Source organism: Oncorhynchus mykiss, chromosome 8 (assembly GCF_057628025.1).
Source record: "Oncorhynchus mykiss isolate SJ-2025 chromosome 8, ASM5762802v1, whole genome shotgun sequence".
Taxonomy (NCBI): domain Eukaryota; kingdom Metazoa; phylum Chordata; class Actinopteri; order Salmoniformes; family Salmonidae; genus Oncorhynchus; species Oncorhynchus mykiss.
This window is the reverse complement of record NC_143029.1, coordinates 80532292-80676470: the sequence shown is the minus strand read 5'-3', so window position 1 is coordinate 80676470 and position 144179 is coordinate 80532292. Positions and strand designations below refer to the sequence as shown.

Below are 144179 nucleotides of genomic sequence, written 5' to 3'. Positions count from 1 at the left end.
CTAACACAGATCAGCATTGCAAATAATAATATCTTAATATCTTAGATATTATAATAATAATATATTCCTAATTGATTTAACCTGTATAAATAAAGGTAACATAAATAAATGACTTGTAGGCCGCAGGAGATCTATGTTTCAAACCCAGTCGTCCCATGTGTTCACTCATCCCACTAAACTCTTCTTTACCCTGTGGAAATGTATTCAGCTCTCAAACACAAAATGTCTTGGGGTTGTTACAGAAAGTTCTCCTGAGAAAAAGACTGCAGCAGACACCATCCTCTAAATTTGCCATTTCATCCTTTGCAAGGGAACAGGGAGGTTAGGTGTGATTAAGGCTAAAAATCAGCTTATAGATCAGCTAATTAAACCCAGTGAAAACAGCAATCAGCACATTCTGATTTTAGCCCTAACACTCTCATCATCTGGCGTGATTTCCAATTTTAGAATGTAACATTCCACAGACATGCACGCAGGCATGCACATGCACCAACACACATGTGCACAAACAAGGTTAAGGTTTAGGATAGGGTTAAAGCAAAAACATAAAAAACGAGTGTACACACACACACACACACACACACACACACACACACACACACACACACACACACACACACACACACACACACACACACACACACACACACACACACACACACACACACACACACACACACAAATGCTTTTATTTGGATAAACAGTGAACCATGGTGAACCACACAGAGGCATGTTAGAACGTCTAATCATGTATTACTTTCTGACAGTCAGGGGTCTGTAAAGGCCTCCTTCATATGCAGGCAGATCACTCAAGAGTGACTTCAAAATTGGACATCCATACATGTCCAGGGCACGTAGGAAAATCCCTTCAAACCCGCCCACTAGGGACAACAGTGAGCACTATTACCATCAAGTAGGCTAGGGTTTTGCTAGGACGTGGTGGACGGGGTGGTGAATGGGCATAATCCCATGTCTCTGGATGTGTGCGTGTGTGTGTGTGTGTGTGTGTGTGTGTGTGTGTGTGTGTGTGTGTGTGTGTGTGTGCGTGTGCGTGTGCGTGTGTGTGTGTGTGTGTGTGCGTGTGCGTGTGTGTGGACACTCATTTTTTATGTTTTTGCTTTAACCCTATCCTAAACCTTAACCTTTTGGAATGAGTACCTAAACCTAACCCTATCCATTTGACGTTTGGAGCAACTTCGAAATTTGATGTTTGGAGAAACGTCAATAAGCGTCTAACTCTGCAGTGAGACTGTGAGAGCTTGTTGCCATGTGGACATGCTACCATTATCAGCTGAAACAGAGCAGTATTCCTAGACACACAGACACACACACACACTTCATGATCTACCAATGGAAACAGGATGTGACACTCAATCAATTGTTCTTTCGTGTGTGATCCAGGCACTCAGACGCACACACACGCACACGCACACACAGTGTGACCTTGGATATAGACATGACCGGTCTTGAGTCTACATGTCTCCTTCACCATAATATCCCCTCTGTATTTCATCCCACACCACAATCAACACTCTCTGCTATAACAGGAACTAATTTACATGGCTACCAGTCCTGGAGATCTTTTGATAAAGGCAGAAGAGGTACAGGAAGAGTGTGGTGGCTGGGATTGAGGTTCCTTGGTTTGAGAAATAGAAAAACTGAATGGGAGTTGCCAAAAATAAACTAGACACAGTCTAGCTTGTTCTTTATATTGAGTTCCAGAATAAATGTTATCTAGGTTCTTGATAAAACAAAATGTTGTGTTCATTGTTCTGTTCATTGTAAATATTCTGGGAGCTTAGGGAAAAGTTTTGTCAAAGATTCTATCTCATCCCACCTACGTGCAAAGGCTTTCATCGCCAGAAAACTCTACCTGACCCTTTTGGCAAGTGAGTGTCTTCTCTCCTGCAGTGAAAATTGAACTGACATATACCTAGAGATGTGAGGTGGAGGGAGAGGAAGAGAGGGAGTACTCTATTTTTAAAGGCGAGATTCGCATCGTGCCCCTGGGGAGAACGCATCCACTGGCTCCCCTCCTAGGATACCACTGCCGGAGGAACCTCTTAGCAGCTGAGACAGAAGCAGAGAGAGTTACCTGGCTGTGTGTGGGACAGACCAGGGATTTGGATGCAATCTATGTGTATGTATAAGAGAGAGAAAGAGAGGAAAGGAGAGGGTGTGTGTGTGCGCGTGTGCGTGTGTATGTGTATGATGGAACCAAGGCTACTTTCCCTCCAGACTTTTTAGGATTACACTAAGCTACTTGGTTTTAAGCAGTGGTTTGCAAACTTTGTTGGCTACTGACACGAGTGATCCAACGATAAACCTGCCAGTTTATCCCTATCCCCAATTTGGATTACCATTAGATTAAGAGAGAATATTATTAGATAATACTGCACAGTTTTTGGTAATATACCATAATGGGATTCATTGATCAAATGAATGGAAACACATGTTAAAATGTTCATCCTTGCTCTCATGTGATGAAGTGTAAAATATTTAAGAGCATAATAAAGTGAATTGTATTTTACTCCCGTTTCCCTCCCAAGACTGTATATCTAAAGCCATTCTGTACAGCAGTGTGTGACTTCGTGTGCCAAATAAAAAGCAGGAAGTGAGTCGGAATAGCACCGTCATCATCCTGCTTCACTCTTACAAATACAAAGCAAGTTATTCCATTAGTCATGGCAACTTTTAGCTATTTGGTGAAACAACGTAGCAGTGCCTTTTCAGCTCAGTGCTTTTTGCTCGGTTGCTGTGACAACGACAGGCATCCAGGAATGTAGACAGGCAACCTTGGCCAGCAGGAAGGCTTTGTACACAGTCAGAGAAGAGGACACAAGGCCCACACATACGGTTTGTCAGCTTAACTTTCTGACTCACTCACACTGGTTACACATCTCCACTGTAAACATCTGAGGACGTTTGATGCAGCGCTAGTTCTTCGGCTGACAGGAAGCCCTTTTGAAAAAGGATTCGAGTAGGCCTAAACTCAGTCGTCGTTTCTGACGTAAGAAAAGGCCATTTAGGCCTACTTGAACCCTTTTCCAAAAGGACAACCTGACGGTTTCATTGCACCCACATAACAGATTTCCTAAGGATTCATGACTCATGACAGCTGCCTTAAAATTACATGAGTTATAGCTCTTGACTATTTATGATGTCTGTAACATCATTATTAGGACGTAGGCCAAATGGCTCAAGTAAAATGCTAGTGAAATCCTATAACCTTGTGTACAAGGCTTTTAGTCTCTCTCTAGCCTTATACAACAACAATCACCTCTGTTGTTCTGGATGTTCTGTGTCTGTGATGATGAATGGCTGTGGGGGTCGATTGTATACAAGCTTTAGCCAGACCCACAGGCTTCTCTGGACAGATCCAGTGTTGCTGAGTGAGCCAAGGTGAAGGCACACTGGCATTCAAACCACTGAGAGAGCAGTCCATAGCCCTGTTCAATAAATAATATCTTTGTATCCTCCGAGTAATATTTATTTTCACTTTCACATTTAAGTCATGTAGCAGACACTGTTATCCAGTGCGGCGTACAATTAGTGCATTAATCTAAAGATAGCTAGGTGGGATTACCACATAACCACATAATCACTGATCCAACCTCGAAAGGGAGGTGAAAGCAAGAGCTTAGATCCATTCATGTCAGAAAAGGGATTACTTCAAGACAGGGAGGTAAGAAAGAAGGATGCATTGCAAAAGTATTGGAATAGGGCTCAGGGCACAGACTACAGTGGATTATGGGAGAGAAATGGGATGAGACTGATGGTAGAGATGATTCATCCGGGTGTATCTCAATTGTGTAAAGTGGCTTTTCCTCTCCTCATCTCCTTTCCTCTAACTGCACTGGCATCAAACTGGATGAGTGAAAGCACAGATAAATGTTTGATTGTTTTACCATAGCCTTTGTTTTAAGACCAGTACAGATGAAGGGAAAAAAGAGGGAAGGGCCCTTTAGACCGTCTGTATTTCTACATAGCTTCCTTGTACTAATTTGGGGCAATATTCCCTGGTGTGTCAACACTTCAATGTTAATGCTTCATTGACACAGATTGAATAGAGCCGTAGTACTACACAGTTTAAATCCCCTAGAGTCAATGTCCGTGCCCCGCGGGAATCTAATTAGCATAATTAAGAAATCCCAATAAAAATCTGTCAATTTAAGCTAGAGATATCAGCTTGCATTGGATGCCTCTTAATCCACCAAATCCACTGATGTCACACTTCTGCATCTGCGGTGAAAGGTGACAGAGTCTTCTCACAAAATCACCTGTAGCAACCAAATGGTTATGACCCCTGTGAGACTCTCAGAAACACAACGGTGTTCTCCGTTTTGCTCTATGATCGCCAAATGTGCCTTGGGACTCGTCTGAAGTCGGTACAGCCGATCTGACAATTTATGTCTGTAGTGTGCGAACACGAGGCCCAGATTTGGGTTTCCCCTTTGTGAAAAGGCGAGACTCTCACAAACACATACATGTTGGTTGTCTTTCTCTAGGACGTCCACAGTCCTCACAAGACTCGTCTGAATGGCCCCCAGAACCAGTTGAAGAATACTGTGTATTGCGTCTGTTTTGTGCCCAAAATAAGGGGTTAAATACATGTCAAAGAAATTCAACAAATTCCATGTAGGAAATATGTTATTCAATGTGTTTGTGTCGGCTAGTAGCAGTAAGGCCCAAAATATTTTTTCATAAAAAAATGGTTTAATATTTTTTGGGATACTTCAATGGGTCTTAACATTCTAAATCAAATAGCTAAATGGTCCTTGGTATGACCTTCTTAAAACACTTCCATATAGCTTAGTTGAACCCCCATCCCCCGGCTTAGACAGGGCTTATGTTATGGGTTTTAAGTGTCTGCCAGCTCCAGTATGCTAGGGTACAACAACTACATTTAATGAAGTTACCATTGAAGTAAACTCTTCAGAAGTTCCTCGTCCAGGACAGAAGATGATTTATAAAGAGCCTTCAGGGAGTGGTTAAAGAAATTCTTCACAAAGTCGATTCAAAGGCTTGTGTGTCGCTAAGTGGAGACAAATTAGTTTCGTCAGTCCTTAAGTTGATGGGCCAGTGATTTCTGACTGAATAGTTCAAACACTAAAGGTGAGGTTGAGTAAGAAGTCTGACGCACACAGATACGCCACTGCGGGTCGAAGAGATGTATTCAGAGCTCTTATAGAGGATAGGTTGTCAGAGAAGCCATCTGAAACACATCATTTGCTTTGAACAGTTAGTCAGTGGTGTAAAGTACTTAAGTAAAAATAATTTGAAGTACAACTTAAGTAGATTTTGGGGGTATCTGTACTTTACTTTACTATTTATATTTTTGACAACTTTAACTTTTACTCCACTATATTCCTAAAGTAAATACTTTTTACTCCCATACATTTTCCCTGTACTTGTTACATTTCAAATGATCAGGCAGGACAGTGATATGGTCAAATTCACGCTCCTAATAATATAACGCATTGTCATCCCTACTGCCTCTGATCTGGCAGACTCACTAAACACAAATAGTGCATTTTTCCACCACTGTACTTAAGTACATTTCAAACCAGATACCAGAGACTTTTACTCAATTAGTATTTTACTGGGTGTATTGCACATTTACTTGAATCATTTTCTATTAACCCTCCTGCTGTGTTCCGGTCGAAATGAATGGGTGGGACTACAATTAGTGTATAAAATTTACTTCAGGCACATATTCATCAGATGGACACACTTCCTCCCCCAGACCCCACATGCATGTGTGTTTGAACACAAACACACACACCTCACTCCCCTTCTTGGCTCCCATGGCAACCCCCACAGGAACCTTTCCCCAATAGAATCTTTCCCCCACGAGAACCACACCTGTTGGAATTCTCACAAATAATTGCAACATTGTTTCAATAATATATAGAACTTTTCTCGCAGCTCTGGTGTACTGTATAAACCTTTTTTGAGGCCTTGATCACAATTCATTCTGTGGCAGCACAATGACCAAATTATATACTGTATGTGAGGATGTTGATCATATCTTTGATCATGACACTGGTGAGGAGGTGAGAGGCCAGGAAGCTGACAGTGAAGATGCATTAGAGGAGGAAGTGTCAGAAGTTGAAGACAACACAGAATATGATCCAGACCAAGAGACAACCGATGTGGAACAATCCAGTGATGAGGAATAGGGCCCTGCTGAGGTTGTTGTTACATTCCGGTCAAAGAATGGGAATTTGTCCTGGTCTTCATCCCCACCTGGGAGGAGAGGTCGGCTGCCGGCTGAAAATGTTATCAGGATGACCCCGGGGCCAATGAAATACGCCATATCCCGGATTGATGACAGAAAATCCTGCCACTATTTAAACATTTGAAATGGTTTCAAAACAAATGTCATTGTTAAACTTTGACACAAAGTAGTCTGTGATAAATAACACAATATGTTTCATCTGAGTATTTGTTATGGTCAAAATAATCCATACATGATGCTTTTTTTACTCAAAAACGAGCTGTATGAGCTCAGGTTAATGAGGCCTACAGGCCATAAATAGCAAATAGAAGTTCAAAACTTGTAATGATCCCAAGAACTTAAGTTGATACAATTATCTAACACAACATTAGGTGATATTATATGTATTATTATGGATTTATAATCAGATATAATGGGGCGGTCATTTTGGACAGGGAACACAGAATTAATTAACATGAAACGAACACAACAGGAGGGTTAAGGTATCTTTACGTTTCCTCACGTATGACAATTCTGTACCTTTTCCACCAAGTCTGCCCAAATCAGCTCATTGTGAATGGTCTGCTGTGACAGAGAGACTGTGGCTGACATCTAGTGGTGAAAACTGACATTTCAGTTTAAAGGACAGCATGACTGATCACATCCACTGAGACTCAGAGGTCCTTCTTATTCCCATCACTCCCCACAGCAGGTAGCAGTGTCTTTTAGTGATTAGAGTCTGTACCTCTAGTTCATTATGTACAGTGACACAGCAGTCTGGGACAGAGAGAGGAAGAGAGAGGGAGAGAGAGAGAGAGAGAGAGAGAGAGAGACAGACAGACAGACAGACAGACAGACAGACAGACAGACAGACAGACAGACAGACAGACAGAGATTGATTTTAGTTAGCTAGGTACTCTTGCTGCCTGTTTGTGAGTGTGTGTGTGTGTGTGTGTGTGTGTGTGTATAGCCGTGGGAAGTAGGGGTGCTGAGGGTGCTGCAGCACACACCGAAAAATACAAAATAAACAAAATAATCATGAAAAAATATAGAATCTTTTACAGAAAAAAAAGTTTCACAAAAGTAGTACCTTTACTAGTATTAGACCTTTACTATTATTAGACCTTTAGTAGTATTAGACCTTTAGTAGTATTAGACCTTTACTAGTATTAGACCTTTACTAGTATTAGACCTTTACTAGTATTAGACCTTTAGTAGTATTAGGCCTTTACTAGTATTAGACCTTTACTATTATTAGACCTTTAACTAGTATTAGACCTTTACTGGTATTAGGCCTTTACTAGTATTAGGCCTTTACTAGTATTAGACCTTTACTAGTATTAGACCTTTACTAGTATTAGACCTTTACTATTATTAGACCTTTACTAGTATTAGACCTTTACTAGTATTAGACCTTTAGTAGTATTAGACCTTTACTAGTATTAGACCTTTACTAGTATTAGACCTTTACTAGTATTAGACCTTTAGTAGTATTAGACCTTTACTAGTATTAGACCTTTACTAGTATTAGACCTTTACTAGTATTAGACCTTTACTAGTATTAGACCTTTACTGGTATTAGGCCTTTACTAGTATTAGACCTTTACTAGTATTAGACCTTTACTAGTATTAGGCCTTTACTAGTATTAGACCTTTACTAGTATTAGACCTTTACTAGTATTAGACCTTTACTAGTATTAGACCTTTACTAGTATTAGACCTTTAGTAGTATTAGACCTTTACTAGTATTAGACCTTTACTAGTATTAGACCTTTACTAGTATTATACCTTTAGTAGTATTAGACCTTTACTAGTATTAGACCTTTACTAGTATTAGACCTTTACTAGTATTAGACCTTTAGTAGTATTAGGCCTTTACTAGTATTAGACCTTTACTAGTATTAGACCTTTACTAGTATTAGACCTTTAGTAGTATTAGGCCTTTACTAGTATTAGACCTTTACTAGTATTAGACCTTTAGTAGTATTAGACCTTTACTGGTATTAGGCCTTTACTAGTATTAGACCTTTACTATTATTAGACCTTTACTAGTATTATACCTTTACTAGTATTAGACCTTTACTAGTATTAGACCTTTACTAGTATTATACCTTTACTAGTATTAGACCTTTACTAGTATTAGACCTTTACTAGTATTAGGCCTTTACTAGTATTAGACCTTTACTGGTATTAGACCTTTAGTAGTATTAGGCCTTTACTAGTATTAGACCTTTACTAGTATTAGACCTTTACTAGTATTAGACCTTTACTAGTATTAGACCTTTACTAGTATTAGACCTTTACTAGTATTAGGCCTTTACTAGTATTAGACCTTTACTAGTATTAGACCTTTACTGGTATTAGACCTTTAGTAGTATTAGGCCTTTACTAGTATTAGACCTTTACTAGTATTAGACCTTTACTGGTATTAGACCTTTACTAATATTACTTTACTAGTATTAGACCTTTACTAGTATTAGACCTTTACTAGTATTAGACCTTTAGTAGTATTAGACCTTTACTAGTATTAGACCTTTACTAATATTACTTTACTAGCATTAGACCTTTACTAGTATTAGACCTTTACTAGTATTAGACCTTTACTAGTATTAAACCTTTAGTAGTATTAGACCTTTAGTAGTATTAGACCTTTACTAATATTACTTAACTAGTATTAGACCTTTAGTAGTATTAGGCCTTTACTAGTATTAGACCTTTACTAGTATTAGACCTTTACTGGTATTAGACCTTTACTAATATTACTTTACTAGTATTAGACCTTTACTAGTATTAGACCTTTACTAGTATTAGACCTTTACTAGTATTAGACCTTTAGTAGTATTAGACCTTTAGTAGTATTAGACCTTTACTAATATTACTTAACTAGTATTAGACCTTTACTAGTATTAGACCTTTACTAGTATTAGACCTTTAGTAGTATTAGACCTTTACTAGTATTAGGCCTTTACTAGTATTAGACCTTTACTAGTATTAGACCTTTACTAGTATTAGACCTTTACTAGTATTAGACCTTTACTAGTATTAGACCTTTACTAGTATTAGACCTTTTCTAGTATTAGACCTTTTCTAGTATTAGACCTTTACTAGTATTAGACCTTTACTAGTATTAGACCTTTACTAGTATTAGACCTTTACTAGTATTAGACCTTTACTAGTATTATACCTTTACTATTATTAGACCTTTAACTAGTATTAGACCTTTACTAGTATTAGACCTTTACTAGTATTAGACCTTTACTGGTATTAGAGCTTTACTAGTATTAGGCCTTTACTAGTATTATACCTTTACTGGTATTAGACCTTTACTAGTATTAGACCTTTACTAGTATTATACCTTTACTGGTATTAGACCTTTACTAGTATTGTACCTTTACTGGTATTATACCTTTACTAGTATTAGACCTTTACTAGTATTAGACCTTTACTAGTATTAGACCTTTTCTAGTATTATACCTTTACTATTATTATACCTTTACTATTATTAGACCTTTAACTAGTATTAGACCTTTACTAGTATTAGACCTTTACTAGTATTAGACCTTTACTGGTATTAGAGCTTAACTAGTATTAGACCTTTACTAGTATTAGACCTTTACTAGTATTAGACCTTTACTAGTATTAGGCCTTTACTAGTATTAGACCTTTACTAGTATTAGGCCTTTACTAGTATTAGACCTTTACTAGTATTAGACCGTTACTAGTATTAGACCTTTACTGGTATTAGACCTTTACTAGTATTATACCTTTACTAGTATTAGACCTTTACTAGTATTAGACCTTTACTGGTATTAGACCTTTAGTAGTATTAGACCTTTACTAGTATTAGGCCTTTACTAGTATTAGACCTTTAGTAGTATTAGACCTTTACTAGTATTAGACCTTTAGTAGTATTAGACCTTTACTAGTATTAGGCCTTTACTAGTATTAGACCTTTACTAGTATTATACCTTTACTAGTATTAGACCTTTACTAGTATTATACCTTTACTAGTATTAGACCTTTACTAGTATTAGACCTTTACTAGTATTAGACCTTTACTGGTATTAGACCTTTACTAGTATTATACCTTTACTAGTATTAGACCTTTACTGGTATTAGACCTTTAGTAGTATTATACCTTTACTAGTATTAGGCCTTTACTAGTATTAGACCTTTAGTAGTATTAGACCTTTACTAGTATTAGACCTTTTCTAGTATTAGACCTTTTCTAGTATTAGACCTTTACTAGTATTAGACCTTTACTAGTATTAGACCTTTACTAGTATTAGACCTTTACTAGTATTAGACCTTTACTAGTATTATACCTTTACTATTATTAGACCTTTAACTAGTATTAGACCTTTACTAGTATTAGACCTTTACTAGTATTAGACCTTTACTGGTATTAGAGCTTTACTAGTATTAGGCCTTTACTAGTATTATACCTTTACTGGTATTAGACCTTTACTAGTATTAGACCTTTACTAGTATTATACCTTTACTGGTATTAGACCTTTACTAGTATTGTACCTTTACTGGTATTATACCTTTACTAGTATTAGACCTTTACTAGTATTAGACCTTTACTAGTATTAGACCTTTTCTAGTATTATACCTTTACTATTATTATACCTTTACTATTATTAGACCTTTAACTAGTATTAGACCTTTACTAGTATTAGACCTTTACTAGTATTAGACCTTTACTGGTATTAGAGCTTAACTAGTATTAGACCTTTACTAGTATTAGACCTTTACTAGTATTAGACCTTTACTAGTATTAGGCCTTTACTAGTATTAGACCTTTACTAGTATTAGACCGTTACTAGTATTAGGCCTTTACTAGTATTATACCTTTACTAGTATTATACCTTTACTAGTATTAGACCTTTACTGGTATTAGACCTTTACTAGTATTATACCTTTACTAGTATTAGACCTTTACTAGTATTAGACCTTTACTGGTATTAGACCTTTAGTAGTATTAGACCTTTACTAGTATTAGGCCTTTACTAGTATTAGACCTTTAGTAGTATTAGACCTTTACTAGTATTAGACCTTTAGTAGTATTAGACCTTTACTAGTATTAGGCCTTTACTAGTATTAGACCTTTACTAGTATTATACCTTTACTAGTATTAGACCTTTACTAGTATTATACCTTTACTAGTATTAGACCTTTACTAGTATTAGACCTTTACTGGTATTAGACCTTTACTAGTATTATACCTTTACTAGTATTAGACCTTTACTGGTATTAGACCTTTAGTAGTATTATACCTTTACTAGTATTAGGCCTTTACTAGTATTAGACCTTTAGTAGTATTAGACCTTTACTAGTATTAGACCTTTAGTAGTATTAGACCTTTACTAGTATTAGGCCTTTACTAGTATTAGACCTTTACTAGTATTAGACCTTTACTAGTATTAGACCTTTACTAGTATTAGACCTTTACTGGTATTAGACCTTTACTAGTATTGTACCTTTACTGGTATTATACCTTTACTAGTATTAGACCTTTACTAGTATTAGACCTTTACTAGTATTAGACCTTTTCTAGTATTATACCTTTACTATTATTATACCTTTACTATTATTAGACCTTTAACTAGTATTAGACCTTTACTAGTATTAGACCTTTACTAGTATTAGACCTTTACTGGTATTAGAGCTTAACTAGTATTAGACCTTTACTAGTATTAGACCTTTACTAGTATTAGACCTTTACTAGTATTAGGCCTTTACTAGTATTAGACCTTTACTAGTATTAGACCGTTACTAGTATTAGGCCTTTACTAGTATTATACCTTTACTAGTATTATACCTTTACTAGTATTAGACCTTTACTGGTATTAGACCTTTACTAGTATTATACCTTTACTAGTATTAGACCTTTACTAGTATTAGACCTTTACTGGTATTAGACCTTTAGTAGTATTAGACCTTTACTAGTATTAGGCCTTTACTAGTATTAGACCTTTAGTAGTATTAGACCTTTACTAGTATTAGACCTTTAGTAGTATTAGACCTTTACTAGTATTAGGCCTTTACTAGTATTAGACCTTTACTAGTATTATACCTTTACTAGTATTAGACCTTTACTAGTATTATACCTTTACTAGTATTAGACCTTTACTAGTATTAGACCTTTACTGGTATTAGACCTTTACTAGTATTATACCTTTACTAGTATTAGACCTTTACTGGTATTAGACCTTTAGTAGTATTATACCTTTACTAGTATTAGGCCTTTACTAGTATTAGACCTTTAGTAGTATTAGACCTTTACTAGTATTAGACCTTTAGTAGTATTAGACCTTTACTAGTATTAGGCCTTTACTAGTATTAGACCTTTACTAGTATTAGACCTTTACTAGTATTAGACCTTTACTAGTATTAGACCTTTACTAGTATTAGACCTTTAGTAGTATTAGACCTTTACTAGTATTAGACCTTTAGTAGTATTAGACCTTTACTAGTATTAGACCTTTTCTAGTATTATACCTTTACTATTATTATACCTTTACTATTATTAGACCTTTAACTAGTATTAGACCTTTACTAGTATTAGACCTTTACTAGTATTAGACCTTTACTGGTATTAGAGCTTAACTAGTATTAGACCTTTACTAGTATTAGACCTTTACTAGTATTAGACCTTTACTAGTATTAGGCCTTTACTAGTATTAGACCTTTACTAGTATTAGACCGTTACTAGTATTAGGCCTTTACTAGTATTATACCTTTACTAGTATTATACCTTTACTAGTATTAGACCTTTACTGGTATTAGACCTTTACTAGTATTATACCTTTACTAGTATTAGACCTTTACTAGTATTAGACCTTTACTGGTATTAGACCTTTAGTAGTATTAGACCTTTACTAGTATTAGGCCTTTACTAGTATTAGACCTTTAGTAGTATTAGACCTTTACTAGTATTAGACCTTTAGTAGTATTAGACCTTTACTAGTATTAGGCCTTTACTAGTATTAGACCTTTACTAGTATTATACCTTTACTAGTATTAGACCTTTACTAGTATTATACCTTTACTAGTATTAGACCTTTACTAGTATTAGACCTTTACTGGTATTAGACCTTTACTAGTATTATACCTTTACTAGTATTAGACCTTTACTGGTATTAGACCTTTAGTAGTATTATACCTTTACTAGTATTAGGCCTTTACTAGTATTAGACCTTTAGTAGTATTAGACCTTTACTAGTATTAGACCTTTAGTAGTATTAGACCTTTACTAGTATTAGGCCTTTACTAGTATTAGACCTTTACTAGTATTAGACCTTTACTAGTATTAGACCTTTACTAGTATTAGACCTTTACTAGTATTAGACCTTTAGTAGTATTAGACCTTTACTAGTATTAGACCTTTAGTAGTATTAGACCTTTACTAGTATTAGACCTTTAGTAGTATTAGGCCTTTACTAGTATTAGACCTTTAGTAGTATTAGACCTTTACTAGTATTAGACCTTTAGTAGTATTAGACCTTTACTAGTATTAGACCTTTACTAGTATTAGGCCTTTTCTATGTATTGTACATAGGCTGGTCATCTAGGTTTGTACCTGTAGACTCCATCACCATGAAGAAATATGATGACCAATAAAGTAATTGAGTACATTGAGGCATCAAGTGGTTTGTGATGATATTATGTGACTCAGTTGGTAGTGCATGGTGCTTGCAATACTAGGGGTTTGACGAGGGACCAGTATAGAAAATGTATGCACTCACTACTGTACATTGCTCTGGATAAGAGCATCTATGGAAAAGGAATTAAAAGACCATTTCAGTTTTCACATAGAAATAAGTTGCATTTGCGAAGTATGTCAAGAAACTGGAAAACATATGAAGCAAGTATTATCAGATGAACTGTTTTGTACAGATTATTATCAGACTAAATTTACAAATGCTGTGTGTGTATGTGTGTGTTGTGTGCCTCCACCTTCTTGCAAATAACACCTGGTTGACTCATTCACAACACCACTTCCAAGCCTTTATTCAACATTGATCCATTTTATAATTGCTAACATATTATTATTAGTAGCCAATATTATATAATTTGATATAAATATAAACATGCAATGCAGCCATTCTACAGAAGTACTCACACATTGTAGGTCTAGACTATGTAAAAATCTATTTCCTAAAGCAGGCATAGCTTTTCATATGGGCCCACAGTTGAATAGCAGGACAAAGAAAGTATGGGCTGAGGGAAAAATACATGTCATAGTGCAGCTGTAAAGGAATTTTCCCAACCCAATCCGCGATGTGTATTGCATTGTGGGAAATGTAGTTCAATCTAAACGCTTGGCCGACAGATAGGCAAAACAAAATGGATACTTTTTATGTTCATGCATTTTTCCTGAAATAGACAGGCCTACACACTGAATACTTAATTGCTTGTCAAATCCACAATGTACAGCTCCACTAAAGACCGTTATTTTTGCTCCTTTGTGAGTTACACAACCCAATCTATTGCAACGGCTTTATTTGGGTGGGTAACGTGAAGGACACGAACTCCCAGTGGCCTGTGCGAAGGACAACACTTTTACAGAGTTTAGTCATAAACCTATCTTGGTAGTTGTAGTTCCCGTAGTCAGACTGTTTCCTTGTAGCCTTCATGAGGCGGATTCTGCTCAGCAGAGGGAAGTAGATATGAAAATAGGGGCCAGGTAACTCTCTTTGTCTAAATATGCTTTCTACTTTGATAATCGTGTTACTGCACTACATTATAATGCATTTCAAGCCCTCCAGTGTGTCAATTTTGTCTACGCTATTTATGGTAATGCAAATGCCAACACAGTTGGTCGTTTTACTGTATACCAGTGGTCAGTGTTACGGCACAAAATTACCGCACATGATTACATGACGTTGAATGTTCTATTATTGGTTTCGCTTTGCGCAAATAGGCACGCGCGTCTTTGAAAAGCAATTGGCAACATCTGAACGTAATCGTGCATGTGAAAGGCTAGGCCTACATCAATGCTTACAGGCATGCTTACACCTTGATGTTGTAGTCAGGAATATATCTGGCTTGTCCAAAAATATCAAATTGCTGCAATCTTACGAAACGTGGTCCGCAGCGAAATTACATTAGAAACATGACATGATTTCACAGACAATTGCACATGCAGCAGTTGAGGGAGAGGGCGACGTTGTTTGTTGACATCCGGTAGGGCTACTTAATCTGCGTTTACACAGGCAGCCAAATTATGATATTTTTTTGCCACTAATTGGTCTTTTGACCAATCACATCAGATGCTTTTAGAGCTGATTTAATTGGTCATAACACCAATTAGTTCGAAAAATATCAGAATTTGTCTGCCCGTGTAAATGCAACCATTGTAACAACGCCTGTGGTATACTCGCGGGAAACTAGGGCTACCAGGGTGAAATAACCCATCCTCACCGGTACTTGTACACTGGTGGGTCTGGGTTTATTGCTTGCGTAGCCATAATTCATTATAAGATAACACTGTAACAGGTTTTCTTGTTATGATTTGCAGATTGCATGTCTCCAGATCAATGTGCCATCTAACATTTGTCATTTGAATATAGGAATTTCAACCCCGTGACACAGTGCATGTGTTATCAATATAGCCTAGTGAAATGCTAATTCATAATTAGCCTAAACTCAATACAATTGTATTAAATTAATCTCAATCTGGAGAAACTATGGTAGAGATCCTTGGTATATCAGCCGCATAACTATTTCCTTTAAGTGGGTGAACTCTATTGGCACGATTCGCAGGGTGTATGCCTTTCACGCCAGTGACCCGGGCTCGCTTCCCCTGCCCTGCTGTTCGCTACACTGGTGTCAGAAGTGGGATGGTGTTTGTGAACTTACGACCCGGAAGTGTGAGGGGCTGAGTTGTCGAGGGCGTAGGGACGTGCCTTTCCGTTCTGATGGTGCAACATAGCGATCCTCACTTTGTGAGCCAGCGACCTGGGTTCGCTTCCCTGCCCTGCCATTTGCTACATTATTTATAGTTTTGCATTGAAATAATACACTCTCTTTGCTCTCTGCCCACAGGATTGTGTGAATTTCTGGAAATATGTCCAAGAAAAGGGGCAGGTAGGTTGAAACACCTGTTCTTGATTATTTCACTGATATTTGAGTACTGTTTTGGGTATTTCCTGTTATGCTTTAACCTACACTTATATTCTTCTCTCAGAAAGCGTAGCAGCGGCGAGCTGAGTGAGAGTTCGGGTTTGTCTCTGTCGTCGACCCTAGACCCTAACAACCTGCTGGGCCTGCGGATTGAGCACAATTGGAGGGAGAAGGGCAACCTGACCAAGTGGAAAGGCACAGTGCTGGAGCGCCTCACCGTCAACACCTCCCTGTACATGGTCAAATACGACGGCTTCGACTGCGTCTATGGCATCGAGCTGTTCAAAGACGAGCGGGTGTCCAACCTGCAGGTTTTAACAGAGAAAGTTGGTGGGTTCACCTACTATTTGAGTATGTTAAAGCTTTGATTTAAGCAGGTTGGTAATGAGAAGAAATTCTCGACCTGGAATGACCACCAAGCGAATATGTACAAAACACAAAAGAACAGTGTGTGCTGGTCTTTGTTCCAGGTCAGTATGTACACAACAGATTAATCTTATAAAGGCCTAATTGTAAATAAAAGCCTGCATACCATTATCCCCATTGCTCTCCTTATCTGTAGGTTAATGACCTACCGTTTCGTTATCATGTGACCTTTCTGCGCATTGCTAATTGTAATCTCCTGTACAGCAAACCACAAGATAAAGGTGTTGTCAACTCGATGCAAGATAATTTTGTTCAATCCCATCACCACAGCACCTAGCTTGTACTGTATATGTGTCAATGTAGAATAATTGAATAGGATTGGACCTATCCATTACATTCAGATCGAAAGGGCCTAGGGCTGTTTTTTTTAAATGGAGTATTTGTTTCCCCATGTTACCTCTCGCCCTCAAAGTACACAAAAAGAGCAATTCTCTCAGTCTGTTATTTAACTATTTTAGTAGCCTGGTGGAACCAGCACACGTTCTATTTTGGGGCTCTCGAGTGGCGCAGCGGTCTAAGGCACTGCATCTCAGTGCAAGAGACGTCACTGGTTCGAATCCAGTCTGTATTACATCTGGCTGTGATTGGGAGTCCCATAGGGTGGCGCACAATTGGCCCTGTGTTGGCCGGGGTTGGCCCTCATTGTAAATAAGAATTTGTTCTTAACTGACTTGCCTAGTTAAATGAAATAATATGAAACCAAAAGTGTTCCGTATTGTTGACCAGGCTGCTATTTTAGTGTTTTTCAAAACTATAAATCCTTCTCTTTACCTCCATAGTAAACAACAAGATCAAGGTGCCCCACGATGCGCCAGAGCTGGTGGGCAAGGCTGTGGAGCACCTGTTTGAGAAGGAGGACGGTGAGAAGAATGAGTGGAGGGGCATGGTGCTATCTCGCGCCCCCATCATGACCAACTGGTACTACATCACCTATGAGAAGGACCCTGTGCTCTACATGTACCAGCTCTGGGACGACTATAAGGACGGAGACCTCCGCATCCTCCCTGAAGCTGGTGCGAAATACTTTAATTTACTCCATATGTTTATCTTAACCTTTAGAAGAGGACTTTTATTTACTCCATATGTTTATCTTAACCTTTAGAAGAGGACTTTTATTTACTCCATATAATTATCTTAACCTTTAGAAGAGGACTTTTATTTACTCCATATAATTATCTTAACCTTTAGAAGAGGACTTTTATTTACTCCATATGTTTATCTTAACCTTTAGAAGAGGACTTTTATTTACTCCATATAATTATCTTAACCTTTAGAAGAGGACTTTTATTTACTCCATATGTTTATCTTAACCTTTAGAAGAGGACTTTTATTTACTCCATATAATTATCTTAACCTTTAGAAGAGGACTTTTATTTACTCCATATAATTATCTTAACCTTTAGAAGAGGACTTTTATTTACTCCATATAATTATCTTAACCTTTAGAAGAGGACTTTTATTTACTCCATATAATTATCTTAACCTTTAGAAGAGGACTTTTATTTACTCCATATAATTAATTATCTTAACCTTTAGAAGATGACGTGACAGAGGGTCTGACACAAATCACAGGTCTGTTGCAATGGTTAGTGCTGACAAAAGGGAAACCTTAACATTAGTAAAGGAGTTTGTAAACCTAGTTTAACATTAAGGTCTTTGTAAAGACTTTAACCCACACATATCTTATCTCCCTAAGAAGAAATAGAAATGGTCTTCACTGCATAGAGCAGTTGAAATAGGGACATACAGCACAGTATGTGGATGGCCTAGGAGATAGCCATGTCCACGGTACTATCAGAACCTGAGGATGAAGTAATTGTTGTAAAGCTGAATGAAAGGCAGGTTTGACATGTAAAAGCTAAGGAAAAGATATACAGAAGAGATTTACACACCTCTGATTATGCTGGGCAGATGCTGCTGGGGATCATGAATGGCTTATGAGGCTACTGGGTGAAATGGTTGTAGTCTGTTGAGAGCATGAGAACTGGTCTTACGTGGCTTGCTGCTGAGTAGAGGACCTGAAAGAGGAGGAAGTATTTGTTCTGGTATGTGAAGTAAGATGGCAGACACCATATGCATATCTCTTTTTTTCCTCCTTTATTTTTTCCCTCGTTTCCCAGAGAACAAACACCTGCTGCCTGCGGACAGGAAGCCAGGCGAGGAGACAGAGAGCCTTGTGGGTAAGCAGGTGGAGTACGTCACTGATAAGGGCGTGAAGAGGACTGGGCTGGTTATCTACCAGGTTCCCGCCAAACCCTCCGTCTACTACATCAAATACGACGACGACTTCCACATCCACGTTTATGACCTTGTCAAAACCACCTAGAATACAACTTGACCTTGTCACAACCACCTAGAACACAACTAGACCATGTCAAAACCACCTAGAATACAACTAGACCTTGTCAAAACCACCTAGAATACAACTTGACCTTGTCAAAACCACCTAGAATACAACTTGACCTTGTCAAAACCACCTAGAATACAACTTGACCTTGTCAAAACCACCTAGAATACAACTAGACCTTGTCAAAACCACCTAGAATACAACTAGACCTTGTCAAAACCACCTAGAACACAACTAGACCTTGTCAAAACCACCTAGAATACAACTAGACCCGGTCAAAACACCTAGAATACAACTAGACTCGGTCAAAACCACCTAGAATACAACTCGACTCGGTCAAAACCACCTAGAATACAACTCGACTCGGTCAAAACCACCTAGAATACAACTAGACCTTATCAAAACCACCTAGAATACAACTAGACCTTGTCAAAACCACCTAGAATACAACTAGACCCGGTCAAAACCACCTAGAATACAACTCGACTCGGTCAAAACCACCTAGAATACAACTCGACTCGGTCAAAACCACCTAGAATACAACTAGACCTTGTCAAAACCACCTAGAACACAACTAGACCTTGTCAAAACCACCTAGAATACAACTAGACCCGGTCAAAACACCTAGAACACAACTAGACCCGGTCAAAACCACCTAGAATACAACTAGACCTTGTCAAAAACACCTAGAATACAACTAGACCTTGTCAAAACCACCTAGAATACAACTAGACCTTGTCAAAACCACCTAGAATACAACTAGACCCGGTCAAAACCACCTAGAATACAACTCGACTCGGTCAAAACCACCTAGAATACAACTAGACCCGGTCAAAACCACCTAGAATACAACTAGACCTTGTCAAAACCACCTAGAATACAACTAGACCCGGTCAAAACCACCTAGAATACAACTCGACTCGGTCAAAACCACCTAGAATACAACTCGACCCGGTCAAAACCACCTAGAATACAACTAGACCTTGTCAAAACCACCTAGAATACAACTAGACCCGGTCAAAACCACCTAGAATACAACTCGACTCGGTCAAAACCACCTAGAATACAACTCGACCCGGTCAAAACCACCTAGAATACAACTAGACCTTGTCAAAACCACCTAGAATACAACTCGACTCGGTCAAAACCACCTAGAATACAACTCGACTCGGTCAAAACCACCTAGAATACAACTCGACTCGGTCAAAACCACCTAGAATACAACTAGACCTTGTCAAAACCACCTAGAATACAACTAGACCCGGTCAAAACACCTAGAACACAACTAGACCCGGTCAAAACCACCTAGAATACAACTCGACTCGGTCAAAACCACCTAGAATACAACTAGACCCGGTCAAAACCACCTAGAATACAACTCGACTCGGTCATAACCACCTAGAATACAACTCGACCCGGTCAAAACCACCTAGAATACAAATTAGACCCGGTCAAAACCACCTAGAATACAACTAGACCTTGTCAAAACCACCTAGAATACAACTAGACCTTGTCAAAACCACCTAGAATACAACTCGACTCGGTCAAAACCACCTAGAATACAACTCGACCCGGTCAAAACCACCTAGAATACAACTAGACCTTGTCAAAACCACCTAGAATACAACTAGACCTTGTCAAAACCACCTAGAATACAACTAGACCTTGTCAAAACCACCTAGAATACAACTCGACTCGGTCAAAACCACCTAGAATACAACTAGACCTTGTCAAAACCACCTAGAATACAACTAGACCTTGTCAAAACCACCTAGAATACAACTAGACCCGGTCAAAACCACCTAGAATACAACTAGACCCGGTCAAAACCACCTAGAATACAACTAGACCCGGTCAAAACCACCTAGAATACAACTCGACTCGGTCAAAACCACCTAGAATACAACTAGACCTTGTCAAAAACACCTAGAATACAACTAGACCCGGTCAAAACCACCTAGAATACAACTTGACCTGGTCAAAACCACCTAGAATACAACTCGACTCGGTCAAAACCACCTAGAATACAACTCGACCCGGTCAAAACCACCTAGAATACAACTAGACCTTGTCAAAAACACCTAGAATACAACTAGACCCGGTCAAAACCACCTAGAATACAACTAGACCTTGTCAAAAACACCTAGAATACAACTAGACCCGGTCAAAACCACCTAGAATACAACTAGACCCGGTCAAAACCACCTAGAATACAACTCGACTCGGTCAAAACCACCTAGAATACAACTCGACCCGGTCAAAACCACCTAGAATACAACTCGACCCGGTCAAAACCACCTAGAATACAAATTAGACCCGGTCAAAACCACCTAGAATACAACTCGACCCGGTCAAAACCACCTAGAATACAAATTAGACCCGGTCATAACCACCTAGAATACATTTTCGACCTGGTCAAAACCACCTAGAATACAATCCGACCTGGTCAAACCTACCTAGAATACAATCCGACCTGGTCAAACCTACCTAGGAAGGACTTTCTAGTCCCCCCGCCTCAGACCCTCACACCTGTACACCCACCTTGAGGTCGACTCCCATTTGAACTCAGTCAATTCAGGAAGTGAGTTCAAAATTCAGTATTTACCAAATCAAAATATTGAGAGGCTTAATTCATCAATGGAATTTGAATACCTCCCCTGAGTTGACTGGATTGAAATGAAACTCTGCAAACATGACACTTACTGTCATTATTGTGGACATGTTCCCTGCCTTGTCTCATCTAATGGGAGAAGGACTACCAAGGTCAGAAGTTTGCTAAAAGTGTAAAATCTGTGACTTAGATCGACCTAGGCTTTTGTAAACAGCTCAAAGCTTACATCGATTTATTTTTCATTTAAAGTAACTGTCAAACTTTTCCAGATTTCTATGAAATATGACAATTAATTACTTACAATATGAGAAAAATAGTTTTCCTTCCAAAAAAAAGTAATGAAGTATGTTAAAAAGCAGCTTTTCTGTATTTGAATGGTGTGTGTGTACCCCAACAACATAATGGTGTGGGCGTATACTGGTCATCACAAATTTTAATGCGAGTAGGCCGCTGATTGGCCAGCTCATCCTCCTCAGGAGTATGACATCATGCTCTATTTAAACTGTCTGTTTTAGATACAAGTTTGAGGTGGGGTTTTCGAAGTGTTTATTTTTCTCCAATTTATGCTTTGGCCACATGAGTATAGGACGAGTCAACAACATTATTTGGCTTAACAGAATATTAACTTTCTTTAAAGTTACATTTTCACTCGACAGTTACTTTAAGAAACAGGAGATGAAGCAGCAATGTTTTATTTTTCTTATCTCTATGTGCAACTTATTTTAAAACATATTTAGCTATCATTTTTATTTAGATATTCTGAAATAAAACATGGATACGAACTTTGTACCAGGGCAAAGGCTTTGATACAATGTATTCCCAACTGACGGTTGATGACTTGGTTACTATGGACAATAGAATTAGTGTTTTGTTTGGCTAAGGAAGTAGATATTATCAGTGAAAATGACCTATGTTAATGTTCAAATGTGTTGCTTGAATAGTGCAAGAAAATAATGTTATTTAATAGAAATTATAAACAATTGCCAAGATTTGCCTGCTCATGTTTCAGAAACACCCACACCAGCTAAGCTCACATTTTAATTTGAGAGGAATTGTTTGACTTAGCTACTAGTTTCATAAGTTCAGAGAGTCATGTTTAAGACATTTTGGATTACAATCAATCCGTAGTCATGGTTGAATAATGTAATATTTCTGTCATGTTGTTAGACCGTCATGCCCGTAACTGTACTTACCTTTTGTAAATACCTGTAATGTGTGTCGCATTTTAAAAAATACTGCAAAGATGCTTTGGTATTATTTGCTCTTCCTGTTTGATGTTGAATAATGCTTTATTTTGCGATTGCAGCCATTGTTGGTTCATTATTTTTCCCCACTAGTGGTCAGGTTTACTTAGCATTTAAACCTTTTTTTAAGTAAGGAATTAAACATAAAAGGTCATAAAACCGTTTCATGTTTCTAGCTTAGTTTTTGTTCTTTGTTCACCTCAGAAATTAAGGTGTAAAAATGTCCCTTATGTGAATGCTTTTATAAAGCTGCACATATGTTTTAATGGGGCTATTTATCCACACTAAAAAGGTTGATGTTGAAATTGACTTTTGAAATTAGCAATTGTTGAGAGAAGTTGAACAAAGATAAAGACCTTTTATCTTTATCTGTGTGACCGCTGAAGATTCCTTTCCAGTAGTGGCATTTTGCCAGAGAGACGACATTTTACAATGCCTAGAAGGCCCTAAATAATTCAATTTAGTTTAAAAGTAATGTTACCTCAAAATGCCACTTAATTTAGATCTTAAATGCTACATACATTTGGAAACTTGTTGTCCTCCTCTCTTGTGTTCTGCTCTGTCATTCTCACAGTGTTTGCTATCTATTAAAACCATTCATTATTTCATCATGCCCATCAGACAGTCAGTGGTATTCAAAAGCTCTGTTTGGGAAAATATCAACATTTTCTCTCCTCCCTCTCCTCTGTTGTTACGGTGCTTTATTGTGTAGTTTGCAAGTTTACAGGACTGTCGAGAGATTCAGAGGAAATATATTTACCATGTTATTTTGCTGCTTTCTACAAAAGTTGATTATTTAGTAAGCTTACAAGTGTTCAATTTTCCGTTTTGTCTGTTTGTGTAACAACACTATCATGGATAATAAAAGAGATATTTTTTGCACAAGGTGTGTGTTCCCAGCTCCTGGTACATAGCATATCTCCCATATTCCTGTGCATGAGAATATGGCGAGAGGGAGAAGTAGAATGAGTATAAGGAAGCGGGCATACAATTACATTGTGTATTTGCCTATCTGACATTAAAAAATAATTATACATGCAGTACCAGTCAAAAGTTTGGACACACCTACTCATTCAAAGGTTTTTTATTTTATTTTATTTTATTTTTCACTATTTTCTACATTGTAGAATAATAGTGGAGACATCAAACTATGAAATAACACGTATGGAACCATGTAGTAACCAAAAAAGTTAAACAAATCAAAATATATTTTATATTCTTCAAAGTAGGCACCCTTTGCCTTGATGACAACTTTGCACACTCTTGGCATTCTCTCAACCAGTTTCACCTGGAATGCTTTTCCAACAGTCTTGAAGGAGTTCCAACATATGCTGAGGACTTGTTGGATGCTTTTCCTTCACTCTGCGGTCCAACTCATCCTAAACCACCTCAATTGGGTTGAGGTCGGGTGACCGTGGAGGCCAGGTCATCTGATGCAGCACTCCATCACTCTCCTTCTTGGTGAAATAGCCCTTACACAGCCTAGAGGTGTGTTGGGTCATTGTCCTTTTGAAAAACAAATGATAGTCCCCCAAAGCGCAAACCAAATGGGATGGTGTATCGCTGCAGAATGCTATGGTAGCTATGCTGGTTAAGTGTGCCTTGAATTCTAAATAAATCACAGACAGTGTCTGTCACACCTCCTCTTCTATGCTTCACAATGGGAATGGAGATCATCCGTTCACCTACTCTGCGTCTCACAAAGACACTGTGGTTGGATTCAAAAATCTAAAATGTGTACTTATCAGACCAAAGGACAGATTTCCACCAGTCTAATGTTCATTGCTCATGTTTCTTGGCCCAAGTAAGTCTCTTATTGGTGTCCTTTAGTAGTGCTTTCTTTGTAGCAATTTGACCATGACGGCCTGATTCACGCAGTCTCTGAGTCTCTGAACAGTTGATGTTGAAATGAGTCTGTTACTTAAACTCTGTGAAGCATTTATTTGGACTACAATTTCTGAGGCTGGTAACTCTAATGAACGTATCCTCTGCAGCAGATGTAACTGTGGGTCTTCTTTTCCTGTGGCGGTCCTCATGAGAACCAGTTTCATCATAGAGCTTGATAGTTTTTGCAACTGCACTTGAAGAAACTTTGAAAGTTCTTGAAAGTTTCTGAAATGACTGACATTCATGTCTTAAAATAATGGTGGACTGTCATTTCTATTTGCTTATTTGAGCTGTTCTTGCCATAAAATGGATTTGGTCTTTTACCAAATAGGGTTATCTTCTGTATACCACCCCTACCTTGTCACAACACAAATGATTGGCTCAAACACATTAAGAAGGAAAGAAATTCCACAAGGCACACCTGTTAATTGAAATGCATTCCAGGTGACTACCTCATGAAGCTGGTTGAGAGAATGCCAAGAGTGTGCAAAGTTGACATCAAGGCAAAGGGTGCCTAAATATAAAATATATTGTGATTTGTTTAACACTTTTTTGGTTACTACATGATTCCACATGTGTTATTTCATAGTGCTGATGTCTTCACTGTTATTCTACAATGTAGAAAAGAGTAAAAATAAAGAAAAACTCTTCAATGAGTAGGTGTCTCCTAACATTTTGACTGGTACTGTATACAGTCTGAAGTTTACATACACTTAGGTTGGAGTCATTAAAACTAGTTTTTCAACCATTCCATACATTTCTCGTTAACAAACTATAGTTTTGGCAAGTCGGTTAGGACATCTACTTTGTGCATAACAGAAGTAATTTTTCCAACAAATGTTTTACAGACAGATTATTTCCTTTATAATTCACTGTATCACAATTCAAATGGGTCAGAAGTTTACATACACTAAGTTGACTGTGCCTTTAAACAGCTTGGAAAGTTCCAGAAAATTATGTAATGGCTTTAGAAGCTTCTGATAGGCTAATTGACATAATTTGAGTCAATTGGAGGTGTACCTGTGGATATATTTCAAGGCCTACCTTCAAACTCAGTGCCTCTTTGCTTGACATCATGGGAAAATCAAAAGAAATCAGCCAAGACCTCAGAAAAAATAATTGTAGACCTTCTTGGGAGCAATTTCCAAACGCCTGAAGGTACCACGTTCATCTGTACAAACAACAGTACGCAAGTATAAACACCATGGGACCACGCAGCCGTCATACCGCTCAGGAAGGAGATGCGTTCTGTCTCCTAGAGATGAATGTACTTTGGTGCAAAAATTGCAAATCAATCCCAGAACAAAAGCAAAGGACCTTGTGAAGATGCTGGAGGAAACAGGTACAAAAGTATCTATATCCACAGTAAAACGAGTCCTATATCGACATAACCCGAAAGGCCACTCAACAAGGAAGAAGCCACTGCTCCAAATCCACCATAAACACGCCAGACTACGGTTTGCAACTGCACATGGGAACAAAGATCGTACTTTTTCTCCCCCTTATTCCTCTGGTCTAGAGGAATAAGGGGGACGCTTGCAAGCCGAAGAATTCCATCCCAATCGTGAAGCACGGGGGTGGCAGCATCATGTTGTGGGAGTGCTGACGGAGGGACTGGGGCACTTCACAAAATAGATGGCATCATGAGGTAGGAAAATTAAGTGGATATATTGAAGCAGCATCTCAAGTCAAAATTGGAAATTGATTAACAGAATTATAGAACATTACGTAATTTTACAACAATGTGTTTATTGATTGTAAAAATGATTCTAAAAAGGTATGGAACACAGTTAAGGGCTTACTTGGTACATCTATTTCATCATGCCCATCTAGTGTGGAGGTTGACAGGAGAATAATAACAAAACCTGTTGATATTGCCAATCATTTTGCAGATTTTTCTACAAAGAAAATGTAATTACTGAGCAACAATGTAAACATACATTCTTCCAAACAAGCTATTGCCCAATGGAATGATGATCATATTATGAGCAACAAGATCTGCTATTTTAGTCTACAAACGGTGTCAGTGGAGGTGTTAAACCTATTGAAATCATTACCTGATGGTAAATCAGGTTATGGTCTTATGGACAATTTTTTGCTTCGCTGTGCTGCTCCCCAGATTGCAGTTCCACTGAGACACATATTTAATTGGTCACTTGAAAAGGGGATGTTTGCAAATGTATGGTAGCATGCGAAACTTTGTCCTATTCCGAAAGACTGCAAAGAACACATTACTCCTGCCAATAGTCGACCAATTAGTCTACTCCCTACACTCAATAAGATATTGGTGGGTATTGTGAGTAGAGAAATGTGGGAGTACATGGAAAATAATGATCTGATTACAGCCAATCAGCATGCTTATCGCAAAAACCATTCCACTACCACTGCATTGGTTGACATGACTGACCAGTGGTTCAATGCTATGAATAATGGCAAGTTTGTGGGTGTACTATTTTTAGATTTCAGTGCAGCATTTGATTTAGTCGATCATGAAATCATTTTGACAAAATTAATGCATTATGGTTTTAAGGAGGTAGCATTGAATTGGGTACAGTCATATCTAACTGACAGGAAACAGTCCACCTATATCAATGGTTAATTTTCTTCCCCTCGTGTGTTAAACTGTGGAATACCGCAGGGCAGCTGCCTTGGGCCACTTCTTTATTTAATATATACCAACGATCTTCCCTATGCCTTAGCTGAAACTCAAGCTACTATATTTGCAGATGACACTACAATTTATGCAGCAAGACAATCGGTTCAACAGGTACAGCCAGCTTTACAAGGAGATTTGGAGAATATCAAGGAGTGGGTTTGCCAAAACAAACTTGTTTTAAACACCAAGAAAACCAAAGTTATGTTGGTCTGTTCAACTAGGAAAAGGCCAAAACAGCATGGGATACAATTAAGTATGGGAGGAGTACAAATTAAAGAAGTGGCAGAAACCAACCTATTGGGAGTGCAGCTAGAAAACTGCTTATCATGGTAGTCTCAAATAACTAATCTTTGTAAAAAAAAAATATATATATATATATATATATATATATATATATACAGTGCCTTGCGAAAGTATTCGGCCCCCTTGAACTTTGTGACCTTTTGCCACATTTCAGGCTTCAAACATAAAGATATAAAACTGTATTTTTTTGTGAAGAATCAACAACAAGTGGGACACAATCATGAAGTGGAACGACATTTATTGGATATTTCAAACTTTTTTAACAAATCGAAAACTGAAAAATTGGGCGTGCAAAATTATTCAGCCCCCTTAAGTTAATACTTTGTAGCGCCACCTTTTGCTGCGATTACAGCTGTAAGTCGCTTGGGGTGTGTCTCTATCAGTTTTGCACATCGAGAGACTGACATTTATTCCCATTCCTCCTTGCAAAACAGCTCGAGCTCAGTGAGGTTGGATGGAGAGCATTTGTGAACAGCAGTTTTCAGTTCTTTCCACAGATTCTCGATTGTATTCAGGTCTGGACTTTGACTTGGCCATTCTAACACCTGGATATGTTTATTTTTGAACCATTCCATTGTAGATTTTGCTTTATGTTTTGGATCATTGTCTTGTTGGAAGACAAATCTCCATCCCAGTCTCAGGTCTTTTGCAGACTCCATCAGGTTTTCTTCCAGAATGGTCCTGTATTTGGCTCCATCCATCTTCCCATCAATTTTAACCATCTTCCCTGTCCCTGCTGAAGAAAAGCAGGCCCAAACCATGATGCTGCCACCACCATGTTTGACAGTGGGCATGGTGTGTTCAGGGTGATGAGCTGTGTTGCTTTTACGCCAAACATAACATTTTGCATTGTTGCCAAAAAGTTCAATTTTGGTTTAATCTGACCAGAGCACCTTCTTCCACGTTTGGTGTGTCTCCCAGGTGGCTTGTGGCAAACTTTAAACTACACTTTTTATGGATATCTTTAAGAAATGGCTTTCTTCTTGCCACTCTTCCATAAAGGCCAGATTTGTGCAATATACGACTGATTGTTGTCCTATGGACAGAGTCTCCCACCTCAGCTGTAGACCTCTGCAGTTCATCCAGAGTGATCATGGGCCTCTTGGCTGCATCTCTGATCAGTCTTCTCCTTGTATGAGCTGAAAGTTTAGAGGGACGGCCAGGTCTTGGTAGATTTGCAGTGGTCTGATACTCCTTCCATTTCAATATTATCGCTTGCACAGTGCTCCTTGGGATGTTTAAAGCTTGGGAAATATTTTTGTATCCAAATCCGGCTTTAAACTTCTTCACAGCAGTATCTCGGACCTGCCTGGTGTGTTCCTTGTTCTTCATGATGCTCTCTGCGCTTTTGACGGACCTCTGATACTATCACAGTGCAGGTGCATTTATACGGAGACTCGATTACACACAGGTGGATTGTATTTATCATCATTAGTCATTTAGGTCAACATTGGATCATTCAGAGATCCTCACTGAACTTCTGGAGAGAGTTTGCTGCACTGAAAGTAAAGGGGCTGAATAATTTTGCACGCCCAATTTTTCAGTTTTTGATTTGTTAAAAAAGTTTGAAATATCCAATAAATGTCGTTCCACTTCATGATTGTGTCCCACTTGTTGTTGATTCTTCACAAAAAAATACAGTTTTATATCTTTATGTTTGAAGCCTGAAATGTGGCAAAAGGTCGCAAAGTTCAAGGGGGCCGAATACTTTCGCAAGGCACTGTATATATATATAACAGAAGGATAGCTAAATATTTACCAGGAAAAATTATTCAGCAAATAACACAAGCATTAATTGAGAGTCAGGTGAACTACTGTTCTGTGGTCTGGGGAAATGCATCATCAAGTGAGGTTAGGAGGCTGCAGAATGCACAGAACAAAGCAGCAAGGATTGTTTTAAGGCGGAGATATGGTTTGTCTGTTGCAGTCATGCGCAATGTTCTTAGTTGGTCATCAATCGACAAGATAATTGAAAAAAAACATACTGATTTTATTTCATAATATACATAATTTAAAATGGCCAAGTTCTATTCACAACGGTATTCAGTTGGTAAGAGACAGACATTCCGTAAATACTAGGTATAGATTGTCCACCATCTATGCGTTATCCAGACAGAAAAGAGAAATAGGCAAAATAACATTTCGATTTAGAGCAATAAAGAAATTGAATAAATTAACTGAGCAAACTAGAAACCTTTCAATATATAAATGTCAACATTATTTTAAGACGATTTAAGTATAATACATAGAAATGTTGTGGGACTATAGTAGATGAAGAATCAAATAATTTTTAGATTGAGTATTTATTGGGTCATTGTGTTATTATATTATGTATGTTTATAATAGTATGTTATATGTGAAAATGTGTTTGTATTATAAATTGTATTTTAATGTTTAAGGACTCTTGGAAGATTAGTCCAAATGGGGACTAAAAGAGATCCAAATCAAATCAAGATATCAGTCAGGAAGTTAAAGCTTGGTTGGAAATGGGTCTTCCAAATGGACAATGAGCATACTTCCAAAGTTGTGGCAAAATGGCTTAAGGACAACAAAGTCAAGGTACTGGAGTGGCCATCACAAAGCCCTGACCTCAATCTTATAGAAAATTTGTGGGCAGAACTGAAAAAGTGTGTGCGAGCAAGGAGGCTTAGTTACACCAGCTCTGTCTGGAGGAATGGGCCAAAATTCATCCAACTTATTGTGGAAGGCTACCCGAAATGTTTGACCCAAGTTAAACAATTTAAAGGCAATGCTACCAAATACTAACTGAGTGTATGTCAACTTCTGACCCACTGGGTATGTGATGAAAGAAATAAAAGCTGAAATAAATAATTATCTCTACTATTATTCTGACATTTCACATTCTTAAAATAAAGTGGTGATCCTAACTGACCTAAGACAGGGAATTTTTACTAGGATTAAGTGTCAGGAATTGTGAAAAACTGAGTTGAAATTTATTTGGCTAAGGTGTATGTAAACTTCCGACTTCAACTGTATGTGCCAACTTACATGGCTGGTGTCCAAGTGTCGCTGCCCCTTTAAGGCAAGACAAGCGGTAGGCTAGGGCTACAATATATATGAGGTGGAAGGCAAGAACCACTTTGTCCGTACCTTGCAGCAGTGTGATCAAGCATGCTTTACAGAACTTGATGGAGTTTTTAGAATAACCTTACGGGACTGGTTTGTTTTTACAGTTCGATGAATTAGGATATTGGCACCGGCACAAAATTGTTTTACCAATTAAAGTCACGTGTCTTACCTGAGCATCACCTGCGACACTGAATAGAAGTCAACATTGTTATGCAGGTCCCGCTGAAGACAATATTTTTAATTTTTGCCGTTTGTCTGATGGCAGTCCTCTGGAGAGACACGTTTGATCCAGGTGAGTCCTCAAACAGTGTTCCATAGGACAGGCGGACAACAGTGCTCCATAGAACAGGCAGACAACAGTGCTCCATAGGACAGGCAGACAACAGTGCCCCCATAGGACAGGCAGACAACAGTGCTCCATAGGACAGGCAGACAACAGTGCTCCATAGGACAGGCAGACAACAGTGCTCCATAGGACAGGCAGACAACAGTGCTCTGTAGGACAGGCAGACAACAGTGCTCTGTAGGACAGGCAGACAACAGTGCTCCATAGGACAGGCAGACAACAGTGCTCCATAGGACAGGCAGACAACAGTGCTCCATAGGACAGGCAGACAACAGTGCTCTGTAGGACAGGCAGACAACAGTGCTCCATAGGACAGGCAGACAACAGTGCCCCCATAGGACAGGCAGACAACAGTGCTCCATAGGACAGGTAGACAACAGTGCTCCATAGGACAGGCAGACAACAGTGCTCCATAGGACAGGCAGACAACAGTGCTCTGTAGGACAGGCAGACAACAGTGCTCCATAGGACAGGCAGACAACAGTGCTCCATAGGACAGGCAGACAACAGTGCTCCATAGGACAGGCAGACAACAGTGCTCTGTAGGACAGGCAGACAACAGTGCTCCATAGGACAGGCAGACAACAGTGCTCCATAGGACAGGCAGACAACAGTGCTCCATAGGACAGGCAGACAACAGTGCTCTGTAGGACAGGCAGACAACAGTGCTCCATAGGACAGGCAGACAACAGTGCTCCATAGGACAGGCAGACAACAGTGCTCCATAGGACAGGCAGGCAACAGTGCTCTGTAGGACAGGCAGACAACAGTGCTCCATAGGACAGGCAGACAACAGTGCTCCATAGGACAGGCAGACAACAGTGCTCTGTAGGACAAGCAGACAACAGTGCTCCATAGGACAGGCAGACAACAGTGCTCCATAGGACAGGCAGACAACAGTGCTCCATAGGACAGGCAGACAACAGTGCTCTGTAGGACAGGCAGACAACAGTGCTCTGTAGGACAGGCAGACAACAGTGCTCTGTAGGACAGGCAGACAACAGTGCTCCATAGGACAGACAGACAACACACCTTTTTAGCTCATTTAATGTTCTTGTTCGTTTAGATTCCCCCCATCCAGGAAATTGATGTAATTTTAATTTCCCAGTGTACTATTAGCTTTTTCCATTACAAGTTTTAAAACTAAATTAAGATTTAATGCACTAGATTTAACTATTGTCATCATTTACAATATAATCAGAAAACAACTTTGATGACATCAAATGGGACACCACTCACTTTGTCAATTCAATTTAACCTGAGTTCTTGAACAGTTTCAATCCACAATGGACATTAGTCACTTAATGACTGCAGACACCCAATATAATATATAGACTGGATTGGACTGTGGAGACATGGTAGATTTGAAGGGTTTGCAGATGTGGCCATTGGGCAGATCTGTCTATTTTAGGGCAGACATAACTGAGTGTGAAATAAGGTCAGGATCTACAACTTATGGATCATATTTAAACTTAATGTGTTACAGTATAACACTTAATTTCTTATCTTAATTTGTCATTGAGAATTTGGGACTAGAAAGTTCTAATTGCAAATTGAGTTATTGACATAGCCTTGTTCTGTACCATATTCTCTACCTATATACAACTCTAAATACCCCAATTCATTAAAAAGAATACAATATAAAATTCCTGACACCATTTAAACCAATGAGGGTTTGGAACTTTAAAGCCAATGAACTCCTAATCATCTTTTTGTAGATCATCTTTATAGTCCCAAGTTCTTGATATGACAAATCTTATCTTAATTTTTCATATCTTACCCTGATATCAACATAAGTTACTTTGACCGTCCCCGGTGCAGCTATGTATTTATTGCCTTTTATGTAATCAGTCCATACATAGTCTCTCCAGACGGCTTGCCTCCCACAATGTTACCAGCATACACCGTGTGCTGTGCTATGATAGTAGTGCAACCTAGACTCAGGGGTAGACGTAACATAGTAAATAAATATCCGGGACACTCAAATTAGTAGGATATGCTACCTTATTCCTGCCCTCACCATAACTCCACCGCCACCATGGGGCACTGTGTTCACAATGTTGACATCAACAAACCACTCGCCCACACAACACCATACACGTGGCCTGCGGTTGTGAGGCTGATTGAACGTACTTCCAAACTCTCTAAAACATTGTTTGAGGCGGCTTGTGGTAGAGGAATTAACATTCAATTCTCTGGCAACAGCTTTGGTGGACATTCCTGGAGTCAGCATGCCAATTGCACTCACCCTCAAAACTTGAGACATCTGTGGCATTGTGTTGTGTGATAAAACTGCACATTTTAGAGTGGCCTTTTATTGTCCCCAGCACAAGTTACACCTGTGTAATGATCATGCTGTTTAATCAGCTTCTTGATATGCCACACCTATCAGGTGGATAGATTATTGTGGCAAAGGAAAAATGCTTTTTGTGTGTATGGAACATTTCTGGGATCTTTTATTTCAGCTCATGAAACATGGGACCAACACTTTACATGTATTTCATCGCATGAAACATAGGACCAACACTCTACATGTATTTCAGCTCATGAAACATAGGACCAACACTCTACATGTATTTCAGCTCATGAAACATAGGACCAACACTCTACATGTATTTCAGCTCATGAAACATAGGACCAACACTCTACATGTATTTCAGCTCATGAAACATAGGACCAACAATATACATGTTTTTCAGCTCATGAAACATAGGACCAACACTCTACATGTATTTCAGCTCATGAAACATAGGACCAACACTCTACATGTATTTCAGCTCATGAAACATAGGACCAACACTCTACATGTATTTCAGCTCATGAAACATAGGACCAACACTCTACATGTATTTCAGCTCATGAAACATAGGACCAACAATATACATGTTTTTCAGCTCATGAAACATAGGACCAACAATATACATGTTTTTCAGCTCATGAAACATAGGACCAACGCTTTACATGTTGCATTTATATTTTTGTTCAGTATTTAATAGTATGTGATCATCATGATGACAATTAAGTATTTTACGCAAATTTGTGTTTAACCTTAAAACACCTCTATTTTATTTTAGTCTCAGTGATCATGTGATCTTCCTTCTCCATCAGTAGTCTTTCTCACCCCACACTGCCTGACTGACTGCCTGTCTGTCCGTCTGTCCTTCCCCTCAGTCTGTTCGTTGTGCCAGGGTGCTGGTGACTGGGGCCAGCACAGGCATCGGAGAACAGGTGGCATACCACCATGCCAAGATGGGCGCCCAGGTCGTCATCACGGCCAGGAGGGAGTACGCCTTACAGAAGGTTTGAGGTTCTGTCTGTGTTGGTCTCTTTGTCTATCTGTGTCAGTTTCTGTGTCTGTATGTCTATCTGTGTCAGTTTCTGTGTCTGTATGTCTGTCTGTGTCAGTTTCTCTGTCTGTCTGTCTGTCTGTCTGTCTGTCTGTCTGTCTGTCTGTCTGTCTGTCTGTCTGTCTGTCTGTCTGTCTGTCTGTCTGTCTGTCTGTCTGTCTGTCTGTCTGTCTGTCTGTCTGTCTGACTGACTGACTGACTGACTGACTGACTGACTGACTGACTGACTGACTGACTATGAACTTCTATCCTTTCTACTGTCTCATGATGACCAGATAGATATTGACAGCCTCTGTACCAGTGTGTCATTGCTCCCTCTGTCCTGTAGGTGGCAGCAAACTGCACAAGCCTGGGGGCTCAGAAGGCTCTGTATGTGACAGGGGACATGTCATATATATATATATATAGTGTTATACAGATAGCATTATACAGATAGCATTATATAGATACAGTCTTATACAGATAGTCTTATATAGATTGTCTTATATAGATTGTCTTATACAGATATAGTCTTATACATACAGTATTATACAGATACAGTCTTATACAGATACAGTCTTATATAGATAGTCTTATACAGATAGCATTATATAGATACAGTCTTATACAGATAGCATTATATAGATACAGTCTTATACAGATAGTCTTATACAGATAGCATTATATAGATACAGTCTTATACAGATAGCATTATATAGATACAGTCTTATACAATTGCAGTCTTATATATATAGTGTTATACAGATAGCATTATACAGATAGCATTATATAGATACAGTCTTATACAGATAATATTATACAGATACAGTCTTATACAGATAGTCTTACACATATAGTATTATACAGATGCAACTGCACTAGTAATCCTTATAGGGAGAATAAAATGTAAAATCCTGTTCTTCTCATTCTGAAGTACTCAGACAAGCACTGTGCATACTGTGTGAACTCACCACCTTTCTCTCACCTCTCTCCTCTACAGGTAAGATAACCACTCCTTTTGTGGGGCCCTACGCGGCCACCAAGTTTGCAGTGAACGGTTTCTTTGGTTCCATGCAGCATGAGCTAGCCATGCAGCGCAGCAATGTGTCTCTGACCAACACCACACTGGGCCTGATAGACACAGACTAAGCCATGGACAAAATCAGGTTAGTCACTGGAGCCACTTGGGTTTTCAACAGAATAAGAGATTTGTATTCTACAACTCTCCTCTCTTCTGAATAGATTCATGACATCAAGACTGGTTGTGCTTGTGATGTTGAATGACTGGTCACTCAAGAGAAACAACATGAATGAGTTGTATTGAGTGATTATGTAATGGTATATATTTCTGATGGGTCAGTAACTGCTGCATTTATAGTAGGTCTTAGTTAAAGTGTAATGGGGAGTTGAGGTAAAACATTACAGTAGGTATCATGTAGGTCTTAGTTAAAGTGTAATGGGGAGTTGAGGTAAAACATTACAGTAGGTATCATGTAGGTCTTAGTTAAAGTGTAATGGGGAGTTGAGGTAAAACATTACAGTAGGTATCATGTAGGTCTTAGTTAAAGTGTAATGGGGAGTTGAGGTAAAACATTACAGTAGGTATCATGTAGGTCTTAGTTAAAGTGTAATGGGGAGTTGAGGTAAAACATTACAGTAGGTATCATGTAGGTCTTAGTTAAAGTGTAATGGGGAGTTAAGGTAAAACATTACAGTAGGTATCATGTAGATCTTACCAATGTGTCGTTATTTTATTCTGCAACCTTTATTCAAACCATTGAGAACCTGGTGTGCATTTGAAATTGCACCTAGTACTGCACTATATAGGGAATAGGCTATTTCAGATGGAGTCCTGATTAAAGCATTTACAGTGAGGGAAAAAAGTATTTGATCCCCTGCTGATTTTGTATGTTTGCCCACTGACAAAGAAATGATCAGTCTATAGTTTTAATGGTAGGTTTATTTGAACAGTGAGAGACAGAATAACAATGTAACGGCCATTGTTGGTGTAAGAAGGTGAGGACCCAAGGTGCAGCGTGGTATGTGTCCATATTTATTAAAATAAACACGGAAATAACAAAAATACCATAGAGAAACGACCGAAAACAGTTCTGGCTGGTGCAGACACACAACAGAAAACAGAAAATAATCACCCACGAAACACAATAGATAACAGGCTCCCTAAATATGGTTCTCAATCAGGGACAACGATTGACAGCTTCCTCTGATTGAGAACCATACCAGGCCAAACACAGAAATCGTTTTTCTTTGATTTTCTAACATAGACAACCCACCCAACTCACACCCTGACCATACTAAAACAAAGACATAACAAAAGAACTAAGGTCAGAATGTGACAAACAACAAAAAAATCCAGAAAAACACGTGAAAAATTTTATAAATTGATTTGCATTTTAATAAGGGAAATAAGTATTTGACCCCTCTGCAAAACATGACTTAGTATTTGGTGGCAAAATCATTGTTGGCAATCACAGAGGTCTTTACATTGTTCTATGCCACCTCCAGAGGATATACCAACACGGCCTACCCAGCCAGCGATGCTGCCCTCCACATCATCAAGGCCGGGGCCACACACCAGAAGGAGTCATTTTACCCTGGATACATCTACTTCGCCTGCTTGTGCAGAGACTGGTTCCCCTTCTTCAGAGACATCATCATCCAGAACTCCTACACATACTGAAGGAGCCACCATACCGCTAGTTAAGGAAGCACCTAAGCCTACAGGAACGTGTGTCCTCAGGCCAAGAATAGCAAAGCACCCTTTACTGGCTCAGCTGCCTTACCAACCTTTGAGTAAACAAATGAACAACAGATTGTCAACACGGTTATAGGGAAGGGTATTCAACATGTGCGGACGGCACTTACACAAATTACTGATGATTGGATGAGATATATTTATAATAAAACGATTGTGGGAGCTGTTTTGTTAGACTTCAGTGCAGCTTTTGACATGATTGATCATAATCTACTGCTTTACATCCCCTGCTATATTGTGGATGGAAAGTTACCCGTCTAACAGAACACAGAGGGTGTTCCTCAATGGAAGCCTCTCCAACATAATCAAGGTAGAGTCGGGCATTCCCCAGGGCAGCTGTCTAGACCCCTTTACTGTTTTCAATCTTTACTAATGACCTGCCATTGGCTCTGAGTAAATCCAGTGTGTCTATGTTTGCTGATGACTCCACACATCAGCTTCAACAGCAAGTGAAATCACTGCAACACTTAACTAAGCTGCAGTCAGGTTCAGAATGGGTGTCAAGAAACAAGTTAGTCCCAAATATTAAAAGCATTGTATTTGGGACAAATCATTCACTAAACCTTAATCCTCAACTAAATATTGTAATGAATAATGTGAAAATTGAGCAAGTTGAGGACATAACCCTGGATTGTAAACTGTCCTGGTCAAAACATATTGATGCAACAGTAGCTACGATGGGGAGAGGTGTGTCCTTATTAAAGTGCTGCTCTTCCTTCTTAACAATGCTATCAACAAGGCAGGTCCTTCAGACCCTAGTTTTGTGGCACCTGGACTACTGTCCAATCGTGTGGTCAGGTACCACAAAGAACGACTTAGGAAAATGACAATTGGCTCAGAACAGGGCAGCATGGCTGGCCCTTAAATGTACACGGGGAGCTATGTGGTATATGTGTGGTAGTAGAGTAGTGGCCTGAGGGCACACACTTCATGTATTGTAAAATGTCATGTTTTTTCAATTGTATATAACTGCCTTCATTTTGCTGGACTCCAGCAAGAGTAGCTGCTGCAGTAACTAATGGGGATCCATAATAAATACAAATATATAGTACACAGAGTAGGCAGGGTTAGGTTAGGGAACAGTTGTTCAGGATAAGATAGAAATACTGTATAGTAGGGTGTTCACCCACTCCGGCACAGATTGGGTGAACACGCGCTTGGTTTGATGACATTTCACTTCCTTATTGTATAAAATACATTTTACCAAGACAAATGTGATTCTGTTCTGTGTCTCTAAAGAATGCTAATTTAACCATTCTCCTATTTGTTTAAAATGTAGTGGTATATTTAATGTACAGTGGTAAATATGAAAATAAAAGCTTCCAAATTAAACGAACACCCCTACAAGTCATTGTTTAAACAATTATTTTATATGTGGCAGTGCTGTCCACTCAGTAGCCCTGAATTTCCAAATGGAAACACATTTTTTTGTTGTATTTTGTTTTATGCTTTCCACAAACCAAAGCTCTAACCGTAACCCTTTGAGTTGTTTCTGTTCAAACCCTGTAACTACACGGACTGAACCCTGTAACTACACGGACTGAACCCTGTAACTACACGGACTGAACCCTGTAACTGCACGGACTGAACCCTGTAACTACACGGACTGAACCCTGTAACTGCACGGACTGAACCCTGTAACTACACGGACTGAACCCTGTAACTGCACGGACTGAACCCTGTAACTGCACGGACTGAACCCTGTAACTGCACGGACTGAACCCTGTAACTGCACGGACTGAACCCTGTAACTGCACGGACTGAACCCTGTAACTACACGGACTGAACCCTGTAACTGCACGGACTGAACCCTGTAACTGCACGGACTGAACCCTGTAACTACACGGACTGAACCCTGTAACTACACGGACTGAACCCTGTAACTGCACGGACTGAACCCTGTAACTACACGGACTGAACCCTGTAACTGCACGGACTGAACCCTGTAACTACACGGACTGAACCCTGTAACTACACGGACTGAACCCTGTAACTGCACGGACTGAACCCTGTAACTACACGGACTGAACCCTGTAACTGCACGGACTGAACCCTGTAACTACACGGACTGAACCCTGTAACTGCACGGACTGAACCCTGTAACTGCACGGACTGAACCCTGTAACTGCACGGACTGAACCCTGTAACTGCACGGACTGAACCCTGTAACTGCACGGACTGAACCCTGTAACTGCACGGACTGAACCCTGTAACTGCACGGACTGAACCCTGTAACTGCACGGACTGAACCCTGTAACTGCACGGACTGAACCCTGTAACTGCACGGACTGAACCCTGTAACTACACGGACTGAACCCTTTAACAATGCGGAATTAATGGGTCAAAATTTGACGTTCATCCACATTACGTCAAATCTTGACTTGAAACTATGAGATCAAGTTGCGGCTTTGGCCTCAGTTGATCTCCTTGCGTAGATTTTCCTTTGCCATTTGTTCAAGTATGGGTAGCTGCAGCTCAATATGGAAACCAAAGGATGCGCAAGGAGTTGTGTTGAAAGGAAAGTAGTGGGAGTGTGGAAAGGAGTGGGTGTGTCGATAGCGCTCCGCTATAGACCCGTTTCTGTGTTTGCAAACATTGCTGCATGAGGGCTATGGGCTCAAGTTTGTGGCAGAACACAGAACACAAAAACAGTTTATATTTACACTTTTCTTATGAGTGCATTTCACTCTACTTTTAGATATTGGATTTTAAGGCTCATTCGAATGTTCTCCTTAATATAATGTTTGTGTCATTATCGCAAATCAACTACAGTGCACTTGTTGCATTGTACCAGTAAAATGGCTCTTCGGCTAGCTTTTGCTACAGCCTATGCTAATGACCGTTAGCATTTTAGCTAACAACTGCTGCATCCAAAATAGTTATTTTGCAAAGATCACATCCAAATATAATGTTAACGACTGTTCAAGCAAGAATCAAAACATCATTGTAAGTGTATAAGAACCCCAAAAAGTGCTTTTGTTTAGATGTAATAAAAATGTACATCTAAGCTCTATTGAATGGGCGAAGATGGCGATGGATTTCTTACTGCAGCCAAGAGAAGTGACATCTGTATGTTACGTCAGTGTGTTGTGTACTAGAAAGGGGTCTATAGGTTAGACGGTTTTTGATTTAGCTGTTTATCTTTCTTCGTTTCTTCAGTTTTTAAGCAAGAGGATGAGTGTGAGTCATATTTCTATCAGGATAAGGTAAGACCCAGATGCAGACCGTATCGAAGTAACAATATTTATTACAGCAACAGGGGCAAAGGAACAGGACGGCAGGTAGCCTATGGGTCAGGTCATGGAAAAGGTTGGTAATCCAGAGACAGGGCAAAGGTACTGGACGGCAAGCAGGCTCAGGGTCAGGGTCAGGCAGAGTGGTCAGGCAGGCGGGCTCATGGTCAGGACAGGCAAAGTGGTTAGGCGGGCGGCCTCAGGGTCAGGGTCAGGCAGAGTGGTCAGGCAGGCGGGCTCAGGGTCAGGACAGGCAAAGTGGTCAGGCGGGCGGGCTCAGGGTCAGGCAGAGTGGTCAGGCAGGCGGGCTCAGGGTCAGGACAGGCAAAGTGGTCAGGCGGGCGGGCTCAGGGTCAGGGTCAGGCAGAGTGGTCAGGCAGGCGGGCTCAGGGTCAGGACAGGCAAAGTGGTCAGGCGGGCGGGCTCAGGGTCAGGACAGGCAAGGGTCAAAACCAGGAGGACGAATAAAGAGAGACTGGGGAAAAGCAGGAGCTGATACAAAAAACACTGGTTGACTTGACAAACAGGAGACAAAGGGCTGTGAGACATGGGTTTAACAAGAGACACATGAAAGGTGGGGTGTATACGAAGGGCATGGGGCAACAGAAGATGAACAGCAGAGGGACCGGGGGGAGAGTTTGCGGGATTCCACCTGGAGGGGTAGATCCCGGGTGGATAGCCCGGGGAGCCGGGGTCTGATGGTAATCCACTTGTCGTCGATACCTAGAGGTGACCTTGAGGAGGGCCGATCAGACAACCCAATGAGGGTGCAGAACGTCTTCCAAAACTGGGACGAGAATTGAGGACCCCGGTCGGAGACCATGTCCATGGGCAGTCCATTATCCGGAAGACGTGCTGATGAGCTGGGCCAACGTTACCTGCCACTATGCATAGTGCCAACTGTACATTTTGGGGGAGAAGGAATAATGATCTGGGGCTGTTTTTCATGGTTCGGGCTAGGCCCTTTAGTTCCAGTGAAGGAAAATCTTAACTCTACAGAATACAATGACACTCTAGACTATTCTGTGCTTCGCTACTCTCACAATAACATCTGCTAACCGTGTGTATGTGACCAATAATTGGTACGCCGACTGAGAGCCAGGCCTAATCACCCAACATCAGTCCCTGACCTCACTAATGCTCTTGTGGCTGAATGGAAGCAAGTCCCCGCAGCAATGTTCCAACATCTAGTGGAAAGCCTTCCCAGAAGAGTTATAGCAGCAAATGGGGGACCAACTCCATATTAATAATGCCAATGATTTTGGAATGAAATGTTCGACAAGCAGGCGTCCACATACTATTTGTCATGTAGTTTATCATGGATGGTCAGTCCATGCATCCATAGCTCTATCTATGTATTTGAGAGTGATTACATTTCTCCAGCCCCATCCATCAGCTTGTTACCGAAACAGTGGTGGGGACAACACTTTCTTTATATTTCAACTGCGGATTGGCCCTTTAAGTGAACCCCCACAAGTCTATGGCATTAACCACTTACCACTGTTCCCACACAGGAAGCCCGACTCCACCTATGGTTGGATGTTGTATCTTTGTGGTGCTTATCCTGTGATCAAAATGCTTTCCATTGTAATGGCAGTGGGGATGGTGAATGCTTTCCATTGTAATGAGGTGGGGATGGTTAATGCTTTCCATTGTAATGAGGTGGGGATGGTGAATGCTTTCCATTGTAATGAGGTGGGGATGGTGAATGCTTTCCATTGTAATGAGGTGGGGATGGTTAATGCTTTCCATTGTAATGGGGATGGTGATGGTTAATGCTTTCCATTGTAATGAGGTGGGGATGGTGAATGCTTTCCATTGTAATGAGGTGGGGATGGTGAATGCTTTCCATTGTAATGAGGTGGGGATGGTTAATGCTTTCCATTGTAATGAGGTGGGGATGGTTAATGCTTTCCATTGTAATGAGGTGGGGATGGTTAATGCTTTCCATTGTAATGAGGTGGGGATGGTTAATGCTTTCCATTGTAATGAGGTGGGGATGGTGAATGCTTTCCATTGTAATGGGGATGGTGATGGTTAATGCTTTCCATTGTAATGAGGTGGGGATGGTGAATGCTTTCCATTGTAATGAGGTGGGGATGGTTAATGCTTTCCATTGTAATGGTGTTGGGGATGGTTAATGCTTTCCATTGTAATGGGGATGGTGATGGTTAATGCTTTCCATTGTAATGAGGTGGGGATGGTTAATGCTTTCCATTGTAATGGGGATGGTGATGGTTAATGCTTTCCATTGTAATGGTGTTGGGGATGGTTAATGCTTTCCATTGTAATGGTGTTGGGGATGGTGAATGCTTTCCATTGTAATGAGGTGGGGATGGTTAATGCTTTCCTCTGTTACGTCCACATTTTACATCCTTTGATGTCAGATAAAGCAATTCTAGAAGTGTTTTTATCTATGAGGTGTAGTCATAGAGCCATACACTGTGGGCTTTCTGTACTTTGAGCTGTACGTTTTCCCTAGTTCAAATATATCAGGTTAAAACGCTAATCTCAAAAGATTACCAGGGGAAATGGCTGCTTCTCCCTTTGAGCAGTATGCCTGGACAACTGCATGTATATTCACGAGATTCCACATGTCTGATGTATTTTCTGATTGTTTGGATGTGACCATTTGTACCCGTTTTTTATTTTTATCAATGTTCCAGTGTTTAATTAACTTCCATTACACCACAAAGCCACACACTCACACAGTGTTTGTATACTCACCCACACACACCTACACATAGGCTCAAACAAACACACACACGCACACACCTTCCCACTCACACGACTGATGTTACTGGACTCTATTATCGTTGCACAATCTATTGCACAATTCCCGCCACATATTGTAAATATCAGTCTTAATTTAATTTGCATTATATTTTATAATATATTCTTTCTAAATTACTACTCTATTTTATCCCATTGAGTTTTCATTTGGTTGTTTTATTACCTGTTTATTTTGTTGTTGCACTGTCAAGAGGTGAACCTGCAAGTCAGCATTTCAATTCACTGGGTAGTCTGTGTATAACATGTGTATATGACCAATAAAAAAACTGGGACTTGAACTTGTAGTATGCAGCAGACTGTAGGCCAGTGCCCTGTGCTGAGGGGCAGACTGGGACTTGTTGTTATTCTCATTGCTCAGCATCACAACAAAATCACTAGTCTTCCACACAGCACTAGGATCAGTTGTCTCTCTCTCCATCCATCAGTCTGGTGTTCTGGATCCCTTGCTTCAGCTGAAATAAAATATTAAGAAAGACATGATAGCACAGAGCTATCCTATTCCACTTGACATTTCACATATGCACCCACCTAACATTTTTATTCCCTCTCTGCACATTTATACAGTATGCACTCAACATGTAAATACCACACTCTACTACTCATACTTATTGGAAGCTGTAGTTGGAACTCTAGTGGAAGATATGAAAAGTGACACAGGGTGTAGAGGTGAGAGGTTTATTTGGCACTGTCCTTTTCTCATCCCTGGGGGGGTCTCTCTCTCTCTCTCTCTCAAGCCTGTTGACATTCCGTTCTGCCTTTGTTCTAATGCCAACCTTTCAGCCCTTCTCAAAGAGGCAGAGGAGATGATAGGAGGAGAGGGGGAAGAGGAGGAGGACAGCAGTATGAGGGGAGATGGGGGAGGGGAACATAGCACTCATAATAAACCCTAGTTGCTAAAGCACTGCTACTGCATGGAGTGCCTTCTTTTCTCGTCAAATTCCAATATTAAAGAAATAGAGCTGGCCTTAATAATGGGGTTTGCCTGAGCTACATACTGTAGATAGTTGTGAAAACGGTTCTACATTGTCATAGTGTTCATATTGTGTTACATTATCTACACAGTACGGTCACCACTAAGGAAAACAGACGACAGTCAAAGACTGAACTTCCCATAGAAGATAAATCACATTTTTGTTTGCTTTTGGCTTGATTTTATCATCTGGATAGCGTGCACACTCACAGCTATAATCATTGTCTTCCATCTCCAATGTGTTTCATGGCCAGAGCAGGTAGCTATGCAACAGGACTGGGAGCAACTGGGAGAGTGGGGTGGTGGTGACAATTTAGTAAGGGAAGAGAAGGGAAGGTGTGTGGGGGGGGGGGGGGGGGGAGAAAGGACAGTAAATGTTGGCAACCATGGTTTGTAGAGAGGCTGGCTGATCACAGGCAGAGAAAGCTCGCTCTCAGGGAAACAGGTCATTTAGAGGAAATGTGTCATTATATGTGGAAAAGTCAATTCCTCTTTTGAGTAGGCCTTTCTTTCCAAGTCATGCCTTTCCTTCATTTTCTGTTGACAGTAACATATCTTTTTTTTTAAATGACACTCAAATGTAAAATTATATATGAACATCTCAATGGCTCTTTTTGACATGGATTTCATGAAGCTTTCCCCTTGAAAGTAACTGGGGATTTCAATGAAGAAAACCAGGCCAGATGAATGAAAGATGTTGTGGAGGAACTAGCAGTCATTACATGGTCTGATCTTGTTGCTAACAGGACCAACAAACAATTTGAAAATCTAGTAGCGAATATTTTTATTTTTATAAACGATATTTGTTGTTGATTGTCGAATAGACACTGTGGACGTGGGAGCTGTCCAGTGGCTCAGTGCTGAATGACGCCCTATCCCCAGCATCAGACTCGCCTTTCCTTACACCGGCCCCGGAAACCACATGTTACACGAAAGTTTTCAATCTAATGCTGATTAAAAAACCCTAGATATTCGACGTAAATGAAGACAAACTACGTAAATAGGCTACTGAAAGTTAACCGATACACAACATTTTGATATTTGTTCGACAAAAAAAACCAGCAACGGGATGGGAATATTTTTCTCGGGGCTCAAGCTATATGCTGGCAGACGAGCGAGAGAATGACATTGCATTTCAGAATAATTGCTGTAAATATGGAGTCCACTGTTAATTTGTCAATGATACGAACAAATATACTTCTCACACTGACCGTTTTCTTCTTTCGGGCACGTCCTGGATCCCTTCAACCATAATTGAGTAAACAACACAATATATCGTCTGTACAATTCTCTCTACAATGGCAACGTCTTTTCAACAAGTTAACATGTATATTTTTTTACCTGTCTAACATGTGAAAGTGAAATAGAGGACGTCTGACTTACCATCATAAAGCCTACGGATCAACAGGTGACTCCTTGGTACCGTTTCTATTGGGCTGTATGCTCGTCTTGTCGCCCCGCTTTCTCTCTTTCCGGCTGCGGTTGAACACACGTCAATCTCAGCTGTAAACCCTCCCCATCTGCGGTTCACGTAATGGTTATGAGGATGTTACTAGGTAGCTCAGCGAGAGATGAAATTATGTCCGTTTATATATTGTCCAAACAACAGAAAGGGGGCTGGATCGATGTAGATCACGTCTACAGGAAAAAAACAATTGAGATTCGATGTTTTTTTTTATATATATATATTTGAAAATCAGGGGTGCGGCCCCAACAAATTATGACCTGAAATTACAAATAAAAACCAATGGAGTGAAACATAAATAATCTAAAAGGAAAATAGATTGGCAAACTTTCAATAACCACCGAAGGTTATGTGTGACTCATTATTGTGGATGCTGCTCATCTCACTCATCTCTCAGATAAACATATTTGGAAAACCCAAGTGGTTCTATTTTCCATTTCAATGCTCATTTTAACCCCCCCACCCCTTATACCACACAAATACCTAATTACTAAAAAGGTTGAAGCCGTCTCATAGCCAGTGTGTTGTAGACTAAAATCTAAAATGTGAGTATGTTCCCATCTGAGGACCTTGAAGGATGTTTTTGGTGCACCACTGCCCTTCCTATGAATAAACTCAATTACGCAGGAGCATTGTGTGTAAAGGTCGCTATTAATTGTGAAGAGTCCCGCTCGCGCCTCAAGAGGGCCCCAAAAGGCCAGAGCCATGCAAACTCAAAAACACGTACAAATACAAATGTGAGGTACAAAATGGGTGCAGTTTAAAATCATATATTTCTGACTGTATCACTTGAACACCCTGTTTCTCAATATATCATATTGGGCGTGAGTCTGTAAGGACTAAGGATGCTATGTAGTGTCAAATCAAATCAAACTTTATTTGTCACATGCGCCGAATACACCTTACCGTGAAATGCTTATACAAGCCCTTAACCAACAGTGCAGTTCAAGAAAGAGTTAAGAAAATATCAATGCATGGGGTACAGGTTAGTTGAGGTAATTTGTACATGTAGGTAGGGGTGAAGTGACTATGCATAGATAATAAACAGTGAGTAGCAGCAGTATACAAAACAAATGGGGGGGGGGGGGTCAATGTAAATAGTCCGTTGGCCATTTGATTAATTGTTCAGAAGTCTTATGGCTTGGGGGTAGCAGCTGTTAAGGAGCCTTTTGGTCCTAGACCTGGTGCTCTGGTACTGCTTGTCGTGCGGTAGCATAGAGAACAGTCTATTTCTTGGGTGACTGGAGTCTGACATTTTTTGTGGCTTGGATGGCAGGAAGCTTGGCCCCAGTGATGTACTGGGCCGTACGCACTACCCTCTGTAGCGCCTTATGGTCAGATGCCGAGCAGTTGCCGTACAATGCTCTCGATTGTGCAGCTGTAGAACTTTTTGAGGATCTGAGGACCCATGCAAAATCTTTTCAGTCTCCTGAGGGGGAAAAGGCGTTGTCGTGCCCTCTTCACGACTGTCTTGGTGTGTTTGGGCCATGATAGTTCGTTGGTGAGGAACTTGAAACTCTCGACCCGCTACAGCCCCGTCGATGTTAATGGGGGCCTGTTCGGTCAACCTTTTTCTGTAGTCCACAATCAGCTGGTTAGAGAGGCATACAATCCTATAAGGACACAGCCTATTGAATGACCAAACTAATGTTTAACAGCAAATAGGATAGGCAAAGTATTATGGCCTAGAAATAGGATAAAGCATCAAGTCACGTATCCTTACAATGTTGTATTGAAAACCAACCCAAGATATAGCCTATGTCTTTCTGGGTAGGCAACACAAAGCCACACTCCTTTAGCCCTGTTTATACCTGGTTCTAAAATGTAGCCTTTGTCCTTGATCTTGTCCACATTCTGATTGTGCCCACATGTTTAGACAATTGTGGATGATTAAAAGACGCATTGTGATCTGATTGTGATCAGATCTGTTAATTTCAAACAGGCAAGATCGAGACAAGATCAGGAAGAAGGACGCATGTGAACAGCAGGTATAACAGAGTCTTTGATAGCCCAGCAGTCTGGTGGTGATTAGCACTACAGCTGGGTTTAATATGGATCCTAAAGACTTCTCTCTCTCTGGGCCGTCTCCTGATGGACTCATTGGGAGGAAGGATTATGCATATGAAGACATCTCCCTTTATTCTCCAGCCTGCTCTCAATGCTTAATTTAATGGTAAAGCAACTAGGCTGCTGTGGGTGCAGTAACGCTTTACATACCCTGTTGTATGCCTACATCACAATACATCTGTGTAATTTGCATTGGATTATGATTGGGTTCTACAGTAGGCAGCAGACACAATCCATTATCTGTCTGACGAACACACCGCTTTGATCTTTCATTGTTTTTCTGTTTGTGTCTGTGGTCCAATAGTCTCCAGTAGCTTCCAATTGTCTATCCGGTCCAAAAAACAACAGCCTGTTTGCTAATCTCTCTGTGTTTGCAGATCTGAATGGACTGTATAGGTGTAAACAATGGTGGACCAGTCACTGTATTACTTAAACCAGTTGTGTTCCTTCAGATTAGTAAGCAAGCAACCAGGTTAGATAAAGGGATAGAGCTTGGTAAGGGTTGTTTTCAGAATGAGCCTCCATCCCCTCTACCTCACCATGAACAGTGAAGGGTAAAGAGGCACCTCATTGGCCTCACCTTTCAGTTCATTGGTCATGAAGAAAAGGAGACAAGTAAAGGAAGCAATTCAATACTATTAGGATGCAGCTGTCCTATGGGCCCAAATGGAACATTACCAGTTCCTGACCCTTTGGTGTTGGCAGGTCTCTAAGGACAATATTGTGGGACATTTTTGTAGCCATTTGTGGTACTAAGTGAAGCAGAAGCACCATATTTCTCCCACTTCCCCAGTCGTTTCACACCTGTGAACACTGAAGGGGTGGGAGCTAACGAAAAAGACATTAGAGACAAAAGACTTTACAATTGACATACATTTTAAAACGTGTGTGTGTGTGTGTGTGTGTGCCAATACATAGACACAAAAGGTAGGTCACATGGGGAGAGGCATTGTGCCCGGAGGTGTTGCTTTCTTTTTAGTTTTTTTTTATCCAGGTTTGCTGTTCACTTGCCTTATATGAGATGGAAGGGAGTTCCATGTGATCATGGCCCTCTACGGTGCTTTTCGTCTCCTTGAATTTGTTCTGGACCTGAGGACTGTGAAAAAAACACCAGTAGCATGTCTGGCGGGGTAAGTGTGTGTGTGTGTCAGTGTTGTGTGTAAGTTGGCTATGCAAACAATTTGGAGTTTCCAACACATTCATGTTTCTTATAAAAATAAGAAGTGATGCAGTCAGTATTTCCTCAACTCTTAGCCAAGAGACACTGGCATGTATAGTACTGATATTTGCCCTCTGATTACAATGAAAAGCAAAATATGCCGCTCTGTTCTGGGCCAGCTGCACCTTAAACAGGTCCTTCTTTGCAGCACTGGACCATATGACTGGACAATAATCAAGATAAGATAAAAGCTAGAGCCTGCAGGATGTGGAGTGGAGTGTGGTGTCAAAAAAGCAGAGCATCTCTTTATAATAGACAAACCTCTCCCCATCTTTAGTACCATTGAATCAATATGTTTTGACTATGACAGTTTACAATCTAAGGTAACATCAAGTAATTTAGCCTCCTCAACTTGCTCAACAGCCACACCATTCATTACCAGATTCAGCTGAGGTCTAGAACTTGGGGAATGATTTGTACAAAATATAATTTTAGTTTTAGAGATGTTCAGGACCAGTATATTAATGGCCACCCATTCTAGAACTGACTGCAACTATTTGTTTAGGGTTGTAGTGATTTCACTATATGTGGTTGCTGACTTCCTGGTAAAAATAGAAGAGTAGAGGACCAAGACAGCTGCCCTGCGGTACACCACACTTGACATGTTAACATTAGAGAAGCTTCCATTAAAGAAAACCAACCCTCTGTGTTCTATTAGATAGATAGCTCTGAATTCACAATATAGCAGAGGTTGAAAATACCACAACACAAGTTATGGTCAATAATATCCAAGGCTGCACTGAAATCTAACTGTACAGCTCCCACAATCTTCCTATGGTGAATAAAATATCAAGCATAGACTGTATAATACGGAATATGCATTTTACATTATGAAAAAATGAAATGTGAAAACGTGTCACTGTCTCTTTAACAACCTGTCATTTGTGTCAGTGCTGAAAGTCTGTTATTTTTTTTTGCAAGGAAATAGCATTGTATTTGGTCAAACACCATTTTGTCCTACAGTTTGCTAAGAGCTGGCAGCAAGGTGATAGGTTGGCTGTTAGAATCAGTAAAGGTTGCTTTACCATTCTTTGGTAGCAGAATGACTTTGGCCTCCCTCCAGGCCTGAGGACAAACACCTTCCTTGAGGCTCAGATTAAATATATTACAGATAGGACTGGCTATAGAGTCAGCTACCATCCTCAGTAACTTTCCATCTAAGTTGTCAGTGCCAGAAGGTTTGTCATTATTGTTCGATAACAATCATTTTCCACCTCTCCCACACTGACTTTATAAAATTAAAATTGCTTTTCTTTCATTATTTGTTTTTGTATGCATGAATAGGACTGCTCACTGTTCATTGTTGGCATTTCCTGCCTAAATTTTCCCACTTTGCCAATTAAGTAATTATGAAAATAATTGGCAACATCAAATGGTTTTGTGATGAATAAGACATCTGATTTGCTGAAAGATGGAGTTGTCTTTCTGCCTATAATTTCATTTAAAATATTCCAAAGTGTTTTTATATCATTGATCTTGGCTTCATAATACAGTTTTTTGTTCTTTCTGTTTCAACCATACAGTTTTTCAATTCCCCGTCAATGCATGGGGCCTTAACAGTTCTAACAGTCAGTTTCTTAACAGGTCAATGTTTATAATTTTAAGAAGAAATTTCATAAATTCATCAAGTGTAGATTCTGGATGATCCTCATTAATCACACCAGACCAAAAAATATTTTAAACATTCACATGTCACAGCAAAATCTTTTGTACAATCTCACTATTTTAGGCCCAGCTTTTGGAACCTTGGCTTTCCTGGATATAGCAGCGCATCACTGCATCCAACGGATAAAGCTTTAGAACAAAGTTTGACAGTATTAGTAAAAATGTTATCAATACAGATGGATGATATAGTTCCTGTAGTGTTTGTAAACACCATGGCTGTCGATTGTGGCCTGTGGAATATTGTCCCACTCCTTTTCAATGGCTGTGCGAAGTTGCTGGACACGCTGTCGTACACGTCGATCCAGAGAATCCCAAAGATGCTTATTGGGTGACATGTCTGGTGAGTATGCATGCCATGGAAGAACTGAGAGATTTTCAGATTCCATTAATTGTGTACCAATCCTTGTGCATTATAATGCTGAAACTTGAGGTGATGGCGGCAGATGAATGGCACAACAATGGGCCTCAGGATCTCGTCACAGTATTTCTGTGCATTCAAATTGCCATCGATTAAATGAAATTGTGTTGAAATTATGCCTCCCCATACCATAACCCCACCGCCACCATGGGGCATTCTGTTCACAACGTTGACATCAGCAAGCCACTCGCCAACGCAATGCCATACACGTGGCCTGCGGTGTTGAGGCCGGTTGGACGTACTGCCAAATTCTCTAAAATGAGGTTGGAGGCGGCTCATGGTAGAGAAATTAACATTACATTCTCTGGCAACAGCTCTGGTGGACATTCCTGCAGTCATTATGCAAATTGCACGCTCCCTTAAACTTGAGACATCTGTGGCATTGTGTTACGACAAAACTGCACATTTTAGAGTGGCCTTTTATTGTCCCCAGAACAAGGTGCACATGTGTAATGATCATGCTGTTTAATCAGCTTCTTGATATGCCACACCTGTCAGGGGGATGGATTATTTTGGCAATGGAAGAATGCTTACTAACAGGGATGTAAACAAATTTGTGCAAAAATTTGAGAGATTTGGAACATTTCTGGGATGTTTTATTTCAGCTCATGAAACATGGGACCAATACTTTACATGTTGCGTTTATATTTTTGTTCAGTGTAGATACTGACTGTTAGCACTTGGTGGCCTATAGCAACACCCTAAAATAATAGGCTTTTGATGATGCAGGTGAACCTGCAACCACAACACGTCAGCTAGCGGTTAGGGTTAAGAGTCAGGGTAGCCTAGTGGTTAGAGTGTTGGACTAATAACCGGAAGGTTGCAAGTTCAAATCCTCGTTCTGCCCCTGAACGGGCAGTTAACCCACTGTTCCTAGGCTGTCATTGAAAATAAGATTTTGTTCTTAACTGTTAAATAAAAGGTTAAAGCTTTAAGGTTAGCTATCATGCTAAGTAGTTGCACATTTTCTAATTAGCTAAAATTGTCCATGATGAGATTCAAACACACAACCTTTGGGTTGCTAGACATTCGCATTATACGACCACCCTACTTTCATTTTTGACCTAAGTGACCTTCTGTCTTACGTAAGGCCTACTAATGTCCTAGATTTACATTTACTAGTCTATAAGACCAGGCTGTACATTCAAATGATTATTTTGAATCAAATAGCAGCAAAAACCTGCACAAACTACAGCCTGATCTTGGTGCGGAAATGGAACAGGGGTGTGGATGAGGATGCTGCTGTAGGAGACAATGTCCTCTGGTCATTCCTTTGCATTGGGACAGCTACAAGAGCCATCTAACAGAGGGCTTCAGTTCATAGTACGATATTCTTCATCACACACAGCAATCAAAGCTCTTTAGCAATAGTGATGTATGTCTTGAGGGATTATTCCACATGTTCTGCCGATTACACATGCTCCACATTCCCATTCAGACACAGTTGATCACACAAACAATTACACATGCTCCACATTCCCATTCATAGACAGTTGATGATACAAACGATTACACATGCTCCACATTCCCATTCAGACACAGTTGATACAAACGATTACACATGCTCCACATTCCCATTCAGACAGTTGATACAAACGATTACACATGCTCCACATTCCCATTCAGACGCAGTTGATGATAAAAATGATTACACATGCTCCACATTCCCATTCAGACACAGTTGATACAAACGATTACACATGCTCCACATTCCCATTCAGACACAGTTGATACAAACGATTACACATGCTCCACATTCCCATTCAGACACAGTTGATACAAACGATTACACATGCTCCACATTCCCATTCAGACACAGTTGATACAAACAATTACACATGCTCCATATTCCCATTCAGACACAGTTGATGATACAAACGATTACACATGCTCCACATTCCCATTCAGACACAGTTGATACAAACAATTACACATGCTCCATATTCCCATTCAGACACAGTTGATGATACAAACGATTACACATGCTCCACATTCCCATTCAGACACAGTTGATACAAACGATTACACATGCTCCACATTCCCATTCAGACACAGTTGATGATACAAACGATTACACATGCTCCACATTCCCATTCATAGACAGTTGATCATACAAACGATTACACATGCTCCACATTCCCATTCATAGACAGTTGATACAAACGATTACACATGCTCCACATTCCCATTCAGACACAGTTGATACAAACGATTACACATGCTCCACATTCCCATTCAGACACAGTTGATATAAAACGATTACACATGCTCCACATTCCCATTCAGACACAGTTGACACAAACGATTACACATGCTCCACATTCCCATTCAGACACAGTTGATGATACAAACGATTACACATGCTCCACATTCCCATTCATAGACAGTTGATCATACAAACGATTACACATGCTCCACATTCCCATTCATAGACAGTTGATACAAACGATTACACATGCTCCACATTCCCATTCAGACACAGTTGATACAAACGATTACACATGCTCCACATTCCCATTCAGACACAGTTGATACAAACGATTACACATGCTCCACATTCCCATTCAGACACAGTTGACACAAACGATTACACATGCTCCACATTCCCATTCAGACACAGTTGACACAAACGATTACACATGCTCCACATTCCCATTCAGACACAGTTGATGATAAAAACGTACTCGAAAACCTTATATACAATCACTTTTTTTTCTCTTAAAAAAAAAAAAATCAGTTTCTCTCAGTACAGAAATTCATAACATTCTTTAGGCATTTCAAGTTGGCAGCATTCTTTGTTTTTATTTGTTTCTAAGTGGCATAAAAGGAGTACAAATGCTTATTTAGGACTGGAGCTAGTATATACACCGAACAGATCAGCGTTCCACCTTTCTCAGATAATATTCAACTCTCAGAACAAGCTATGGGTGTACTACTGGACACTTTTACACAGCTCAAATAAATACCACTCATTCAAAGATGGCACACCAGGTCACACCAACACCACATCCAAACTGAGAAAATGAAAAATAATCACTAGAAAAATCGGCCTAAACATTTCTTTTAAATGAATTAAGACAAAATGAGATATTTTCACATCTGCTTAGAGTCAAGAGCAAAACATAAGCTGAGGAAAAAGATAAGTGCCATGGACTAAATATATATATTTTCCCCATTTTTTTTTTACCACAGACACACACAGCACAATGCACTAGTAATGCCTTTAAGAGGCCATCAACAGCTTTCCTTTTTTCTTTACAGTGACTTTCAGTTCCTGCTACACCCAGGAAAAAAAGTTACCCTGATTAAGATTAAAAATGGTACTTTTGACATCAGTTTTTTCTTTCTTGTATAAGTCTCAATGCAAAGGTTATGCCTCGTTATTTACATCTGTTTTGAATGCTACTAGCCCATTATAAGACTGAGTGAAATTGTAACTCAAGACAGCAATAATGTGAAATGTGTCTAGGTAAATGTAGGTTAAGATAGAAACTGGTTAAAAATGAAAAGACAACTGCCAAAACAATACAATTTACAGATAATAACTGTAAGTGAGTATTTACAGGTAATAACTGTAAGTGAGTATTTACAGGTAATAACTGTAAGTGAGTATATGTAGTTTGTTTGCGGCCACTGCTCAAATTACAATTGCAGATTTTTTTCTAATTAAAAAAAACATAAGATTTCCACCATTATTATTATCACGCATCATCACACTTCAAATGAACTTAAAAAGGTGTTTTTACAGGGTGAATAAATTACAATGGTCTACAACATGCAAAAAACCTGTGAGCTCCCACCTCTCAAGCCCTAGGGTTAACCATCACTAGTTTACAAGCAGGTACAGGACAGCTCACCCTGAAGTCAAAGCATGTCATACATTTCCATACCTTCAATGGTGAAAACATGAGTTTGATTTTAGACGTGAACTATCCCTTTAAGGCAGGCACAAACACAAAAGCATCAGGCTCTTCATAAAGTCTGACACAGAAAAAATTAACACACAGAAAACAAAAACCAAACATAGGCTGCAGAAGCAGACTGGCGACGACACGTGATAACGATGTTAAAAAGAAAAGAAAAACAATAAATAAACATTCAATAAAAGGACAAACTTCGTATTTGGCAGTTATGCACACAGTGTCTGTCAAAAAACAGAATCACTTGGGGGAAAGTTCCAGAGTCCTCTTCTTCCTCTTCCGGGGAAAGCACCAATATGGGTATGGGGGTGTGACCTTGTGATGTCACACTGGTTATGATGGGCGGTGAGGCAGTGGAAGAAGACTCCTCTATCGGCTTGACGACCCGGCCTTGGGTATGTGAAAGGACCCTAGCCTACCAGAGGCCTAGGAAGAGAAAAGGGGTCGGACTTGTTGTGTGCAGTACATTATTCCCTATGGGCTTGTTCCCCCACCCCGCTTGTTCCCCCACCCCGCTTTTTCCCCCTGCCGGACAGCTGCGCCCCTCTGGCTACCGGATCCTGGTGAACAGGTTCAGAACAGATACAGACTCCTGCAGAGGAAGAGAGCAGGGGTCAGATCTCTAAAACACTACAATCCTCTATATCAGCTGAGACAGTGGTTTTGCTTATTGGGTTGTTATTGGTAACAAAATCATTTGAAAGGTAGACTTCATATGGGGCACACGCAGCACAAATATCTATGTTCGCCAATCAATATGAGGTGTCTGGCTACCTTGGTGGACCTCATCTTGCTGAAGACGTTCCAGAAGCGCAGCGTCTCGTCTCCGGCTCCTGTGACGATGGCCTCTCCGTCTGGGGACATGGCCAGGTAAAGCACTCTGTAGGAGTGGCCTGTGAGTTTGGCCACCTGTGTGAGGGAGGGGTACTTCCACACTAAGATCTGGTTCTGGGAGTAGCCGTGAGTGCTTACCTGGAGGTAAAAAGGACTTTAGTCACAAATGTTTAGGAGTCAAAATGATTTCCTTTAAAAGGGCCTGTCTTTGTGCTAAATATATGGAAAAGATCACATTTCATAAAAAAATGTGCTTCCCACAGAATGACCCTAAAAAGCCACCCCTACCTACGTACCAGTTCGTTGGTGTGCTTGGACCAGGCCAGGTTGCAGACCTGGGAGCCCGTGTCGGTGCACTGCAGGGGCTGGCCTGTCAGGGTGTTCCAGAAGCGGATGCAGCGGTCGGCCGTGCCCCCTCCAGACGCCAGCAGGCCATGCTGATGGGGGGACCAGGCGATGGCCTTCACTGCTGCCAGGTGCTCCGTGTACTGCTGCACCGGGAGAACGCTGGAGTGGTTCCATACCAGCAGCTATGGGGAGGGATTGTTATTTTTCTGGGAAGTTAATGCCATAGGATAAGGATAAAAGCAGGAGTGTACAATAGTTATTCAAGAGGTTTGTTTGTCCTGTAATCCCCCTAGGCCAGTAGCTGGTGGTCTGTGCTGTGTGTACCTTACTGTTATTTCCCCCCAATACCAGAAGCTGGTGGTCTGTGCTGTGTGTACCTTGATGTCATTTCCCCGAGGCCAGAAGCTGGTGGTCTGTGCTGTGTACCTTGTTGTCATTTCCCCCCCGATACCAGTAGCTGGTGGTCTGTGCTGTGTGTACATTGTTGTTATTTCCCCCCCGATACCAGAAGCTGGTGGTCTGTGCTGTGTGTACCTTGTTGTCATTTCCCCCTGAGGCCAGTAGCTGGTGGTCGGTGCTCCACTTGAGGCCGCAAACTTCCTGTCGGTGTCCCTGGAGACGACGTTCTGACTGGAGGGGTGGGGCTCGGATGTCCCTCTGCAGGATAACCCTGTCACGACTGCCAGATGACAACTGGTCGGCATTCCACGCCAACGCACCTAGAGAGAAAGATTTAGCAAAAAATATAAAAACAGCTGAAATGCACTCAGTTTTCATAGTTTTCTTTTGACTTAAGGATGAATATTTCATGATGAAGCCATAGCAATAGAATTACTAGATATTATATTCCATTGTTGCAGCACTACCGTTCCTCTGAGTCAGAGGAGAAGCTCTCCTCTTCTCTCTGTAGGACAGCCAGCCTCCTCCTACTCACCCACTCTGGCTGTGTGTCCCTCCAGTACTGACAGTTTCTTCCCTGCTGCTGCGTCCCAGATCTGTACATAGCCCTTATGTGTCCCCACCGCTACTAAGTTCCCCTTGAGAAACCACACACACACACACAAAAGAGTACAATAACCAGACACACATGGTATCAGGGCAAATCCATCACACCCCCTGAAGCGTATAGAGCCAGGACTACAGAGCCCTGGAGGTATAGGGTAAACTGTAAATAAGGGGTGTACATGACAACACATAGGAGTTAAAGCAGACAGACTCACCCTCTCTGACCAGCCCACTGACGTGACAGAGTCCCCTTCCACTGACAAGTCACACAGACGCGTCACCTGAAGACCAAAAGACACAATCCATAGATTGTCAATTTCCAACTCACATCATATGAAAGAGTTTACGAGAGAGAGGCATTTGCGATAAATGGAGACAGTGTCACTGATTTCAGTGTGATAACACACATTCACACACACACCTGGCTAGTGCAGGCGCTCCAGAGGTAGACGCAGGTTCCCAGACCGACACTGAGGACGTTGAGGGAGGACCAGTCCACCAGGTTGAGATAGAAGTCATCCTGCAGCTCTGGAGCATCAAGCACCTTAAAGGGGATCTTAGAGATCTTACGCGTGGGTTTCCTAGGCGACCGTAACAGCTTCTGACTACAAGGAGGGAGACAAGACAGATGACTCATTCAATGTGACACAGAAAATACTAATTATAATGAAATGAGAGGGAGAGAACTAGAATACCAATGTTAGCCATATAATATAAAACCAATGCATAGGTGAAAGTGGTGAAAACCTGTTGCTGCTAACTGGAGACAAGGAGTATGGAGACACTGTGTTGCCATCCTCGGGTAGAGATCGCTTGGCACTGACAGAATACTGTAAACACAAACAACTGGCATATTTAGTATCAAAGGTAAACATGTTGTACGACTAACAAATTAAAACTGCAGCACACACAATACACTAGCCCTGGTAGCTTTGAAAAAGACGCTATTCCAACAGAATGTATAAGGGCCTATGTTAAGTACACTGAAGAGGCTCCTCTTGGCGGGGGTGGAGGGCTGGAGGCGACGGTCCTCTGACTGGGGATCCTGGACCTTCTCTATGCCTGCCCCCAGCAGCTCGTTCTTCAATAGGGCAGAGTACGCCAGGCCGTCCGCTAGGAGGGAGGGGTATGTTAATCTCCATTTTAATGGGAATGAATGAATGAATGAGTAAAACAGAATCCATGCACACTACAGAAACACAATAAATTCAACAGAGTCAAGAGGCTCACCTTTGCTAGTGTCTGTAGTGCCATCCTTTGTCTTCCTGTTCTGATTGTGAGACTTCTCATTCTCCTACACAACAACATTAACAGTGACTAATATGTAGAGACAGTAGAGGAGCGCTTCATTGGTTTATAGTTAATCCATGAGGTGCTCTTTGATCATGGGGTGAAATACTGTAGATGATTTGATGCTGGATAGTAAACAATGCTGGAAAAGCCTTTGCAACCAAACTTCCGGAAGTAATCAAGGCACTCATGTAGTGGAACAATTTTAAAAGCCTTTATTGTTTAATGCATAGCAAAAAAAATTAAATGCACCGACATGTTGCGGCTACAACACCCTTCATTAGGGTGACAGAAAACAGAAACCCAGCAAGTGACACGATCAACACAGATATAAAACTTGGGGCACAAAAAAATCCAGAAGTTCATTGCGGGGGGACTCACATTGATGCGGTGGAAGTTGACGCTCCAGTTGGCGCCGGCGCGGGAGGGGATGAAGCGGTCGCCATGTTTGCTTGGTGACGATAGGGGGGAGTTGGTGGGTGTCAGGGCTCGTACTGTATCTATGGCCTTCTTCATGGGGAGAGAGAAGGGGATACAGGGTCAGAGAGGGACTCGTTCACAGAGAGGACAATTGAACCACGAAAGATGAGAAAACGACAACCACTGCACATGAATAGCTCATGAGATCTGCAGAGCCCAGGCGAGATAAACAATTAACCAAGGGGGTTTCGTGATTTGCGGATGAGGTGTTCAATAGAGATACAATTAAAAGGAATGCTCTAAGATGTAGCCTATGCCTATTTTCTAATGGGTTTCCACAGGGAGAGAGGAGGGGTGAAACTCGACGTAAAGTCAACAGGAGGGGTCAATCAGAGAGGTGGTTTTAATGCAGACAAAACATCAGGGGATCTGACAGAGTTGAATTGAATAAAACCGTAGCTTTTAGACTTCACACACTGTTGGACAGCAAAGCTCGTGTCACACATTAGACATCCTCTTTAGTCTTCACAAAGCAGTTTTGTTATTAAACATGTAAGGGAGGAGCCAGTATCAGACTATTGTCAAGCTAATCTGAAAAAATCTATAGTCTTTGTTCAGTAGCTATCAACTTCAAACACTGACAGTGTGTTCTGCTTAGGCTAAATGTATGTCTGATATAGTTTAGCCTACTGGTACACCTGACCTACTTTCAGGGGATTTGTATCTCTGGATAGATGACCATATTGTCAACTGAACTAGAACTTACTCTTGAAATCCCTGAACATTATGCTGTCAGCAGCGTGTGCCAACCAATTCAGACAAATACACCTAGATGTTGGCATCTGTAACATCATATGCCACCTCAATACAGAATGATATTGTGCAACACAAGTCAATCCAGAATAATACACAACTTTTATTGAGTCTTACTAAAGGGCTGGCGTTCTCGTTCTGGATGTTGATCTGCCTGAGCAGCCGACACTCATAGTCCTGGTCCATGTCTGTAAAGGAGCACATTTATATTGTCATTTAGCAAACAGTCTTATCCAGAGCAACTACGGTTAAGTACCTTGCTCAAGGGCACATCTACAGATTTTTCACCTAGTCGGCTCGCAGATTTGAACCAGCAACCTTCTGGTTACCGGCACAATGCTCTTAACTGCTAGGCTACCTGCCGCCCTACAACAGGGACGCAGTAGACCAACTCATTATTTGGACACTGTAGCAAAAGCAACAAAAATGTGAGCTTCAATTGGACAAAAGGTCCCTGCTCATTTTATTCCGTTTCACTCTATAAATTCACCCCAGAAAAGATACAGCATGGATGGATAGATATAACTTCAAACATTGTCATCTACACAGATCCTCAAAAGAGTATAATTTTTTATTTAACTAGGCAAGTCAGTTAAGAACAAATTCTTATTTACAATGACGGCCTTGTTAACTGCCTTGTTCAGGGGCAGAACGACACATTTTTACCTTGCCAACTCAGGGATTCGATCCAGCAACCTTTTGGTTACTGGCCCAATGCTCTAACCACCTCTATGACAGTTTCCCAACCAGGGGTACCTGGCCTACTGGTAAAATTGACTTGACTTCAGCAGTACTCCTGGCAGAGAAAATTTTACTTGGTGGTACAGTAACCCAAAAAGGTTGGGAACCACTACTATATTATACTGCGTGGTGTATATAAACTCAACACCTCAGATTCATGGCACTGCTTTTACTTCTGGAAATTGTACCTAACTATTGGGGTCGTTTTGTGTGGAGACTTGACCAGCTGGTTCACTAATCTCGATTTGTCTTCTGTCGTGCTTGTTGTGTATATAGTATCATCAGAAACCTGTTGGCATTGCTTATTGATGTCGTGACCTGTAAACTTAGCCCATTGACAGAAGGCCTCAGAACGGGTGAACATCACTTCCATCCCATAACTAACATTACGCTTGTCACTTTCATGTATCTCGATGAAGGAGTGTAAATATGCAGATTTCTTGGAATTTTGTATTAAAGTTCTACCAGTCTGCTCAAATACTAATCGATGTTGTAGACAGCTAACGTTAGCTAATTAGTCGACAAACCTGAGTGCTCGTTGCACTAGCTAGCTACAAAGCTAACGTTAGCTAGTTAGGTATTAATAGCTAGCTAACGTAGTTCAAGACAAGAGAGCCAACATGGGCGCCACTTTTAAACACCATTAGATAAGGCCACTGATAGTAGCTAGACTACCATTAGCACGCTGAATAGGCTAAAAGTTAGCACTATCTAGCTAACGTTAGCTATTGTGATTGTTTATCTCCAAACGTTCGAACTTGTTTCTCACACAATTCTTTTTCAGATTGACCTACCGTGCAGCGTCAAAGACTCTCAGTTATGCACCAAGTTTGAGACGGTTTGTTTGGCTAGATATTTTGTAAAATAAATCAATTTTATTTATTCTCCAGCCCAGACAGAGACAAATGTTTAGACCAACAAATCGAACAAACGCTCGACTGGGATTCGCAAAGCAACATGGGAATGGCGCGGTGACGTCACTGTTTTTGAATCACACATTTTACGTCGTCAAGGGAACAGAGGGTTTCCACTAGTTAGCACAGCCAGAAAGTCAACGCTAAGCTTTCCGGTCATAATTTAAGGTTAGGGTTAAGCATAACGTTAGCAGTATGGTTAAGGTTGGGGTTAGGTGTACAGTCAGATTTTATGAAGAGAAATGGTAGAAAAAGTTGTTGTTTTTTACATTGTGTTTCTGGTAACGAAGGACTACCAGGCATAGGGGCCGGCAGGGAGGTGAAACCAGTGACCATAGTTTCTAAACCATCTTTGATGAAACATCTTTAAGAGGACATTACTGTGCTAAAGATATTTACCATTGATAACCCAATCATAAAAAATGCAATTACTTTGAAGTGAAACTAAGAAGAAGCACCATAATGGGATAGTCTCTTTGTTACAGTTGAGACATTCCATTGAAAGCTAATAATGGGCTCGTTTGACTAGTAAGGCTAAAGCAACCGACTGTAGCCGAAAGTCGAGGAGTGAAGTCGACGGGAGGTGATCTGCAACATAAAACGTTTTCTTTATAATGTTGAAATAAACATGTCTCCAACCCCCATATCACACACTCATGAACTGAAATCATATGTGTGTTCAATATACAATCAATTGAGAGAGAGCCTCAAATATCACACCAATTTGTATATATCCCAGGTAAATTAGATTCTGTTAGTGATAGGTCGTTTGCGAACGAGTCGGCTCTTGTCGGTGAACGTTGGGATCCGGCTCACATATCAGAAGAGCCAAATATATTTATAAAAAAAATTAAGATATAAATAATCAAAATATTTAAATGAATATAATTAACTAATTCAAAGAACGAAAAAATAATAATAATATAGGCCTAAATGTTCAAGCGCACACACATTCGTTCTGACCGTCTGCTCAGACTAATAGCCTCACCTGTTGTTCCTGTCAATCAGACACGCTGTGTCAACCAATGAACCAAAGATGCGCGAGGGAGGGCCGAGCCAACTCGCTCACAGTCACACACGTAGCAGACGATGAGAGAGAGGTAGGACAGCTGTGAAAACAACAGCTGGAAAATGAGTCTAAAGCACAGTAGCATTTGGATGCATTTTAATAAACAAGACAATGTTAGAGCACAGTGTAGAATTTGCCAAAACAAAATCTCATATAAAGCCGGTTCTACGCACAAGCTACACCGGTTTATGCGAACTGTGCACCCAACTGTGAAGCTAGCTGTAGCGGAGCTTCGAGAAACTAGCGGGCCTGCTAGTGATAGTGGTGGAGCAAGTATCCACTCAGTCAAGTAGGCCTACTCCGCGACCGACAGCAACGCAGTCTTCTATGGACCAGTTTATGCCAAAGTCTATGTCTGTAGCAAAACAAGGCCAAATTGATATTGCATTGGCTAAAATGATTGCCACCGATTTCCAGCCATTTTCGATCGTGGAGGACAGAGGTTTTTAGAAATTATAGCAATAGTCTAAATCCAATGTACACAATTCCAAGCAGGAAAACCCTTTCAAAATCACTTATTCCACAACTGTATGGGAGCACACAGGCTTCAGTGCTGGAAAGAGTCCAAGAAGCTACTGCAGTTTGCCTTAACACTGTAACATAAGCAAAGCCGTTAAAATGGACCCATCATCCATGTCTTGCCCACACAATCAACCTGATTGTAAGAGATGCTCTGAAGGAGCACAGTAGGTGCTGAAAAACTAAAGTCTACACAACGCCAGATGGGAATGCCTGAGCTGAGGCCTAAACAAGACTGCACTACAAGGTGGAATTCAACATTTTATATGTTGAAGCGGTTTCTTGAGTCAAAGGATGCCATCATCTCTACCCTGTCCATTGTCAATGCAGCTGTTGATGCTCTGACCCAAGAGGAATGGGAGGTGGTGGAGGAAGTGTGCAGAGTCCTGGAACCCTTTGAGCAGGTCACTGTGGAGATCAGTGGAGAGAGGTAGAGTAAGCAGTTATTACTACATCATTATTTAATCCAGTATTATATATATTTATGAGCAGTAGATGAGAATGTAGTATCAGTAGACAAAACATGAACCTGAACTAATAAGTTACTGTTCTCTCTATTCAGCTATGTGACAGCCTCAAAAATTATACTCCTGTGTAAGGGTCTGCAGCGAATCACCGACAGCTGCCAGAGAGAAGCAAATGTAACCACAGGACATGTGACAGAGTTGATGGACACCCTATGTTCATCAATGGACAGAAAGTTCCACAGAATGGAATATAATCACGTGCTATCAGAAACCGCTGCACTTGACCCCAGGTTTAAGAAGTTAGCCTTCAGTGATGCCAGAGTGATTGATGAGGCTCTTCAAAGAATAACCTCAGCAGCAGGGAGGGACAGCCCCAGCAGTCAGCTGGCTCAGGCACCAGGGCAACAGGATGAAGAGGGAGCAGAAAACCAGCAGTAGTGCCACAAACATCTGCTGTTTGGATGCTGTTTGACGAGAGAGCAACTGGGGATGCAGCACAAAGGAATCCTTCAGCAGATGCCATAATGGAGGTAATTTATTTCAATTTTTGGGATGTTGCAGTTTTGCAAATTGTTATTTATTTTTCTTTGATATTGTGCAATATTCTATTATGCTGCTTAGATTGTATTAGTTTTGAATGGTTAGATTTATATGCACTTTGTTTATATACATTAAAAAGTTATACTTTAAATGCAAATGTTTAATAGCATTCATTTTCATAACAAACCAATGTATTTTTAAATACTTTGTGGTTAAGGTAGAGAATGATTTCATTTAATAATTTAATTAGAATTGTTTTAACACCAATCACAGTGAAACTATCGCAAACTGTTTGATTTGAAAAAATACAAAACATATATTTTTTTTAAAGAGCCGTTTGGGAGTCAAAAGAGCCGTCTCTTTTTGGTGAGCTGAGCCAAACGAGCCGGCTCACAGAGCTGGAATGCCCATCACTAGTTTCTGTTTTAGTCATGTCTTTGGTCATGTTTGAGTGGGTCAAACAAAAACACCCTAATGTTTGGTTGACTGCTCCTACAGTTTTGCTTTGGTACTACAATTTAACTTTTGCCCGGCCCAGAAAGACAATTTCCATACACGGCCACATAGAGATGTCAGTTACCTCAGAAGTCAGTTCATAGCTAGCTAGCTAAGTTAGCCACACAATGCTACCGTAGCTAGTTAGCTTGTTGTACTTGTTGTTGGCACTTGTTGACTCGTGGTGTCGTGCCAGTCCCTGCTTCACTGCCATACCAGCCTGTTGATCCAGCATTACTATTCCCTAGCTTAGAGTGATCACAGAGCTCAGCGGTCCTGTAGGCTACCGGTCCTCACTTAACCGAGTCCACCAACACCGAGACAGACACACTTGACAATGCCAGTAAGATAGCTTCATATGGGCAGGAGTATAACTTTCTCTCGAAGCATCTGAAGCCGATACATAGGCAATTGAAGCATGCACAGAAACACGCCAAAACAAAAAGCATTTTTTTAAAACTTTTTTCTTGGAACACACTTCTTTTATGTGAAAATCCATTCTTTGCACATGTCACGACTTCCACCGAGGTCGGTCCCTCTCCTTGTACTGATCCATCTTTCATTTTCCATTGGTTTTGTCTTTATTTTCTACACACCTGGTTTTCATTATTCAATTACATGTTCATGTATTTAACCCTCTGTTTCCCCCATGTTTGTTGTGCGTGATTATTTGTATGTTCAGTTCGGTTTATGATGGCTGTTTTTTTCGATGGGTGCTGTGTTCACCCGTGCGTTATATTTACCGTTGGTATTTTGGTCAGGTGTATTTGTTTACCTTGTGCCTTTATTTTTGAGTAAAGTACATTGCTTACTCATTTTGCTCTCCTGCGCCTGACTTCATGCACCAGCTACATTCACCTTCTGTCAGAATCACGCACCCAAACCATATGGAGTCAGCAGGAGCAGACAACCCCGGATTAGGGATCGAGGAGCGCGTCCAGCAGCATGCAGCCCTATCACAACATCTCGGCATTGCCATGGATCGCGTCCTGCAGAATCTGGACCGCTGGGAGAGAAGAGGAGTTCCTCCAGTGCCTTCACCATCACCACCAAGGACACCACTAGTCACCCCTCCTTCACCTGGTCCCAGTGGGATTCAGCTCGATCTTCCGAAGGAGTATGATGGGACGGCTGTGGGATGTCAAGGGTTCCTACTCCAGCTGGAGCTCTACCTAGCAACCGTCCACCCGGCTCCTACGGGCCGTAGGAGCGTGTCTGCCCTCGTCTCCTGTCTCTCAGGGAAAGCCCTGGAGTGGGCCAACGCCGTATGGGAGGAAGGAGAAACGGTGTTGGACCAATTTGAAGATTTCACCCGTTTTAGACCACCCGCCTGAGGGGCGGGTGAACGGCTCGTCCAACTTAGGCAGGGGACGAGGAGTGCACAGGAGTTCTCTCTGGACTTTCGGACCCTGGCCGCCAGCGCGGGATGGAACGACAGGGCCCTGATCGATCACTACCATTGTAGTTTGAGCGAGGACGTCCGTCGGGAGTTGGGCTGCAGGGACACCGCTCTCACCTTTGACCAGCTGGTGGACCTGTCCATCCGGTTGGATAACCTGCTGGCTATCTGCGGATGTCCAAATCAGGGTCTGTTGATTCCATTCCCCAGCACCACAGCTCCTACACCCATGGAGCTGGGAGGTGCTGCACTTAGGGCGATCGGAGGAGGGGCCAGTCCATGCACCATCTGTGGCTGCAGAGGGCACACTGCCGGTCAGTGCTGGAGATGTTCCTCTGGGAGTCGAGGCAGCAGGCAGGGCACTTTTGTGTCACCCCAGGTGAGTCGGCACCAGGCTCACCCAGAGCCCTCTGTTGCACATATGTTTGTGTATATTAATTTTCCTGTGTTTTCCCCGCATTCCCAGCATAAGGCGCTCATAGATTCAGGCGCAGCTGGGAACTTTATTGACAGATCACTTGCCCATAGTTTAGGGATCCCTATTGTGCCAGTGGATATGCCCTTCCCAGTTCACGCCCTAGATAGTTGACCATTGGGGTCGGGGCTAATTAGGGAGGCCACCGCTCCACTGGGCATGGTTACGCGGGAGGATCACAAGGATATATTTTTTTTATCTTCCCTTATTGATTCTCCTGCATTTCCCGTGGTGCTGTGGATAGCCTGGTTGGCCTGTCATGACCCCACTATTTTGTGGCAACAGAGGGCTCTCACGGGATGGTCACGAGATTGCTCGGGGAGGTGTTTAGGGGTTTCCGTTAGTGCAACTACGATGGAAAGTCCAGACCAGGTCTCCACCGTGCGCATCCCCTCTGAATATGCCGATTTGGCTCTCACCTTCTGTAAGAAGAAGGCGACTCAAATACCACCCCATCGACGGGGGGGATTGTGCGATAAATCTCCTGGTAGACGCAGCACTTCCCAGGAGTCACTTGTATCCCCTGTCACAAGAGGAGACGGCGGCTCTGGAAACATATGTCTCCGAATCCCTGGAGCAGGGGTAAATTCGGCCCTCCACTTCACCTGCCTCCCCGAGTTTCTTTTTTGTGAAGAAGGATGGAGGTCTGCGCCCGTGTATTGACTATCGAGGCATCAACCAGATCTAGGTGTGGTACAGTTAGGTGTGGTACGAGTGTGTGGTACGAGATCTAGGTGTGGTACGAGTGGAAGACGGCATTTAGTACCACCTCAGGGCACTATGAGTACCTCGTCACACAGAGGAGCGGCCCATGGATCCCACTCCCATACTCCCGGCCTCTTGTCTGGTGGCACCGGTAGTGTGGGAGCTGGACGCGGACATCGAGCGGGCGTTATGTACAGAACCCACTTCCCCCCCAATGTCCAGCTGGGCGTCTGTATGGTCCGTCTGTTGTCCGCGACCGTTTGATCTATTGGGCCCATACGTCACCCTCCTCTGGGCATCCGGGCATCGGTCGGACAATGCGCTGTCTTAGTGAGAAGTACTGGTGGTCGAGTTTAGCTAAGGACGTGAGGGTTTATGTTTCCCCCTACTCGGTGTGCGCCCAGTGCAAGGCCTCTAGGCACTTGCCCAGAGGGAAGTTACCACCCTTACCCGTTCCACAACGGCCGTGGTCGCACCTGTCGGTGGATTTCCTAACGTGATCTTCCTCCATCACAGTGTAACACCACGATCCTGGTCATTGTGGATCGGTTTTCTAAGTCCTGTCGTCTCCTCCCTTTGCCCGGTCTCCCTATGGCCTACAGACTGCGGAGGCCCTGTTTACACACGTCTTCCGGCACTACGGGGTGCCTGAGGACATCTGAGGATATCTGATCGAGGTCCCCAGTTCACGTCAAGGGTCTGGAGGGCGTTCATGGAACGTCTGGGTGTCTCGGTCAGCCTTACCTCGGGTTTTCACCCCGAGAGTAACGGGCAGATGGAGAAAGTGAACCAGGATGTGGGTAGGTGTCTGCGGTCCTATTGCCCGGACCGGCCGGGGGAGTGGAAAACGTTCGTGCTCTGGGCAGAGATGACCCAGAACTCGCTCCGCCACTCCGCCACTCCTCCACTAACCTCTCCCACTTCCAGTGCGTACTGGGGTACCAGCCGGTCCTCGCGCCTTGGCATCAGAGCCAGATCGAGGCTCCTGCAGTGGATGACTGGTTTAGGCGCGCTGAGGAGACCTGGGACGCCGCTCACGTGCACCTTCGGGCCGTGAGGCGCCAGAAAACCTGCGCAGATCACAACCACAGTGAGGCCCCGGTGTTTGCACCGGGGGACCGCGTCTGGCTCTTGACCCGAAACCTGCCCTGCCGGAAGCTGGGCCCGCAGTTTGTGGGGCCATTCAAAGTCCTGAGGAGACTGAACAAGGTATGTTTGAAATGCTTCTTACGAAGTCACTCCTTTGTTGCCCGGGCGGTGTGTTTGGGATCATTGTCATGCTGAAAGACCCAGCCACGTTTCATCTTCAATGCCCTTGCTGATGGAAGGAGGTTTTCACTCAAAATCTCACGATATATGGCACCATTCATTCTTTCCTTTACACGGCTCAGTCGTCCTGGTCCCTTTGCAGAAAAACATCCCCAAAGCATGATGTTTCCACCCCCTGCTTCACAGTAGGTATGGTGTTCTTTGGATGCAACTCAGCATTCTTTGTCCTCCAAACACGACGAGTTGAGTTTTTACCAAAAAGTTATATTTTGGTTTCATCTGACCATATGACATTCTCCCAATCTTCTTCTGGATCATCCAAATGCTCTCTAGCAAACTTCAGACGGGCCTGGACATGTACTGGCTTAAGCAGGGGGACACGTCTGGCACTGCAGGATTTGAGTCCCTGGCGGCGTAGTGTGTTACTGATGGTAGGCTTTGTTACTTTGGTCCCAGCTCTCTGCAGGTCATTCACTAGTTCCCTCTGTGTGGTTCTGGGATTTTTGCTCACCGTTCTTGTGATCGAGGGAGATTATCAGTGGTCTTGTATGTCTTCCATTTCCTAATAATTGCTCCCACAGTTGATTTCTTCAAACCAAGCTGCTTACCTATTGCAGATTCAGTCTTCCCAGCCTGGTGCAGGTCTACAATTTTGTTTCTGGTGTCCTTTGACAGCTCTTTGGTCTTGGCCATAGTGAAGTTTGGAGTGTGACTGTTTGAGGTTGTGGACACGTGTCTTTTTTACTGATAACAAGTTCAAACAGGTGCCATTAATACAGGTAACGAGTGGAGGACAGAGGAGCCTCTTAAAGAAGAAGTTACAGGTCTGTGAGAGCCAGAAATCTTGCTTGTTTGTAGGTGACCAAATACTTATTTTCCACCATAATTTGCAAATAAATTCATAAAAAAGTCCTACAATGTGATTTTCTGGATTTTTTTTCTCCATTTTGTCTGTCATAGTTGAAGTGTACCTATGATGAAAATTACAGGCCTCTCTCATCTTTTTATGTGGGAGAACTTGCACAATTGGTGGCTGACTAAATACTTTTTTGCCTCACTGTATGTGTGTGTTAACTATTTAACTGTACTAGAATGCTTAAAAGGCTGCAAAAATGTTAAATATCGGTTAGCGGTATTGTTTTTTGGGGGAAAGGAAAATATCACATATCGGTATCGGCCAAAAATGTCATATTGGTGCATCCCTAATATAAATAATTTAACTGCACCAGGTAGAAAGTGAGCTACTGCTTTGGGCAAGCAGACACCTTACATCCCTCAGAGAAATACACCCACCGGGGTTGGAGAATCAGGCAGCAGACCTTCTCTCCAGAGGAGGCCCTCTTCCTTCAGACTGGAGGACACATCCTACAGTAATGAAGATGATCTAGGCTCGATTCGGAAGGGCCATCGCTGTCTGCTCGCATCGCAAGACTCAACCCGTTGTCCTATGTGGTTTTCAATAAAGAGTCCAGCAGGCCCACTCAGGGTCGATGCCCTATCACACAGATGGCTGCTGTATGCACTTCCACCAATTCCCTTGCTCCCTCAAGTATTGAGGAACATTAGTCTTGAGAGCGCATCAGTTCTACTTGTTGCTCCACATTGGCCACAACATCACTGGTTTTCAGACCTTGTACAGCTCTCAACCATAGGAACTCCCTCTTCGGGCGAACCTGTCACAAGTGAATGGCAAGCTTTGGCAAACCCAGCATACTGAAGTTGTGGGTGTGGCCCCTGAATGTGACTGCCTTGTAGCTCCAGGATTGCCCTCCAAATTTGGCCCTCGGATGGTTTTATTTGGCCCCCCAATTTTTCTGGGCAAAAAAATAAATAATTGTTGGACATAAAATACTTTAAAAACACCAGGAAATCGGCTCCAATTGATTTACATTTTTGAATCTGTTCCCAAAGCCTAATAGAGATGTGATCATATATACTGAAGAAAAATATAAATGACATGTGAAGTCTTGGTCCCATGTTTCATGAGCTGAAATAAAAGATCCCAGAAATGTTTCATAAGAACAAAAAGCGTATTTCTCTCAAATGTTGTGCACAAATTTGTTTACATCCCTGTTAGTGAGCATTTTTCATTTTCCAAGATAATCCATCAACCTGACAGGTGTGGCATATCAAGAAGCTGATTAAACAGCATGATCAACACACAGGTGCATCTTGTGCTGGGGACAATAAAAGGCCACTCTACAATGTGTAGTTTTGTCACACAACACAATGCCACAGATGTCTCAAGTTTTGAGGGAGCATGCAATTGGCATGCTGACTCCAGGAATGTCCACCAAAGCTGTTGCCAGATAATTTTATGTTAATTTCTCTACCATAAGCCACCTCCAAAGTCATTTTAGAGAATTTGGCAGTACATCCAACCGGCCTCACAACAGCAGACCACGTGTAACCACACTAGCCCAGGAACTCCACATCCGGCTTCTTTACCTGCAGGATCGTCTGAGACCAGCAACCCGGACAGATGATGAAACTGAGTATTTCTGTCTGTAATAAATCCCTTTTGTGGGGAAAAACTCATTCTTATTGGGTGGGCCTGGCTCCCCAATGGATGTGCCTATGCCCACCCATGGCTGCACCCCTGCTCAGTCATGTGAAATCCATAGATTAGGACCTAATTTATTTATTTCAATTGACTGATTTCCTTATATGAGCTGTAACTCAGTAAAATCATTGAAATATATTTTTGTTCAGTATATACAAAGGTAAGCAAGGTTTGAAACAATTCTGTTTTAGTCACATATCTGTTTGGGATTCTTGCGGTCAATTTGCAGTCTACACATGATTTGTAATTATGTTTCCGCTCCCTGACCATCCACTCATGAAGGAAACGGCCAGCGGCTAAATCTAGATGATGCCTGCTCTATGCGATCCCTGTATTCCTGCAAGTGAAATGTGTTCAGGAAGTGTTGTGACGACCATGCAGAAATGTCACCTTCCTGTCCAATTTGTCATTTTCACTTTCCTCCATGAGCTCATGGCTTCAGGAAAGGCCCCATCTACATTGAACGTGTATATGGCAGCCATCTCTATGGGTCATAACCAGATTGCAGGTGCAACATCAGGGCACACCCTCTAGTATCGTAGTTAGTTAAAAGGTGCACCCCAAGGCTCCTTCAGTACCCCTCATGGGAGTTCATTACAATCACTTATGAGCCCTGTCTTCACCTGAGCTACAGTGCCTTCACACAGTATTCATACCCCTTGTCTTATTCCACATTTTGTTGTTTAAAAGCCTGAATTCAAAATGGATCAAATTTGAGTGTTCTTTCTCACACATCCACACACAATACCCCATAATGACAAAGGGAAAACATGTTTCTATGCATTTTAGGATAATTTAGTGAAAAGGAAATACAGAAATTTCTCATTTACATACAATGCATTCGGAAAGTATTCCCCTTGACATTTTCCACATTTTGTTACGCTACAGCCTTATTCTAAAATTGTTTTGTAATGAAAAAAAGCAAAAACAGGTTTAGATATTTTTGCAAATGTTTGAAAAAAAAAAAACTGAAATACCACATTTACATAAGTATTCAGACTCTTTACTCAGTACTGTGTTGAAGTACCTTTGGCAGCGATTACAGCCTTGAGTCTCCTTCGGTATGATGCTACAAGCTTGGCACACCTGTATTTGGGGAGTTTCTCCCATTGTTCTGTGCAGATCCTCTCAAGCTGTCAGGTTGGATGGGGAGCGTCGCTGCACAGCTATTTTCAGGTCCCTCCAGAGATGTTTTATCGTGTTCAAGTCCGGGCTCTGCCACTCAAGGACATTCAGAGACTTGTCCCGAAGCCACTCCTGCATTGACCCTAAGCACATAGCCAAGACAATGTCCTGTTGGAAGGTGAACCTTGACCCAGTCTGAGATCCTGAGTGCTCTTGAGCAGGTTTTCATCAAGGATCTCTGTACTTGCTCCGTTCATCTTTCCCTCGATCCTGACTGGTCTCCCAATCCCTGCCGCTGAAAAACTTTCATACAGCATGATGCTGCCACCACCATGCTTCACCATAGGGATGGTGCCAGGTTTTCTCCAGATGTGACTCTTGGCATTCAGGCCAATGAGTTCAATCTTGGTTTCATCAAACCAGAGAATCTTGTTTCTCATGGTCTGAGAGCCTTTTGGCAAACTCCAAGCGAGCCGTAATGTGCCTTTTACTGAGGAGCGGTTTCCGTCTGGCCACAGATCTGTACCCAACACAATCCTGTCTCGGAGCTCTACGGACAATTCCTTCAACCTTATAGCTTGGTTTTTGCTCTGACATGCACTGTCAACTGTGAGACCTTATATAGACAGGTGTGTGCCTTTCCAAATCATGTCCAATCAATTGAATTTACCACAGGTGGACCTGAGCTCAATTTTGAGTCTCATAGCAAAGGGTCTGAATAATGTATACAAACCTGCTTTTGCTTTGTCTTTGTCATTATAGGGTATTGTGTGTAGATTGATAAAATCAAATATTTCATCTATTTTAGAATAAGGCTGTAACGTAACAAAATGTGGAAAAGGGGATTTTTTTGTAGTACGTTAGCTGGTGACGTAGCAAAACTCAGCAAAAAATAAACGTCCCTTTTTCAGGACCCTGTCTTCAACTGATAATTTGTAAAAATCCAAATAACTTCACAAATCTTTATTGTAAAGGGTTTAAACACTGTTTCCCATGCTTGTTCAATGAATTAATGAACATGCACATGTGGAACGGTCGTTAAGACACTAACAGTTTACCGACAGACGTTTAGGCAATTAAGGTCACAATTATGAAAACTTAGGACACTAAAGAGGCCTTTCTACTGACTCTGAAAAGCACTAAAAGAAAGATGCCCAGGGTCCCTGCTCGCGAGAATGTGCCTTAGGCATGCTGCAAGGAGGCATGAAGACTGCAGATGTGGCCAGGGCAATAAATTGCAATATCCGTACTGTGAGGCGCCTAAAACAGCGCTACAAGGAGACAGGACAGACAGCTGATCGTCCTCGCAACACCTGGACAGGATCGGTACATCCGAACATCACACCTGCGGGACAGCTACAGGATGGCAACAACAACTGCCCGAGTTACACCAGGAACGCACAAACCCTCCATCAGTGCTCAGACTGTCCGAAATAGACAGAGAGAGGCTGGACTGAGGGCTTGTAGGCCTGTTGTAAGGCAGGTCCTCACCAGACATCACCGGCAACAATGTCGCCTATAGGCACAAACCCACCATCGCTGGACCAGACAGGACTGGCAAAAAGTGCTCTTCACTGACGAGTCACGGTTTTGTCTCACCAGGGGTGATGGTCGGATTCATGTTTATCGTCGACTAATGAGCGTTACACCGAGGCCTGTACTCTGGAGCGGGATTAAATTGGAGGTGGAGGGTCCGTCATGGTCTGGGGCTGTGTGTCACAGCATCATCGGACTGAGCTTGTTGTCATTGCAGGCCATCTCAACGCTGTGTGTTACAGGGAAGACATCCTCCTCCCTCATGTGATACCATTCCTGCAGGCTCATCCTGACATGACCCTCCAGCATGACAATGCCACCAGCCATACTGCTCGTTCTGTGCGTGATTTCCTGCAAGACAGGAATGTCAGTGTTCTGCCATGGCCAGTGAAGAGCTCGGATCTCAATCCCATTGAGCACGTCTGGGACCTGTTGGATCAGAGGGTGAGGGCTAGGGCCATTTCCCCCAGAAATGTCCGGAAACTTGTAGGTGCCTTATATCTCACAGTAACAACTGGCACATCTGGTGCAGTCCATGAGAAGGAGATGCACTGCAGTACTTAATGCAGCTGGTGGCCAACCCAGATACTGACTGTTACTTTTGATTTTGACCCCCCTTTGTTCAGGGACACATTATTCAATTTCTGTTAGTCACATGTCTGTGGAACTTGTTCAGTTTATGTCTCAGTTGTTGAATCTTGTTATGTTCATACAAATATTTACATATATTTATATTTAAAGAAACGCAGTTGCCAGTGAGAGGACGTTTCTTTTTTTGATGAGTTTAGTTAGCTGTTAGCCAATTGGTGTTCTCAACTAGTTCAAACCTAGTGAATGCTCCCAAGTCGTTCTTCCAATAACTCCCATAGAATATAAAATGTGGAATAACAACATGTCTTATTTCAGTCTGTGCTGGCCATGATGACGTTAAATCAAAGTGCAAGAAGTGATTGGATTTTCAAAAAGTCATCAATGTAAAGGAATTTCAGGAATATTATTATTTTCACCAAATGTTTTACCTAAATCCAATGACATGGTTAACATTTTCCATTGATTTTACCTTGAAATCACGTTAGTTGACAACTCAATCAAACGTAAATCAAAACTAGATGTTGACCTGACATCTGTGCCCATTGGGGTACCTTCAAAGAAGGAATTCAACAACTGTCCTCTGGGAAAGTCCCTTCCTGAATGGTAACAAGACAGAGAGACCAACCACAGTCTAAACCTCAACTGTAGGGCACAGTGTCTTAACAGGGTTATTTCTGGTCGCACCCTGGGCTACGATTCAATGCCCTGGCTGACGCTGTTGTTATCATGAGGTGTCTCATCTTCTAAGACCAGCCTGCGAACTTTGAACTCCAACTGTTTGCCAATTGTGTGGGCAGTAGCCTAGCTGGTACTGTCTCTGTTTGTATTCATACTACATGTACCGCCCTGCCAAATTCTCTCTATTTCACACAAAGATAGACACACAGACAACTGCAAGTATGCAACAACAACAAAAAACACAATGGCACACATCAGGACAGGGAAAAAACTACATGTTCTCTCTCTGTCATTATCCCTCTCTCTGGTGCTCTGAGGAGGCCACTCTTTTAAACTTAATGAGATCGCTTGTGTCAATAATTGAGTAGGGTGTGGGTTACAGAGCACGGTGGAGGAACAGCAGAAAGGAGCAGTTACTCTGTCCACAATGTGTCACTGGAACCCCTGTTTGTTTGTTGGAAAAATACCTCTGTTAGAAGACACGTACAAAAGGCACAATTATTTTTCGGGCAAGATTTAACTGGCAGTAGGCTAAATGGAAACAGAGTCTCTTTCAGTTTCACATTCTGCAATGTTGCCAGCCCTGATGTCACAAAGTGAGAGAAAAAGACAAATTCACATTTTTCATTATATCCATTACATGTTGTACAGGGAAAATGGAGTCCGAATTTGTGAACAGGTGAGTGAATTCACCAAAAAACGGGCTTTGTCGCTAGTGAAAGCTTTGTCGCTAGTGGTCATTCTGGTAGCTGCTTTATTGTAATACAGTAACGAATGAGCCCTGTCTCGTAGTGCTGAAATGTAGGACCCAATGATATAGTGCCTTCAGAAAGTATTCATACCCCTTTACTTTTTTCACATTTTGTTGAGTTACTGCCAGAATTTCAAATGTATTGAATGTAGATTTTGTGTCACTGGCCTGCACACAATACCCCATAATGTCAAAGTGGAATTATGTTTTTATCACTGAATACAAATTAATTACAAATGAAAAGCTGAAATGTCTTGAGTCAATAATGTGTTGTATTGGATTTGCCCCAAACATTACACTTTGTATTCAGAACAAAAAGGGAGTTGCTTTGCCACACTTTTTGCATTATTACTTTGGTGCCTTTTTGCTAACAGGATGCATGTTTTTGAATATTTTTATTCTGTACAGGCTTCCTTCTTTTCACTCTGTCAATTAGGTTAGTATTATGGAATAACTACAATGTTGGTGATCCATCTTCAGTGTTCTCCTATCAGAGCCATTCAACTATGTGACTGTTTTAAAGTCACCATTGGCCTCATTGTGAAATCCCTGAGCAGTTTCTTTCCTCTCCAGCAACTGAGTTAGTGACTGGGTTTATTGATACACCATCTGAAGGTGAATTCATAACTTAACCATGCTGAAAGGGATATTCAATGTCTGCTTTTGGTGGTTGAATCTGTGTTTGAAATTCACTGCTCGACTGAGGGGCTTTACAGATAATTGTGTGTGTGGGGTACAGAGAGGTAGTCATTCAAAAAAACACGTTAAACACTATTATTGACACAAAGTGAGTCTATGCAACTTATGCAAATTTTTACTCCTGAACTTTAGGCTTGTCATAACAAAGGGGTTGAATACTTATTGACTCAAGACATTTCAGCTTTTCATTTTTTAATATTGAGTCAAAACTCAAAAAAACATAATTCCACTTTGACATTATTGTGTGTAGGCCAGTGACAAAAAAAAATCTAAATTTAAACCATTTAAAATTCAGGCTGTAAGAATATTTTTTGGGGGAGAAAGGGTGTGAATACTTTCATTTGGTTGCTTTACAGCCTTATTCTAAAATGGATTGAATTGTTTTTTTCCTCATCTACACACAGTACCCCATAATGACAAAGCAAAAACAGGTTTGTAGAAATGTTTGCAAATGTATTAAAACAAATACCCCGAAGGATCACATTTAGAGAAGTGTTCAGACACTTTACTCAGTACTTTGAAGCACCTTTGGCAGCGTTTACAGCCTAGAGTCTTCTTGGGTGATGTTACAAGATTGACACACCTGTATTTGCTGAGTTTCTCCCAGTCTTCTCTGCAGATCCTCTCAAGCTCTGTCAGGTTGGATGGGGAGCATTGCTGCACAGCTATTTTCAGGTCTCTCCAGATATGTTCAATCTGGTTCAAGTCCGGGCTCTGGATGGGAACCTCAAGGACGTTCAGAGACTTGTCCTGAAGCCACTCCTGTTTTGACTTGGCTTTGTGCGGTTGTCCTGTTGGAAGGTGAACCTCTGCCCCAGTCTGAGGTCCTGAGCAGGTTGTCATCAAGGATCTCTGTACTTTGCACATCTTTCCCTCGATCCTGACTAGTCTCCCAGTCACTGGAAAACATCAGTGCTGCACCAGTGGGATGGTGCCAGGTTTCCTCCAGGCATGACACTTGGCATTCAGGCCAAAGAGTTCAATCTTGGTTTCAGCAGACCAGAGAATCTTGTCTCTCATGGTCAGAGTCCTTTAGCAATCTCCAAGCGGGCTGTCAGTGGCCTTTTACTGCCTTCTGGCCACTCTACCACAATGGCCTGAATGGTGGAGTGCTGCATTCCATTTATCCCTTTCTAGCCAGTCCTCCCCAATTAAGGTGTCACCAGCAATATAGCATTTGATTGAAATATCAGCCTAAATCTTCGCTTTTTTATTTGAAGAATAATCAGGAACATTTGAGACAGCTCTTGTCAGGGACAGGCCAGCAGACTCAGGGACTGTCGTTGGAAATCAGGGGCATCCGGTCTCTATGCACTAGACAGAAGTTGTTTGACACAGTGTGAGCAATAGAGCAACTGGTGACAGGGAGACCATTTTTACACTACATTTTGACTTCTACATTGATTAAGCTTGGAATAAAACAAGCTCACTCACAAAAAAGGTGAAGTCTTTAAAAGCTGACTTTATTCAAAAAATGATAGAACTCATACTTGGTGGTATTGAAGTATGACAGTGAAATTTAAATTGTATTACTTGAAGTAAAAGCATAAACAGGCTTTAGGTTTAACCACACGGCACACACTCAACGTGCCAAAGTAACGCAACAGAAACATTCAACATACATAATCAAAGCATTGTCATTATTGGAAGGACATTCTGCAAATCCATTGATAGTGTCCCAGAACAGTGATGCAGTGTTGAGGAAATTGTAGTCTGGAGAAAAGTAACATGCATTGTTACCATTGTAGGATCACTGCTGCTCTATTCCAAGTCAGACTTTAATTGTGGATAAAGGAGTTTGAGGACGACATTGTCAGTTTCACATTTAAATAACAGTAGTCCTCAATTTGAATTAAAGTGTTAAACAGATTAACTGGTGTAAAATAGCTTTAAAAGTAGGCAGGTAAGAAGGTAGATGAGTGCAATTCTTAAACTAGTCATGACAAGTATTTGTTACAGAGAGAGACAAACATGTGCAAAAGTATCATGAAAACTAAAAACATTGGTCTAAAGTACAAATAAGATTAGTAATCATAACTAACACCAATAAGATCAACTGTCGTGGAATATTGGTCAAGCTCAAAAGGTATTGCCAATCTGGCTAAACACATGACATACAAGAACATGAAGTGAAAAAATAAGTGGGTTGGATAAAAGTGCAGCCTGTACATCATTTCAGTCTCATTCACTGGGGGGTTCAAGAAGTCAAAAACCTCTGCACATTCAATGGCTGACAGCTTTACAGTCATCACATTGTACTAAGAATACAACTTCTTACACTAGAAAACCATAGTAAAAAAAACATATTTACACATATAGAAAATGAGAATCACACAGCCAGCCAACTCAATGAGTGAAATGACTAAATGTACAGCAGGTGACAGAAGGGTTGAAGTTAATATTGTAGGAAAAAAAAAAAAAAAGGTCCCCAGAAATTCTGCTGGGAATAAAATTGAGTAAAAAAAAAAACTTTGAATATCACTGCAGTAGCCCGTGAAACAGTTGCACAGTACGTGGATATAGGAGGCCATATCATTACAACAAACAATCTAAAATATAAGAGGCTTTCCCCATTTACCTAGGTTGGACTCTTGAGCAAGAAAATACCACTATAATATTGAGATGCTAAGGGATGTGGTTGGTGTGATGAGAAGTCCATCATAGGTAGGCGGGGGCTACAGTACATCTTAAATGTCTTTAGGCATGAGCTGTAGGCCACTAGTGACCTGGAAGCGCGTCTCATCTTCAATACCATACTGCTCCAGAGGGTCCTAGGAGAAGGTAATCAGTGTGTATTCAGGTTGTGTAGAGTTACTTTGTTAAGTCTATGGTTAGAAGAGACCATCCAGATAACAGGTCCGTCTGCCTTACCTTGCCGGTCAGCCGGTGGATCTCTGTGCGATAGAAGATCAAGTTCTTCCTCATGAACTCATAACTGTAGGACAGATGAGGAACAGAGTGGCAACTAGGATGAGTCATGCAAAAATAGTCACCCACCCTGGCCCTGAAGAGCTTCTGTAGCTGTACCCTCTGCACTAATAGACAAGTGAAATGGGGCAGTCCTATATTACCTGGCCTTGATGATGGAGTCAATCCACTCCTGACACTGCTCCTGGGAGTCACACTCAAACAGGTACTTCCTCTCTGCCTCATCTAGGAAAGCTGAGAGAAGATTGGTTCCTTAGGACAGCAGTTCCCACAATGTTTTTGTACAGTGACTAAAGCTTAAAAAGGACTTTGGTTTTCCTTTTCTAGTTGAGCACTCTAGCAATGTTTATTCTGGATAAGAGCATCTGCTAAATTACAAAAAAAGTCAAACAAAAGTGGGTCACAGCCAACCAAACAATGAATGCAGAGGAGATCAGTTTTGGACTCACTGATAGAGAAGGCAAGGCTGTCCTCTCTTTCTACCCGGCACTGCTCTAGCAACAAGGCACCTTGAGGCTGTCAAGGAGAGAAAAAAAAAAACACACCCACTGTCACTTGCCCAGTCCCCATACAGTCAGAGACAGACATAAGATGGTGGTGGTGACTCTTCCTACCTCCTCCTCATCAGTTCGGAAGTAGAACAGGAAATTAACCACCAGCTTCACCAACCTCCTCTTCACAACTGGCATAACAGATGAGAACAAATGAATGAGCAAATGTCTTCCTGATCATGCCATCAATTTGACATTACAGTAGCCTTCCAATGAATGAGTAACAATTGCTAACCGGCAAGTTAGAGTAGCTAAGATCTAGACTAACGTTAGGTGTTGGACATCAGTGATAATGATAGTGATCCCACTCGGATTAGTCATACCATCTCCTTTCTTCGGTCCTCGCATGCCAAGTTCCGCCGCCCTCTCAGATGGTTGGCGACTCAACGAAATTAGTTCCTTCTCATTGAAACGCATCCTGAGGCGGTTCACAAATGCAGCACAGGGTTGACCGTTAATTATACAAATCTTTGGTCAACAACACTCTCAGCTAAAAAGAGCCATGTCCTTATGGCTGAGGGCAACCTAGCCTAGCTTGCTATTCTGTCAAAATGTCAGTGTTGGTAATATACATCGTTACACGCCTCACTGCGGTAGTTTCATGCGGGTAAACTCGTTTCAGCTAGTTCCTCAAGCCGCCTCCTGCTGCTGCTGTCAGAAGAAGTGCACTTACTTTCAACTACTCGCTGCCTAACTAACAAAGCGTCATGAAATGTGTTGGTTAAACACTGCGGTCGAAGTGTCCGATACTAGCCTAGCTACGTCCCTAGAAAAAAAAGAAACTTGGACACTCCTTTATATGTCACACTTGCTTTCGTAGTATGGTGACCGTGTGAGGACATTTTGTGGTTGGACTGATACGCATTTGAACATTATAGGCTATAAATTATGGCCAAAGGGATGTCTCAAATTTTAGGGAGGGGAGTAATTAAGATATTGATGTTTTTGTTAATCTAGTTCGTACAGTAAAGCTAAAGAAAGACCGCATTTGACATCGTCAAATTGTGTTTTCTGTACGTTTGTCAATAAAGATATACAAACGTACAAAAGTGACGTTCACGCGTGCGCATGAATGTTTAACTTGTGAACAGCGTGATCGAAACGTAAATTAATTGGTGAGTTTTACAACTAGTAATTATCTGGTAAATGTGGTATTAGCTAGGGTAATGTATTTATTTTACGGAATATACGGCAACCAGATATGAAAAGGTGCCCCGTTTTGTTCGTTTAAAGTTAAAATCGTCATTATGTTGAGCTACTTTGCCGGTTAGCTCAACAAAGCTACTTTAGCTAACATGCGCACCAAAACCCAGTAACGTAGATTAGATGTAACTCATTTGATTTAGTTAATACATGCAGTGCTTTTGATGTAGTAACGTTAAGTTAGCCAATGATGTAGTTATGTTTGCAAATGGATAATGTAACTAGTTAGTATTGGATAAATAGCCAGCTAGTTAGTCGCACGCTAATCTATTGGCTAGGTAACGTTACGTTGTTTCAGTTGTTCTGCAAATGCATCATATGAATATATTTTACGTGTTCTCCAATGGTGGAGGTTAGATTGGCAATTGCCAATCACAGCCACAGAGATGGCTAGCTAGTTAAGTAGTTTCCACCTTCTATGCCACAGTGCAGATTAGTTGTGGAATTGATCTAATCAATCTTATTTATTTTGCTAGTGTTTGTTACAAACATAACATTGACAATATTCTTCCTGTATGTTTCTCCAGTCTGAAGACATTTCAGACTATTTGACCAGCTGCCTATCAGCAGGAGGAGGTTTGAAGGTGAGTGAATCCATCGCCCCGCAAAGATGGATTTCCAACACAGAGCTGGGGGCAAGACGGGGAGCGGTGGCGTGGCGTCCTCCTCGGAGAGCAACCGAGATAGGCGAGAGCGGCTCCGCCAGCTGGCCCTGGAGACCATCGACATCAACAAGGACCCCTATTTCATGAAGAACCATTTGGGATCTTATGAGTGTAAGCTGTGTCTGACACTACACAACAATGAGGTAAGAAAGTGCTAATTTTAACACACCATAACTCCTCTTTATATGATGATACATTTAGGCCCCCCCCCCCCCCAAAAAAATAAAAAAAATAATCCTTGGTTAACCTAGAGTCGTCTGTTCAATCGATTGGTCAACATTAAAACATTTAGTTTTCCTACAAAAGGTACTTGATCCCCTGCTGATTTTGTACGTTTGCCCACTGACAAAAATGATCAGTCCATAATTTTAATGGTAGGTTTATTTGAACAGTGAGACAGAATAACAACAAAACAATCCAGATAAATGCATGTCAAAAATGTTATGAATTGATTTGCATTTTAATGAGGGAAATAAGTATGACCCCTCTGCAAAACATGACTTACTTGGTGGCAAAACCCTTGTTGGCAATCAGAGGTCAGACGTTTCTTGTAGTTGGCCACCAGGTTTGCACACATCTCAGGAGGGATTTTGTCCCACTCCTCTTTGCAGATCTTCTCCAAGTCATTAAGGTTTCGAGGCTGACATTTGGTAACTCAAACCTTCAGCTCCCTCCACAGATTTTCTATGGGATTAAGGTCTGGAGACTGGCTAGGCCACTCCAGGACCTTAATGTGCTTCTTCTTGAGCCACTCCTTTGTTGCCTTGGCTGTGTGTTTTGGGTCATTGTCATGCTGGAATACCCATCCACGACCCATTTTCAATGCCCTGGCTGAGGGAAGGAGCTTCTCACCCAAGATTTGACGGTACAGGCCCCATCCATCGTCCCTTTGATGGGGTGAAGTTGTCCTGTCCCCTTAGCAGAAAAACACCCCAAAGCATAATGTTTCCACCTCCATGTTTGACGGTGGGGATGGTGTTCTTGGTCATAGTTAGCATTCCTCCTCCTCCAAACATGGTGAGTTGAGTTGATGCCAAAGAGCTCCATTTTGGTTTCATCTGACCACAACACTTTCACCCAGTTGTCCTCTGAATCATTCAGATGTTCATTGGCAAACATCAGACAGGCATGTATGTGCTTTCTTGAGCAGGGGGACCTTGCGGGCACTGCAGGATTTCAGTCCTTCACGGCGCAGTGTGTTGCCAACTGTTTTCTTGGTGACTATGGTCCCAGCTGCCTTGAGATCATTGACAATATCCTCCCGCGTAGTTCTGGGCTGATTCCTCACCGTTCTCATGATCATTGCAACTCCACGAGGTGAGATCTTGCATGGAGCCTGGATGGAGATTTGTTTGGAATCTTGATTGATTGATTGCTTATGTGGACAGGTGTCTTTTATACAGGTAACAAGCTGAGATTAGGAGTACTCCCTTTAAGAGTGTGCTCCTAATCTCAGCTCGTTACCTGTATAAAAGACACCTGGGAGCCAGAAATCTTTCTGATTGAGAGGGGGTCAAATACTTATTTCCCTCATTAAAATCCAAATCAATTTATAACATTTCTGACATGTGTTTTTCTGGATTTTGTTGTTGTTATTCTGTCTCTCACTGTTCAAATAAACCCACCATTAAAATTATAGACGGATCATTTCTTTGTCAGTGGGCAAACGTACAAAATCAGCAGGGGATCAAATACTTTTTTCCCTCACTGTATGTGTTTTAATAAAATCAACTATATGTAGGCTACTGAGCTTGTCTGATGCTTTTAGCACATTGATTTAAATTATTAAGACACAAATGATTTGAGGGAGCCAGAGATCAAGATAGCCTAACAAGAAGAAAAACTGTTCCCGACCCTCTTCCTCCGCTGCTGCTGGCCTTCGCAGATTCTGTTGTTATGCTCCTAAGAGGTTACACCAGGAGGTGGCAACCATTTCCATTTGGAGTGCCAATATATCTTACCATTTCTACCGATCCGCGTGCCAGTTATGATTTTCGTGGAACAGTTTAATTTAATTTAAGTCTTCGTATCGCAAAATGATTGCGGTTAATCAAAATTCTAAAAGTAAGTTCTATTGCCGTTGCCAACTATGTAAAAGAAAAATGGCCTACAAATAAAAACATTGCAGCCTGCAGATAGAAAATATCCTTATAAATATCCTATATATTGCATTGGCTATGCATGGCCTGTCTGCAAGGAACTTGAAACATTGTGTCAACTATTAACTTGGGTCTGGCCTGAAGCTCACTCTAGCAAACTTGCAACATTGTCTCAAATATTCTGGGCCTTCAGAGTTTCCAGCTCCAGTAAGTTTCGGACAGACATAGCTGTAGGCTATTTGCGCAAGGGATAAGAAGTAATCAGGTAGGCCTATTTTATGATGTTTCCACCGGATAAGAGAATTAAATTTTTTCCCTCTCTTTCAAGCTGAGTGGTTATCGAAATAAAGCAGGAATGATTTTTTAAAAATAGGCTACTTTGAGGAACTAAACTCAGCAAAAAAATTAACGTCCCCTTTTCAGGACCCTGTAAAAATCCAAATAACATCACAGATCTTCATTGTAAAGGGTTTACACACTGGTTCCGTTGCTTGTTCAATGAGCCGTAAACAATTAATGAAGATGCACCTGTGGAATTGTCGTTAAGACACTAACAGCTTACAGATGGTAGGCAATTAAGGTCACAGTTATGAAAACGTAGGACACTAAAGAGGCCTTTCTTCTGACTCTGATCTGAAAAACACCAATAGAAAGTTGCCCAGGGTTCCCTGCTCATCTGCGTGAACGTGCCTTAGGCATGCTGCAAGGAGGCATGAGGACTGCAGATGTGGCTAGGGCAATACATTGCATTGTCCTTACTGTGAGACGCCTAAGACAGCGCTACAGGACGGACAGCTGACCGTAACAACACCTGCACAGGATCGGTACATCCGAACATCACACCTGTGGGACAGGTACAGGATGGCAACAACAACTGCCCAAGTTACAACAGGCCTACAAGCCCTCAGTCCAGCCTCTCTCAGCACTGATGGAGGGATTGTGCGTTCCTGTTGTAAGTCAGATCCGGCAACATCACCGGCAACAACGCCGCCTATGGGCACAAATCCACCGTCGCTGGATCAGACAGGTCTGGCAAAAAGTGCTCTTCACTGACAAGTCGTGGTTTTGTCTCACCAGGGATGATGGTTGGATTCCCGTTTATCGTCGAAGGAATGAGCGTTACACCGAGGCCTGTACTCTGGAGCAGGATCGATTTTTAAGGTGGAGAGTCCGTCATGGTCTGGGGCGGTGTGTCACAGCATCATCGGACTGAGCTTGTTGTCATTGCAGGCAATCTCAACGCTGTGAGTTACAGGGAAGACATTATCCTCCCTCATGTAGTACATTTCCTGCAGGCTCCTCCTGACATGACCCTCCAGCAATGCCACCAGCCATACTGCTCGTTCTTTGTGTAATTTCCTGCAAGACAGGAATGTCAATGTTCTGCCATGGCCAGCGACCATCCCAGATCTCAATCCTATTGAGCACGTCTGGGACCTGTTGGATCAGAGGGTGAGGGCTAGGGCCATTCCCCCCAGAAATGTCCGGGTAGCCTAGGCCTAATTCTTTGCATAATCAGATTTGTGTCCTTACTCAACATTGACAGGAGCCAAAACTTGTTTCCTACAAGTGTAGCCTAGGTTGTGCAGTCTACAAACAATGTGTCCACTCTGACCATGAGAACCCTAAAAGAATGTAATAATATATTGAGTGCATTGACATAAATTAACGTATCCAAACAAACATTGTGGACTAGAAATGATGGTAATTACCGATGCATTTACTACTGGTAATACTGTTGTGCCATCCCCGTGTCCTCCGCAATGGATTAGTCCACTGAGACAGTCATGGATGACAGGTCAGAAGTTTGCACACGTCTACTCATTCAAGGGTTTTTCTTTATTTTTACTATTTTCTACATTGTAGAATAACAGTGAAGACATCAAAACGATGAAATAACACATGTAATCATATAGTAACCAAAAAAGTGTTAAACAAATCAAAATATATTTTAGATTCATCAATGTAGCTACTCTTTGCATTGAGGACAGCTTTACACACTCTTGGCATTCTCTCAACCAGCTTCACCTGGAATGCTTTTACAATAGTCTTGAAGGAGTTGATACATATGCTGAGCACTTGATGGCTTATTTTCCTTCACTCTGCGGTCCAACTTATCCCAAACCATCTCAATTGTGTTCAGGTCGGGTGATTGTGGAGGCCAGGTCATCTGATGCAGCACTCCATCACTCTCCTTCTTGGTTAAATATCCCTTACACAGCCTGGAGGTGTGTTGGGTGATTGTCCTGTTGAAAAACAAATGATAGTCCCACTAAGCGCAAACCACATGTGATGGCGTATCACTACAGAATGCTGTGGTAGCCATGCTGGTTAAGTGTGCCTTGAATTCTAAATAAATCACAGACAGTGTCACCAGCAAAGCAGCCACACACCATCACACCACCTCCTCTATGCTTCATGGTGGGAACCACACGTGGAGATCATCCGTTCACCTACTGTACGTACGCCTCTTGGAGGAGGGAACGCAACACCCTGCTACATCTCAACTCCCCGTGGAGTGAAAAAGTATGTGATTGTTGGTGTGGGGAAAGACAGAGGCAGAGAGAAATACAGTTTACAGGTCATTTATTACTCCTAAACACGGTAAGGTGGGGAAAAGGGGCTGGTCAAATAATAATAATCACAGGCAGAACAGTTGAAACTGGAGCAGCAGCACGGCCAGGTGGACTGGGGACAGCAAGGAGTCATCATGCCCGGTATTCCTGAGGCATGGTCCTAGGGCTCAGGTCCTCCGAGAGAAAGAAAGAGAGAATTAGAGAGAGCACACTTAAATTCACACAGGACACCGGATAGGACAGGAGAAGTACTCCAGATATAACAAACTGACCCTAGCCCCCCGACACATAAACTACTGCAGCATAAATACTGGAGGCTGAGACCGGAGGGGTCAGGAGACACTGTGGCCCCATCGGATGACACCCCCAGTCAGGACCAAACAGGAAGGATATAACTTTCAAAGGTCTTAATTTTCCTAGATGTCTTAAAGTAATGGTGGACTGTCGTTTCTCTTTGTTTATTTGAGCTGTTCTTGCCATAATATTGACTTGGTCTTTTACCAAATAGGGATATATTCTGTATACCACCCCTACCTTGTCACAACACAACTGATTGGCTCAAAAACATTAAGAAGGAAATAAATTCCACAAATTAACTTTTAACAAGGCACACCTGTTAGTTCAAATCAAATCAAATTTTATTTGTCACATACACATGGTTAGCAGATGTTAATGTGAGTGTAGCGAAATGCTTGTGCTTCTAGTTCCGACAATGCAGTAATAACCAACAAGAAAATCTAGCTAGCAATTCCAAAACTAGTGTAAGGGGATAAAGAATATGTACATAAAGATATATGAATGAGTGATGGTACAGAGCGGCATAGGCAAGATACAGTAGATGGTATTGGGTACAGTATATACATATGAGATGAGTATGTAAACAAAGTGGCATAGTTAAAGTGGCTAGTGACACATGTATTACATAAAGATGCAGTAGATGATATAGAATACAGTATATACGTATGCATATGAGATGAATAATGTAGGGTATGTAAACATTATATTAGGTAGCATTTTATATTAGGTAGTTGAAATGCATTCCAGGTGACTACCTCAAGAAGCTGGTTGAGAGAATGCCAAGAGTGAGCAAAGCTGTCATCAAGGCAAAGGGGGTGGCTACTTTGAAGAATCTCAAATATAAAATATATTGAGATTTGTTTTAACACTTTTTTTTTGTTGGTCACTACATGATTCCGTATGTGTTTTCATAGTTGTGATGTCTTTACTATTATTTTACAATGTAGAAAATAGTAAAAATAAAGAAAAACCCTTAAATAGGTGTGTTCAAACTTTTGACCGGTACTGCATATATATATTTGCAAATGCTCGACTATAAAATCTTGGTCGACCTACAGACTTTCGACCAAACAACTGACCAGTCGACAAAATGTGGTCAGCCCTAGTTCAAAAGGTTCATTTGAATTCATGATCTTAACCGTTTTCTCATCACAGGGCAGCTATCTGGCCCATACACAGGGAAAGAAGCATCAGACCAATTTGTAAGTACATATCGATTACCACTTAAAAAAACATTTATATAATTGAAGAACTTTGTATATTTGGTGTTGCTCACTTCCCTGTTTTGTTGAATGCAGAGCGAGAAGAGCAGCCAAAGAAGCAAAAGAAGCCCCTGCCCAGCCAGCCCCCGAAAAGGTGAAGGTCGAGGTCAAGAAATTTGTGAAGATTGGTCGACCAGGGTACAAAGGTAGGTTATGTGTTTTGATGTTAGTAAGTCATCAACGATTCAATGACAGCAGAACAATCTGTTATGTACTGTCAGGGTTCTCCCCAGGATTTTCTAACAAGGTGGTGCTGCTGAGTGTGGGTGGGTGTGCAGTGGCCCCAATTTTTGCATTCTTGAATAGCTATAAATGCCATTTTCTGCAACCTCGAGCAAAAATAGTCCTTAAATGATAAAAGTTTAAAAAAAATAGTTGGGCAGTCCACAAGGTGGCGCAGTGTCCCTCTTACATTCTTTGTGGAGAATCGTGGAGCTGAACTGATATGACTTCCCTTGTCAACAGTAACCAAGCAGAGAGATCCAGAGAGTGGGCAACAGTCTTTACTTTTCCAGGTGAGTCTGAATGAGACATGGACATAATTAACATGGGTCAAATGTTATTGGTCACATACACGTGTTCAGCAGATGTTATTGGTCACATACGTGTTCAGCAGATGTTATTGGTCACATACATGTGTTCAGCAGATGTTATTGGTCACATACACGTGTTCAGCAGATGTTATTGGTCACATACACGTGTTCAGCAGATGTTATTGGTCACATACACGTGTTTAGCAGATGTTATTGGTCACATACACGTGTTTAGCAGATGTTATTGGTCACATACACGTGTTCAGCACATGTTATTGGTCACATACACGTGTTCAGCACATGTTATTGGTCACATACACGTGTTCAGCACATGTTATTGGTCACATACACGTGTTCAGCACATGTTATTGGTCACATACACGTGTTTAGCAGATGTTATTGGTCACATACACGTGTTTAACAGATGTTATTGCGGGTGTAGCGAAATGCTTGTTGTAGCGAGATACGACAAGGTCAGATCAATGGAGGGAAAGCAATTTCTACTGTTCTGAGTCTTGGGACATACTGGTTACCTTGAGTAACTATCCTTCTCCTCCCTTATTAGATTGATTACCCAGAGATAGCGGAGGGCATAGGGCCCAGGCATCGCTTCATGTCTGCATACGAGCAGCGCATTGAGCCCCCAGACCGTCGTTGGCAGTACCTTCTACTGGCTGCAGAACCATATGAGACCATCGCCTTCAAGGTGTGTGTCTTCATTTGGACCTAAGGGAATCCCCAATCACTCCAATTTGTCTTTGCCTCGTACTGACAAATCATACCTGTTTTGTATGTTCTGTATTTCTGCAGGTGCCAAGCAGAGAGATTGATAAAGCCGAGAGTCGCTTCTGGACCCACTGGAACAAAGATACAAAGCAGGTTTGGTACTGGTGCTGACAGTCCCATAGATGGTTGTATCTTCCGAAGGATATTTGAGTATTAATAGAATCCTGAACTGAATGTACACGTCATTTAATCCCCCCCAATATCTTTCCAGTTTTTCCTCCAATTCCACTTCAAGATGGAGAAATCCCTCGCTCCACCCAGCGGACCCGTACCCCCGATGGGTGTAAAGCGCCCCCCTCCGCTGATGAGTGGGATAGGTCCTCGGCCCCCCAATGAGGCCATGCCCCCTCCACCCCCAGGGGGGATGCATATGCCCCCTTTGCCACCTGGTGCCCCTGGCCCTCCTCAGATGCACCACCATCATCAGATGCAACACGGTGGCCCCGGGATGGGCATGCCACCCCTGATGAGACCCCCGCTCCCTTCTGACAGTCATGGAGGAATGCCCCATCAAAACAACTGATTGTGTTTGCCTATCGTTTGGTTGCTATTACACTACAGTGCCCCTTCATTGGACTGTGTCAAGTGTACTGTTTCAATGTACACTTTCTAAACTGGATGACACGTTGTTAATCCACATGCTTTTTTACCGACGGACCATATTCATTAGGTTTTGTACACAGTTGCCAAGGGAATTTTGTCATACTGAAATATTGTCTCTGGCAGCATCTACACTCGGGGTACTACTCCGAATTAAGCAGTGTACATGTCATGGCCATGCATTCTAAGTGTTCTGCTAGTGTGGATATTGTAAGGTGGTCATTGTTTTGTGAGCTCTGTAATAGCACCAGTATGAATAGATTCCTCTGTATTGTAGATTTTGAGCCCTCTGAATTAAACAACATCTTTGACAATCCACAATTCATCTTTAAATATACTTTTTTTTATAATAAAGAATGTGGAAAAGTGAGTTGTGTCTTGTGATAGTACTCTGTGCTTGGCTGGAAAGAAAATGTGTTTAGCTACAAAGACAATATATGCTTGTGGAATAATACAATACTTCTTTGTTTCTCAAAGAGTACACAGGGAAAGCTTTATTGATGTGTCCAATGCTTTGTGATGGAGTTAAGGTAGCAGAAATTAGATGTTACAAAAGTTTTTTTTTTTTTTTCTCCAAGTACAGTATTTACAGTGTTATCAAAAAAACTACATCAATTGCCCAGGCAGTCTGAAACATCCAGCATTGCTATAAAGAGGCCCCAGTTGAGCAGTTATTTTACAATAGCACCCTTACAATTCATCAATTAAGTCTCATCTTTACAATACAAACCACAAATCATTCAATATTCTAAGCAAGAAGTACATGGCAGACTAAGAACTGGTTTGCTCTTCTGACTGGCACTTGTAATGGCTGCCAATGAGCCAACAGCATGTATTAGTTGTAAGTGATGTGGCCTCATTATACAATTACAAATGGAGAACTAGATCTATCGTTGTACTCCTTTACTAAATGTTTCATCAGCGTGGTGTTTGCCTTAAGATTTGCTGGCTTTTGACTTCATAACCTTTTGTAGCTTCTTGGGTTTTACCTCATCTTCCCCTTCATTTATTTCCTCTTCCTCATCCATGTTTTCCACATCTCTCAGCTTGGCCTGTTTTCCCTTTTTCTTTCCCTTAGTTTCTTCATCCCTCTCTCTCTTGGCCCTCTTGTCTTTTGTCTTCCCCTCTCTGCCTTTTACAAGTTTTCTCTCTGGTGTTCCATTGCCTCTCAGGCCCTTCAGCGACCTCTCTCGAACCCTTTTCTTCACTCGACCTTGTTTGGTTTCCCCTTCATCAGCTTCTTCTTCATTATCGTCATCAATGTCAGGTAACCACCAGAAGAGCACCTCATACAGAGACGTCTCAGGCTGCAGAAACAGGAAATGGTCAAAAGCAAACACAAGTGCAGAACATCTTTGGAAAAAGGTACTACAGGCTAACTTAAACACTGCATGAGTATGTACTTTATACTCAAACAACATACTATTTGAAAATGCTGTGGTGTTTGTGTTAATATCTCGCTCGTTATCAAACTTAAGAATCTGATTTGGGAAAATTGTCCAGGTAAAGCGGTCAATCAAATCAGAGACATGCGTAGGGCACTATCTGGTGTCCCTTTCTGCCAGCTATGCATTCTGAGGTAGAAATGGATGGAATTGTTGTGGTCCCATACACGTTTTCAGTGAATGTTGTATGACGTGAATGTGTATTTCAAGCACGATTCAACTTAAGCCTGTTGAATGGAAGTGTGAGATTCCATACACACACATGCAGCTACAATCTATATATTTATCTATATTTTAATGGATTGTCCAGCTAACTGTCAGTGACGGTAGTAGCTGATCTGCAAAGTGCAGATGAAAACCAGCACACACTGCAGGCTTTTATGAGTGCTGCTTGGCATCAAATCTCCTTTAATCCATACCATGTCGGGAATGAGGTTTCTGAGCCCAGAGAGACGGGAGAGTATTTTGTATGTCTGTACCACTACCTCCTGTGGTTGGACTTTGTGTCTCAGCGCGGAGCGCCTCACAGTCAGTGCAATGTCATACTCCTCTTCCTCCACACCCCGTCCACCTTTTATGGTTTCTATAGGATGACAGGACAATCACATCCGTCATGGAAATCACTTTAATCATTAATGACAAAGTACTTTTTTAATTCCCAGCACCTCAGAGGTGTGCCAGTTCTCCTAAGGAAAAGAGATGATTTACTGTATACAGTATACTGTATGTAGTGGGGTGTGGGTTACACTTGTCTACTTGCCGTGTAGTTTCTGAAAGACAGTGCTGACCAGCAGGATGGTGATGGCTATGAACAGACAGCGGTTGAGGGTGACCCCTTCCCAGGGTGTCTCTATCTGGCTCAAGTTCTGGAGAGACATAGCTTTTCGCAGAGACACTGAGATACACAGAGAAGAAGAGAAACAAAGACGGGGGTTATAATAGCATAAATCAGGTGTCTTTGACATGTTTTTGAGAGATAAAGAGAGAGAGTTTGGAGAGAGAGAAAGAGAGGTGGGCTCACTGCTTCTGGCAGGGAGACTGGGTTCTCTGGGCATCATCTTGGGGACTTGCTGCCTAACTGGAGGTTCCTGTTGAGAAGGCATTGTCCTCTCCTGGAGGGTCCGCCTTCTCTCCTGAGTGTACATTTCTGCAGAGAAACAGATCAGAGTTAGCCAGGGGGATACTCACTAGGTTGACCACCACCATAATATAGTACATCCATTGGGAGCAGGCAAGGACATGGTGTTGGTGGTGTATACTCTAACGGCTACTGGTGCAGAACGGGTGAGTAGAGTGTGAGAGAAATGAGATGAGGGAGAGAGAAAATACATACTCGGTTGTAACTAGAGGATAGGGGCTTTGCTAGTTAAAGCTCCCCAGTAAGGCTGTGTGAGGTGAATTCACTCCGTGGTGCTCTTAGGACCAGAGATCATATTACAATGACGTGGTAACTATGTAGAGGAATGTTGCTACCACCAGCCTGCACCACTCACATGTTATTAGACCGCAGGGTTCTGGAATAGGGACCCTAACGGTTTTAGTATACTTGGTGTAAAGACTTCTTGACCCCAACGATAACCTTAAAAGATAAGAAAACGGTATATACACTCAGTTTATTAGATACACTCATTTAGAACCAGCATATTCTAACGTTCAGTAGAACAGTAACTGAATGCCTTGATGCTCGTCTGCCTGCTTTATATAGCAAGCCACGTGACTCACTGTCTGTAGCAACGAACCATTTACGTGAATGGGGGGGTTTAGGTCACTCAGCTGGTAAAGGAGACCAGGCTTGGTTGTGTTTCCTGGTCCAGTGGTACTTGGAATAAGGTCTATATTTACTTCAATCTGTGATTGATTGTCTGCCACAGAGACTGAAACAGTGTCTGACTCACGCTCTTTGTTGTGGTCAGTGAGCTTCAGTTGAGTGTGTGTGTGTGTGTGTGTGTGTGTGTGTGTGTGTGTGTGTGTGTGTGTGTGTGTGTGTGTGTGTGTGTGTGTGTGTGTGTGTACGTGTGTGTGTGTGTGTGTGTGTGTGTGTGTGTGTGTGTGTGTGTGTGTGTGTGTGTGTGTGTGTGTGTGTGTGTGTGTGTGTGTGTGTGTGTGTGTGTGTGTGTGTGTGTACGTGTGTGTGTGTGTGTGTGTGTGTGTGTGTACACCTTTACCTGGTCTGTGGACAGGCTTCTGTGGTGGAGGTTCTGGTCTGGCTAACTCCTCAAACTCTTCTCCACCCCTGCCCTGAGAGAGGGGGAGAAAGGAGGGAGAGGATGAGGCGAGAAGAGATTTATAGGATTGTCACAGTTAATTATGTTACAATTATTTTTCCTGAGACACATACAGTATATAGGGGGTAGAAACAAGACACAGACTTTATATTGTCAATGCATTTGGTCAGAGCATACCTATGGCTTAGTTGCTATTTTTAGATGGGAGTTTTTTGCTTGCTGTCGATTTAGATGTGTAAATGAAATGAATGATGACTGGATAATTATACAGTGCCTTGCGAAAGTATTCGGCCCCCTTGAACTTTGCAACCTTTTGCCACATTTCAGGCTTCAAACATAAAGATATAAAACTGTATTTTTTTGTGAAGAATCAACAACAAGTGGGACACAATCATGAAGTGGAAAGACATTTATTGGATATTTCAAACTTTTTTAACAAATCAAAAACTGAAAAATTGGGCGTGCAAAATTATTCAGCCCCCTTAAGTTAATACTTTGTAGCGCCAATATTATCGCTTGCACAGTGCTCCTTGGGATGTTTAAAGCTTGGGAAATCTTTTTGTATCAAAATCCGGCTTTAAACTTCTTCACAACAGTATCTCGGACCTGCCTGGTGTGTTCCTTGTTCTTCATGATGCTCTCTGCGCTTTTAACGGACCTCTGAGACTATCACAGTGCAGGTGCATTTATACGGAGACTTGATTACACACAGGTGGATTGTATTTATCATCATTAGTCATTTAGGTCAACATTGGATCATTCAGAGATCCTCACTGAACTTCTGGAGAGAGTTTGCTGCACTGAAAGTAAAGGGGCTGAATAATTTTGCACGCCCAATTTTTCAGTTTTTGATTTGTTAAAAAAGTTTGAAATATCCAATAAATGTCGTTCCACTTCATGATTGCGTCCCACTTGTTGTTGATTCTTCACAAAAAAATACAGTTTTATATCTTTATGTTTGAAGCCTGAAATGTGGCAAAAGGTCGCAAACTTCAAGGGGGCCGAATACTTTCGCAAGGCACTGTACATTGAGTATACCAAACATTAAGAACACCTTCCTAATATTGAGTTGCAAATCCCCCCCCCCCCCCTTTTCCCCTCAGAACAGCTTAAATTCATCAGGGCATGAACTCTACAAGGTGTCAAAAGCGTTCCACATGGATGCTGGCCCATGTTGATTCCAATGCTTCCCACAGTTGTGTCAAGATGGCTCGATTTCCTTTGGGTGGTGGACCGTTCTTGATACACACAGGAAACTGTTGAGTGTGAAAAACCCAGCAGCGTTGCAGTTCTTGACACAAATCGGTGCACCCGGCACCTACCTGCATACCCTATTCAATGGCAGTTAAATATTTTGTCTTGCCCATTCACCCTTTGAATCCCACATATACACAATCCATATCTCAATTGTTTCTAGGCTAAAAAATCCTTCTTTAACCCGTCTCCTCCCCTTCATCTACACTGATTGAAGTGGATTTAACAAGTGACATCAATAAGGGATCATAGCTTTCACCTGGATTCACCTGGTCAGTCTGTGTCATGGAACTAACAGGTCTTAATGTTTTTAATAAACTGGGTGGTTCGAGCCCTGAATGCTAATTGGCTGATAGCCGAGGTATATCAGACCGTATACCACGGGTATGACAAACATGTCTTTTTACTGCCCTAATTACATTGGTAACCAGTTTATAATAGTAATAAGGAACAGCTAAGGGCTGTGTCCAGACACTCCGCAATGCGTCGTGCCTAAGAACAGCCCTTAGCCATGGTATGTTGGCCATATACCACACCCCCTCTTGCCTTATTGCTTAAGTATACTCAGTGTATAATCAGTCATTACAGTAGAATATACTGTGTAATTATAACCAACACATATGTAACAGACCGTAGTAAAGCAACAACAACAACAAACAACAAAGGCGTTAGGCGTCAAGGCAACCTCTCCGGCACTTGAGTAACTTCAGGCCCAGTCTACTAACCTAAATTATTACATTCTAATCCACTGAAGCCATAGTTGAGGATATTACATTTCTGATTGAACCTTGAACTGATCTTATAACAGTCCTAAAAATAGTGATGAGTCGACACTATAGAGAAACAGACACACAAACAGGCATGGATAGTTGCAGAGGATGCTATGATGTTCCAGCTGGGATAGCAGCTTGTCTCCCCAACCGTATGGCCTGACCCCTAACCCTTGACCTCAGACGGAGTGCGTCTTACCTGGTTCGACATGAGGGGTGCCTCAGAAAACATCAAGGACCTTTGTCAATGAGCAGTTGTCCTGGAGCAGGGCCGGGGTGGTGGCAGAGACACCCTCTGTGTGGAGGGTGACAGCCAAGCACAGCTGCAGCATTGAGAATGAAAAAACAAAAAGCATTGAGTGTCAGCCAGAGGGGTTGAACGATGCTGGGTGGACTACATGCCAGCTGACAGATCCAGAGATAGAGGTATGGGGAGGGAGAATGAGGGATGGGGGGAGAGCAAGGGTTATGCTAAATCAGGAATGGCCACTTCTGATGCTGCAGGGCTGCTTTGTATGCAGGCTTGTTCTAGACCAGCATGAACCCATGTTCAATTATTGTCATTTATTCAATTATTTGTCAATGAAATTACCCATGGCTGCTTAGAATTTGACATTGATATTGTGGGTCAATATGAAACGCAGACATGTGTTATTTTTTCCATTGTGCTTTATGGGCGACAACTGTTCTGTTCATTGTTTCTGTACCGAATGAGGATGTACTTTACAGAATTGACCACCAGGGTGCGGTACAAGGCAAGAGGTAAAGGCCAAACCAGGTCATGGCTGGGGCTGGGACATGTGGTTGAAGTATTCTGTGCGTCTCATTAATCAGTGTTACCTAAGAGAGAGAATAGGGTTCTTTCAACAGACATTTCAATATGATTAGATATACTATTGTGTGTCCTTTGTGATAGCAGATAGTGTACTAACTCAAGAGAAATGGGAAATTGCAGAAGAATGGGTTAGGGTTGGAGACAGAGTGTTGGAGGGGCTGGGTGTGCAGGGAGCAAATAGCTGGGAAGCTGGATTAGCTAGTGGGGAGGAAAGATGAGTCATCATGTCATTGTTAGTGCCAGGGTTAGCCTTCCTGGTACTGCACGCGATCCGGACGGTGCCCGTCAGTGGTCACCCGCTATCGACCTCGCCCATGGGCACAGGATCTGTGGCACAAATGACATCATATTCCCCAGAAAGGGTACTACTTTTACATCGACCATTCAAATCCTATTCCTCATACAGTGCACTACTACTGTTGACTATTGATCAGAGTCTGCAGAGTAGTGCAGTGCAATGGGAGTCACTGTCAGAGCTGGCTATTTGCCCCCTGGGAAGGACATTTTACAGTAAGACTGGTTAAATGACCCTGCGATTCTACACCAGGCGCTATCCGTATATGTATAGCATACATTACCTACCATATATGTATAAATACATTATCTACCACATACAGTTGAAGTCAGAAGTTTACATACACCAAATACATTTCAACTCAGTTTTTCACAATTCCTGACATTTAATCCAAGTAAAAATTCCCTGTCTTAGGTCAGTTAGGATCACCACTTTATTTTAAGAATGTGAAATGTCAGAATAATAGTAGAGACTGATTTATTTCAGTTTGTATTTCTTTCATCACATTCTCAGTGGGTCAGAAGTTTACATACACTCAATTAGTATTTGGTGGCATTGCCTTTAAATTGTTTAAACTTGGGTCAAACGTTCCTTCCACAAGCTTCCCACAATGAGTTGGGTGAATTTTAGCCGATTCCTCCAGACAGAGTTGGTGTAATGGAGTCAGGTTTGTAGGCCTCATTGCTCGCATAAACTTTTTACGTTCTGCCCACAAATTTTCAATCGGATGCAGGTCAGGGCTTTGTGATGGATTTGTTGTGCTTAAGCTATTTTTCCACAACTTTGGAAGTATGCTTGGGGTCATTGTCCATTTGGAAGACCCATTTGCGACCAAGCTTTAACTTCCTGACTGATGTCTTGAGATGTTGCTTCAATATATCCGCATAATTTTCCTCTTCATGATGCCATCTATTTTGTGAAGTGCACCAGTCCCTCCTGCATTAAAGCACTCCCACAACATGATGCTGCCACCTCAGTGCTTCATGGTTGGGATGGTGTTCTTCGGCTTCCAAGCCTCCCACATTCTCCTCCAAACATAACGATGGTCATTATGGTCAAACAGTTCTATTTTTGTTTCATCAGACCGGAGGACATTTCTCCAAAAAGTACGATCTGTGTCCCGATGTGCAGTTGCAAACCGTAGTCTGGCTTTTTTATGGCGGTTTTGGAGCAGTGGCTTCTTCCTTGCTGAGCTGCCTTTCAGGTTATGTCGATATAGGTCTCGTTTTACTGTGGATATAAATACTTTTATACCTGTTTCCTCCAGCATCTTCACAAGGTCCTTTGCTGTTGTTCTGGGATTTGCACTTTTCGCACCAAAGTACGTTCATCTCTAGGAGACAGAACGTGTCTCCTTCCTGAGCAGTGTGATGGCTGTGTGGTCCCATGGTGTTTATACTTGCATACTTTTGTTTGTACAGATGAACGTGGTACTTTCATGCATTTGGAAATTGCTCACAATGACGAACCAGTCTTGTGGAGGTCTCCAATTTATATTCTGACGTTTCTTTTGATTTCCCCATGATGTCAAGCAAAGAGGATCTGAGATTGGCCTTGAAAATACAGAAAAACTAAATAGAGAAAAGAGCTTTCAGAATACAGAAAAACAAGTTTTAATGACTCCAACCTAAGTGCATGTAAACTTCCGACTTCAACTTTACATACAAAACTGGTTAAAACTCGTTTTTCAACCACTCCACAGATTTCTTGTTAACAAACTATAGTTTTGGCAAGTCGGTTAGGACATCTACTTTGTGCATGACACAAATAATTTTTCCAACAGTTGTTTATAGATTATTTCACTTATAATTCATTGTATCACAATTCTACTGGTTCAGAAGGTTACATACACAGGGCGGCAGGGACTGGGAGACTAGTCAGGATCAAGGGAATGATGAACACAGAAAGTACAGAGAGATCCTTGATGAAAACCTGCTCCAGAGCACTCAGGACCTCAGACTGGGGCGAAGGTTCACCTTCCAACAGGACAATGACCCTAAGCACACAGCCAATACAACACAGGAGTGACTTCAGGACAACTCTCTGAATGTCCTTGAGTGGCCCAGCCAGAGCCCGGACTTGAACCCGATCGAACATCTCTGGAGAGACCTGAAAATAGCTGTGCAGCAACGCTCCCCATCCAACCTGACAGTTTGAGAGGATCTGCAGAGAAGAATGGGAGAAACTGTCCAAATACAGGTGTGTCAAGCTTGTAGCGTCATACCCAAGAAGACCCAAGACTGTAATCGCTGCCAAAGGTGCTTCAAGAAAGTACTGAGTAAAGGGTCTGAATACTTATGTAAATGTGATATTTCAGTTTTGCATTTTTTATAAATGTGCACAACATTTTTAAAATCTGTTTTTGCTTAGTCATTATGGGGTATTTTGTGTAGATTGATGAGGAATTATGATTGTTTTATTCATTTTAGAATAAGGCTGTAACGTAACAAAATGTGGGAAAAGTCAAGGGGTCTGAATACTTTCCGAATGCACTGTATGTATAGTATACATTATCTACTGTATATGCTGCAGGACCTGTCAGTCACATTTCTGGATGTTTGCATTGTAAGTTATTGTTGCTCATAAATGGGAAGTATTAAGTCTTAACTGACTTAATTAACCAAGTGAACATTTTTTGCTGAGTTGGTTTGTCATCGTTGATTAGTGATCAGGACATGACCTCGTAAGAATTGGAGAGTGGAAGGCGTTATCTGTTTGATCGTCAAGACTGTGCCTTTTCCGCCCCATTTCCAAACAGAATGATCTCACGCCTCATTTGATTAAAATAACCAGAGGAATCAGCGTGACTTTCTCTCGTCATCTTGTCATTGCTGTTGGTACAATAGGGATAAGTCAGGCTCGGCCAAGTTTGTCCCAAAGTTTTGGGGACTGTTTCAAGGTCTTACGGAAGCCCCACATACAGTGCGGGGTAAAGTGGGCTAACAAAGCCTCCGGACTCCCTATGCCCCACATTATCTCACAAGGGAGGCCTATGGCTGGCTGTGGCGCTTTTGAATCTGCCCCTTTTGTCCTTATGTAATGAGGAAATAATTCAGAGGGCAGAGAGACTGTGTGTCTGTACACCACCGTGTGATATACTCTCTATGCCCTGCCTCACAACGGGACATTATGAAGCGTAAAATCATATTAACTCTTATTTCCTGGCTGCCAGTTAGAGGGTATGATGACCTCACAGAGTAAGTAAGCGTGAATGTTAACTCTATTGTTGAATAGTCAGCGACAGTCTGCCGATGATGAACGTGGCCCCAGATTGTAATGATAATGGCTGCTACAACAATTTACAGTGCGGCAGTGCATTAACCACAGGGCCAGATGTGCTCCATTTACAATTTTTACCAGTGCTGTATAAAGTTTGTACCTGTGATTTTCAAGAGGGAATAAAACAGAAAAGAGCGAGAAAAATGAAGCCTTCTCCCAAAAAAAGAAGTATGAATAAAATGTTTATTTTGGTATTTTATTCTCATGCAGTCTTAGTCTCAATAACAGGCAAGGATTTCAGACCCGAGGAGGACTTACAGTTGAAGTCGGGAAGTTTACATACACTTAGGTTGGAGTCATTAAAACTCGTTTTTCAACCACTCCACAAATGTCTTGTTAACAAACTATACTTTTGGCAAGTCGGTTAGGACATCTACTTTGTGCATGACATGAGTAATCTTTCCAACAATTGTTTACAGACAGATTATTTAACTTATATTTCACTGTATCACAAATCCAGTGGGTCAGAAGTTTACATACACTAAGTTGACTGTGCATTTAAACTGCTTAGAAAATTCCAGAAAACGATGGCATGGCTTTAGAAGCTTCTGATAGGCTAATTGACATAATTTGAGTCAATTGGAGGTGTACCTGTGGATGTATTTCAAGGCCTACCTTCAAACTCAGTGCCTATTTGCTTGACATCATGGGAAAATCAAATGAAATCAGCCAAGACCTCAGAAAAAATATTGTAGACCTCCACAAGTCTGGTTCATCCATGGGAGCAATTTCCAAATGCCTGAAGTTACCATGTTCACCTGTACAAACAATAGTACACAAGTATAAACACCATGGGACCACGCAGCCGTCATACCCCTCAGGAAGGAGACGTGTTCTGTCTCCTAGAGATGAACATACTTTGGTGCGAAAAGTGCAAATCAATCCCAGTACAACAGCAAAAGGACCTTGTGAAGATGCTGGAGGAAACAGGTACAAAAGTATCTATATCCACAGTAAAGGAATACACCACATCAGTCACTGGCTGACGTCGTCCCCACAGTGACTGAACGTACATACCACAACCAGAAGCCATGGATTATAGCAACATTCACACTGATCTAAAGGGTAGAGCTGCTGCTTTCAGGGTGCGGGACACTAATCCGGAAGCTTACAAGAAATTGCGTTATGGTTCCTGCGACGAACCATCAAACAGGCAAAGAGTCAATACAGGGCTTCGATTGAATCATACTCTGACGCTCATCGGATGTGGCAGGGCTTGCAAAATATTACAGACTACAAAGGGAAGCACAGCAGCGAGCTGCCCAGTGACACAAGCCTACCAGGCGAGTTGAATCACATCTATGCTCGCTTCGAGGCAAGCAACACTGAGGCATGCATGAGAGCATCAGCTGTTCCTGATGACTGTGTGGTCACGCTCTACGTAGCCGACTTGAGTAAGACGTTTAAACAGGTCAACATACACCAGGCTGCGAGGCCAGACGGATTACCAGGACTTGTGCTCCGGGCATGTGCTGGCCAACTGGCAGGTGTCTTCACTGACATTTTCAACATATCCCTGATTGAGTCTGTAATACCAACATGCTTCATTTAGACCACCATAGTCCCTGTGCCCAAGAACACAAAGGCAACCTGCCTAAATGACTTCAGACCCGTAGCACTCACGTCTGTAGCCATGAAGTGCTTTGAAAGGCTGGTAATGGCTCACATCAACACCATTATCCCAGAAATCCTAGACCCACTCCAATTTGCATACCGCCCAAACAGATCCACAGATGATGCAATCTCTATTGCACTCCACACGGCCCTTTCCCAACTGGACAAAAGGAACACCTATGTGAGAATGCTATTCATTGACTACAGCTCAGCATTCAATACCATAGTGCCCTCAAAGCTCATCACTAAGCTAAGGAACCTCGGACTAAAAATGCCTCCCTCTGCAACTGGATCCTGGACTATCTGACGGGTCGCCCCCAGATGGTGAGGGTAGGTAGCAACACATCTGCCACACTGATCCTCAACACTGGAGCTCCCCAGAGGTGCGTGCTCAGTCCCCTCCTGTACTCCCTGTTCACTCCCTGTTCAAGTCTAGGACAAAAAGGCTTCTCAACAGTTTTTACCCCCAAGCCATAAGACTTCTGAATGGTTACCTGGACTATTGCATTGTGTGCCCCTCCCAACCCCTCTTTTACGTTGCTGCTACTCTCTGTTTATCTTATATGCATAGTCACTTTAACCATACATCCATGTACATACTACCTCAATTGGCCCGACCAACCAGTGCTCCCGCACATTGGCTAACTGGGCTATCTGCATTGTGTCCCACCTCCCGCCAACACCTCATTTTACGCTACTGCTACTCTCTGTTCATCATATATGCATAGTCACTTTAACCATACCTACATGTACATGCTAGCTCAATAAGCCTGACTAACCGGTGTCTGTATATAGCCTTGCTACTCTTATTTTCAAATGTCTTTTTACTGTTGTTTTATTTCTTTCCTTACCTACACACACACATACCTTTTTTTTTGCACTATTGGTTAGAGCCTGTAAGTAAGCATTTCACTGTAAGGTCTACTACACCTGTTGTATTCGGCGCACGTGACAAATAAACTTTGATTTGATTTAAAACAAGTCCTATTTCGACATAACCTGAAAGGCCGCTCAGCGAAGAAGAAGCAGCTCCTCCAAAACCGTCATAAAAAAGCCAAACTATGGTTTGCAACCGCACATGGGGACACAGATCGTACTTTTTGGAGAAATGTCCTCCGGTCTGATGAAACAAGAATAGAACAGTTTGGCCATAATGACCATCGTTATGTTTGGAGGAAAAGGGGTAGGCTTGCGAACGGACATACACCATCCCAACCGTGAAGCACTGAGGTGGCAGCATCGTGTTGTGGGGGTGCTTTGCTGCAGGAGGGACTGGTGCACTTCACAAAATAGATGGCATCATGAGGCAGGAAAATTATGTGGATATATTTAAGCAACATCTCAAGACATCAGTCAGGAAGTTAAAGCTTGGTCGCAAATGGGTCTTCCGAATGGACAATGATCCCAAGCATACTTCCAAAGTTGTGGCAAAATGGCTTAAGGACAACAAAGTCAAGGAATGGAGTGGCCATCACAATGCCCTGACCTCAATCCTATAGAAAATGTGTGGGCAGAACTGAAAAAGTGTGTGCGAGCAAGGAGGCCTACAAACCTGACTCCGTTACACCAGCTCTGTCAGGAGGAATGGGCCAAAATTCACCCAACTTATCGTGGGAAGCTACCCGAAACGTTTGACCGAAGTTAAACAATTTAAAGGCAATGCTACCAAATACTAATTGAGTGTATGTAAACTTCTGACCCACTGAGAATGTGATGAAAGAATAAAAGCTGAAATAAATCAGTCTCTACTAATATTCTGACATTTCACATTCTTAAAATAAAGTGGTGATTCTAACTGACCTAAGACAGGGAATTTTTACTAGGATATAAATGTGAGGGAATTGTGAAAAACTCAGTTGAAATGTATTTGGCTAAGGTGTATGTAAACTTCTGACTTCAACTGTACATACTTCTAAAACTTTTTAGGAAAAGGAGGAAGTCGGAAGCAGCATTAACTGGAACTGCATTATAGGCAAACGAAGGGACAATGATGATGAGGGGAGGAAAAAACAGAGGAGAGGTACAGCCGTCATGAAACCTGATGAGCAGACTGGCAAATCCATTAACAAAAGAGGAGAATGAATCATTGCTTCCGGATACTGGATTTGCCAGTAGTGTTTTTATAGGAGTGAGAGTGAGGGTAAAGCCATTCCATGCAAATCTCTATAGAATGATGTGTGTTTCTGTGGTGAAAAATCAGGATTCTGCCTGATAAACTGTTCTAATGTAGAACAGACAGGCGTTGAGGATTCCACATACAGAGTAACAGAACACTCAGAGTGGGGTAGTATTCCGGAATTAGAACGTTCAAATGTTAGAATATTGAGGAGAATGGGACTAGAATGTTCAGACCTAGGGGAGAGGAGTAAAAGGAAGTTCAGTAGTTTTTGTGGGAGTTGTCAGAATTTGTTGATCGAACAAAACGAAAGTGAAGAAGTAATGTGTATACAAACAACTTACCATCTTGGCTCTGAAATTAAACTACTACAGACCTGTAAGGATGGTTATAGATAAGCATTATCCTGAATAATACATATTGAGACTTGACTATCATCTGATTGATATTATTCAGCAGTAGTGTCCAGCTAGGGCTACAACAGTGTGCTCCTTATCCCAGTAGTAGTGGCACTGGTCCATTTGATCACAGTGACTTTGACAGACTGCTCCTCTCCAGGCCTGGCAATGAGTCTGGCATCTGCCGTCTGACTCTCACTTCCTCGTTTGCAATTCAGATGAGTTGACATTAAAATACTTCATAGACTAAAGTGAGTTGAGAGGCTGACTGAGACTGAGCGACGCTGGAGTGGAAGAGGCAGACTGTTGATGTTGGTTAAGATCTATTACAAAGGGAACCCCAGAACACCTTGGGGTAGATAGAATGTACAGCAACTCTAACTTCAGGCCTCGAGATAGGTGGGAACCACAGCATTACTGTTCCCTTTGATCAAGGTTTCTTTCCATGACAGGTGAATCCTGGTGAAAGCTATGATCCCTTATTGATGTCACTTGTTAAATTCACTTCAATCAGTGTAGATGAAGGGGCAAAGACAGCGGTTTGTGTCAAGAACTGTAACACTGCTGGGGTTTTCATGCTCAACAGTTTCCCGTGTGAATCAAGAATGGTCCACCACCCAAAGGACATCCAGCCAACTTGACACAACTGTGGTAAGCACTGGAGTCAACATGGGCCAGCATCACTGTGGAACGCTTTCCACACCTTGTAGAGACCAGGCCCGACGAATTTAGGCAGTTCTGAGGGCAAAAGGGGGGGGGGGGGGGGGGGTTGAACTACCTTTTAGGAAGGTATTCTTAATGTTTGGTATAGTCAGTGTGTATGTTTAAATTGCCAAATCAAGTGAAATAGATAATAAACAACAGTGAAAAAAACAATCAGAAATTAACTTATTCTTGATTCCAAGATGGCGTAGCAGTCGGATGTCTGTTTGTCTTGTCCCGTCCCGACTGAACATACTCTCCTGCAACCCGCCTCACCCAATGTGGTATCGATCTGCTATTTTTTACACTTTTGAACCGGAACCCCCATCAGAATCTAGCCAGCTAACTAATTCCTGCCAGTCTGCACAGCGCGATATCTACCACATCTCCGGATTCCTACCGCAAGCTCTGAACCTTTACACCAGATATTCGCAGCTAGCTAGCTGCTATCTGAGTGGCTACTCTTGGCAAATGTCTCTGCCCCGAAGCAAGCACCAGTTAGCCTGGAGCTAGCCTGGAGCTAGGCCCATCTCCCGGCTAGCCGAAGAGGTCCATCAGCCAATTCTTGGGCTACAATACTTATTTTGCCAATTGGCCTGGACCATTTTACTGCCGACACGGAGCCTTTCCGATCCATCACGACTGGTCTGCCGACGTAACCGTCCGAGAGGGTTTCAACAGGCTCTTCCGCTGCGACGTCCCCCGGAGGCCCATCTGCTTGCCTGCTAGCCCCGGCCCGCTAGCTGTCTGAATCGTTGTGTCTCCTGCTCGCCTAGCTACTCACTGGACCCTATGATCACTCGGCTACACATGCATCTCCCTAATGTCAATATGCATGTTTATTGCTGTTTTGGTTAGTGATTATTGTCTCATTTCCCTGTAGAGCCTCCAGCCCTGCTCAATATGTCATAGCTAGCTCTTTTGTTCCACCCCCCACTGAACAAACTGGATGTAGTCTATCACAGTGCCATCCGTTTTGTCACCAAAGCCCCATATACTACCCACAACTGCGACCTGTATTCTCTCGTTGGCTGGCCCTCACTACATATTCGTCGCCAAACCCACTGGCTCCAGGTGTCACACCCTGACCTTAGTATTCTTTGTTTTCCTTGTTATTTTGGTTAGGTCAGGGTGTGACATGGGTGATGTATGTGTTTAGTCTTGTCTATGGGTTTTTGTATGTTTATGGGGCTGTCTCCTTTCTAGGTATAGTGTATGTCTATGGTTGCCTAGATTGGTTCTCAATTAGAGGCAGCTGTCTATTGTTGTCTCTGATTGGCAACCATATTTAGGCAGCCATATTCTGTGGGTACATTGTGGGTGATTGTTTCCTGTCTTTGTGTTCTCTGCACCAGATAGGACTGTTTGGGTTTTGCCACGTTTGTTGTTTTTGTATTTGTGTATTGTTCACGTTATTCGTCTTTCATTAAAACATGTTGAGCACGAACTACGCTGCATTTTGGTCCGACCCCTGGTACACCTCCTCGTCAGACGAAGAGGAGGAAATCAGCCGTGACACCAGGTCATCAATAAGTCTATGTTAGGTAAAGCCCCGCCTTATGTCAGCTCACTGGTCACCATAGCAACACCCACCCGTAGCACGCGCACCAGCAGGTATATTTCACTGGTCATCCCCAAAGCCGACACTTCCTTTGGCCGCCTTTACTTCCTGGTGTCTGCTGCCAATAACTGGAACAAATTGCAAAAATCACTGGAGCTGGAGACTTACATCTCCCTCTCTAACTTTAAGCATCAGCTGTCAGAGCAGCTTACCGATCACTGTACCTGTACAGAGCCAATCTGTAAATAGAACACCCAACTACCTCATCCCCATATTGTTACTTGTCCTCTTGCTCTTTTGCACCCAAGTATCTCTACTTGCACATCATCTGCACATCTATCAATCCAGTGTTAATGCTAAATTGTAAATATTTCACCTCTATGGCCTATTTATTTCCTTACCTCTCTACTCTTTATGTTTATGTGTAACTCTGTGTTGTTTTTGTCGCACTGCTTTGCTTTATCTTGGCCAGGTCGCAGTTGTGAAATGAAGGTGAAATAATGAATTAAAGAAATAAATAAAAACTGTAAAATGTACACTCTGTATTTTAATTTTTCCCATCTTTTTCTTCCATAGACCATGAGGTGGGGGTCACTGGCGAGGCAAATGATGTCCCTCAGTAATCACAGTCCCAGTCATGAGAACTGGCATACTTGATACTGGAGTAGCAGGCACAGGTGTTAGTAGGGTGGCTGATAACCACATAATATTCCCCATGCTAAATGGACATCTGCAGTGACAGGAGAGCAGAAGAGAGGAAGAACAAGAGAAAGAGAGAAGAGAGGAGGAACAAGAGAAGGAGAGAAGAGATGAGCAAAGTAGTAGGTCCTGCTGTAGACCCTTGCCGAAGACCCTGGTGCTGTAAAGTCTGGTGCGGTAGAGTCTGGTGCTGTAGAGTCTGGTGATGAATACCCTGGTGCTGTAATGTCTGGTGCTGAAGACCCTGGTGCTGTAGATTCTGGTGCTGTAGATTCTGGTGCTGTAGAGTCTGGTGCTATAGAGTCTGGTGCTGTAGAGTTTGGTGCTGTAAAGTCTGGTGCTGAAGAGTCTGGTGCTGTAGAGTCTGGTGCTGAAGCCCCTGGTGCTGTAGAGTTTAATGCTGTAAAGTCTAGTGCTGAAGACCCTGGTGCTGTAGAGTTTGGTGCTGTAGAGTCTGATGCTGTAGATTCTAATGCTGAAGACCCTGGTGCTGTAGAGTCTGGTGTTGAAGAGTCTGGTGCTGTAGAGTCTGGTGCTGAAGACCCTGGTGCTGTAGAGTCTGGTGCTGTAGATTCTGGTGCTGAAGAGTCTGGTGCTGTAGAGTTTGTTGCTGTAGAGCCTGGTGCTGAAGACCCTGGTGCTGTAGAGTCTGGTGATGTAGAGTCTGGTGCTGAAGACCCTGGCGCTGTAGAGTCTGGTGCTGTAAAGTCTGGTGCTGAAGACCCTGGTGCTGTAGAGTCTGGTGCTGTAGAGTCTGGTGCTGTAGAGCCTGGTGCTGTAGAATCTGATTCTGAGGAGTCTGGTGCTGTAGGGTCTAGTGCTGTAGAGCCTGGTGCTGTAGAGTCTGGTGCTGTAGAGTCTAGTGCTGTAGAGTCTGGTGCTGTAGAGTCTAGTGCTGTAGAGTCTGGTGCTGTAGAGTCTGGTGCTGTCGAGCAGTTGAAGAGGAGCTGAAGAGGACCTGAAGAGGACCTGAAGAGGAGCTAAAGAGGACCTGAAGAGGACCTGAAGAGGAGCTAAAGAGGACCTGACGAGGAGCTGAAGAGGACCTGACGAGGAGCTGAAGAGGAGCTAAAGAGGACCTGAAGAGGACCTGAAGAGGAGCTAAAGAGGACCTGACGAGGAGCTGAAGAGGAGCTGAAGAGGACCTGAAGATGACCTGAAGAGGATCTAAAGAGGACCTGACGAGGAGCTGAAGAGGAGCTGAAGAGGACCTGAAGAGGAGCTAAAGAGGACCTGAAGAGGAGCTGAAGAGGAGCTGAAGAGGAGCTAAAGAGGACCTGAAGAGGAGCTGAAGAGGAGCTGAAGAGGAGCACTCACATTAGAGAAGAGTACTAGATCTGGAGAGGAGCATCAGAGAAGAGGACAGAGGGCAGCAGGTAGGGCCAATCAAATCTGCTGAAGGTCAACAGCCTGGCAGGTTTTCTCTTGATTGATTATGATCACTGATTCCCAGGTGTCCCAGGTGTCAATCCCCCTGTGTCCCAGGTGTATATCAGTCCTTGATTATAGAGTGGAAATGAGAGGGGAAAACAGTGTTGTGGAATAAGAGACCCAGATTTGAGAAAGAGGGATCTAATGTAGTTATGAAACCAATAACTAACCTGCTGATTTTGCGGCAATCATTATATCTAGCTGTCCTAGGCCTAGCTACATGGTCTGTACCCTGTCTCATTATGTCTAGGGGTCTTAGTTCTAGCTACATGGTCTGTACCCTGTCTCATTATGTCTAGGGGTCTTAGTTCTAGCTACATGGTCTGTACCCTGTCTCATTATGTCTAGGGGTCTTAGTTCTAGCTACATGGTCTGTACCCTGTCTCATTATGTCTAGGGGTCTTAGTTCTAGCTACATGGTCTGTAACCTGACTCATTATGTCTAGGGGTCTTAGTTCTAGCTACATGGTCTGTACCTTGACTCATTATGTCTAGGGGTCTTAGTTCTAGCTACATGGTATGTACCCTGTCTCATTATAGTCCTTGCTACATGTTCTGTAACCTGATTTAATGTGACTCCCACGGTCGGCCAGTCCAAGCAGAATTGAGTCTGCATTGAGTTTGCATAGGCAGTGTGCATGGAAAAGCAAAAAGCTTTGCCCGCGGTCTACTTTGCTTGTGGTTTCATCTGTCCAAGTGGTTTTGAGGAGGCATTGTGCACAAGTGCCAGTTTATTTTTTATTTTTTTTTTGGGGGGGGGGGGGGGGGGGGGGGGATTGGTGGAACTATCCAGGCTCTCTTCGGGAATACCTTACTTTACATTTTCTTATTCAACTGCCATATGAAAGAGAGAGACAGAGAGGGATGAGGCGGGTGGGGGGTGACACAGAGACAGTATAGAGAAGGTCGAGGTTCCACAGCCAGATGAAAGCTGTTGTTGTTCATAGTGAGAAGCTATTGATGACATTAGGATTTCTCTCAGAGTGTGTGGTTAGGATTTCTCTCAGAGATTGTGTGGTTAGGATTTCTCTCAGAGATTGTGTAGTTAGGATTTCTCTCAGAGAGTGTGTGGTTAGGAATTCTCTCAGAGTGTGTGGTTAGGATTTCTCTCAGAGATTGTGTAGTTAGGATTTCTCTCAGAGTGTGTGGTTAGGATTTCTTTCAGAGAGTGTGTGGTTAGGATTTTCTCTCAGAAAGTGTTTGGTTAGGATTTATCTCAGAGACTGTGGTGTGAATGTTAAGCTCAGTCTCTGATCAGTGCCCTCTTTGTCCCAGAGAGCAGGGTTCAGCTTCAGAGCCCTTATCATATAAAGCCTATTAGCAGTAGGCTGTTGGTACTTGTTTGACACACACAAAACACACAGGCACACACAGGCACACACACAGGCACACACAGGCACACACAGGCTCACACTCAGGCTCACACACATACACACACACACACACACACAAAACACACAGGCACACACAGGCTCACACACAGGCACACACAGGCTCACACACAGGCACACAGGCACACACACACACACACACACACAGGCACACACACACACGCACACACAAAACACACACATAGGTACACACACCCAACACACACACACACAAAACACATACACAGGAACACACACCGAGGCCTTTGGTTTGGCAGAGGCCAAGCACTTATCCCAAGTCTATTACAGGCATTAGAGGCTGTCACAGACACTCTGAAGCATTGGCAGAGCTTCAGTGCTGTGGGGTGGGGAAGCTGAGAGGCTGAACAGCCATAGATGAATAGATGGTCGTTAATACACACTGCACCCCAGAGATCACAGTACAATCTCAGGACAAATTACTCCATCAATGAAGAATTGGGGAGGGAGGAGGGAGAGGTGTGTGTGTGGGTGCGCGCATGTGTGTGGGTGCGCACGTGTGTGTGTGTGTGTGTGTGTGTGTGTGTGTGTGTGTGTGTGTGTGTGTGTGTGTGTGTGTGTGTGTGCGTGTGCGCATTGCCCGGGGTGTGATCAGAGTTGAATGTGATTCAGAAGTACTTATAACCGTGATTACACAGGCGCCGCACACAAAACCAAAACCATACATCTTCGCTACTGAGACAGATAGAACACACACACACACACACACGCACACACACACACACACACACACACACACACACACACACACACACACACACACACACACACACACACACACACACACACACACACACACACGGTGTGTCTGACTAACTGAAGCACTCAGAGCCTAATCCCACTTAATCAAAGACAAGTGTAGCACTGTCTAAGAGGCTATTTAGACTATGGACAAAGCCTTGAAATCAGCCTTGACAGGAATTGCTTTCATACCTTCCCAAGCTGCATTTGTCATCACATAAGCCTTGGAAATGGCTTTAAGGTAATACATTTCTCCCTTACTTTTACTCTGGTTGTAACACATAGCCAGAAGAAATCACATACTGACTGATAGATTGATTATGTAAAGACTTAAAATACATCACAGTCAATGTGAACATTTGAGTTGCCACTGTCATTTTACATTATCACTGCAGAAGGATTGCAAAGGACTGATACAGAGCCTTCAGAAAGTATTCATACCCCTTGACTTGTTCCACATGTTGTTGTGTTACAGCCTGACTTCTAAATAGATTAAATACATTTTCTGCTCACCCATCTACACACAATACCCCATGACAAACTGAAAACTTGTTTTTAGAAATGTTTGCAAATGTATTAAAAATGAAATACAGAAATATCTAATTTACACAAGTATTCACACCCCTTAGTCAATACATGTTAGAATCACCTTTGGCAGTAATTACAGCTGTGAGTCTTTCTGGGTAAGTCTCTAAGAGCTTTACACACCTGGATTGTACAATATTTTCACATTATTCCTTTTAAAATTCTTCAAGCTCTGTCAAGTTGGTTGTTGATCATTACTAGAGAGCCATTTTCAAGTCTTGCTGTAGATTTTCATACCGATTTAAGTCAAAACTGTAATTAGGTCACTCATGAACGTTCAATGTCATCTTGGTAAGCAGCTCCAGTGTATATTTGGCCTTGTGTTTCAGGTAATTGTCCTGCTGAAAGGTGAATTCATCTCCCAGTGTCTGTTGGAAAGCAGACTGAACTAGGTTTTAGTCCAGGATTTTTCCTGTGCTTAGCTCCATTCCATTGATTTTTTATCCTGAAAAACTCCCAAGTCCTTAATGATTACAAACATACCCATAACATGATGCAATCACCACCATGCTTGAAAATATGGAGAGTGGTACTCAGTAATGTGTTGTATTGGATTTGCCACAAACACAACACTTTGAATTCAAAGTTCATTGCTTTTGCCAAATTGTTTTTGATGCATGTCTTGAAATATTTGTATTCTGTACAGGCTTCCTTCTTTTCATTCTGTCTGTTAGGTTAGTATTGTGGAGTAACTACAATGTTGTTGATCCATCCTCAGTTTTATCCTATCACAGCCATTAAACCCTGTAACTGTTTTAAAGTCACCATTGGCCTCATGGTGAAATCCCTGAGCGGTTTCCTTCCTTTCCCGGCAACTGCGTTAGGAAGGATACCTGTATCATGTAGTGACTGGGTGTATTGATACACCATCCAAAGTGTAATTAACAACGTCACCATCCTCAAAGGGATATTCAATGTCTGCTTTTTAAAATCTTGACCCACTTTTTTGTGATGTTGGTATCATTGGAAAGAAAATACCTGGGAGATAAGGAAATGGTCAGAACATAGACAGGAATGGCACAGTTCAGATCACACAAGATCAAGCACATAGAATTTGTATTTTAAATGTTTTTATTTTGAAAGTCATCTTTCATGGAAAAGCTATAAGTCAATTAGATGACTTCCACAAGCAGTCAAAAACATCTGGAAAAAATGTGATCAATAGACACAACAGCTAGAACATTTTAGAACAGATGTTTTAGTCAGGGACGTCTTCAAGTATCCCCTCAACCGCTCCAAAGTCTCCTAAGTATGGAAATGGTGTAATTCCACTGCTATTACAAATTGAATAAGCCTAAAGTGTTTTAGTTCCAAATTAATAAGAACTATTTGCAAGAAAAGACGATCATACCCTTCTTCTGGTCATTCTCCTCCTCCTTTTGTGGGTCACTCGTAAAGAGTTACGGTTGATTGCCAATAACTGGTTTCACTCATGATGGAGGCAAGGAACTTGAATCGGTAGAGCGGGGACTTGTTTCACTTGTCAACTATTCTCCTTCACCAGTCCCATGTATATCACCAGGGAAATGTAGGAGAGCATGTCAGTGCATGTTCTCCCGCTCCCTTCTGCCTCTTGTCCCCATACTTGTTGCTATTGGAAACTAGTGTCCCCAGCACAGAGGTGGTGAAGTAGAGATGAAACAACTGGAAGGGAGTATATGTTTGAGTACTGTCCAACTGTGGTCCTACAGGTCATTTGGGTCTGTACCTGGTCGGTACTGGCTCCACATAATGCCACCTGTCCTCAGGTACATCTCCCTCTGTTGTGCTGGTTCCATTCCAGTGCCCCTACCTCTACTCCTCCCTCTACTCTGTTAAGGCCTAGGTGTCCACCTCTAGATGAACTGGGAGAGAGGGGAGTGGAGCCAGGGCCTGCAGTGGGGAAGTGGAAGAAGAGTGGGGCCTTTGTGAAGTGGTTGAGGTGGAACCAACAATAGAGACAGCAGTAGAGACCAGTGGCGGTCAGTGATGTTTAAGATGAGGAAGAACAATTTGTTTTTCATGAGCATGGCCTTGTTTCTATTACAGCATATTGGATAACTGTCATTCATATTCCATTCACCCAGTTCAATGTAACATCGATAGGTTCAGGCTACTACATGATATTCAAATTTTCCCTATACCCATCATGAGGTTGCTACAACCTAGCTTATGAATGACAGTTTACAACGTAGGTGCACAGGTCAAGAGACAAATTTGAGGAGACAGATGGACAGTGACACATGGACAGACAGTGACATTCAATACCGCCTTGCACACTCTTGCCTGCATCTAGCTGTGATAGGGAGTAATCATTCATCCAACAGTTGCAAACAAGATATTCTATTGGACAAATTCAGGTACAACAAATTCAGGTATTCAGATATCCCCATTTTGTTTCATTTGCTTCAGTTTAAGAAACGTATTTCAACAGAATCGGCAGAATGAATACACTCCTGATCACAAGTATACACAGTTCACTTTCATAGCAGCCACATTGTAGTCCATCTTGCATCTATGGGCTCTCCTCCTCTCACCTCTTCCCTTCGCTTGTAGACTTCAATGCACTTCAATGCAAGATATCAGCTGTTTATAATTAGGCAAAAAAACCATTCCAAGCCAAACTGCTACACACAGCCTACGTCGTTGTCATCATATTAGCTAAAGTAACGTCATAGTCAGCATTACTAATATAACTTATGCGTTAGTAAACCCGCTACAATCATGCAGTAACGTTACAGTGTAAAGTCAGCAAACAGTGACACCGGTGGGCCCTGGTGGCAGTACATTTGTAAAACCAAAAGATTACCTTGACTTGGAAGAGTTCCAGTGTTGTGTTGGGAAGTCATAACCAGCTAGCTAACATAGCATCCCTCTGTTTGAGCAGGGTGTTTCAGTAGGCTAAACTAGCTAGCTGCATTAGCTAGCTAAGTAAGTGAAACTGAAAGTGGAAAAAATGAAGAAATCTCTCTCTCTCTATTTCTCTCTCTTGCTTCTCCTTCATTTAGGAAGAAATGAATTTATTCAAAACTGTTCAGCTACTGTCTTTCTCTCTTTTTGAGTCCACTACTCACTACATTTTATTCAAAACTGTTCAGCTACTGTCTTTCTCTCTCTTTGAGTCCACTACTCACTACATTTTATTCAAAACTGTTCAGCTACTGTCTTTCTCTCTCTTTGAGTCCACTACTCACTACATTTTATTCAAAACTGTTCAGCTACTGTCTTTCTCTCTCTTTGAGTCCACTACTCACTACATTTTATTCAAAACTGTTCAGCTACTGTCTTTCTCTCTTTTTGAGTCCACTACTCACTACATTTTATTCAAAACTGTTCAGCTACTGTCTTTCTCTCTTTTTGAGTCAACTACTCACTACATTTTATTCAAAACTGTTCAGCTACTGTCTTTCTCTCTTTTTGAGTCCACTACTCACTACATTTTATTCAAAACTGTTCAGCTACTGTCTTTCTCTCTTTTTGAGTCCACTACTCACTACATTTTATTCAAAACTGTTCAGCTACTGTCTTTCTCTCTCTTTGAGTCCACTACTCACTACATTTTATTCAAAACTGTTCAGCTACTGTCTTTCTCTCTTTTTGAGTCCACTACTCACTACATTTTATTCAAAACTGTTCAGCTACTGTCTTTCTCTCTTTTTGAGTCCACTACTCACTACATTTTATTCAAAACTGTTCAGCTACTGTCTTTCTCTCTCTTTGAGTCCACTACTCACTACATTTTATTCAAAACTGTTCAGCTACTGTCTTTCTCTCTTTTTGAGTCCACTACTCACTACATTTTATTCAAAACTGTTCAGCTACTGTCTTTCTCTCTTTTTGAGTCCACTACTCACTACATTTTATTCAAAACTGTTCAGCTACTGTCTTTCTCTCTTTTTGAGTCCACTACTCACTACATTTTATTCAAAACTGTTCAGCTACTGTCTTTCTCTCTTTTTGAGTCCACTACTCACTACATTTTATTCAAAACTGTTCAGCTACTGTCTTTCTCTCTCTTTGAGTCCACTACTCACTACATTTTATTCAAAACTGTTCAGCTACTGTCTTTCTCTCTTTTTGAGTCCACTACTCACTACATTTTATTCAAAACTGTTCAGCTACTGTCTTTCTCTCTTTTTGAGTCCACTACTCACTACATTTTATTCAAAACTGTTCAGCTACTGTCTTTCTCTCTCTTTGAGTCCACTACTCACTACATTTTATTCAAAACTGTTCAGCTACTGTCTTTCTCTCTTTTTGAGTCCACTACTCACTACATTTTATTCAAAACTGTTCAGCTACTGTCTTTCTCTCTTTTTGAGTCCACTACTCACTACATTTTATTCAAAACTGTTCAGCTACTGTCTTTCTCTCTTTTTGAGTCCACTACTCACTACATTTTATTCAAAACTGTTCAGCTACTGTCTTTCTCTCTTTTTGAGTCCACTACTCACTACATTTTATTCAAAACTGTTCAGCTACTGTCTTTCTCTCTTTTTGAGTCAACTACTCACTACATTTTATTCAAAACTGTTCAGCTACTGTCTTTCTCTCTTTTTGAGTCCACTACTCACTACATTTTATTCAAAACTGTTCAGCTACTGTCTTTCTCTCTTTTTGAGTCCACTACTCACTACATTTTATTCAAAACTGTTCAGCTACTGTCTTTCTCTCTTTTTGAGTCCACTACTCACTACATTTTATTCAAAACTGTTCAGCTACTGTCTTTCTCTCTCTTTGAGTCCACTACTCACTACATTTTATTCAAAACTGTTCAGCTACTGTCTTTCTCTTTTTTTGAGTCCACTACTCACTACATTTTATTCAAAACTGTTCAGCTACTGTCTTTCTCTCTTTTTGAGTCCACTACTCACTACATTTTATTCAAAACTGTTCAGCTACTGTCTTTCTCTCTTTTTGAGTCCACTACTCACTACATTTTATTCAAAACTGTTCAGCTACTGTCTTTCTCTCTTTTTGAGTCCACTACTCACTACATTTTATTCAAAACTGTTCAGCTACTGTCTTTCTCTCTTTTTGAGTCCACTACTCACTACATTTTATTCAAAACTGTTCAGCTACTGTCTTTCTCTCTCTTTGAGTCCACTACTCACTACATTTTATTCAAAACTGTTCAGCTACTGTCTTTCTCTCTTTTTGAGTCCACTACTCACTACATTTTATTCAAAACTGTTCAGCTACTGTCTTTCTCTCTTTTTGAGTCCACTACTCACTACATTTTATTCAAAACTGTTCAGCTACTGTCTTTCTCTCTTTTTGAGTCCACTACTCACTACATTTTATTCAAAACTGTTCAGCTACTGTCTTTCTCTCTCTTTGAGTCCACTACTCACTACATTTTATTCAAAACTGTTCAGCTACTGTCTTTCTCTCTCTTTGAGTCCACTACTCACTACATTTTATTCAAAACTGTTCAGCTACTGTCTTTCTCTCTTTTTGAGTCCACTACTCACTACATTTTATTCAGAACTGTTCAGCTACTGTCTTTCTCTCTTTTTGAGTCCACTACTCACTACATTTTATTCAAAACTGTTCAGCTACTGTCTTTCTCTCTTTTTGAGTCCACTACTCACTACATTTTATTCAAAACTGTTCAGCTACTGTCTTTCTCTCTTTTTGAGTCAACTACTCACTACATTTTATTCAAAACTGTTCAGCTACTGTCTTTCTCTCTCTTTGAGTCCACTACTCACTACATTTTATTCAAAACTGTTCAGCTACTGTCTTTCTCTCTTTTTGAGTCAACTACTCACTACATTTTATTCAAAACTGTTCAGCTATTGTCTTTCTCTCTTTTTGAGTCCACTACTCACTACATTTTATTCAAAACTGTTCAGCTACTGTCTTTCTCTCTTTTTGAGTCCACTACTCACTACATTTTATTCAAAACTGTTCAGCTACTGTCTTTCTCTCTTTTTGAGTCCACTACTCACTACATTTTATTCAAAACTGTTCAGCTACTGTCTTTCTCTCTTTTTGAGTCCACTACTCACTACATTTTATTCAAAACTGTTCAGCTACTGTCTTTCTCTCTTTTTGAGTCCACTACTCACTACATTTTATTCAAAACTGTTCAGCTACTGTCTTTCTCTCTTTTTGAGTCCACTACTCACTACATTTTATGCACTGCAGTGCTAGCTAGCTGTAGCTTATGCTTTCAGTACTGCATTAATTATCTGATCCTTTGATTGTGTGGACAACAGTTCATGCTGCAAGAGTTCTGATAAGTTGGAGGACATCTTCTTGAAGTTGTCATAATTATTGTGTAAGCTATACAAAAAAAACTGACCACAACTATAGCAAAACTACAATACTGTAATGTAAAAGCAATATACTAGCCTATGCAATTCAAACAGTGGGACACAGGTAGCCTACCTTTAGAGACAAAGTAACAATGGCCGTGAGAATTTGGTGGCCTCTCCACAGCTACACAGAATATATCCAAGTTTTACCAGCAAACTTCTGTGAAATATATACAATATGTAACTACTGTGGAATGATACACAGGGTATAGGCTACATAGGACACCACTATACTGGCAGTACCGAACAAAAAGAGGCAGACCACAACTATATCATTTAAAAAAAAAATACATATATTAAACTATAGAAAGCTATAAAAAATAATGTATTTACAGATCTAAAATGGAATCCAATCCTTCTAGAAAACATTTCTCAGCCCAAGTCGTCTTGGTCCAGGTTGCTCCCAGCATCTGTGTCAGACTCACTAAGAATTTCCTCCAAAGCCTCTTTCTCGGTACACCTGGATTTTGTAATCTTTCACCCACCCATTGGCAAGTTTGCTTTGTTTATCACACAAAGATGTAGTCACTGGGTGGACATTTGATGTTCGAATTCAGCCACACATTATCGGAGAACGTTGACAATTTGAGAACGTTGACAACTACTCCCATGTAGTTCTAGCTCAAACACAGACCAAATGGAAGCTTACTTTGTAATATGTTTCTTGTTTAGTGAAAACGAAGTATAAAATGAACTTCAAGACTCTCTGGGATGTGAATTGATAACGGTTTGAGTTTGAGTTTGAGTTTATTTTGTTTTTACAGGGACAGTGCACATTAATCAACGTTTCAGTAAAAGTGCCAGTTTTAGCCAGCCGGCTAATTTTCACCCACAGTCCCTGGGCAGGTTATTAAAAACAATTACAATAGCAATACAGACAAACAATGAGCAGTGAGCAAATGCAGAGCAACATAGCCAAGCAACACGTAGAATGTAGACAGATGAACATAGGCCAATCAACACGTAACATGTAGACAGAAACACATAGGCCAATCAACACGTAACATGTAGACAGAGAAACATAGGCCAATCAACATGTATCATGTAGACAGAGAAACATAGGCCAAGCAACACCTAGCATGTAGACAGAGAAACATAGGCCAATCAACACGTAGCATGTAGACAGAGAAACATAGGCCAATCAACGCGTAGCATGTAGACAGAGAAACATAGGCCAATCAACACGTAACATGTAGACAGAGAAACATAGGCCAATCAACATGTAGCATGTAGACAGAGAAACATAGGCCAGGCAACACGTAGCATGCAGACAGAGAAACATAGGCCAGGCAACACGTAGCATGCAGACAGAGATACATAGGCCAGGCAACACGTAGCATGCAGACAGAGACACATAGGCCAGGCAACACGTAGCATGCAGACAGAGAAACACAGGCCAATCAACACATAGCATGCAGACAGAGGAACATAGGCCAGGCAACACGTAGCATGTAGACAGAGAAACATAGGCCAGGCAACAGGTAGCATGCAGACAGAGACACATAGGCCAGGCAACACGTAGCATGCAGACAGAGAAACACAGGCCAAGCAACACATAGCATGCAGACAGAGAAACATAGTCCAGGCAACACGTAGCATGTAGACAGAGAAACATAGGCCAGGCAACACGTAGCATGCAGACAGAGAAACATATGCCAAGCAACACATAGCATGCAGACAGAGAAACATAAGCCAAGCAACACATAGCATGTAGACAGAGAAACATTATCCAAGCAACACGTAGCATGTAGACAGAGAAACATTATCCAGGCAACACGTAGCATGCAGACAGAGAAACATAGGCCAAGCAACACATAGCATGCAGACAGAGAACATAGGCCAGGCAACACGTAGCATGCAGACAGAGAAACATTGGCCAAGCAACACATAGCATGCAGACAGAGAAACATAGGCCAAGCAACATGTAACATGTAGACAGAGAAACATAGGCCAAGCAACACATAGCATGCAGACAGAGAAACATAGGCCAGGCAACACGTAACATGCAGACAGAGAAACATAGGCCAGGCAACACATAGCATGCAGACAGAGAAAACATAGGCCAGGCAACACGTAGCATGCAGACAGAGAAACATAGGCCAAGCAACACATAGCATGCAGACAGAGAAACATATGCCAAGCAACACATAGCATGCATACAGAGAAACATAGGCCAAGCAACACATAGCATGTAGACAGAGAAACATATGCCAAGCAACACATAGCATGCAGACAGAGAAACATATGCCAAGCAACACATAGCATGCATACAGAGAAACATAGGCCAAGCAACACATAGCATGTAGACAGAGAAACATAGGCCAAGCAACACATAGCATGCAGACAGAGAAACATATGCCAAGCAACACATAGCATGCATACAGAGAAACATATGCCAAGCAACACATAGCATGCAGACAGAGAAACATAGGCCAAGCAACACATAGCATGCAGACAGAGAAACATAGGCCAGGCAACACGTAGCATGCAGACAGAGAAACATAGGCCAAGCAACACATAGCATGCATACAGAGAAACATATGCCAAGCAACACATAGCATGCATACAGAGAAACATAGGCCAAGCAACACATAGCATGTAGACAGAGAAACATATGCCAAGCAACAGATAGCATGCAGACAGAGAAACATAGGCCAAGCAACAGATAGCATGCAGAGAGAGAAACATAGGCCAAGCAACACGTAGCATGTAGACAGAGAAACATAGGCCAAGCAACAGATAGCATGCAGACAGAGAAACATAGGCCAAGCAACACGTAGCATGTAGACAGAGAAACATAGGCCAGGCAACACGTAGCATGCAGACAGAGAAACATAGGCCAAGCAACACGTAGCATGTAGACAGAGAAACATATGCCAAGCAACACGTAGCATGTAGACAGAGAAACATAGGCCAAGCAACACGTAGCATGTAGACAGAGAAACATATGCCAAGCAACACGTAGCATGTAGACAGAGAAACATATGCCAAGCAACACGTAGCATGCAGACAGAGAAGTAGCACAAAAAGCAACAAATCAAAACATACAAAAACAACAAAGTGTTTCCACACCTCACAAGCTACAGACAACAGATAACATGGAAAGCTGCAATACACAGCTAGTGATTATGTTCACGTCTGATTGGCCTCTAGCCATGTCTTTATGTTTTTAATAAAGGTCTGATAGTTGGTGCAGTTATGTGTGTCTAATGGCAGCTCTCACAGAGAAAGCAGTTTGACTAAACGTGCTTTCCCTTTAGGGAACTATACAGCTTTCATGGCAGACCTTGTGGGTCTGCTGCCATGGGTTTGGGTTTTCTGTTTAACAAAAGTACTGAGTGGAAGGGGAGCCAGGCCATTTAGGATCTTGAATACAAGACATGCGTCGGTGTATTGCACATTATTTTCCCAACTCAGGAGCTCATGCTTTCTGAGGATGTAACAGTGATGATGGCTATTGGGCTTTCTATCAAGCACTTTGAAAGCCTGTTTGTAGACAGACTGAATGGGTTTTAATGTTGCACAGCAAGCTTGGCCCAACTAGTCAAGCAGTATGTTAAGTGGGGGGGTATCATAGATTTGAAGTACAGCTTTGCTACATCTGTAGTCAAACAATTTTGTGTGAATCAAAAAATAGCTAGATTGAATTTGGTTATTTTAGTCACCCTTTTCACCTGCTTTTAAAAGAGAGGTTGGAATCAAGTATGATGCCGAGGTAATTAAAACCGATACCACATGAAGCTTCTCTCCTGACACATAGACATCTGTCTCAGTAGCATCAGTTGCCCTCTTTGTGAAGAACATGCAGGCTGTTTTTTCCATATTGAGATTCAAACATGAGTCACTGAGCCACTTTGTAACCTGGATCATTACAGTAGTGAGTTATTTTGCAGCTTGTTGTTTTCTCTTTGCATACACATATATCACTGTATCATCTGCATACATTTGAACTTCAGGGGCCCCAGTATTGACCCTTGGGGCACGCCCACATCATAGCTGAGAGTGGGCGACAGCTCATTGCTCACTCTGACACACTGGGTTCTGCATTCAAAGGTATGATTTCATTCAAGGCATTGGGGGAAAAGTTGAACTTGGACAGTTTTGTAATGAGAACCTCGTGGTTAACAGTATCAAAAGCTTTCTTTAGGTCTAGAAATACAGCCCCAACAACGTACCCTTTGTCCATCTTGGACTTTTCTAGAAGAAAGCAGTTGGCCGTTTCTGTGGAGTGTTTTGCTCCGAAGCCAAACTGCATGGAGTGTAATGTGAAGGGGCTGTTTTTGAGGTGGGCAACCGGTTGCACTGCTACACTCTTTTCAACAACCTTCAACACCACAGGTAGTATACTAATGGGCCTGTAGTTACTCATATCAGCAGGTTCACAGATTTAAAGATGGCCGTTATTATGGCCGACTTCCAGACCCTTGGAAACACCCCCTGACCAATAGATGTGTTGGGGACCTTAGTAATGGGGCCAATGAGTGACTGTAGTTTTTAATAAAGGTAGAGTCAAACCCAAACATGTCTTTGGCTTTAGAGTATGCCCTGTATGGCCTGATGCCCATTTGTGTTACTACAGTGCCTTGCGAAAGTATTCGGCCCCCTTGAACTTTGCGACCTTTTGCCACATTTCAGGCTTCAAACATAAAGATATAAAACTGTATTTTTTTGTGAAGAATCAACAACAAGTGGGACACAATCATGAAGTGGAACGACATTTATTGGATATTTCAAACTTTTTTAACAAATCAAAAACTGAAAAATTGGGCGTGCAAAATTATTCAGCCCCTTTACTTTCAGTGCAGCAAACTCTCTCCAGAAGTTCAGTGAGGATCTCTGAATGATCCAATGTTGACCTAAATGACTAATGATGATAAATACAATCCACCTGTGTGTAATCAAGTCTCCGTATAAATGCACCTGCACTGTGATAGTCTCAGAGGTCCGTTAAAAGCGCAGAGAGCATCATGAAGAACAAGGAACACACCAGGCAGGTCCGAGATACTGTTGTGAAGAAGTTTAAAGCCGGATTTGGATACAAAAAGATTTCCCAAGCTTTAAACATCCCAAGGAGCACTGTGCAAGCGATAATATTGAAATGGAAGGAGTATCAGACCACTGCAAATCTACCAAGACCTGGCCGTCCCTCTAAACTTTCAGCTCATACAAGGAGAAGACTGATTAGAGATGCAGCCAAGAGGCCCATGATCACTCTGGATGAACTGCAGAGATCTACAGCTGAGGTGGGAGACTCTGTCCATAGGACACCAATCAGTCGCATATTGCACAAATCTGGCCTTTATGGAAGAGTGGCAAGAAGAAAGCAATTTCTTAAAGATATCCATAAAAAGTGTTGTTTAAAGTTTGCCACAAGCCACCTGGGAGACACACCAAACATGTGGAAGAAGGTGCTCTGGTCAGATGAAACCAAAATTGAACTTTTTGGCAACAATGCAAAACGTTATGTTTGGCGTAAAAGCAACACAGCTGAACACACCATCCCCACTGTCAAACATGGTGGTGGCAGCATCATGGTTTGGGCCTGCTTTTCTTCAGCAGGGACAGGGAAGATGGTTAAAATTGATGGGAAGATGGATGGAGCCAAATACAGGACCATTCTGGAAGAAAACCTGATGGAGTCTGCAAAAGACCTGAGACTGGGACGGAGATTTGTCTTCCAACAAGACAATGATCCAAAACATAAAGCAAAATCTACAATGGAATGGTTCAAAAATAAACATATCCAGGTGTTAGAATGGCCAAGTCAAAGTCCAGACCTGAATCCAATCGAGAATCTGTGGAAAGAACTGAAAACTGCTGTTCACAAATGCTCTCCATCCAACCTCACTGAGCTCGAGCTGTTTTGCAAGGAGGAATGGAAAAAAAATTCAGTCTCTCGATGTGCAAAACTGATAGAGACATACCCCAAGCGACTTACAGCTGTAATCGCAGCAAAAGGTGGCGCTACAAAGTATTAACTTAAGGGGGCTGAATAATTTTGCACGCCCAATTTTTCAGTTTTTGATTTGTTAAAAAAGTTTGAAATATCCAATAAATGTCGTTCCACTTCATGATTGTGTCCCACTTGTTGTTGATTCTTCACAAAAAAAGACAGTTTTATATCTTTATGTTTGAAGCCTGAAATGTGGCAAAAGGTCGCAAAGTTCAAGGGGGCCGAATACTTTCGCAAGGCACTGTAAGTCGCACCAAAGATTGTATGGTACGGCTGGAAAGCCAAGATCTCCAGCTTTCAGCACACACCCTGTAGTTATAGATTGGGGCTACCATTATCATTTTATACGACATTGAATTACAAATCTATTGAAGGTCCCCTATTTAGGCGACCCTACAATGCCACTTTGGCATGATGGGATATGTGTGTAGGCCAGTGACACAAAATCTCAATTAAATCCATTTTAAATTCAAGCTGTAACACAACAAAATGTGGAAAAACTCAAGGTTTGTGAATACTTTCTGAAGGCACTGAACTGAAGCATTCAGACACCAGCCCCACTCCATAAGGGATAGCTCATAAAAGATGACTGCAGCTCTGCTCTACCTAATCTGCCATTGTCAGCGTGGAGTAAGTGCTTCTCAGTGTGCAGTCCCAGTTCCTTGGCAGGGGTCATAGTATCCCCCAGTGTGTGTGTGTGTGTGTGTGTGTGTGTGTGTGTGTGTGTGTGTGTGTGTGTGTGTGTGTGTGTGTGTGTGTGTGTGTGTGTGTGTGTGTGTGTGTGTGTGTGTGTATCCCCACAGCTTTCGTGATCAATAGCTTATTCCAATCTGTCAGACCCCCTGGGTGTCGATGAAATTAACAATGTAATCTATTGAGGGGCCTGTCCATCAGTGTGTGTGTGTGCTCGAAAATGACCAAATTAGCAGTATGTTAGTGGCAAAGCAAAGAACTACAAAAACTGCAGTTGTCTAACCCAAGGCTACTATACTGAGGATTCTACACTTCAGAATCATAGGCCTTCAAGAGAAAACAACATTTGTCTGTGTCTGTGTGTGTTCTTGTGATGTCTGATTGATCAAATCAAATCAAATGTATTTATATAGCCCTTCTTAGATCAGCTGATATCTCAAAGTGCTGATTGATGTTCATTCAACTCTCTGGTTATCCATCTGATCCATCTATCTTCAAACATTTGATGTTTTAGATTTGATATACTGTGTATAGATATGAACACTGGACCTCATGCTGCTGGTTGGGGGGTAAGAGGGTGGACCTCATGCTGCTGGTTGGGGGGTAAGAGGGTGGACCTCACGCTGCTAATTGGGGGGTAAGGGGGTGGACCTCATGCTGCTGGTTGGGGGGTAAGGGGGTGGACCTCATGCTGCTAATTGGGGGATAAGGGGGTGGACCTCATGCTGCTAATTGGGGGGTAAGGGGGTGGGCCTCATGCTGCTGGTTGGGGGTTAAGGGGGTGGACCTCATGCTGCTGGTTGGGGGGTAAGGTGGTGGACCTCATGCTGCTAATTGGGGGATAAGGGGGTGGACCTCATGCTGCGAATTGGGGGGTAAGGGGGTGGACCTCATGCTGCTAATTGGGGGGTAAGGGGGTGGACCTCATGCTGCTAATTGGGGGGTAAGGGGGTGGACCTCATGCTGCTGGTTGCGGGGTAAGAGGGTGGACCTCATGCTTCTGGTTAGGGGGTAAGGTGGTGGACCTCATGCTGCTAATTGGGGGTAAGGGGGTGGACCTCATGCTGCTGGTTGGGGGAGTAAGAGGGTGGACCTCATGCTGCTGGTTGGGGGGGTAAGAGGGTGGACCTCATGCTACTAATTGGGGGGTAAGGGGATGGACCTCGTGCTGTCGGTTGGGGGTAGGGGGGTGAACTAGACATGAGCTCGTTTGGGGGTAGGGGGGTGGACTAGAAATGAGCAGGTTGGGGGGTAGGGGGGGTTGACCTCATGCTGTCGGTTGGGGGTGTCCTATTCCTCCCTAACTTAGAAAAAGACAGTGGGTACCGCTAAACTAACAGTGTGTTAACCCTCCACCATTGAAAAAAAAGTGCTATTATACACACTCACAAACACATACAGTATGCACTCTCTCTCTCTCTCTCTCCTAATTTCACGGCTTAAATTTCTCTCTCTCTCTCTCTCTCTCAGTGATTTTATGGCGACTGGCCCATTGGCAACTGTTTCAGAGAGAAAGTGAGTTAAAGGTGTGTTGAAGGTGTGTTTTCAGTCTCAGGTACATTTGACTCCTGTAGAGTTGCTCTGACAGTTTTGTTACAGTCGTATCCACCTTGTATAACCTGAAACTTAATGGCACAGGAGGTACTGCACTTGACTTGTATCTGCAAGATCACTGGTTCAAGGCCCACTCTGGCTATTCCACCTCATCACTATCTGTCAAATAATGATTGCTCTCACCCATTAATCCTTTCTCTAATTCTCCTTTCCCCATTTCGTCTACTTTCCTCAAAACAACCTCAAAGGGCCAGTCACGTATTCTGACTCTCCCCCTCTCTGTTTTGAGATAGCAGTCTGGGTGTTTAGAGTGGGTGGGTGAAATTGCCAACTTCTGCAGATAACAGCTTTTTGGGTAGAGTTGTGAGTTGTGGGCTTTTTGGAAGTAGATATGAGCTTTTGAAGGGAGATATGAGCTTTTTAGATATACTGTATGAGCCAGTCTGGTGATCACACGTTAGCCTGTTTCAGTGTTCAGCTCGTTGGCGGCCTAATTTGTGATCTCATTAGAATGGAGATATTTCACAGGGTTGCTGTCTCTGACTCTGATACTCTCTTCCTCTCTCTCTCGCCTTCTCTCTCTCTCTCTCTATCTCTGTCTCACTCTCTCATACTCCCTGTCTTGTTCTAGCAGCTCTCCCTCCAACTTCTTCTACTCTTTCTCATTTCACTTTTAAACCTCTATGATTTATTTTCTCCTTGACTTTCCCCTTCTATATCTGTCTCTGTCTGTTAGTATGTCTGTCTGTCTGTCTGTCTGTCTGTCTGTCTGTCTGTCTGTCTGTCTGTCTGTCTGTCTGTCTGTCTGTCTGTCTGTGTGTCTGTCTGTCTGTCTGTCTGTCTGTCTGTCTCTCTCTCTCTCTCTCTCTTTATCTTTCTCTCTGGCTGTTTGTGTGTGCAGCAGTGTTGTTGAGGAGCCTTTTAGTGGATCCCTGACAGACGGCTGATTGTAGATGATTGCAGCTTTTCACATCCGTTCTTTGTGAAAAGCACAGAGGTAGAACACAACACTGATGCCAATGGCCCTAAATTCTTTCTCTCTCTCTGAGAGTTTTCGCCACAGAGTATCATAGAATAGATACAATACCACAGAGATAATATGATAGAGGGATGCAAACTTTTGGCTTTTCAGCAATATTCACTGTTTTGTACTCAAAATAAAGGGGGGGAATGTCAAATAGAGTTCAGTTCGTGATGTCAGATGTCATGAATGAGTGCTTCAGTTTTAAAATGTTTGCTAATTCAGCAGTGATGGGGAGCTAGGGAGCTGGGGAGCTGGAGGGCTGGGGAGCTGGGGAGCTGGGGAGCTGGGAAGCTGGGGAGCTGGAGGGCTGGGGAGCTGGGGAGCTGGGGAGCTGGGGTGCTGGAGGGCTGGGGCGCTGGGGAGCTGGGGCGCTGGGAAGCTGGGGAGCTGGAGGGCTGGGGAGCTCGGGAGCTGGGGCGCTGGGGAGCTGGGGCGCTGGGGAGCTGTGGGCTGGAGAGCCGGGGAGCTGGGGAGCTGGGGAGCTGGGGAGCTGGGGAGCTGTCTTCATGGTCCTAAAGCACACTGTTGACTTGATTTGTATTACATTCAAATAAAACTGGAGGGGGGGACAAAAATGCAATTTAAGAATGTGTGTGTGGGGAATCAAGGATGTGAAGATTTTTTGCACTTCACAGAGATTTTTCTTGTTTCTGTGCAAAACAAAATGGTCATCTTTTTGGGCCCTCACCAGTTTGTATCCATGACGATAGACTGTCTGTTAAAATGTGCTGCAGATACAATAGTTCTGGAGCTATCGATGGGCAAAGCACCGTGTCCTCCATCTTTGCACCAAAGATTGATGAAAACATACTAATTTGCATTGACCAGGCAATGTCTTGGATATTTTGGTAGCAAAATCGTCTTATTAAAGTTTAAATCTCAATCCGAGTTCACAATGATTTGATGTTGAATGTGGTTATCAATTGTTATCTTTGAAGAGTACACAGAGAGTTCCCCTGCCTATGTGATCAATTGTTTCAAACCTGGGTCTCCTGGCTGTACATCACCTCTGCTTCCTCAGAGGGATTTTTGTAGGCCTCTCCAGCTCCCACTCACACGCTGCGTGTCTAATCATCATTCAGCCAGAAGGTAATTGTTTTTAAGCTTCAGCTATGTGCCTCTCTCAGCCCACTGCTATATGAACAATAGAAGGGACTCAGCCTCTTTCTCCCATCTCTCTCTCTCTATCTCTCTCTCTCTCTCTCTCTCTCTCTGAAGTTTAAATCACATTTTGTTAAATTCAAATTTAGCTTTATTTGCATGGAAGGGACAATTGGATGTTACCAAAGCAATATGATACAATTACAATGCAAGTAACATAATATAGCTTGAAATAAACAATTGGAATGGAGATATCCCAATACCTCTCCTTAGCCTTCCGCTCCCGTTTTGCACTATCCTGCATCGCGTTGAAGTGGTGTCCTGATTCAACTTTGACTGAGGCCTTTTCAGCCCTCTTGTTGGCCCTCCAAACGAAGCGAATCGAGATGCAGACTTCCTATCAAGTGGTTCCCATAACTCCAAGGGGCCTGGGTTCCGGTCGAGAAGCACTGTTCCTACAGTCTTGCTTCGGTACTGCAGTTTAACTGACACCCGGTTCAGAAAGATCATTTCCATACACGGCCACATAGAGAAGTCAGATTATCACATTCCTAATAAGACACTTATTTCATCACCTTGTATTATCCATTGAATTATTCAAATACTGAGGCAGATTTGTTTTCCATCACTCACAGCCATATTAACATTTTATATTCATCCAATATCTGCCATGTTTTTGGATGACTTGATGAAGTCATCGCTGCTCCCTTTGCGCACTGAGTTCTAGTGTGCAGGTGAAGTTGGGCCATGTTAACCAGATGCAACCCAGATATAGATGGTCCATGAATCGTTGTATGCAAATGTGAGGAGATTACGTTAAATAGAACGGTCGGACATCTTGACATAACAGACATTCTCCAATCTCCCCCCAAAAACATTTTTTCACCAAATTAGTGGCGATTTTAGCATGTATATCTTAATGGGGCAAACTCAACCAATTTTTTAGGTGCATACCAGCAAAGCCAGGTGAGTCCAATATTGCACAGATGTGTGTAATGATGGTGACAGGTGTGCGTAATGAAGAGCAGCTTGGTGCCCTCGAGCGCCAGAGGGTGGAAGCGGGAGCAGGCATGACAGTACCTCCCCCTCTAGGGGTGCCACCTGGCATCCCAACTGGGCGAGCTTGACGGGCCGACCGAGGCATGGGCGCTGGACTATCCGCCTGAGGCATAGAAGCCCGACAAACCGGTTGATGTGTTGTTAGCCCGACGAGCCGTCTGAGGCATGGGAGCCTGGCGATCCGGCTGAGGGGTGAAAGCTTGACAATCCCAGCTGAGGAATGACGTGGGATGGGAGCTTGCCGAGCCAACAGAGGCAAGGAAACCTCTCGAGCCAGCTAAGGCGTGGAAGCCCGATGAGCCAGCTGAGGCACCCCCGGTTCCATCGACTGAGGCACCCCGATCCGACGTCACCACCAAAAACAAAAAACATGAACTCCCCAATGCTTCAGATAGTGGTGTCAGCATTCTGTAAAGACCAACGCTGGTAGATGAGAAGCAAGTATAGGGAGTGAACATTTAATGAATAATAGACAATAAGCAAACAAGGATAGCATCTGGACAGGGGAAAACGTAACAGCATCAATGTTGACACAGTGAACAAACTAAGGAGCAGACAGATATAGAGGGACAACCAACAAGGTAATGGAGTCCAGCTGAGTCCAATACTGCGCAGATGCGCGTAATGATGGTGACAGGTGTGCGTAATGAAGGGCAGCTTGGCGCCCTCAAGTGCCAGAGAGGGGAAGTGGGAGCAGGCGTGACACAATGTACAAACTATGGCATAAGGGAACGATGAACGGAAATGAGGCGAGCATAATATCCATTAAGACATTAATAAGCGAGCTAAGATGGATATGCCTATTTGCTCAGCACTTTTGAAATGGACAGTGAGAGAATTCATAACGTGGGCTGTTCTGACAGTATTCTCCCTGCAGAACCGTAGGATAAATGTAACGATTCTCTTCTTGTGAAGTAGAGGCGGACCAAAACGCAGCGTGGTGGTTGTTCATTGTATTTTATTGACGACACTATACATGAACAAACTAACAAAAAAAAACAAGAAACGTGAGAACTCAAAACAGCCCTGTCTGGTGCAAACACAAAAACAGGAACAATCACCCACAAACACACAGTGAAACCCAGGCTACCTAAGTATGATTCTCAATCAGAGACAACTAATGACACCTGCCTCTGATTGAGAACCATACTAGGCCGAAAACATAGAACTGCCCCAAAACATAGAAAAACAAACATAGACTGCCCACCCAACTCACGCCCTGACCATACTAAATAAATACAAAACAAAGGAAATAGAGGTCAGAACGTGACAGTACCCCCCCCCCAAAGGTGCGGACTCCGGCCGCAAAACCTTGACCTATAGGGGAGGGTCTGGGTGGGCGTCTGTCCGCGGTGGCGGCTCTGGCGCGGGACGCGGACCCCACTTCGCCATTGTCTTAGTCCGCCTTATTGTCCGCCTCCGTGGCTTACTCACCATGCCCACCCCTCTCAATGACCCCACTGGACAGAGGGGCTGCTTGGGACAGAGGGGCAGCTTCTCGGGACAGAGGGACAGCTGCTCGGGACAGAGGGACAGCTGCTCGGGACCGAGGGACAGCTGCTCGGGACCGAGGGACAGCTGCTCGGGACAGAGGGACAGCTGCTCGGGACAGAGGGACAGCTGCTCGGGACAGAGGGACAGCTGCTCCGGGCGGAGGGGCTCTAGCGGCCCCTGGCTGACTGGCGGCACTGGCGGCCCCTGGCTGACTGGCAGCCCCTGGCTGACTGGCGGCACTGGCGGCCCCTGGTTGACTGGCGGCACTGGCGGCCCCTGGCTGACTGGCGGCACTGGCGGCCCCTGGCTGACTGGCGGCACTGGCGGCCCCTGGCTGACGGGCGGCACTGGCGGCTCCTGGCAGACGGGCGGCGCTGGCGGCGCTGGGCAGACGGGCGGCGCTGGCGGCGCTGGGCAGACGGGCGGCGCTGGCGGCGCTGGGCAGACGGGCGGCGCTGGCGGCGCTGGGCAGACGGGCGGCGCTGGCGGCGCTGGGCAGACGGGCGGCGCTGGCGGCGTTGGGCAGACGGGCGGCGCTGGCGGCGCTGGGCAGACGGGCGGCGCTGGCGGCGCTGGGCAGACGGGCGGCGCTGGCGGCGTTGGGCAGACGGGAAGCTCCGATGGCGCTGGGCAGACGGGCGGCACTGGCGGCGCTGGGCAGACGGGCGGCACTGGCGGCGCTGGGCAGGCGGGAGGCTGGGGCGCTGGGGAGCTGGGGCGCTGGGAAGCTGGGGAGCTGGAGGGCTGGGGAGCTCGGGAGCTGGGGCGCTGGGGAGCTGGGGCGCTGGGGAGCTGTGGGCTGGAGAGCCGGGGAGCTGGGGAGCTGGGGAGCTGGGGAGCTGGGGAGCTGTCTTCATGGTCCTAAAGCACACTGTTGACTTGATTTGTATTACATTCAAATAAAACTGGAGGGGGGGACAAAAATGCAATTTAAGAATGTGTGTGTGGGGAATCAAGGATGTGAAGATTTTTTGCACTTCACAGAGATTTTTCTTGTTTCTGTGCAAAACAAAATGGTCATCTTTTTGGGCCCTCACCAGTTTGTATCCATGACGATAGACTGTCTGTTAAAATGTGCTGCAGATACAATAGTTCTGGAGCTATCGATGGGCAAAGCACCGTGTCCTCCATCTTTGCACCAAAGATTGATGAAAACATACTAATTTGCATTGACCAGGCAATGTCTTGGATATTTTGGTAGCAAAATCGTCTTATTAAAGTTTAAATCTCAATCCGAGTTCACAATGATTTGATGTTGAATGTGGTTATCAATTGTTATCTTTGAAGAGTACACAGAGAGTTCCCCTGCCTATGTGATCAATTGTTTCAAACCTGGGTCTCCTGGCTGTACATCACCTCTGCTTCCTCAGAGGGATTTTTGTAGGCCTCTCCAGCTCCCACTCACACGCTGCGTGTCTAATCATCATTCAGCCAGAAGGTAATTGTTTTTAAGCTTCAGCTATGTGCCTCTCTCAGCCCACTGCTATATGAACAATAGAAGGGACTCAGCCTCTTTCTCCCATCTCTCTCTCTCTATCTCTCTCTCTCTCTCTCTCTCTCTCTGAAGTTTAAATCACATTTTGTTAAATTCAAATTTAGCTTTATTTGCATGGAAGGGACAATTGGATGTTACCAAAGCAATATGATACAATTACAATGCAAGTAACATAATATAGCTTGAAATAAACAATTGGAATGGAGATATCCCAATACCTCTCCTTAGCCTTCCGCTCCCGTTTTGCACTATCCTGCATCGCGTTGAAGTGGTGTCCTGATTCAACTTTGACTGAGGCCTTTTCAGCCCTCTTGTTGGCCCTCCAAACGAAGCGAATCGAGATGCAGACTTCCTATCAAGTGGTTCCCATAACTCCAAGGGGCCTGGGTTCCGGTCGAGAAGCACTGTTCCTACAGTCTTGCTTCGGTACTGCAGTTTAACTGACACCCGGTTCAGAAAGATCATTTCCATACACGGCCACATAGAGAAGTCAGATTATCACATTCCTAATAAGACACTTATTTCATCACCTTGTATTATCCATTGAATTATTCAAATACTGAGGCAGATTTGTTTTCCATCACTCACAGCCATATTAACATTTTATATTCATCCAATATCTGCCATGTTTTTGGATGACTTGATGAAGTCATCGCTGCTCCCTTTGCGCACTGAGTTCTAGTGTGCAGGTGAAGTTGGGCCATGTTAACCAGATGCAACCCAGATATAGATGGTCCATGAATCGTTGTATGCAAATGTGAGGAGATTACGTTAAATAGAACGGTCGGACATCTTGACATAACAGACATTCTCCAATCTCCCCCCAAAAACATTTTTTCACCAAATTAGTGGCGATTTTAGCATGTATATCTTAATGGGGCAAACTCAACCAATTTTTTAGGTGCATACCAGCAAAGCCAGGTGAGTCCAATATTGCACAGATGTGTGTAATGATGGTGACAGGTGTGCGTAATGAAGAGCAGCTTGGTGCCCTCGAGCGCCAGAGGGTGGAAGCGGGAGCAGGCATGACAGTACCTCCCCCTCTAGGGGTGCCACCTGGCATCCCAACTGGGCGAGCTTGACGGGCCGACCGAGGCATGGGCGCTGGACTATCCGCCTGAGGCATAGAAGCCCGACAAACCGGTTGATGTGTTGTTAGCCCGACGAGCCGTCTGAGGCATGGGAGCCTGGCGATCCGGCTGAGGGGTGAAAGCTTGACAATCCCAGCTGAGGAATGACGTGGGATGGGAGCTTGCCGAGCCAACAGAGGCAAGGAAACCTCTCGAGCCAGCTAAGGCGTGGAAGCCCGATGAGCCAGCTGAGGCACCCCCGGTTCCATCGACTGAGGCACCCCGATCCGACGTCACCACCAAAAACAAAAAACATGAACTCCCCAATGCTTCAGATAGTGGTGTCAGCATTCTGTAAAGACCAACGCTGGTAGATGAGAAGCAAGTATAGGGAGTGAACATTTAATGAATAATAGACAATAAGCAAACAAGGATAGCATCTGGACAGGGGAAAACGTAACAGCATCAATGTTGACACAGTGAACAAACTAAGGAGCAGACAGATATAGAGGGACAACCAACAAGGTAATGGAGTCCAGCTGAGTCCAATACTGCGCAGATGCGCGTAATGATGGTGACAGGTGTGCGTAATGAAGGGCAGCTTGGCGCCCTCGAGTGCCAGAGAGGGGAAGTGGGAGCAGGCGTGACACAATGTACAAACTATGGCATAAGGGAACGATGAACGGAAATGAGGCGAGCATAATATCCATTAAGACATTAATAAGCGAGCTAAGATGGATATGCCTATTTGCTCAGCACTTTTGAAATGGACAGTGAGAGAATTCATAACGTGGGCTGTTCTGACAGTATTCTCCCTGCAGAACCGTAGGATAAATGTAACGATTCTCTTCTTGTGAAGTAGAGGCGGACCAAAACGCAGCGTGGTGGTTGTTCATTGTATTTTATTGACGACACTATACATGAACAAACTAACAAAAAAAAACAAGAAACGTGAGAACTCAAAACAGCCCTGTCTGGTGCAAACACAAAAACAGGAACAATCACCCACAAACACACAGTGAAACCCAGGCTACCTAAGTATGATTCTCAATCAGAGACAACTAATGACACCTGCCTCTGATTGAGAACCATACTAGGCCGAAAACATAGAACTGCCCCAAAACATAGAAAAACAAACATAGACTGCCCACCCAACTCACGCCCTGACCATACTAAATAAATACAAAACAAAGGAAATAGAGGTCAGAACGTGACAGTACCCCCCCCCAAAGGTGCGGACTCCGGCCGCAAAACCTTGACCTATAGGGGAGGGTCTGGGTGGGCGTCTGTCCGCGGTGGCGGCTCTGGCGCGGGACGCGGACCCCACTTCGCCATTGTCTTAGTCCGCCTTATTGTCCGCCTCCGTGGCTTACTCACCATGCCCACCCCTCTCAATGACCCCACTGGACAGAGGGGCTGCTTGGGACAGAGGGGCAGCTTCTCGGGACAGAGGGACAGCTGCTCGGGACAGAGGGACAGCTGCTCGGGACCGAGGGACAGCTGCTCGGGACCGAGGGACAGCTGCTCGGGACAGAGGGACAGCTGCTCGGGACAGAGGGACAGCTGCTCGGGACAGAGGGACAGCTGCTCCGGGCGGAGGGGCTCTAGCGGCCCCTGGCTGACTGGCGGCACTGGCGGCCCCTGGCTGACTGGCAGCCCCTGGCTGACTGGCGGCACTGGCGGCCCCTGGTTGACTGGCGGCACTGGCGGCCCCTGGCTGACTGGCGGCACTGGCGGCCCCTGGCTGACTGGCGGCACTGGCGGCCCCTGGCTGACTGGCGGCACTGGCGGCCCCTGGCTGACGGGCGGCACTGGCGGCTCCTGGCAGACGGGCGGCACTGGCGGCGCTGGGCAGACGGGCGGCGCTGGCGGCGCTGGGCAGACGGGCGGCGCTGGCGGCGCTGGGCAGACGGGCGGCGCTGGCGGCGCTGGGCAGACGGGCGGCGCTGGCGGCGCTGGGCAGACGGGCGGCGCTGGCGGCGCTGGGCAGACGGGCGGCGCTGGCGGCGCTGGGCAGACGGGCGGCGCTGGCGGCGCTGGGCAGACGGGCGGCGCTGGCGGCGTTGGGCAGACGGGCGGCGCTGGCGGCGCTGGGCAGACGGGCGGCGCTGGCGGCGCTGGGCAGACGGGCGGCGCTGGCGGCGTTGGGCAGACGGGAAGCTCCGATGGCGCTGGGCAGACGGGCGGCACTGGCGGCGCTGGGCAGACGGGCGGCACTGGCGGCGCTGGGCAGGCGGGAGGCTCCGGCAGAGGCGCCGGGCAGGCGGGAGGCTCCGGCAGAGGCGCCGGACAGGCGGGAGGCTCCGGCAGAGGCGCCGGACAGGCGGGAGGCTCCGGCAGAGGCGCCGGACAGGCGGGAGGCTCCGGCAGAGGCGCCGGACAGGCAGGAGGCTCCGGCAGAGGCGCCGGACAGGCGGGAGGCTCCGGCAGAGGCGCCGGACAGACGGGAGACTCCGGCAGAGGCGCCGGACAGACGGGAGACTCCGGCAGCGCTGGAGAGGAGGAAGGCTCTGGTAGCGCCGGAGAGGCGGGAGACTCCGGCAGCGCTGGAGAGGAGGAAGGCTCTGGACGGATGGGCCGGAGAGACAGCCTGGTACGGGGAGCTGCCACCGGAGGGCTGGGGTGTGGAGGTGGTGACGGATAGACCGGGCCGTGCAGGCGCACTGGAGCTCTTGAGCACCGAGCCTGCCCAACCTTACCCGGTTGAATGGTCCCGGTCGCCCTGCCAGTGCGGCGAGGTGGAATAGCCCGCACTGGGCTATGCAGGCGAACCGGGGACACCGTGCGCAAGGCTGGTGCCATGTAAGCCGGCCCAAGGAGCACTGGAGACCAGATGCGTAGAGCCGGCTTCATGGCACTTGGCTCGATGCCCACTCTAGCCCGGCCGATACGCGGAGCTGGAATGTACCGCACCGGGCTGTGCACCCGCACTGGGGACACCGTGCGCTCCACAGCATAACACGGTGCCTGCCCGGTCTCTCTAGCCCCCCGGTAACCACAGGAAGTTGGCTCAGGTCTCCTACCTGGCGTAGCCATACTCCCTGTTAGCCCCCCCCCAAGAAATTTTTGGGGCTGACTCCCGGGCTTCCATCCACGACGCCGCGCTGCCTCCTCATACCAGCGCCTCTCCGCTTTCGCCGCCTCCAGTTCTTCTTTGGGACGGCGATATTCTCCTGGCTGAGCCCAGGGTCCTCTTCCGTCTAATTCGTCCTCCCATGTCCATACCTCCTCGCGCTGCTCCTGCTGCTGCTTTTTCCTTTGCCCATTACCACACCGCTTGGTCCTGTTGTGGTGGGTGATTCTGTAACGATTCTCTTCTTGTGAAGTAGAGGCGGACCAAAACGCAGCGTGGTGGTTGTTCATTGTATTTTATTGACGACACTATACATGAACAAACTAACAAAAAAAAACAAGAAACGTGAGAACTCAAAACAGCCCTGTCTGGTGCAAACACAAAAACAGGAACAATCACCCACAAACACACAGTGAAACCCAGGCTACCTAAGTATGATTCTCAATCAGAGACAACTAATGACACCTGCCTCTGATTGAGAACCATACTAGGCCGAAAACATAGAACTGCCCCAAAACATAGAAAAACAAACATAGACTGCCCACCCAACTCACGCCCTGACCATACTAAATAAATACAAAACAAAGGAAATAGAGGTCAGAACGTGACAATAAATAACAGGGGCATATAAGCAGACAATGAAAGCTCTTACAATATTCTATGATATTCGATCATGAACCAAAGCCAGAGGATGGCTACATTACTACTCTACATTGAACCACAGCCAGAGGATGGCTACATTACTACTCCACATTGAACCACAGACAGAGGAGGGCTACATTACTACTCCTCATTGAACCATAGACAGAGGATGGCTACATTACTACTCCTCATTGAACCACAGCCAGAGGATGGCTACATTACTACTCCACATTGAACCACAGACAGAGGAGGGCTACATTACTACACATTGAACCACAGCCAGAGGATGGCTACATTACTACTCCACATTGAACCACAGCCAGAGGATGGCTACATTACTACTCCACATTGAACCACAGACAGAGGAGGGCTACATTACTACTCCTCATTGAACCACAGCCAGAGGATGGCTACATTACTACTCCACATTGAACCACAGCCAGAGGATGGCTACATTACTACTCCACACTGAACCACAGCCAGAGGATGGCTACATTACTACTCCACACTGAACCACAGCCAGAGGATGGCTACATTACTACTCCACACTGAACCACAGCCAGAGGATGGCTACATTACTACTCCACACTGAACCACAGCCAGAGGATGGCTACATTACTACTCCACACTGAACCACAGCCAGAGGATGGCTACATTACTACTCCACACTGAACCACAGCCAGAGGATGGCTACATTACTACTCCACACTGAACCACAGCCAGAGGATGGCTACATTACTACTCCACACTGAACCACAGCCAGAGGATGGCTACATTACTACTCTACATTGAACCACAGCCAGAGGATGGCTACATTACTACTCCTCATTGAACCACAGCCAGAGGATGGCTACATTACTACTCCTCATTGAACCATAGACAGAGGATGGCTACATTACTACACATTGAACCACAGCCAGAGGATGGCTACATTACTACTCCACACTGAACCACAGCCAGAGGATGGCTACATTACTACTCCACATTGAACCACAGCCAGAGGATGGCTACATTACTACTCCACATTGAACCACAGACAGAGGAGGGCTACATTACTACTCCACATTGAACCACAGCCAGAGGATGGCTACATTACTACTCCTCATTGAACCACAGCCAGAGGATGGCTACATTACTACTCCACATTGAACCACAGCCAGAGGATGGCTACATTACTACTCCTCATTGAACCACAGCCAGAGGATGGCTACATTACTACTCCACATTGAACCACAGCCAGAGGATGGCTACATTACTACTCCACATTGAACCACAGCCAGAGGAGGGCTACATTACTACTCCACATTGAACTACAGCCAGAGGAGGGCTACATTACTACACATTGAACCACAGCCAGAGGATGGCTACATTACTACTCCACATTGAACCATAGACAGAGGATGGCTACATTACTACTCCACACTGAACCACAGCCAGAGGATGGCTACATTACTACTCCTCATTGAACCACAGCCAGAGGATGGCTACATTACTACTCCACATTGAACCATAGACAGAGGATGGCTACATTACGACAACGTTGTTTTGCAGTTCTCATTTGTTACTCATATGGTAAGTATGTATTTGTAGCATGAGAAATATAAGGAAAGGTATTACTGCTGCCAGTACAGGCATTGTGGAAAAACAAGCCTCGTCGTCAACAAATTGAGTGGTAGGCTATCCTTTGAACACTTCTGATGTGAGCAAGTGATGTAGTGATGTTCCATTCCCCAGGGTTATTTATCTCTCCCTACCACTAGTTGTTCTGTTTTTGGGGGAGACTCCTCCACAAAGGAACACTCAAAAACAAGGGGGAGGGCTAAGGGGGTATTGGGTTTGAGACTCTGTCTCTCTCTCTCTCTTTCTCTCCCCCTCTCTCTCTGCATATTTCCGTTGCCTCTGCTTGCCTCTATGCTTTGTGTCTTTCTCCCTCTGTCTGTTTCTCCCTGTCTGCTTCTTGGCCCCCTCCCTCATATATGAGCTGTGTGCTTGCAGTGGCAGGGGAAACTGGTGGAAGACTCGAGGTGCTCCTCACTCAACAGGATCTCTGTCTCTCTGTCTCCACATTCCAGATGGGAAGCCTTGAAAGCTGCACACTTGACCCACGGGCAAAAATACTAGAAGAGGAGATCAAAGGAAGAACAGATAAACACACACACACAAAAAGGGAGGAAGGAATCAAGGAAGGATGCATTATAGAGGTTTTAGAACAGGTCCCTTGTCCTGAGCCTTGCCTCTGTCAGCTTTCCGCTTGGCCAGCCTTGCTCCCTCACCCCTCCGTGATAAATGGCTGTTTGGCATTGGCACAGCTCTGTATACAAACACACTCAATCTGACAAACTGCACAGAGCACAGATACACACTGACAAATAACTCACGCACACTCACACTGACCAACACACGCACATAAGCATGCACACTCACACCAACACACACACACAGAAACATCACCAGACCTCTGTTTCTTTATCTCACTCCAGCACACACACACACACACACACACACCACACACACACACACACACACACACACACACACACACACACACACACACACACACACACACACACACACAGAGCCAACCCATCTTTAAAAAAAAAAAAAAAATGACTAGGCAAGTCAGTTAAGAACAAATTCTAATTTTCAATGACGGCCTAGGAACAGTGGGTTAACTGCCTGTTCAGGGGCAGAACGACAGATTTGTACCTTGTCAGCTCAGGGGTTTGAACTAGCAACCTTCCAGTTACTAGTCCAACGCTCTAACCACTAGGCTACCCTGCTGACCTCACACACAGAGCCAACCCCTCTGACCTTACACACAGAGCCAACCACTCTGATCTCACACACAGAGCAAACCCCTCTGACCGCACACACAGAGCCAACCCCTCTGATCTCACACACAGAGCCAACCCCTTTGATCTCACACACAGAGCCAACCCCTCTGACCTCACACACAAGCGAGCGTCTGTGATCCTAATGCTGTGTGTGTAAGCGTGTTCATAATTTTCATACTGCGGTCTCGGTGTGTATATATATGTATATTTGTGTTCATGTGCGTACGCGATGATGTCATTCTGGCAATTTTTTTAATGGCCGCACAAGGCAAGCAGGAAGCAGAATGTATTAAGGGATATGGGGAAATGAGCTTAGTTTGACTCAATGTTTTCCTATAGTGTTTCCTATAGTGTTTCCTATAGTGTTTCCTATAGTGTTTCCTATAGTGTCTCCTATAGTGTTTCCTAGTGTTTCCTATAGTGTTTCCTATAGTGTTTCCTATAGTGTTTCCTAGTTTTTCCTATAGTGTTTCCTATAGTGTTTCCTAGTGTTTCCTAGTGTTTCCTATAGTGTTTCCTATAGTGTTTCCTATAGTGTTTCCTATAGTGTTTCCTATAGTGTTTCCTAGTGTTTCCTAGTGTTTCCTATAGTGTTTCCTATAGTGTTTCCTATAGTGTTTCTTATAGTGTTTCCTATGGTGTTTCCTAGTGTTTCACATAGTGTTTCCTATAGTGTTTCCTAGTGTTTCCTATCGTGTTTCCTAGTGTTTCCTATAGTGTTTCCTATAGTGTTTCCTATAGTGTCTCCTATAGTGTCTCCTATAGTGTTTCCTTTAGTGTTTCCTATAGTGTCTCCTATAGTGTTTCCTATAGTGTTTCCTATAGTGTCTCCTATAGTGTTTCCTATAGTGTTTCCTATAGTGTCTCCTATAGTGTTTCCTAGTGTTTCCTATAGTGTTTCCTATAGTGTTTCCTAGTGTTTCATATAGTGTTTCCTATAGTGTCTCCTATAGGGTTTCATATAATGTTTCCTATAGTGTTTCCTATAGTGTTTCCTATAGTGTTTCATATAGTGTTTCCTATAGTGTCTCCTATAGTGTTTCCTAGAGTGTTTCATATAGTGTTTCCTATAGTGTTTCATATAGTGTTTCCTATAGTGTTTCATATAGTGTTTCCTATAGTGTTTCCTAGAGTGATTCCTATAGTGTTTCATATAATGTTTCATATAGTGTATCATATAGTGTTGCCTATAATGTTTCCTATAATGTTTCATATAGTGTTTCCTCTAGTGTTTCCTATAGGGTTTCATATAGTGTTTCATTTAGTGTTTCCTATAGTGTTTCCTATAGGGTTTCATATAGTGTTTCATTTAGTGTTTCCTATAGTGTCTCCTATAGGGTTTCATATAGTGTTTCATTCAGTGTTTCATATAGTGTTTCCTGTGGCGTTTCCTATAATGTTTCCTACAGTGTTTCCTATAGTGTTTCTAGTAGTGTTTCATGTACATCAAATCAAAACAAATCAAATTTTATTAGTCACGTAGACATGGTTAGCAGGTGTTAATGCGAGTGTTGCGAAATGCTTGGGCTTCTAGATCTGACAATGCAGTAATATCTAACAAGTAATCTAACAAATTCACAACAACTACCTTAAACACACATATATAAAGGGATGAATAAGAATATGTACATATAAATATATATATATATATATATATATATATATATATATATATATATATATATATATATATACAGTGCCTTGCGAAAGTATTCGGCCCCCTTGAACTTTGCGACCTTTTGCCACATTTCAGGCTTCAAACATAAAGATATAAAACTGTATTTTTTTGTGAAGAATCAACAACAAGTGGGACACAATCATGAAGTGGAACGACATTTATTGGATATTTCAAACTTTTTTAACAAATCAAAAACTGAAAAATTGGGCGTGCAAAATTATTCAGCCCCTTTACTTTCAGTGCAGCAAACTCTCTCCAGAAGTTCAGTGAGGATCTCTGAATGATCCAATGTTGACCTAAATGACTAATGATGATAAATACAATCCACCTGTGTGTAATCAAGTCTCCGTATAAATGCACCTGCACTGTGATAGTCTCAGAGGTCCGTTAAAAGCGCAGAGAGCATCATGAAGAACAAGGAACACACCAGGCAGGTCCGAGATACTGTTGTGAAGAAGTTTAAAGCCGGATTTGGATACAAAAAGATTTCCCAAGCTTTAAACATCCCAAGGAGCACTGTGCAAGCGATAATATTGAAATGGAAGGAGTATCAGACCACTGCAAATCTACCAAGACCTGGCCGTCCCTCTAAACTTTCAGCTCATACAAGGAGAAGACTGATCAGAGATGCAGCCAAGAGGCCCATGATCACTCTGGATGAACTGCAGAGATCTACAGCTGCGGTGGGAGACTCTGTCCATAGGACAACAATCAGTCGTATATTGCACAAATCTGGCCTTTATGGAAGAGTGGCAAGAAGAAAGCCATTTCTTAAAGATATCCATAAAAAGTGTTGTTTAAAGTTTGCCACAAGCCACCTGGGAGACACACCAAACATGTGGAAGAAGGTGCTCTGGTCAGATGAAACCAAAATTGAACTTTTTGGCAACAATGCAAAACGTTATGTTTGGCGTAAAAGCGACACAGCTCACACCATCCCCACTGTCAAACATGGTGGTGGCAGCATCATGGTTTGGGCCTGCTTTTCTTCAGCAGGGACAGGGAAGATGGTTAAAATTGATGGGAAGATGGATGGAGCCAAATACAGGACCATTCTGGAAGAAAACCTGATGGAGTCTGCAAAAGACCTGAGACTGGGACGGAGATTTGTCTTCCAACAAGACAATGATCCAAAACATAAAGCAAAATCTACAATGGAATGGTTCAAAAATAAACATATCCAGGTGTTAGAATGGCCAAGTCAAAGTCCAGACCTGAATCCAATCGAGAATCTGTGGAAAGAACTGAAAACTGCTGTTCACAAATGCTCTCCATCCAACCTCACTGAGCTCGAGCTGTTTTGCAAGGAGGAATGGGAAAAAATGTCAGTCTCTCGATGTGCAAAACTGATAGAGACATACCCCAAGCGACTTACAGCTGTAATCGCAGCAAAAGGTGGCGCTACAAAGTATTAACTTAAGGGGGCTGAATAATTTTGCACGCCCAATTTTTCAGTTTTTGATTTGTTAAAAAAGTTTGAAATATCCAATAAATGTCGTTCCACTTCATGATTGTGTCCCACTTGTTGTTGATTCTTCACAAAAAAAGACAGTTTTATATCTTTATGTTTGAAGCCTGAAATGTGGCAAAAGGTCGCAAAGTTCAAGGGGGCCGAATACTTTCGCAAGGCACTGTATATTTGAATGAGCGATGGCCGAACGGCATAGGCAAGATGCAGTAGATGGTATAGAATACAGTATATACATATGAGAAGAGTAATGTAGGATATGTAGACATTATTAAAGTGGCGTTATTTAAAGTGACTAGTGATGCCTTTATTGTATCCATTTATTACATTTAAGTGACAAGAGATTTGAGTCTGTATGTTGGCAGCAGCCACTCTGTTAGTGATGGCTGTTTAATAGTCTGTACCTGTACTGTACTGACCTCGCCTTCTGGATGATATGGGATTAACAGGCAGTGGCAAGGGTGGTTGTTGTCAATGATGATCTGTAGGTGTCCTGGAGGGCAGGTAGTTTGCTCCTGGTGATGCGTTGTGCAGACTGCACTACCCACCGGAGTGCCTTGCGGTTGTGGGCAGAGCAGTTGCCGTACCAGGCGGTGATACAGCCCAACAGGATGCTCTCGATTATGCATCTGTAAAAGTTGTAGGTGACAAGCCAAATTTCTTCAGCCTCTTGAGGTTGAAGAGGCGCTGTTACGCCTTCTTCACCACACTGTCTGTGTGGGTGTACCATTTCAGTTTGTCAGTGATGTGGACACCGAGGAACTTAATACTTTCCACCTTCTCCACTACTGTTCCGTCACCTCCTCCCTGTAGGCCGTCTCGTCATTGTTGGTAATCAAGCCTACCACTGTCTGCAAAACTGATAATTGAGTTGGAGGCGTGCATGGCCACGCAGTCATGGGTGAACATGGAGTACAGAAGAGGGCTGAGAACGCACCCTTGTGGGGCCGCAGTGTTGAGGATCAGCGGGGTGGAGATGTTGTTTCTTACCCTCACCACCTGGGGGCGGCCCATCAGAAAGTTCAGGACCCAGTTGCACAGGGCAAGGGCGAGGCCCAGGGCCTCAAGCTTAATGACGAGTTTGGAGGGTACTTTGGTGTTAAATGTTGAGGTGTAGTCAATGAACACCATTCTTACATAGGTATTCCTCTTGTCCAGATGGGATAGGGCAGTGGGCAGTGTGATGACGATTGCATCGTCTGTGGACCTATTTGGGCAGTATGCAAATTGGAGTGGGTCTAGGGTATCAGGTAGGGTGGAGGTGATATGATCCTTGGCTAGTCTCTAGTATGATCCTTGACTAGTGTTTCCTATAATGTTTCCTATAGTGTTTCCTAGTGTTTCATGTAGGTAAATGGATCCACGGAACGTAATACTATTGTAGTCTATAGGCTGTGAATCCAGATTTGAACATGCTCCAATGCTGACTGTTATCATTCTTTCTCTAGTCTATTTTTAGCGTTTTATGAATGCCACCCCATCATCATGTCAAGGATTTTCCCTCAGGTCTTTTTATCACTG

At 42.8% G+C, this 144179-nt stretch overlaps 5 protein-coding genes and 1 pseudogene across 11 annotated transcripts; 3 read left to right on the top strand and 3 right to left on the bottom strand.

The window, feature by feature from the left end:
* The first annotated feature begins 14801 nt into the window (after positions 1-14801).
* On the top strand, positions 14802-23864 carry LOC110530998 (spindlin-W). 2 transcript variants are annotated; one of them, XM_036986362.2, is made up of 5 exons: positions 14802-14912; positions 16274-16315; positions 16416-16681; positions 17557-17790; positions 18898-23864. In XM_036986362.2, the coding sequence occupies exons 2-5, from the start codon at positions 16296-16298 to the stop codon at positions 19101-19103; spliced, it is 726 nt and encodes a 241-aa protein (XP_036842257.1). In that variant the 5' UTR covers positions 14802-14912; positions 16274-16295; the 3' UTR covers positions 19104-23864. The 2 variants fall into 2 exon arrangements, with proteins under 2 accessions (XP_036842257.1, XP_021469954.2); XM_021614279.3 differs by lacking the exon at positions 14802-14912 and adding an exon at positions 15165-15412.
* Positions 23865-27264: 3400 nt separating this feature from the next.
* LOC149982145 (hydroxysteroid 11-beta-dehydrogenase 1-like protein) lies at positions 27265-38192 on the top strand (annotated as a pseudogene).
* Positions 38193-53968: 15776 nt separating this feature from the next.
* On the bottom strand, positions 53969-61546 carry LOC110530703 (fizzy-related protein homolog). Of its 2 annotated transcripts, none has more exons than XM_090182738.1 (13): positions 61359-61546; positions 59941-60011; positions 58972-59100; positions 58531-58594; positions 58283-58413; positions 58048-58130; positions 57722-57905; positions 57516-57581; positions 57230-57332; positions 56722-57014; positions 56244-56477; positions 55888-56085; positions 53969-55705 (listed from the first exon to the last, which is right to left on the bottom strand). In XM_090182738.1, the coding sequence occupies exons 2-13, from the start codon at positions 60007-60009 to the stop codon at positions 55664-55666; spliced, it is 1596 nt and encodes a 531-aa protein (XP_090038864.1). In that variant the 5' UTR covers positions 60010-60011; positions 61359-61546; the 3' UTR covers positions 53969-55663. The 2 variants fall into 2 exon arrangements, with proteins under 2 accessions (XP_090038864.1, XP_021469625.1); XM_021613950.3 differs by having other exon boundaries at positions 56830-57014.
* Positions 61547-77801: 16255 nt separating this feature from the next.
* Positions 77802-80805, bottom strand: plekhj1 (pleckstrin homology domain containing J1). The gene is made up of 6 exons (XM_021613948.3): positions 80162-80805; positions 79902-79969; positions 79737-79803; positions 79431-79521; positions 79231-79294; positions 77802-79130 (listed from the first exon to the last, which is right to left on the bottom strand). The coding sequence occupies exons 1-6, from the start codon at positions 80253-80255 to the stop codon at positions 79047-79049; spliced, it is 468 nt and encodes a 155-aa protein (XP_021469623.3). The 5' UTR covers positions 80256-80805; the 3' UTR covers positions 77802-79046.
* Positions 80710-90229, top strand: sf3a2 (splicing factor 3a, subunit 2). 2 transcript variants are annotated; one of them, XM_021613946.3, is made up of 8 exons: positions 80710-80953; positions 81569-81849; positions 87834-87880; positions 87977-88086; positions 88406-88455; positions 89039-89179; positions 89284-89352; positions 89471-90229. In XM_021613946.3, exons 2-8 carry the CDS (start codon positions 81652-81654, stop codon positions 89780-89782), a joined length of 927 nt encoding a protein of 308 aa, XP_021469621.1. In that variant the 5' UTR covers positions 80710-80953; positions 81569-81651; the 3' UTR covers positions 89783-90229. The 2 variants fall into 2 exon arrangements, with proteins under 2 accessions (XP_021469621.1, XP_090038862.1); XM_090182736.1 differs by lacking the exon at positions 80710-80953 and adding an exon at positions 80954-81047.
* A 93-nt stretch (positions 90230-90322) lies between these two features.
* LOC110530701 (uncharacterized) lies at positions 90323-96037 on the bottom strand. 4 transcript variants are annotated; one of them, XM_036986361.2, is made up of 6 exons: positions 95753-96037; positions 93470-93542; positions 92326-92451; positions 92065-92199; positions 91790-91887; positions 90323-91166 (listed from the first exon to the last, which is right to left on the bottom strand). In XM_036986361.2, the coding sequence occupies exons 1-6, from the start codon at positions 95783-95785 to the stop codon at positions 90795-90797; spliced, it is 837 nt and encodes a 278-aa protein (XP_036842256.1). In that variant the 5' UTR covers positions 95786-96037; the 3' UTR covers positions 90323-90794. The 4 variants fall into 4 exon arrangements, with proteins under 4 accessions (XP_036842256.1, XP_036842254.1, XP_036842255.1 ...); XM_036986359.2 differs by having other exon boundaries at positions 91724-91887; positions 95753-95963; XM_036986360.2 differs by having other exon boundaries at positions 93464-93542; positions 95753-95960.
* Positions 96038-144179: the final 48142 nt, after the last annotated feature.

Coding starts and splice junctions, on each gene's coding strand:
- plekhj1 (XM_021613948.3), bottom strand. CDS start 80,255: ATGCGTTTCAATGAGAAGGAACTAATTTCGTTGAGTCGCCAACCATCT. Junction 79,295..79,430: donor GACTCCATCATCAAGGCCAG/GTAATATAGGAC, acceptor TCTGTCCTACAG/TTATGAGTTCATGAGGAAGA. Junction 79,131..79,230: donor TCCACCGGCTGACCGGCAAG/GTAAGGCAGACG, acceptor ACCTTCTCCTAG/GACCCTCTGGAGCAGTATGG.
- sf3a2 (XM_021613946.3), top strand. CDS start 81,652: ATGGATTTCCAACACAGAGCTGGGGGCAAGACGGGGAGCGGTGGCGTG. Junction 81,850..87,833: donor TGACACTACACAACAATGAG/GTAAGAAAGTGC, acceptor TTCTCATCACAG/GGCAGCTATCTGGCCCATAC. Junction 89,180..89,283: donor ATGAGACCATCGCCTTCAAG/GTGTGTGTCTTC, acceptor GTATTTCTGCAG/GTGCCAAGCAGAGAGATTGA.
- LOC110530701 (XM_036986358.2), bottom strand. CDS start 95,785: ATGTTTTCTGAGGCACCCCTCATGTCGAACCAG. Junction 93,543..95,752: donor CACCCCTCATGTCGAACCAG/GTAAGACGCACT, acceptor CCCCTCTCTCAG/GGCAGGGGTGGAGAAGAGTT. Junction 92,200..92,325: donor CAGTCTCCCTGCCAGAAGCA/GTGAGCCCACCT, acceptor TGTGTATCTCAG/TGTCTCTGCGAAAAGCTATG.
- LOC110530998 (XM_036986362.2), top strand. CDS start 16,296: ATGTCCAAGAAAAGGGGCAG. Junction 16,682..17,556: donor GGTTTTAACAGAGAAAGTTG/GTGGGTTCACCT, acceptor TTACCTCCATAG/TAAACAACAAGATCAAGGTG. Junction 17,791..18,897: donor CCGCATCCTCCCTGAAGCTG/GTGCGAAATACT, acceptor CTCGTTTCCCAG/AGAACAAACACCTGCTGCCT.
- LOC110530703 (XM_090182738.1), bottom strand. CDS start 60,009: ATGGACCAGGACTATGAGTGTCGGCTGCTCAGGCAGATCAACATCCAG. Junction 59,101..59,940: donor ACGAGAACGCCAGCCCTTTA/GTAAGACTCAAT, acceptor CTCCCCATGAAG/AAGGCCATAGATACAGTACG. Junction 57,015..57,229: donor GGGACACACAGCCAGAGTGG/GTGAGTAGGAGG, acceptor CTTTCTCTCTAG/GTGCGTTGGCGTGGAATGCC.